Source organism: Talpa europaea (genome assembly GCF_964194135.1).
Source record: "Talpa europaea genome assembly, chromosome: 1".
NCBI classification, from domain to species: Eukaryota; Metazoa; Chordata; class Mammalia; order Eulipotyphla; family Talpidae; genus Talpa; species Talpa europaea.
In genome coordinates, this window is record NC_140073.1 from 118,333,595 (window position 1) to 118,449,252 (window position 115,658).

The window sequence follows — 115,658 nt, forward strand, 5'->3', positions numbered from 1 at the left end:
GGCCAATTGAAGCACTTAAAATATATTCTAAAGTTCAAAATGGTCTTTACAAAAGAAGGCTGTCAGAAGAAAATCCAGTGTTGTTAGTAATAAAATCAAAATGCTTTAACTAGAAGTCTTGTAGCTACTACCCCACCAAACGCTTTCTACCTTACTGCTCAGTCAAAACCGTCACTTTTTTTTTTTAATTTTTTTTAAAAAGATTTATTTATTTATTTATTTATTTATTTATTTATTTATTTATTTATACATGCACTGGGTACAGTCAGAAGCGCGGGAGGGTGAGAGAATTCACCAGAGCCAGAGCGGGGAGCAGAGCAGGCAGAAGGACCGAAGTACACTGCTGAGGGGAGCAGCGGGCGACAGGAGAGGTCTGCGCGCCATGCGGGACCCTCCTCCGGTGGCCGGGGAGCAGCCGGGGATCAAACAAGCGGTGCAGAGGCTGCGGGCAGCTTCTCAACCCAGCGCTCAACCGCTGCGCCACCGGGGAGGCCCAAAACCATCACTTTTATTGGAATAAAATTATAATCAAATAACTTCAGGGCCTCCCCGGTGGCACAAGGGGTTAAATCTCAGCATTATGAAGCTATCCTCAGCCACTGCAGGGACAGTTTGATCCCCGGCCAGGGAGCTGACCCAGATGGCTCAGCAGACCGCTCCTGTCTCCCCTGCTGCTCCCCTCAGCAGTGTATTTCAGTAGATCCACCTGCTCTGCTCCCCATCCTGTCTCTGGTGAATCCTCTCATTCCCCTAGCACCTCTTGTCTACACCCCAGCTCTTGTATGCATAGTAAATAACTCTTTAATAAATAAATAAATAAATAACTTCAGCATGAGGTTTTTCTATTGGCTACTAATCTTGAAGGTGAGCACATGGACAATTTTAGCAACAAGAACAGTTGGCCTTAATTAACAAAAATGTTTGGTCATTATCTTCTCCTTTGGGGCACGCAGGTGCAGGGAGTAGTTGAATTAAATGGAAACCACGGTTTGAGATGGTAAGAGTGGATGTGATGGGGCATAAACGCAAATGATTTTTTCCTACCAGGCTGCAGTCCAGCTATGACATGTGATGTGAGCACCAGCCCAGGACTCCAGGAAAGGCAGAGAATTGAGCTCTGCCCACCTTGTGTCTTCAACACGGTCTCTTACTTAGCAGATGTTCCATAATATAGCACGTGAGAATGAGTGAGTGAGTGAAAAAGTAATGAATACATTCCATTTGGTCTAGTATAGCAACCTGCTATTTGGTAAGAATATTTTGATATAAAAATCATGTTTTTATATATTTTTGTTATTTTTTTTTAATATATGTCTTTATTTTTACAAATATGTGGGTACGCTCCCTGGCCCGGGTTGGAACCCAGGCTCTAGAGGTGATGACACTGAGACTTAACTCCTAGGCCACCAGAGAGGCCTCATGTCTTTCTTCCCTTGACCCCCACTAGTGTTAGATTTAACCTCATTAGGAAATATGTTGTGAAAATACAAAAACATGTATGTATAATATACTGAAAATATAACAATAATTGTCTTAAAGTGAGATTCTGAAAGGCAGAAATTTTATGATATATATTTTTATATTTCTTTTTTATAGTAGGTTCTCATTAATAGTTGATAGCTAAACTTTTTTAAAGATTTATTTATTTATGCATACAAGAGCTGGGGTACAAGCCAGAGCTATGGGAGTGGGGGTGAAAGGATTCACCAGAGACAGAGTGGGGAACGGAACAGGCAGACTGACTGAAATGCACTGCTGAGGGGAGCAGCGGGCGAGAGAGGAGAGGTCTGGTGTGCCATGTGGGTAGCTCCCTGGCTGATCTCGTGCTACAGTGGCTGGCAATAGCTTTAGCTTCTTAGTGCTGAGATGAGACTTAACCCTTTGTGCCACTAGGGAGGCCCGATAGCTAAAATTTTTATTAAAAGAACTTATTAAATAGATTTCTAGAAAGGTGAGCTGTGGCCATGATAACTCAGAAACATTAGATTACAGAAATCAGGTCCGAATGACTTAGACTTGAGGGACATAGCAACATATAATTAATATAATAACACATTACATAATTATATGCCCCATCACATCCACTCTTACCATCTCAAACAGTGGTTTCTATTTAATGCAACTACTCCCTGCACCTGCGTGCCCCAAAGGAGAAGATAATCACCAAACATTTTTGTTAATTAAGGCCAACTGTTCTTGTTGCTAAAATTGTCCATGTGCTCACCTTCAAGATTAGTCGCCAATAGAAAAACCTCATGCTGAAAAAACCTCATGTCATCATTATATAATAAATTATAATATAAATAGAACATCAACCTGACTCTATTCTTAAATATTATTTCATTTTTCACCTGCCTTGAAGCAAGACTGTAGTAATACATGCAAACTCTTAAAATAGCACCTAGCACATAGGAAGGTTATCTGCTCTGTTCAGACATAACCTGGATATTTTCCTCACTTTCTCCATCCTAAATTCATTATTTTCTCATCAAAGGAAAGAGTAATTCATAATTACTCATATTCTTCTGTGTGAGAGCTCGTGCTCTCTATGAGAAATCCAGGGAACTAACGTCAGATATCCCCCCACATAATAATAGTTCCATTGTTGTTCAATAAGGTGATTTCTGGCTTTGGAGAAGTCAGCTTATCTACTGCTACCTTCATGACCAAGGGGACCACCTTCATGGTTTCTACAAAAAAGTGGAGTTGGTGCACCCCTATGTTTATAGCAGCACTATTTACAATAGCTAAGCTTTGGAAACAACCCAAATGCCCAAAAATAGATGACTGGATCAAGAAGATGTGGTACATATATACCATGGAATATTACTCAGCATTCAAAAAAGATAAACACATGCAATTTGCAGCAACATGGATGGCGCTGGAAGGGATCATGCTCAGCGAAATAAGCCAGAAAGAAAAAGAAAAATACCGGATGGTCTCACTCATAGCAGGAATCTAGAAAATTTAAATAAGGGACCAGGAAAATGAATAACTAAGAAAGTGAAAATCAAAATCAACAAAAAACTATGAACCAGAGACACTCTATGGGGGGTGTGGGGCGGGAGGGGAGGGATTGGGGTCAAAATAAGGGGGTTGCAATTGTAGGGGGAATATAAAAATAAAATTTATAAAAAAAATAAATAAAAATTAAAAAAAAGAAAGAAAAAAAAAGTGGAGGTGGATTCACACAGCACATTAGAAATTCTCACTTGAAGACTTTCCTGTTCACTTCCACGGAACTGAAAGTGTAGGCGGACCTTGAGCTGGAGCTCAAGCTGTATCCAACTGCTCTTCTCACTTTGGGATTGCCAAAAAGCCAGGATCTCTTAGCCCTTGCTCTGGACCTTTCAATCACAGTTAGGTGCTGTTGAAGAGAATTTTTAATTTATTTAAAAACAAAAAACAGGGATAAAGTGATTTGTCTTTATGAAAACAAGCTTTTCATTCAACAAATATTTATGATCTCTGCACTGTTCTAGGCCTTGAGTTTGCAGAGATGTCAGATCAGACACGACGCCTGCTTTTGTGACCCTTGAATCCTGTGAATTAATGCCACAATTAGAAAGTGACGGGACACCTATCCTCTCCATTCTGACCCTTCCCTCTCTGTGCTGAATAGTGAATAAACCCTGAGCAGGGTCTAGACTCCCCACACAGTATACTTTTCCTCCTTCCTCCCTTCCATATTCTCTCCTTGACGTCCTTGCTCATTGGCACTGTTTTTTACTTGTGTCTTACCAAACACCGCACTAATAACTTGCTCCTCATTCTACTTTTTTCCCTAGCCATTTCTAAACAGAACATTCTTTCTTCACTCTAGTATAAATAGCTGAGCTGATAAGCTTTGCCAAGGTAGGATCTAGGTGGCAGGGAATGAGCTGTGCTTGCTGCATTTTGCAGATAGTCATCTCTAACACTATTAATAGGTTACAGTGTCTGAAGTTCATAAATATGATTCACTCTCCTCCATCCTTTAAGAAAGGTAAAATACAGGAATCTCTCAGTTATCAGGCAACATCAGAAGAAGCAGAACAGGTGTGCAATCTCTGGGTTTTACAGATGGTGAAGATTGATCTTTGAGTGCTCAGAATTATATAAACTTCTTTCATGTAAAATGTCTTAAACTTTATTGTGCTTCAGGGTGCTAGGATACCTACAAGATTATTTAAAATGCCAAAAACATCCAAAAGTGTAAAAAAAAAGGCTCATCTAGACACAAGACTGAAAACAGTAGCACCCCCACACCACCTCCTAAACACACATACGGGCCCCCTGCTGCTGGCTGCTACTCACCCCATACGGATGCACACGCTTTCACACACCCCACGGGAGCAGGCACAGGCACACGGGCACACACGGGCAAACCTTCAGACCACCTGCTCCCACAGCAGGTCTCTGCAGTACGTGAGCTGCTGAGATCTGGGCTGTAGGGAAGCAGTTCCAGAATGCCCCTCTACATGGGGGCTCAGCTGGGGAGGACAGGTGGCCTTTCCCTGTAAACATTATCACCTCTTCTACCTCTCTCGTGAGAGAGTGGATGAATTAAAACTTTTCATACAACCTTAAAAAGATTACTGCCTCTTTCTTTAAAATAAGTTTCTTCCTTGGAATGAATATTGTATTTAATCTATTCACTCAATCAGCTATTTTTTCCAAACAAAAACTCTCACATATAAATCACTGAGCCAACCTATTAGTGTAGAAGCATAAAGGAAACATTATTTTCCCAATAAAATAGGTTCAACTGTGCTAATAGTGGCAATTTTTCAGCTTAAGAGGGTAGAATGTTAGTGAAGTTGTTACCGAATAAATGTGAGTCATCAAATATGCAATTTCTGGGCCTCCCCGGTGGCGCAGCGGTTGAGCGTTGGGTTGCGAAACTGCGCGCGGCCTCTGCGGCGCCGGTTCGATCCCCGGCTGCTCCCCGGCCACCAGAGGAGGGTCCCACATGGCGTGCAGACCTCTCCTGCCGCCCGCTGCTCCCCTCAGCAGTGTACTTCGGTCCTTCTGCCTGCTCTGCTCCCCGCTCTGGCTCTGGTGAATTCTCTCACCCTCCCGCGCTTCTGACTGTACCCAGTGCATGTATAAACAAAACAAACAAACAAACCAGCAAACAAATAAATAAAGCATGCCTCTATAAAAAAAAAAAAAAAAAAATTAAAAAAAAAATATGCAATTTCTGCTAAGAATGAGCTTGATTCTTCTCGAGTGTCTCCTCTTGAAGATGTCCTGATTTTATTACAATTTTTCATTTTCATTCATTAGGGAAATAAAATGACTCTCCTCTTGTTCCTTGGCTAGAAATTGCTTGATCCTGAAAGTCTTGCAGAAGACACAAGGAAGAAAGGAGTCAATTGCACACACCACAGTGGTGGAGGAAAAAGTCACTCAAGCATTGTTCACTACCTCCATCAGTGTGCACCTACCTGTCCAGGTACAGGGGAAAATTGGCCCAATCCTCTGGGTTTCTTCTGAAGCAGAATGAGCAATCAAATCAATAACTCTTACATCTGACTTTCCTTAGATTATTGCAGAGGGAGAGATTCTGCGATCTGATGTAATAAAATACCTTGCTTGCCAATCTCAGAACAGGTCCTAACCTCATTTTCTGCAGCCATCCTGGGAAACAAACAATATCTAGTCTTTTGATAAGCCTCCTGGCTGACTCACCAAATTGTATGGTACAGAGATAAATTCACTCACCCTTTACGTTCTTCTGCGGCTAGATGGACAATTAACATCAGGTAGATTCTAGGGGAAAAAAACCCAAATTTATTATTCATATGGAGAATTTACATGGCGATAAATTCTATAGTAAATGGGGGTAAACAAGGGGTTTGTGTCCTGTATTAAAGGACTTGGAGCACCAAGGAGAGAAGAGATGGTCCCACACAAAGAGGAGGAAATGACTTCATATGACAAAACCTTACTTCTGGACGTTTGCCTTGCCTTAAGGTAGGTTTCCCCAGGAAAAGTTTGTTTCTGGAAATAACCCTAAATCTAGGTAATCTGCATTCTTTAAGTAATCGCAATAGTTTCTTCCAAGGTCCACAGGGCCTCAACTGACCTTAGTTCCACATACCAAAGTAACATGCATTAGAAAATACCTACTGTGGACAACTCCAGAAAAGCCTGTCTGATCCTTTTTGCAAGGACCGATTCCACACAAGTCTCTGTGTCAAACCAAAATACATTAGATACAGCCTTGCCATCAAGTTCACACTCTTGCAACAAAGATAAGAAACAGTCTTTGGTTAATAAATAAACTGGAGGGCCTCCCTGGTGGCACAAAGGGTTAAGACGCAACCTATGAAGCTGTCAGCAGCTACTACAGCAGAGTTCGATCCCTGGCCAGGGACCTACCGACATGGCACAGCAGACCTCTCCTGTCTCCCCCACTGCTCCCCTCAGCAGTGTATTTCAGTCAATCTGCCTGTTCTGTTCCCTGCTCTGTCTCTGGTGAATCCTCTCACCCCCATGCTTCTGGCCTGTACCCCAGTTCTTGTATGCATAAATAAATAAGTCTTAAAAAAAATAAGTAAACTGGATAGTTAGTAGTTGTAGATTGTATAGGACATGGGAGTAAATTTGATCTGAATCCAAGATATATCTGGAACTTGCCTTCTTAAATAAATTCATTTCATAAGTTTTAAATATGTAAATAGTAAAATGAAAATAAAAAATTTTATCTTAACAACTGGCAGTAGAATTCTTAGAAAGGAAACTGTCTTTGCTTAGGAGATGTTTTCATAAATACCTTGGATGAATGCCAGAGCTGACATTCAGAAGCTACCAAGACAACAAACAGGAATATGGGTGGCAGAAAAAAACAGAAGAGATAAAAATGAGAGGAGAGCCAACCACATGGTGACAGATCAGGTGATAAATAAGAACAAGAGTGAAAGTAATGCTAGCCACTTCACACCAGACTTTGTTCTAAGCGTTTTTCATGGTTTATCTCATTTAACCCTCACAACAACCCTATGATTAAAGTATTGTTCATGATATTACAGAAACTAGAATTCACTTTTGAGAAATGGCCATGACATTCTCAAATTCAAGAATTTCTAAGTTAATTTTCTGTGATGTAACTCCATGTACCTAAAAGTTCAGTCAAGCTTTCTAAATACAAACTTGTATTTCCTGTGAATTCTTGAACAATTTGCATGTTTGGAAATTAAAGAAAATTACTGGGTGATGTGTCAGGTGATGTGTTTCAAATGACACAAAACATGGGCAACTTTGTTAAGGGATGATGAGACAATCCCTTAACACAGAACTTGGCAGAATGCAAGACACTGGAGTCATAGATGATCATGAATCCTAGGGATTCATGGGAATTTGTTTGGAAGATATTGGATTTTCCAGTTAGTGGAATGGTATTTGATTCTTTAGGGGGTAAAGTCATTACCAGTAACACCCAGCAGAGTTGATAAAGCTCTTGGAGTCCCAAACAATTATCTATCCCACATCATAAAAATTATTTTCTGGGAGCCAAGCTCTGTGCTAAGTGCTGAGACACATTGCTATTAAACTCCCACGAAGACACTATAAGTTCATGTTAGTCCAATAGCAAAGAGCTGATAAATAGTAGACCTGGATTATAATCCAGGGGTCCCAGATCTCTGACCCAGTCCATTTAATATCACCAACTCTAAAGGAAAGATTCTCTTTTTACCACCTACATCTGAAGGACGATGCTGCAGGCTAAATGGTGTTAAGGTTCTCTCTCTTTTTTTTAAAGATTTATTTATTTATGCATACAAAAACTGGGGTGAAATGGGGTGTGGCCAGAGGTGGGGGGGTTAAGAGGATTCACCAGAGATAGAGTGGGGAGCAGAGAAGGTGGATCTACTGAAATACACTGCTGAGGGGAGCAGCAGGCGAGAAAGAAGAGGTCTGCTGAGCCATGTGGATCAGCTCCCTGGCCAGGGATCCAACTCATGCCACAGCGGCTGGCAATAGCTTGATAGCGCTGAGATTTTAACCCCTGCACCACAAGGGAGGCCCTATATCTGACTTTTCACACAAACTTTAAAGCATTGAGCCACCTATCATCTGACACATATCAAGGCACTTAATGGTTGCTTTAATGTACTCAACATTCAAGTGAGAAACACCTCTGGATTTTTGTAATGAAGATAAACCTAATTCCACACTCTACATTTATTTGGCAAGCAAAACAGACCCAATCTGTCAACCCAAATACTGACAACTGGGTAGCACAGGGAATAGAAAAGTTTGTTTTGGCATCCAATTCCTTCTTATTTTATCCATCTGGGACTGCATCCCCAGTTTAATAACGAAGGAGGAAATGTGGTCACCTCCACTAGGGAATATCACCTTAGAGCCAAATGTTTCTGGTATAATATCCTCTCTGCAAAATGCTGGCTTTAAAGAATGGTTTAAAGAAACAAATTTAGAAATGTTCTTTCTCAGCTAGAGACGACTGGGATTCAACTTGATATATGACAGAAGACCTAAATGTTATACAGTACAAACACACACGTGCATGTTTGTATATAAATATACATGTGCATATATACACTTATATATGAAGGAATAATTACTGCATTAGATGTAATTTAGATATGATTTAAGCTACAATATATTCTAGAGCAGCATATGATACAGAAATGTATATATGATAAAAAGTTCAATGGAAAGGTCTCATGGAAAGAGATTCTTTTTTATTCTTTAATTTTCTTGAATTCAGTTTGTGGCCCAGAAAAATAAATGTTTCTTCTTCCTTTTTTCAAAGCTCACTTTCTAGACATAGTAATTAATGAATAACTATATTGAATTTCTAAAAGAAAGTGAATGCATTATTCAAATCATTGGCTATACTTCTCTCTAGCCTCAAAAATTAAAGCAAAAAAATATATTGAGCTAGTAAACCATATTTCAGAACTTATACATTCTGAGATTTCTTAATTTTTCAGTCATCTGAAAATTTTTTAATTCAAACAAGTAGAATAGATCATTGTTCGTTTAATTGACTCACAGGAAATCCTATTACATATAACCTTTCACATGCTAAGTGTCAAATGCTCCTTCTCTTCTTTCAATATTACTGTTGATTATGTGCTACCGACATGCAGACACAAGCTATGATTACAAAAGAGGTGGCAAATACACACAGCAGGTTATTATTCAGCAGAGTTAGCATTACATAACTTACAATGTAATTTCCTTATTTTCCCTAGAAAGTTATGTGACTGGCAAACACCATAAAAAATGTTCACTCACAGTCATAAAAGGGGAATTTATTGTGTACTTCCTGTTTTAGCTAAGATCTTGCTATAGTTCCACAGGTAAACAAAACACAAGAGAATTATAATTCCTTTAGTAATTGCTCAAACTTGAATGCAGCTAATATAGTGGATAAAGGAACAGGTTGTAAAGTATATCTCACCCTCTGGCTGTTTGGGACTCTCTTGTTTGTATTTCTAAGGTGATATTTAATCGTTCTGTCTTTTTAAAAAAATATACTGTGAGGTTTCTTTTGTGAGAAAAAAAATCTATTAGTTTGTTAACATTTACATAATATATTGGACTACATCAGAAAGCTAGATTTCCTAAGCTACATTTTAAGTCCTTAGCATCATACACTTGCTTCTAAAAAATAATAATAATAATCATTTCCCCAAGCACCTCAATCTAAAGTTACAGCTGTATTTGGTTACCCTTTGGATGGGAACTAGGCCTATTGCTTTTCTTCCTGGCTTCCAAGCCTTGCTCCTGAATCCTTTCCACACACACAACTCTTATTTCAAAGAGAAACCCCACTGGGAGGCTGGAAGACCTGACTGTGAGAGAAGGAAGTTATGCTAATTTCCCACTCCCAAAGGCACCAGATAGCAACGCAAATACTTGCAGCAGAGGTGGGGAAACTCTTCATACAAGTCGATTCAGCGTTTGGTTATCACACTTGTAAGTGTTCAGTTTCCATCATCTCATCCCTCCTTTCCTTCACCAGTGACTTGCTAAGCCAAAGAAATAGTGCTGGAGCTTGAGGAGCGAAGCCAGGCTGAAGTGACATGGTGCGTCTGTGTGCAGCTGGCTCCATGTAAGGATAGGCATGGAGTGTGTGTGTCTGGCCACAGCAACCAGGACTTAATGTTTGGGGAAACCAATGTTCCCCAAAGTGTTTGGGTCACAACTCACCTATGTAGCTTCTTCAGCTTTACCTCTCAAACTGAAGATTTCAGAAAAAGGGAAAGAAAACAATTTTTTAAATGTTTACACATTTGCTGATGGTAAAGATTCTTACCTTTGTTAATTGAATAGAGTTCCTAAAGGAGAAACTGTTCAAAAATGGTACGTTAAAGAAAATTTTCATGAAAGAAATACAGTCCAATACAAGCATGCAGGGTAATGCTTTTTAACCTTTTCCCCAACTTCTTTGAAAATCTAACAATATGGGCCTCCCCATGGTGCAGCAGTTGAGCGCTGGGTTGCGAAGCTGCCCGCAGCCTCTGCGGCGCTGGTTCGATCCCCGGCTGCTCCCCGGCCACTGGAGGAGGGTCCCACATGGCGCGCAGACCTCTCCTGCCACCCGCTGCTCCCCTCAGCAGTGTACTTAGGTCCTTCTGCCTGCTCTGCTCCCTGCTCTGACTCTGGTGAATTCTCTCACCCTCCCGCGCTTCTGACTGTACCAAGTGCATGTATAAACAAAACAAACAAACAAATAAATAAATAAAACATGCCTCTATAAAAATAATAATAATAATAATTTCATAAAAAAAGAGAAAATCTAACAATATGATATTTTCCCAGGAAAAAGCATACACATTCATAAATACAGAGGCTATGTCACAAATCTCTTAGAATGGAACCCCTGTATCTCCCAGTCCCACCTGGGGACAAAGGCAATTTTTCCCCATCACAGAAATAAAATTAACATCAGACAGATCAGTAGGAGAAAGAAACCGTGTGGATAGAAGTTCTAAATTAAATGGGAAGACCTGACAATGTATATCCTCATCTAAGGAGTGAGGTAACTACCTGGGGCTTCAAAAGAGAGAAAAGGGCCTCCTGAGAGGATGGGACTCAGATGGTGAAGAACAAATGCTCTGTAATTAAATATTTGCCTGCCATATGAATAGGCTTCTCCCACAGAAAGGTTCTTTCTGGTTAAAAAAAAAAAGTCCCAATTTTGGGTAATACTCCATATTTTGATTGTTCTAGGTAAAGGAAGTCTCTGTTTTTCCTTAACTTGCAGGGCCTCAGTTGACCTTAACTTGAAATAATCCACATACTACCAAACTGACATGTTTTAGGAAGGCTGCTTTGGACACCTAGAGGAGGACAGTTCTTCAAGAGCTCTGGGTTCCATCCCATATTGAATACCTGGCTCTATGCTCTGCACCACTGCGCCTACGTGTGGACTTTCCAGCATAAAAGGAGACCCAGTAAGGCTCGTGGTTCCTGTAGTGCAATTACCAAGCAGCATTATGGAGAGACGTCTTGCACATCCTTTTGGGCTGACCCAGGAAAATATGAGAATGAAGGGCTTTTTTTTTTTTTTCCAGAAGGAAAACCTTATACAGGACAGAGTCAGTTCTTGTATAAAATGAAGTAAGGGAGCCTCCCTGGTGGCGCAAGGGGTTAAGACACAGCATATGGAGCTATCCACAGTCACTGCAGCATGCGTTCAATCCCCAGCCAGGGAGCTACCCACATAGTGCAGCAGACCTCTCCTGTCTTGCCTGCTGTTCCCCTCAGCAGTGTATTTCAGTCAGTCTGCCTGTTCTGTTCCCCGCTCTGTCTCTGGTGAATCCTCTCATCCCTCACACCTCTGGCCTGTACCCCAGCTCTTGTATGCATAAATAAATAAATATTAAAAAAAGTAATATCCTTTTGTGATTGACCTTTTTCTTTTCTTTTCTTTTTTTTTTTAAGATTTATTTTTATTTATTTATACAAGCACTGGGTACAGTCAGAAGCGCGGGAGGGTGAGAGAATTCACCAGAGTCAGAGCGGGGAGCAGAGCAGGCAGAAGGACCCAAGTACACTGCTGAGGGGAGCAGCGGGCGGCAGGAGAGGTCTGCGCGCCATGTGGGACCCTCGCCCGGTGGCCGGGGATCGTACCAGCGCTGCAGAGGCTGCGGGCAGCCTCGCAACCCAGAGCTCAACCGCTGCGCCACAGGGGAGGCCCTGTGATTGACCTTTTTCACTAGCACAATGTCTTCAAGATTCATGTTATATAGCTTCTGTCAATATTTTCTTCCTTATTGAGATTGAATACTCTTCCATTGTATATAATACCACATTTTGTTTATCCATTCATCTATTACTCACTTAGGTTTCTATCTTCTTGTCTGTTGCTATTTAAGTGAAAAATAACTTTTAAAGCCAAGTTCTTCCTGAGAACATATTTTGGGCACAGAGCATCAAAATACAAACAATTTGACTAGAAAGAGAAAACTTTCTATCCTCCATTTTGAGTTGATTGGTGGTTCTCAGAATGGAGTTAGGAGCCAATCCGAGGTTCAAAATCAGCTTCCTGGGTACTCCTAAGAAAAACATTTCCCTCGACGCCACTTCCAGCAACTAGTGGTAAAATTAGATACTGAGACCTCAATTGATTTTCTCTGCTTTGAGAAAATTAATAGAGGGATATAGAGATAGGAAAAACTAAAAAATTTCAACACAGCTGCCATTATTGTATCAGAGAGAATTTCCTAAGACCAGCACAGAGACTAATTATGACAGAGTATTGATTAAGTTATAAACCTTACTCTTGCACTGTTCTTTCTTGAAAGTAATTTTAGGACCAGTGTGCAGCTGCTTGGGCAAGATACTCTATGCCATGGCAGACATATGCCATTGTTTTTGTAACCTGCGATCTAAGTTTGTTTTTTCTTGCATCTCTTCTCTAACTTGATTGCAGTAACTTATAAGGAACCTCCGTAGCTGGCATTTGAGTGACTTCAACATACTTTACTTTCACTTTTTTATTTGACTCAAAGAAGCACTAACATATCTTGCCCGGGTATTTTAGAAGTCTGAAGTCAGTAAGATGAAACCCAATACGTGAATCAGCAGCAATTATAATGTGCATGGATGAATAAAAAAAAAAAAAATCCCAAAAAACAAAGGTGGTTTGGCTAGAGTTAATTAGGGCAAGGTGCTATAATTATGTTTTCAAAAATTTAAACTGCAGTAAAAATTTTGATGTGCCATTTTAATTTTCAGTAGCAAATGTGTGTATGAAGGACTTATTAAATTGAGATATATTTGAACACCTTTAAAAAAAATGTTCAGGGCCACCATGGTGGCACAGGGGTTAAGCGCTAGCACTATGAAGCTATCAGTAACTACTGCAGCACGAGCACGAGTTCGATCCCTGGCCAAGGAGGTGACCCACATGGTGCAGCAGACCACTCCTGTCCTGCCCAATGCTCCCCTCAGCTGTGTATTTCAGTCAGTTGGCCTGTTCTGCTCCCCACTGTCTCTGGTGAATCCTCTCATTCTCTGCACCTCTGGCCTGAACCCCAGCTCTTGCATGCATAAATAAATCTTAAAAACATGTTCAGGTGAATTTTGCCCTCATGTTTTCTTTTAGTTACTCAACAATTTTTTTTTTTAAGATTTATTTATTTATGCATCAAGAACTCGGGTACAGACCAGAGATGTGGGGGGTGAGAAGATTCACCAGAGACAGAGTGGGGAGCAGAACAGGCAGAGTGACTGAAGTACACTGCTGAGGGGAGCAGTGGGTGAGTCAGGAGAGGTCTGCTATGCCATGTGGGTTGCTCCCTGGCTGGCCGGGGATTGAATTCTTTGCAGATTGCTTCATAGTGTGTGCTTAACCCCTTGCGCCAAGAGGGAGGCCCCAATTACTCAACAATTTTGAGATGGTTATACACTTTTTCAATTTATATTTTTTACGATTTTATTAGAAAGCAGTAACTGCACTGGTATCCTTTCTAATGCCCACGTGATGATCTTTGCATTATTCGTATATTTTCCACAATACTCTTCATGGCTTGTAATTCTTTTAGTTAGTATAGAAAATGCAAACAAATCAGTAAGTGGACTCAGCCCTTGAAAGATTGTATTCAGTTAGTTATCAATTATATTATGAAAAGTTACCTAAAAAACTACTAAAGCTCATGTTTGCAGTACTAAGTTGCCTAATGAACTGTTGAACTGTTTTCAACAAATCTTCCTCACCCGGTGTTAAAAATTTACCATCAGCAAAGATCTACCCCAGCTGATTTGCCAGTGCCAAAAAAAAAATTTCTAAATCCTATCAGCGAAAAAATCAGTAAAGATCAAAGAAGTTTCATTGGAACTATCTACATGCCAGTAAGACACAGTGCCATCTTTTCACACATTATAGTAATCATGTTGCACAGTACTCTTTTCCAGCGGCTTGCAGAAAATGTGAGAAAAGAATTTTTTTCCAACAAGTTTGAATTAAGAATCTTTAACAAGTTTAATGACTTATTGTGAAGTAATAGAACCTCCCCCCCTCCTTTCTGTAGCATTCAGAATTGCAAATGTTTGGCAAATTAGTCATATTAGACACAAAACTTGAATGTTACAGTGCAACTTGACAAGATGATTTTTTACTCTTTAATCACTGGAGTAAATAATATATATGCTCTAACATGCATCGGTTTTCATTTACTTTTGTTATGCATGTCCTGCGCCAAATTAAAATATGGGCACTAGCGCATATTGTAGATTTCAAAAAAAGAGGGAGAAAGGAAGCCACCATTTAAAGCCTATTATGAGTGCCTTTAGGAAGGAAGGCAAGGAGGGAAGAAAGGGAAAAAAATTCAGTCAAAGTTGAATTTCAATTAAGTGCAGTTTATTTGCTAATGATACCAATTTTCTAATGCATTCACATATCCATTGGCCATGATCAATAATATTGAAGCTTTCACTTAAGCCCTGTTCAGCTCTTAAAACTACCATGTTGAATATTCTGTTTTACCACTTGCCTCCTGCATCACATGAGCATCATGACCAAATATGTAATCTTTCTCCTTCATCATAACTGTGAACTCTGTGATAGGTGGCAGTGACCTCACCTACTTTGTACACACACCAAACATTTAGGGCACAGTACCTGTACATTTGTTTATTCAGTATTTATTGAAGGTCGTCTTTGTACAGGATCCTTTAGGTTGCAAAAAAATATTAATTTTGCCAAATTAATTCAAGTAAAAAAAATGTCAGAATGTTTACTCATTCTTATCCTCATGCTTCTTTGCTTTGTCCTGTACATTCAACTCATTCTTCACCTGATCAGTTTTCTCTCTTACTCTCCTTCCTCATATTCTGAGAATACAGGAAACTATTAAATGGCTGCCCCAAGGCCAACTGCATGAGATTTCCAGTTTTAGTAGCCATGATAACTTGAGCCTTGGTTCTAAATTACCTGAGAAAATTTGATAAAGACAGCCCATCACTTCCAAGACACCAGACTCACTACCCTGAAATTAAGTTCCTCTGTCACTTAATCAGCTATAGCTAAGGAACAGTTATATATTAGGACTAGAGTATCCAACTGTAAAAGGAGCCCGTTAGGAATTTTTCCAGCTGAAGCTATCCGTAGAGCAGGTAACAAGAGACGTCTAGTTAAAATGTTTTAAGATTTGTTTGTTATCATTCTGCACCAGTATTTGATACACATAGGTATTAAAAAATTTTTTTTGACCAAATCCTAGAATGTGACATATTATTTAAGCTTTATAATTAATGTGCGATGTGCAAAGAAAATGGAGGGAGATGAAGTAATAGTTGTTGGAGGTTTTAGACTCTGGAGAGATGTTTAAAACTTCCAGGATAAAAATAAAATAAAGCTTCCAGTATAAGTAGAATTGAAGCTGGACATTTATATTTAACTTCCCTATTCAAGCATTGTCTTTATACTGAAAATTCATATTAATTAAAATTAATTAAAATTCATATTAATTAAAATCAATTAAAACAGAAAACAGAGACTCTAGTCTGATTTTTCAGAAACCCATTGCTCACTATAAATGTCCTAGATACATCATGTTTTAAAAGTGCCACAACACCTTATTCTTTATCTTGAGTATTGAGTATTTTTTATAATACCATGAAGGCTTTCATTATTAAAGATTAAAAATACACTCCCCTGTAATAAATAGCCTCCTCAGAAAATAAGCTGTGAGGTGGAAAAGGCTGATGGCGAGACTCATGTCACAGAGTTCACTGGTAGATGTGCCCTTTGTTTCATGTTGGGAGCTACTATTTTTCTCTTTGTTCGTGTGGAGGGATCTATCTGGTGCTCAGAGGAGTATTAGCCTTTTCCCTCCCTTCCCTTTCAATAATTCACATCTGATAATGAGCATTAACACCAAGACCAAATGTGTTAAGTCAGAGCATGTTATCTCTCTCCCTGGGTGTTACTTCCAGGAATACAGGAACTCTCAAGATCTCCCTCCCTGCCACACAAAGCAATCACCTATCTGTACACTTTTAGGAAAAGATACAATGATGTTAATATACAAGGTCAAGAAGAATTCCTCCAACAGATTTTTACATAGGGTAGCTTGGCGGATTCAAAAATTGTTCTCTAAACATCACATCTATCTTCCAATTGTAACATTTTGTATAGAATGCAAATGTTCAGACTGATTTTCTAGAAATATGGCTTATGGCTGAAGTGAGCGTAATAGACTTGACTGATTTATCCTTCAGGCTGGAGTCACAGTATTAGTTCACTTGCCAGCAATCCATGGACTTGGGCTTGGTTGTGACAGGAATAGCAGAACTTACTACATAGGTCATCAGTTGCTTCCTCTAATCACTTTCTGGATGCTATGACCTCCAGCAGAGGAGGCATTTATTCTCCAAGGATGTTCTGATATCTCGAAAGCCTAGTCGGTCCTTACTGTGTGATCAGCTGCCAAAGGAACTGCCAGTGTAATACTGAGAATAGATGAGAAGTTATAGTGATAGGATAACATTTCAAGGTCTACTAATCCTTGTGGCTGGTGACACAAGAAGATCATCAGACCAGTTTGAATATGGGAGGTATTTCTGCAAAAGGGTTATTAAGATTAAGGTTACATGTCCCAAAGCTCCTGTCTTTTTAATGAAGTACTGACTCTAGAGATGAGTCACCAAATTGAAAAGATCATCTATTTCAGGATGACCTGTACTGTAACTTTGTAATTTCTCTGTTGCCTTTCTCCACCCCCAGCATCCCCCCCGCCCCGCCCCACTTCTTGGCTTAAGAAAAAAATCATTTTCCTGTAATATGGAACCCTTTTTGATTTCTCACCAATGGTCCCAACACTAAAGCCTATTAATCTAAGAAGCTCGGCTTCCACATTTTCTCCCCCAAATACTCTAGATACGTGAATCATCTCATTGGGAAAAATCACAGAAATTTCTTTGTGTTAGCACTGAGCTCCCTCCATTCCAGGTACTAGAAAGCCCCACCTTTCTATTCCTCATAATATGTTGCCGCTACACAGAACAAAGAGAAAAGTTAACTATATGCTCCCAACATAAAACATTGGTAAAGGGCATCTTTACCAATGAGCTCTGTGGCAGCTTTCTAGTCATCTCACCTTTTCCACTTCACAGGATATTTAGGTGTATGTGTGTGTGTGGGGGGTTAATGAAATAAAGCTGGACCTCAAAGCAGTCCCATAATCAAAGGTGATACTAAAAAAAAGGTATTCTACCTCAATAATAAGTAAAGATATGCAATTTTATATATGTCACATCATTTGAATAGGCAAAGATACCTTAGCAATGTGGAGGAAACCATGCTCACACAATAGCAGGAGTAAAACTGATATAATCTTACTGGAGGGAAATCTAAGAATATGCAACAAAGTTTAAAATGTGTACAACCTTCCATTAAGCAATCTTGTAAGAAATTACCCTAAGGAGATAATAAGACAAGTTAACCAAGATATAGATATATTTATAATAATGAAATTGCCTAAAAGTTCATCTAAATGAAATTGTTAGTTTTGGTATATACGAAGGCATTTAAGAGTATCAAATACCTTTTCTACTATTGAGTAAAATTAGCACATTACAGACAAGCATATATAGTAGGGTCACAATTAGTGAAAACAGGACACTGTAGTATAAGGTTAGAAGAAAGTAAGAAATGTTAAAACAAATGTTAAGAATAGTAGTTGTAAATTTACTGTTAACTTTAATGCTTTCCTCCTAGTAACCTACACCTCTTTTTTTTCTCTTTGTAGAAAAATGTTTTGTAAAGAATAATCAAGTAGTATACCAGTCAGTCGGTCTGTTCGTGACAAAGCAAACTTCACATAACTTTGAAAGAGGGATCTTCTCTTGGCCTGAATAGGAGCACTGAATGGCTTGTGTACAGCCTTAAGTTCTTCTACATATTACAGTAAAGTGCACATACTCAAATACCTACTTTACCTCGCAAGGTTATCATTACTAACAAATTGTTAACACTCTAGAATTCAAGTAATTTTAAACAAACAGCATTTTATCTTAGTTTCAACTGTTCACTATGTGGTTAGGCTATTTCAAATTTGAAATTATTTCATTTAAAAATTTCTTCCCTTTTAAAAAATCCTCATGGAAACACTGAAATTTTTCAACAGATAGTGACAACTATTTCCTCCTTTAAAAGCAGGCTGGGGAAAACATACACAAAATAGTAGTATGCTATATGATAATCTTGTGGTACCTCATTTTCATTCCACTCTCTGTATTTGAACAAAGAAAAACATTATAATTGAGTTTTTTACAGCAGTTTTCTTTTCTCCTAACACAAATTACCAACTCATACGTAAGAAGCCCATGACTGGAATACAGACACTTCATATAATATCCAGATACAAAGTTGTTGAGAAACAGTCTTTAAATGCCAAAGAGCAAAACATCTGGTTAGTTTTCAAACTAAATGAGCTGCTCTCCCCTCCATGCCAATCACTAAGCAATAGGCCCTTTGTGACTTCCTCATTCATTATTGATAGAAGTAGTAATTCTCAACAACTTTTTTACTAGTTCCAAGATCATTCTCTCTGTCTACTTGGCCAAAGATACAATTAACAAACCAATAGCACACGTTTCCTTTTAGTTTTAATTTTTTAAAAATATCATGTAATTTTATTTTCTAATTTTAATATTTTTTTCAGTGGAATGTTTTTCCAAACATTTAAACAAATCTTGTAATAGCTGTCCTGGTATCAAATGCTACACTTACTTACACACTCCTAAAGTTTATTTTAAACTAAAACTTTCCTTATTATTGACTAAATCTCTGAGGATCCCAAATTAAAGAAATCATTCAAAATGTGATACAGTCTAGTGTTTATTTTATGTTATGGCAGGTACACTTGAATTTCAAAAATTTAAAACATATAAAAAGTGGTTAGGGACTAACATTTGTATCAACAGTTGATAAATGTCTAGATTGTTTATTATACAGCAGGATACAATGGTAGTGCTAATGCCAACAGGGCATCATGGACGTTATTTCTAAAAATTATCACTAGGCTTTATACAAGCAACAACATATGCTGCTGTTTTAGAATTTCGGGACATAGCCTGCTTCTAATGCTGAGCAGTTCTTTAACATTTTTAATGTTATACAGTGTTACAGTATTTAGTTTGGCAAATGTTTCAAAATAAGTAGAAATGTATTCATAACAGCACAGAAATGCACATCCAATTTTGTTTTCATTAAGAACCATAGGTACAGATCAGAACTCTTCCCTATATGAAATAATTTACACACAGATGAATACTATAATATCACTATCTAAAATAATCACTACATACAATTATTTTTCAGAAATAAACAAGCAAAGGTTTTTTTTCATTATCAAATATCAAAAACATAGAGATAATCTATGTTTCCCAAACAAATGATACTCTAAAATTATAGGAATAATTTCTGTGAATTCAGTGAATGTGCAACCTAATTCAACCAAGTATACTGTAGTACAATCATATTAAGAAACCAATAATCAGAAAATACAACTGTATGAAAAGAAATTTATAATCCACAAAACTTTTTTTCAGGCCATAGGTAAAATAGTTCCACAGTTTACAGGTAAAACTGAGGCAACAATAATGCGTGCTTGTCTTCAGTAAGTAAGTAATTTTATGCAGAAGATGTAACACTTTGCTTGTAGACAGCATGGTATGCATTTCTCAGCAAGACATAAGGAAAACAAGATTCCAAAAGATCCATTGTCAGGAATGGGGATTCCTGAACAATCTGAAAAATTCCAAAAATGCATCAGAATTCAAGTTATTTATAATGGGAACAATTACTGACAACCAGCAAACCATAATTTCTAAACTGTTCTGGTTAGAAACAGATACAAATTATTTGCTCTTTACTTCAAAATCTGCAATATAACTGTGCCAAAGTACATGCCATCAAAAAGTTTAAAATTTGTTACTTTTTAATTAAATCAATCAACAGGAGCATAATGAGTGCTTTTACCATCCTAAATAATTTACGAAACATAAAAGAGAATATAAGCATTTTTAAAATGTGGTCCATAACCATCAAGTCTAACTGGAGACCCAAGAGTAAGCTAGATAATAAAAGCAAACAAAAGGGCCCTTCTGAAGTTCAAAAGGGAAGAAAGATGAACGTGACCACAGTAATCAGGAAAGCATATCTGAAAAAAGATACGCTTTTGGGGTGTGCAGTGTCATTAAGATAGACACAGATCTCTCAGGTAAAGGAAATTACTTTAAGTGAGGGAAGAACTACAAGGTAGAAACCAGCATAGCTGGTAATGAGAAGGAATTGATTATCAGACACACACAATTTAGGAAGTTAGATTAGATAATGGGATAGAGTTAGAATACAGAAAACTCACAAAACTGGATGAGCTGAAACAGATACACTAGGAAAATAAAAGGTTCAAATGTTTCCCAATGGATTGAAAACCAGTTATAAAAGAATACCCTACAGGAAATGCTAATCTTTTATTTTGATGTTTCTGATATCATTAGCATAATGGTAAAATAAAAGTGATGTCAGTCTTTACAGAAATTTCTAGAAAATATGTGATATGGGTAGAGTGAACCAAAAAATACTTGACAGCTCTTACTGTTATTTGATTGGTAAAATGGTAAGAAAAAACTTAGGAATGACAAACACTTCTTTGTTATTAGTTAAAATTAAAATGAGACTTACCATATCTAGCAATAAATAAACAGATTCTCTATTTCTTGTTGTTGTTTTATCTGTTTCCTGGCCAATTTTCAGTAGACTGGAGGATGCAAGCTTAAAAGAATACATAAATTTTAAATGAGTTTTTTTAAACAAAATGTTCAATAGCTACCTACTTTCAATATGCTTTAACCTCACATTTCAATCATTCAGCAGTTTTATATAAATAACAAACATGATGAGCGTAGATTCTTTACATTCAAGCAACAATTTGGAAATTATTAATGTACCAGACAAGAAGTTAATAAATAATCAAATATTAGCCGTTAAGACTGACTTTTTTTTTTATATATATATTTTTGCATCATTTTTCATTTTGCACAATGTATGCATTTTCATCTTGGTTATAAAGACTGACATTTTGCATAATTCTTTTGTTTCAATGATTTAAACTATTCTTCCTCTTTCCAATATATGTATTAATTACATCTTAATTCTCAAGAAGAAAACTTCACAATGAGTTTGAATTAACGGGTACAATGTAAGATTGGGATGTTAAGCCTTGAATTAAGGAAATGAAAGAAATGAAAATAAAGTTTTTAATCTTAATGTTGTTTTGCCTGAAATAGAAGTCATTTTCCCCATTATTATATTTTCTTCAAAAATTAAAAAAATAAAAACTTATAAGGCTAACAGGATTTATAACTTAAAAAAGAAGCAAATATTCTACTGTTTATTGCGCCATGGAATAATTATTTCCTTTATATAAAATAAGGAAAAGGTACATTCATAAAGGAAAAAAAGAGCTATACTTACATAGAAACTAAGAGCCACACTTCATGAGGCTAGAGTTAGCACTACTACCCTCTTTTGGTATAAGTAGTATTCTTACTTTTGAGTTTTTTCACAATTAATAGTCCTCCAAATAAATATAAATAAAATTTATCCTTTTCAAGAGAACATTCTCTTCTAATTTTCCTTCACTTTGCTTTTACCTCTAGTAAACCTTAGGCAAAATTCTAGGACAGTCTTGACATCATCTACTTAGAAAAAAGAAGTCCTGTTGCAGAGCCTCTAGAAATGAGAGATTTCTAAGTTAAAGGAAGAAAATTCTAAACTAATATCCTTGGTTTTAACGTCCTGCCTTGACCTGTTTCTAAAAAAGAAAAGGAGGGAGGGATTATTCTGCCATATCCCACAGTTTTAATTTTAATTTTCTTTATAAAAAGTCACAAGTTTTGCTATTTGATTATACGTACGGCCAGAAATTCTTTAAGGCGGTCTTCAATGCTTCCTTTGTGAATTGTGAACAAAGCTGCAGCTATCTGGTTAATGGCTTTGGCCAAGCAATGTATGTTGTTGCAGTGCCCTGAGAAAGTACAAATAAGGTTTGTGGTTTCTGTGTGACCCCAAAATATCAAATAATACTGAAGGCAAATCTTTAATGTCTGTACAATCTACATAAATAGTAGCATGATTAAAAGCAGAGTTGGGGCATAAGCTGTCTTACTCTCCTTTTATTTTCATGAGGACGGGTGCTTTGAAAAACAGTGCAGCAAGAGAGCAACAAAGGATTATGTTTGTATTAAACAGGTACACTTTCAAAAACTCCTAAAAGAGATCATATATTCTTATATCATTATAGAAATTTAAAGAAGTGCTTAGCTGCTTTACATTTTCTCATTCAATCCTTAAAATAATCCTAAGAGGTAGATATTCTCTTACTATCCCCTGACAAACACACATTCAGACAAAGCACAGGCTCACATATATAATAATACATTTCGTATATCAGGAAATTGGGACTTAGACTAATCAAAGTTACAGAGCTATTTAAGTGACAGAACATAAATCATGTTTTTTATAAATGAACAAGAGCAAATGAAAATATCAGCAGTATCAAAACTTCATGACTTTCGCCCAAATAATTTTAAACTACTATTACCTTCTATAGCAGGGCTATATTGAGACATCACATTACTGGCGAGTGTTGGCAAAGAAACTGCCACAAAGACCATGAGGAGGCAGGCAATTTTATATTCTTCTTCTGGACTTATGTTTTCTAGGTAGAAAATTTTAAAATAGAACCAAGATTTTCTTCAAGATTCATTAGGAGTTAATTTAAGTCATACAAAGCAAATTTTTGTATGAAGTCTTTTAATGTATCTATATAAAACTGATTATAATTTTGGCACAGGAAATATAAAATAAGCAAATAATACACATTATAAATGACTACTCTCAACTACTCAGGCATATTTAAAGGACCTCTGAAAAAACAATAATGCACTCTTTTTTATTCAGAAGACCACAGGCAAATAAATATTAGTAGATTAACTAGAATCTTAAAATTTCCTAATTGAGAAGTGATGATAAATTAATATCTTACAAGAAAATTCAATTATTAGAGTTTACAAAATTTATTACCTCATAAATTACTCTGTAAAATCATCCAAAAAATCCTTATTTTTTTCTAAAATAATATGAATGTGAATGACATTTACTATTGAAAAGATACAAATGTGGTAAGTAAACTGAATTTACAACCTCTCCATTTTAGAAGACAGAAGGAACCAGTCATAAATAAAAATAATATCACTCTAAAGTTTTTAGGACATGATCCTTTATGAAATATTTAATTGTAATGTATAATCAAATTGTGGGTTATCTTTGCAATTACCTGGTATCTGGGTACTTCTAGTTATCCTATTTGTCACCACATATAACTAAGAATTGAACATAAAAAAAGCCAGAAGATGTTTAAAATTTTGGTTGATTATAAAAAATATAGCTAGCTATAGCATGGGACTATAATTAATACACCATATGAGGAAACAAAACGCAGTAAGTAAAAAAACTGATAAACTCAAACATGATAGTACATGCACGATGGCAAGGGAGGGCATATTAATGCCAGAAATAGATGAAATATTTACTTTGCAGACAAACCTGTAACTATTCAGAGCATTTTGGGTACTATATTTCAAAGAGTTGACAAAAAGTTTTCAACTGTTTAATATTATATAGTAATGCACAGATTCTTTGTGGTAAGTAGCTCTAGTCCAATTAAAACAGGACATCCTCTTTCAGATATTAACTTTGCTATCTACTGGATCATCTCCCTAAGCATTCAAATGCAGTTCTCTTGATTTTACTGTTGCTTCCAGCTACTATCATTTTATTTTTTGATCCCCTTTATAGTAAAACTCTTTGAGTTGTTTTATACTTATCTCCAATTCCTTATAGGATACTCTCTTAAGCCCTTTCAAATTAACCTTTTGCCCCTAAAAATCCACTGACACTGTTCTTGCCAGCATCAACCATTTATTCCACATAATTGATCATTCCCTTTCCATTTCCCTGTAACCTATTCCTCCTTGGTTTTTCTTTTCAGTTTAATTTTTTGGTACTATCTCATCTTCTCCTTGAGTTCCTAAAATTAGGAATATCCCAGAGCTCAGATTCTGATCCCCTTCACTTCTGTATCACATTTGATGTCTTAGGATTCTCATCTAGTCTTATGGCTAAATATCATCTCTCTAATGTCTCTGTCTAATGGGACAGAGATCTGTGTCTCTTCTGCACTGATAATATAAACTATCAGGGGAAAAAAGATTGACCTAAAGCAGGCATTTGAATAAGTAGATAACATCACACCTAGTATATGTGTTGCCCTTGGAATTTTCACTAAGTTTACCACATATTTATGAATGCATTTTACCTGATTTTTGTGAGGACAGAGCTACCACCAAGGCAGGATCAATCTCACAGGGTAATCCAGCAGCTGATGATAACTCATACACATTCATTGCAACCTAATTAAAAAAAAAAAAAGTTAAAGATTAGAAATACTCTAAAAAATATATGAAAAATCTCATTTTAGTAAGAAAAGAGATACTGCTTGAATTAAGTGTTTGTCAGGCCTCCCTGGTGGCACAGAGGTTAAAGACAGCGCTATTAAGCTATCACCAGCCACTATAGCATGAATTCAATCTGTGGCTGGCCAGGGAGCAATCCACATGGTGCGCAGACTTCTCCTGTCTCGCCCACTGCTTCCCTCAGCAGTGTATTTCAGTCAATCTGCCTCTTCTGCTCACCACTCTCTCTGGTGAACACTCTCACCTCCCACACCTCTGGCTTACACCCCAGTTCTTGTATGCTTAAATAAATAAATCTTTAAATTAGCATTTGTCTATAAGCACACTAGAGAATTTCAGAAACAGCTGAAGCAGGAACTACACAGCACAATTAACCTACATTGAAAAGTAATGATCACTCTGTGATGTGCTGCTAGCTATAATTTCCAACTGTTAGGCCAAACAAAACCTGTATGCTTTCTCTGGCAAATTCCAACAGAATCATTCAAAAGTTATTATATTTCTCTTAGAGGCATGATTTAAAATGTCATGTGAAAACAGATGAACAAAAATAAATCAGAATTAATGTTTCCATCCATACTTTTTAAATGAAAATTTATAGTGGTTCAATGTCTAATCATATCCATAAATATGGCAAATTACTAATTACAATAAGATTTTTAAGGAGTACTAATAAAAGAATTTCTAATAATTAATTTCTTGTTATAAGATGGATCTACATATTTAAGATATTCTGACTACTCAATAATTCAGTTCAAAACCATCTATATAACTGTTTACCTTTGATAATACAAAAAAACTCAGTGTAAAATATGAAGTCCAGGTGTATACCTTAAAACAAACGAAAACTGACATGGCTTAGGTTCTAGATAAACATTTGTGATCCACTACTTATTCTACATACAAAAATTAACTCAAAAATGGATCACAGGCTTAAATGTAAAAGTGAAAACTATAAAGTACTATAAAAAATACAAAATAAAGCTTCCATACGACTCAGCAATTCCACTCCTGAATATATAACCAAGGAAATGAAAGGAAATGTCCACACAGAAATTTTACATGGGTATTCACGGTAGTATTATTTATAATAGCTAAAACTGAAGGAAAAACACTTCAAATATCTATGAACTTATAAGTGGATAAATGTGGTACAAGCATACAATGCAATATTATTTGGCAATAAAAAAAGTGAAGTTCTGATATAGTCATGTGCCACTTAATGATAGGACTACTTCTGAAAAATGCATCGTTAAACAACTTCTTCCTTGTGCAAATATTAAAGAGGTAATTACTCAAACCTGGATAGTATAGCTACTACATACTTCCACTACATGATATAACCTATGAGACTGACTTTGTTGTATGTAGTCAACTGTTAACAGAAAAACCATTAAGCAACATATGACTGTACATGCAGCAACATAATTAAATATTGAAAGCATGTTAAAGTGAAAGAAACTAGTGAGAAAGATTACATATCGTATGATTTATATGAAGTGTCATGAATAGGCAAGCCTACAGAGCCAGAAAGTATATTAGTGGCTGCCTAAGGCTGGGAACTGGGAAACATAGGGAGTGACTATTAGGGGGTGCAGGGTTCTTTTGGGGTGATAAAAATGTTGTAAAATTGACTGTGGTGATGGTTGCACAACTCTGTGACAATATTAAAATCGATGCAATTGATACTGTGAATGAGTAAATTTAATGATAGGTGAAGTATAGTTTAATATAGTTATTAAGAACATATGCTTGTTTTTAAAAGATAGATTAAGTTCTGTTGAAAGTCAGCTGACCACTCAATGTAACTATATTAGATGATAAGAGAACTGGATGGTTGCTCTGATAATAATAATGTGCATATCAGTGTCTTCTCAAGGATTGATGTGTTTTTAATGTTTTCTTAACTTTTTTCTAGTGTTCTCATTTAATAAATAATTTTCAGCTATTCATACATAGTTTTCAATCATGATTATGGGATAACCTTTGATCTTAAATGTTTATTCTAGGCGAAGCATTGTGGGAAAAACAAAAATAAAGAAAACAAAGACCTTGGTCTTCAACATGTTTATAATATAGTATCAATTTAACTGGAAAACACAACTATAATACAAAATAGAATATGTTTAGCAATGAATTTTTAAAAAGTTCTTTGGTAACACTAAGAAAATAGAAATTCTTAATCACTTGGAGACGAGGGGATGTTTCTCAGTAGATGGCAATTGAGTCAAGCCTGAAAAGATAAGCAGGATTTCAAAAGGCACAAATAGAAAAGGGGAGGACTTTTGGGTAGAATAAATTTGAGAATACGTATGAGAATGCAGAGAAAGATCTGGTTACCTAATAGGATACATATGAAGAGAGGGGAAGAAAGTAGGAGAAATACAACAAACAATAGAAGATAAGTCTCAGAAAGTTTGAGGGCATCAATCTGAGATGTCAGAATGTCATAACGAGTTTATATATCACTGTTTTTAGTCAATGCTTTTCAAAATATAAGAAATAGGATATAATCTAAGATAGAAAGCAGAGATAAGCCCTAATATGTGACTTATTAGATGTGTAACCACTGGCAAAGCATTATTGTGACTAAATCATAGCTCTATTGTCAAAACAAAAATTATGGACTCACATAAGGCTACCAACCTACTTTATATTACTTGAGAAACAGTATAGTTAAAAAATATAGCCTACAAGTAACATTATTTTGTAAGGTGTTTTAACATCAATTTTTTTTAAAACCTATTAAATTTAGTTTTTAAAACTTAGATTTGAAGCAAAATTATGCTCATTTCAGTGGCTTCTCTTTTTTTCTGACCACATACAAACCATTTATTGGTTTAAGGGAAAAAAATCAATTTTCAACCCATTTATCATTGCTATGGGTGATCAAAACACTGTCATAACACTGACTTTCAAAACACTGACATAACATATTGATGGTGAGCTGTCAAAGATGCATTTTCAAAGGCAAACCTGCTAACTGAGCATAGAAAATAGAAACGTAAGAGCAGTTAAGGATTTATTAAATTTTACTTCTTATTTAATTTTTTTAAGTTCATTTTTTATTTTATTTATTTTTGTGTAGAAGAACTGGGGTGTAGGCCGGAGGTGCTGGGGTTGAGGATTCACCACCAGAGACAGAGTAGGGTGCAGAATAGGCAGAGTTACTGAAATACACTGGTAAGAGGAGCAGTGGGTGAAACAAGAGAGGTCTGTTGCACCATATGTGGGTTAGCTCCCTGGCCAGGGATGCAACTCAGGCTGTAGAAGTGACAGCGCTGAGACTTAACCCCTAGGCCACCAAGGAGGCCCCATTCCTTATGTAATTTAAGATTTCATTTGGGGGAGGGCCTCCCTGGTGGCACAAGGGTTACGATGCAACCTATGAAGCTAATCCACAGCCACTGTAGCACGAGTTCGATCCCCAGCTGGCCAGGGAGCGACCCACATGGCCCAGCAGACCTCTCCTGACTCGCCCACTGCTCCCCACAGCAGTGCACTTTGGTCAATCTGTTCTACTCTGTCTCTGGGTGAATCCTCTCACCCCCTCCACATCTCTGGATTGTACTATAGTTCTTGCATGCATAAATAAATAAATCTTAAAAAAAAAAAAAAGATTTCATTTTGGAAACTGTAAAATTCAAATAGAAGTTAAATTACCTTCATATCAGTTTCTCTCGGAATGTGATCCTTGAAATCTTCAATTGAACTCACGAGAAAAGGAATGTGGTAGGACAACACCTAGACAGGACAACAAATAAGAAATATAGCATTATTTTAAATGATGAGCTCAAATATAGGAAATATTACCATTCAATTGCTACTAGTCTTCATAAGTTATTTTACTTTATCTACTTTCATGTGATTCTCTAAGGTACCAAGATACATAAAAATGAAGTCTCTTCAATGCCAAATGAGTATAGTCAAAAGGGAAAATTCTGTAATGAAAAGTAACATTAAAAGAATAGCACAATTTCCAAGCAAATACCAAACAAAAATGAGTTTAAATAAGTTTGTTTTCTACATATATAGTTTATTTCATATAGCTATGAAAACTGGAAATTTAATTTTATCAATGACAACTATAAATTTAAAGAATAACTTTTAAATTCTGGTAAATTGAAAGGCATTGTATAGATACAGGATATGTACTTATAATGATGCCTTACATCTCTAAGTGCTTCTTGTGCCAATGATCGGAAGGATAAAATTACACCAATTATGGTCATCCTCTTCAAGACACTGTCAACAGCTAAATTTGAAAGAAGAGAAGAAAAAAGTATGAACTGGATTCTTTTTCAATCTTAAAGAAAACTCTTAGTTATAAAATTCCCATGATGAAAAACATAATTAATGGCAATATGACAATAACAAATAATTAAGGAAAAGATATTGGTAGCTGATATTAAATTTAAGTAAGTTATAGTGTACTTCAAATGGAATAAACTCTTTTTGAAATGGTTTGCATGGTCCACCAGAATCCTATAACAGTCGTAGTCACCTGTATAATCCTCTCTAAGGGAGAAAGAGGAAACCAATCAACGTGGGTATGAGTTAATTCTCAGATGGCCCTAGAACTTGAAGATACTAAATTCTTAAGCTATTAGATAGTCAAGAAATTAAAAATGACTATTAGGATGACAAGCAGCTTTGTCAAGACCAAGTTATTAAAAACTATTAATAGATTTAATTACTTACGTATGGGTAGAGAGCACTACACTGAACATTATTGTTATTATATTCATTATTACAAATAGGTAACAAATTCAAGGAAGATTAGAAGTGGAGGGTTAATACCTTCGTATTTTATAAAGTCAATAAACACGTACTGAATTACTCCCCATATATAAGGCATTCCACTATGTAACAAAAATCCAAAATCTTAAGTAGCAGTCTAAATGGGCTATTTACTAAGAAAATGATCCCATTTATGTGAGAAAAATATGTATTTATATGTAAACATGTATGTGCATACAAATTTCTAGAGAGATATACAGAAACTGAGCAGTAGGACTGTAAAGATTCTGTTGACCTTTTTCCTTCTGTGACGCTTATTTAAACCTTTACCATGTTGTCTTTCGTTACATATACAAACAGGCACTATATAAGCCAATGTTAGGAGACTTAAGATAGCAGTATTAACAAAGTTATGTGCAGCACTAATATGTTATAAAATTCTACATGAGGAAGAACCAGTCATATTACCTTTTTTATCTATCTCTAACACTCAGGAAACTGCCTGAGACCCCGAATCACCACTATTATGCATAAAATTCATGTAAACAGAACCTATAAAAAGGATTACAGATTTTATTCTACAAACCTGTAAATTCTATTTGAAATTTTAACAAATTCTGTCTTGTTACAATTGCATGAAGAGGAGAGTTAAAGCAATAGTAAATCGGCACTGAACACTGCAGTGGAGTAACTGCTTCTAACAGATGATATAATCAAAAGGTTAATTAGTAGGAAGGTAAGTCGAGTTAAGACTAATTGGGTGGTCAAATGAATATTAAAAATAGTAAGATCATAAAAGAAAAATTATAAAAAGAGAAAAGACTGGAAGGGGTAAGTATATAATAAAACAATGAATAAGTGATCAGGTAGAAATCTAAAAAATAATTTCCTATTATTTATTTACACTCCCCCCTTATAGTGCCATGAAGTCAATCTTTTTTCCATCATTTTTTAAATTTTATCTTTTTATAAACCAAACAGTAAACTTTAGCACCCCGCCCTTCCTGATGTATAACTCTACAAAAAAATCTTTGACAATTATACCACCATCATCATATAGTCAGCACCCCGAAAACTTGCTTGTTGCTCTCTCTTTATAGTTCTGGCAACCACTAATCTGTTCCACATGACAATCTTTACTGTTATTTTACACTAATGTTCATTAAATAAGTTTGTATTTTTTTCAGTTGCATGAAAGTGAATAAGTCATTTTATTATTACAGAATTTGATATAGCTACAAGATACTTTAAAGAAATATATCAAAGGGAAAGTGACTTTAATTTTCTTCAGAATTTCCTCTGGCTAAGAATACTTTAATAAATATTTAAGAGCTACTGGTATTTCACTATTTACCTCTCACAAAAAAATCAATGTCAAGAACACATGAAAAAAATTTAAGTTGCAAGCTTAGATTTTCATGTATGATATGTTAGCAATAAAAAGAACAACTTACTAATTCACTTAACACAGATGAATCTCAAAAACATACTCATAAAATGAGACACCAAAGAATATATAATGTGTGATTACATGAAGCTACAGAACAGACAAGTTTAATCTATAGTAACAGAAACCAGATCAGGGGTGGTCTGGGTGATAGAAATCAGATCATAGGGGCTGTGAGGAGGAAAATTACCACATAGGGGGAACTTTCTGGGGGTGCTGAAACTGTGTATCTTGATTGTAGTAATGGTTACATTAATATATAAGTTGCCAAATCCATCATACTTTATACCTAAATATGTACATTTTACTGTATGCAAATTATAGCTCAATAAAGTTGATTTTTATAAAGAATACAGGTTCAAAAGTTAATTCTTCAGTCTAAGTTAATTAAGATTTAGAGGTTTCATGAAATAACTGGTAATATTCATTAAGTATTTGACGCCTGGTACTAAGAATGTGGTTAAAAAAAAAAAGATTGTGGAAAAAGAAGATACGCCATATACCTGAAAGATCATTGCAAAAATTTTCTAGTTCTCTTTATAATCGAAAGAGTGCTTTTAATGATTTACTTATATTTGTGCCTACAAATTTTGAGTAAAACCTAAATACTGAGTGTTAAAGTCTTCTTAGTGTTTATAAAAAGTATTATAAGTTACCCACATGATAATCTTTTAAAGAGCGCAGCCATCTGGTCTGGTTTGTCAAAGCTGGTCCTCATTTGTGTGAGCACATCAACATTCTCCACCACAAGTTTCTAAAAAATAAATAAATAAATAAAATAAAGAACGAGCCTAGGTCAGGCATAGACCTCCTTGTGTTAATGAGATAAGCGCATAATTGGAAGGTACACTCTGGCAAGTAGGAAACACCATTCATGAAATCCAGATGCTCCATGGCACAGTTTTGTTGTTGATTTGATAAAAGCATCTTAAAATCATTTATACAGGATTAGTCATTTTCTTCAGTTGCAAATTCAAGAAGGGAGGAACTCAGAAAAATGCGATAAAGATTAGTAGAATAAAGGATCATCTATTGCTCACAGACCAACATTAATAAAAATAGACACTAAAGTGAACAGAGAAGTAACAATTTCCAACCAAAACAAAACGGACTTGTTAAAATTAAGTTTGCCAAAGGCAATCAAGGCCTTATCACTGGATGTATGCAATTAGGAGAATAACGTTGGGATATGGTGCCACTTCACGAGAATACTAAAGCAATATTTCCCAGCACAAATTATAAAATGGAAGTGTTAATTATCTAACTTCTATTTCAGGTATCATTGAGAAAAGAAAAGGGAGATATACATATAAGGAAAAGGAGGGAGGGACAGTTATTCAAGAAAAGTGCAAGTTATTAAATAATGCTTTCCTTAGAAAAGCAACATTTAAAAACATTTTAGAAAGTGTTTAAAATTTTAACAAAACTGAATACAATTAATTTGATTCTGGCAAAGATAAGCCTGGACAGCAATAAAATGGAATTCTCAGCTAAAATAAGAGGAAGAAAAGTGAGACATTCTACTTTTTGTTGTATTATTACTGAATACTTATGCCATCTCCCTTTCCCATTAAGCTCTGCTTCTACCTTCCATAATTCAACTTTATAATTTATTTTCTTATCTCTTTATCTTTACAAAATTCTTTCAAATCAGCATTTCTATTTTTTGCTCTCTGTGGTGGTTATCAGCCTTTACTACACAATCATAATCACTTATAGAGCTCTTTCCAAATAGATATAATGAGGTTTTCTTCTGGTAATATCAACTCTAGGCCTGGATGGAAAGATGCAGCAAACATATTGTTAAAGTATCATAGTATTTTTTTTTCTTAAACAATCCAACGCCTGATGACAAGTGCTTTAAGGAGAGAATGAAAATCTATACATAGCCTATAAAAATCATTTTTCCTGTATCACTGTAAATTATTTAGTTTACATGGTATTACTTCAGATAATTTCTTTACACTCCCCCAATCAGATGTTCAGTTCTGACCACATTAGCCAAATTAAAGTTCTAAAGTTACTTATTAGAATGTCTAAGGTCAATTCAGCACCTGCTCTATCCTAAAACTTGATTCAGTCAACACAAATTCAAACTACAGTGCTATACCCCTTAAACATAACATCACATACACCACTAAAGTTTAAACACATCATGACTTTACCAATCATAAAAAAAACCTACCAATTAAACTAACAGTATTTTCTAATCATCTGACTGTAAGTCACATGAAATTCTCAGAACTACTAATATAGGATAATTGTGTCTTCAAATCAATAAATTATAGTACATATTTAACGGTAAGGTAACTAATCATTTTTAAGTTTCTGTACTGGTAATTTATAAATAACTGCATTTACTCTGGTTGAAATGAGGGAGGTGATATTTTAATATTACAACTGAGGAAAACAATGTTCAAAGAAGTTAGAAAACTTGTCCAAGTTTCAAAGGTATTAAATGGCAGAATTTGGAATTTGAATTCAGGTTATGTCTGATTTTAAAATCCATGCTCTTAATCCCTACAAAAATGGTTTCCAAGGGCCTCTCTGGTGGTACAAGTTTAGTTGTTAAGTTTAGGGTTAAGTTTCTGCACTATGAAGCTATCCAGCTACTGCAGCATGAGATTGATCCCGGGACAGGGAGCTAACCCACATGGCTCAGCAGACCTCTCCTGACTTGCCCGCTGCTCCCTTCAGCAGTGTATTTCAGTCAATCTGCCTGTTCTGCTCCCCACTCTCTCTGGTGAATCTTCTCACCCTTCTCCCACCCGGCATCCCTGGCCTGCACACCAGCTCTTGTATGAATAAAATAAATCTTAAAAAAAAAAAGAAAAAAGAAATGGTTTCCAATCTTTAGAGTACATCAGAATGACCGAAAAAAGCTAGTAAAATACACATTGCTAGACCAGGCACAAAGGCTCTGATTTATTTACAAGGTCTGAGGTAGACCAAAAAGTGTACATTTTAAACAAGTTCCAAAGCAAAGTTGATCTGAGAACCATTATTTTAAAAATTGTTATCCTAAATTATTTGTACATTACTTTTTAAAAAAAAAAGTTAATGATGTCTCCTCTTAGAAGCATAATTTTTTACATATATATATTTTTTTCAATTGCAATCTGAAGCAGAGCTCTCTGATTATTTAAAGTCATTGGTTAATATTGGTAACAGGGCCACCCCGATGGCGCAGCAGTTGAGCGCTGGATTGTGAGGCTGCCGGCAGCCTCTGCAGCACCGGTTCAATCCCCAGCCACAGGGCGAGGGTCCCACATGGCACGCAGACCTCTTCTGCCACCCGCTGCTCCCCTCAGCAGTGTACTTCGTCAGTCTGCCTGCTCTGCTCGCCACTCTGACTCTGGTGAATTCTCTCGCCCACCCACACTTATGACTGTACCCAGTGCTGGTACAAATAAATAAATAAATCTTTAAAAAAAAAATTGGTAACAAATGAACTGAAGGCTAAAAGTATTAAAACAAATGGCTTAGAAGAAACTGAGACAAATGGAGAAACAATCGAGTACTAAAGAAAGTTTTTTTTTTTAAATGTGAAACTCGATGCAATTCATAAATTTCCTATCATATTTGAAAATATCTTCTAAGACTCTGAAAACCTAGAAGAATAGATTCTTAAAATAGGATACAATTCTTTTGCCAGAACTGGAAGTGGAACTGACTCAACTGGCACTACTCCAAATGAAATACCCAATGAATTTTAATAGGAAAGAATACTGGCTGCTTTTCCTCCAGAAAGAAAGAAAGAAGCTTTACCATGAGTTCACATGCATAGTACTGACTATGTCTGAAACACAGTTTATTTACAACCATTTAATTGTATACGAATATATTCTTTGAACCAACAAGGTACTAAGATTAAAAAAAAAGCTAAAAAATGAAGGTTATCTTTAAGATAAAAAAAAAAGGTGCAGCCATATCATATTTACGTCAGTTTAAATATAAAAAATAAAGAGAAAAATAAGAGGTAACAGAATAATATTAAAAATAATCAAAACACTCTAATGCGCTAATTTCAAAAATATTAAAATGCTATTGGAAGCATCATCATATTCTAATGCAGACAGAGCTACAATTTCTTCACAGGGATAGTTGGCAATATTATTAAAAAAGTTAAATGTTCAAAGTTCTGGAGAAACATCCAAAAGTCTTATAGAAATGTACAAACACATATGTAAACCATGCAGAAATGCTGATAAAAGATAGCGAATACTATACACATGTGTGTCAAACTCAGAAAACCACTCAAGAAAGAAGTATTAAAAATAAGTCATAAACCTACAATAACAAAGGAAACAGCAGAAGAAACAAGACCAAATGAGAGCTGTCAATAAATATTCAGAGGACGGAAACTGGTGCAAAGAATAAGTACAAGTGAGAAATTTGATAGGCAAGGCACTGTAGGGGAAATGCAATGTAGAAGCCAAGCTTAAAGTATGCCTCAGGATCTAGGAAAGGTACAGAAATTATAGACAGTGTTAGAGAAAGGCTGGCTTCAGGTGAAAAAATAAGATTATTACATATCTGTTTGGGGATTTTATATACCCAGCTTCTCCTCACTTAAAAAGTTGGTGAGGGGCTGCTCCCCTCAGCAGTGTTTTTCAGTCATTCTTCCTGTTCTGTTCTCCACTCTGTCTCTGGTGAATCCTCTCACCCCCCACATCTCTGGATTGTACTACAGTTCTTGCATGCATAAATAAAAAAATCTTAAAAAAAAAAAAAAGTCAGTGAGGACTCTAAATTCAGAACACCTAGAACAGAGGGTGGCAGGTGAGAGTGACTTAAGTATCAGTACAGCCTGCTACAAGTTTTAAACCTCCTACCTCACTTTTTACTGACAGCTAATGGCCTTCCACTGTCCAGCTAGATGCCAATATTTTTGAAAAATTATTTGTGGGAAACATTTGAAAGCTAGATGATGACACCTTTCTCAAGGAGTATTTTTGTCCATATTTGCCAAACACCTCCAGGCACTACTCATCTAGGACTGCCTTACTCCAAGCTCTAGACTTGAGGTTACTTAGAAAAACAGCAACACGGGCCTCCTCTGGTGGTGCAGGCGGTTCAGCGTCATGCTGTGAAGCTGTCTGCAGCGCCAGTTCGATCCCGGCCGGCCAGCGAGGGTCCAACGTGGCACAGCAGACCTCTCCTGTCTCGCCCGCTGCTCCCCTCAGAAATGCATTTCGTCATTCTGCCTGTTCTGTTCCCCACTCTGTCTCTGGTGAATCCTCTCACCCTCCCGCGCATCTGGCCTGTACCCCTGTTCTTGTATAAAATAAATAAATAAATCTTAAGAAAAAAAAAAAAGGAAAAACAGCAACACAATGAGGACTACTAATCCCAGGAGGGCAGGAGGGGTAAATCATGTCCAGTTCACTGTTACCCTTAAGGCATTACCTTTGATGTTCTATATAAAGAGAATGGAGAAGAAACAAAGCAGACACAGTACTCACACTCCCCACTTTGGACAAGCTTTGGGTTTTGATTACTGACTTCCTTGTCCCAGGTCAACAAAACTACAGCTTAATCTTACAAATGTTACTACTGGATCAGGAAATGTCTTCAGGCCAAAAATCACTCCAGTGCTACACTGATATCTCCCCAAGTTCCCATGTTTTCCTTGACTTTAACCTAGAAATACCTATCTTTTTAGTTCTTCCTCAAAAAAAGAAAGATTCTTTTTCTTTCTCCATTTTTTCAAATTATCCTTAGGATTAAAGGTGATCTAAATAACCTAGCTTACCAATATCAGAAGCAAAAATCTATATGCTATTTGTTTTTGAAATTTCATAAATTAGGTTCTCTAGGGAAAGTAATTTTATAGGACAGGTTGTTTTCATAACTTTGGTATTATAATAGCGCTGCAATGAATTAAGTATTTTGGACATTCTTTTGGTAGCTATCTAGGAGTGAAGTTGCTGGTTTGGTATGTGTAAGTTTTTAATATTTTAAGAAACCTCCATACTGTTTTCCTTAAGGGCTACATTTCCAGTCTCACGTCAACAGTGTAAGAGGATTCCTTTTTCTCTATATCCTGCCCATTAGTAGTTATTTCTGGTGTTTTTTGATCTGGACTACTCTCACAGGTATGAGATCTACTGCTAAAATTTGTGCATTTAAAACCCACATTATGAAGTATCTAAAAATTAATTTTTATTAAGAAATGCAGATCATTTTTTCAAAAAGAACATCCATGTTACTCTCTGCTTATTGTGTGTCAGGAACTATGCTGAGTTCCTAACTGTTTAACATGTATTATCTCATATAATTTTCTCAAAGTAAAAGCTGAGTTTAAATTTTGACCAAAATCATAAATCATAAAATGATAAAACCTATATTTGATTTGAAAGCTTAAGTTCTTAACCACTGGATAATACTGTCTCTCCTTTACACTATTACTGTTTTATTCACTCAGCAACCTTATTGGAATTGACTTATCCTACATATCTGCTTAATTTTCAGCTAATCAGATGGCCACATTTAGCCCACTCAGTGCTATATTTGATATGCAAGCTACTTATCAGTGATATATAGACAGATAGATAGACAGACAGATAGATAGACAGACAGATACTGATATCTGTATCTATATCTATATATCATATTATTATGGCACAGGGGTTAAAGATACATCTATCAAGCTATCACCAGCCACTGCAGCACAAATTTGATCCCCAGCAAGGGGGCTAACCCACATGGCACAGCAGTCCTCTCCTACCTCACCCACTGCTCCCCTCAGCAGTGTATTTCAATAGATCTGTCTGTTCTGCTCCCTACTCCATCTCTGGTGAATTCTCTCACCCCCTGCACCTCTGGCCTGTACACCAGTTCTTATATGCATAAATAAATCAATCTTTAAAAAAATAATAAGAACAAGAAACCTAAAAATTTTTCTAATATAATCTGTGGGAATATATTAATGCTACAAATTTAAATAACCAACGTCAGTTGGAATTTTTAACATGCCCATTAAAGAAAAGCATCAACAGAGTCACCAAAAGTCAAGAAATCTGAGTTTCAATCCCTTTAAACAAGTCAATTCACCTCTCTAGGTTTATAGTTTTTTTCGTCTATAAAATAGAACTAAACAAAAATGCCATTTAAGTAACACGCTAGCTCTACAGTTTTCACTGACAGAATTTTCATGTAAGGTTAAAGTAAATGAACATTCCAGGCTTTCAGCTGTATACCTGAAACTATTATGTTTCAATCATACATCAATTAAATAAAAAAGCTAAAGTTGATAGGTCATATTACCTTAAGTTCAGCCACTTGTGATGAAATATGCCACATAAGACTTTCACTTAAGAACTTCATCCCATATGGGCCTAGCAGTTCTGATAATGATCTCATTTCTGGAAGGAAATTTAATTAACTTTATATTTTGATAGAGCAAATAAATCAAGGAAATGCATATCAAAATATAGGAACATTCAGGTCTAAAAGTAAATTATTAATGCAAAATCCTGAGAAGTAAAAAAAGTAACACAAATGCAACGTCTAAGATACAATGTATGATTATGCATATAACTGAATGAAAACAGAATCAAAAGCCAAAAGCATCAAGGTTTCCTCATTCTCTAAAATATGTAACAGTATTATTCACCTGATATGTCAGAATATTCCTCTGCATTGAATGTTAATTCATTTTCTGTTGGTAAGTTAACAAATGCTTTCATTGCAGGGAAATAAGCTATATGGCCATTGCTGACTTGTCTTAACAAAGTTTCCAAATACCTAAAGAGAAAAGTAAATTTATAATTATGAGGAACTGTTTAATTCAAAATTTATTAATGATATGCATTCCTGAATAATTTTGAGTTTACTGATAAGAAGGAGGAGCACTTATCCACTAAAAAAATAATAATTTCCTTTGGGAGTTCATACCAAGAAACTTTACATTATTCCAAATTTCTAAATGTGTTCCTTACCAATTTGTGTACAGACTTGTTATTGTTGGTTCTCCATGACTGTCCAAATGTTGTGTTTGTTGTAGAAGAACATTATTAAATACTCTGGTAATATCAATTTGCACATAGTTTTCTATTGACTGGAGTACAGTCATGTATGCTCTTACACTTGTTAGAAGCTCTGATGGTTTTGCAATTTCTTGTGTAGCTTGATTATACATAGTCATTCCAACAATTGACCTGGAGGGAAAAAGTAAGAAAAGAGCTCTGACTTTTTCATTTATGTAAATAAATCATTCAACTTACTGATCTCTAATATTAAATAAACAATAAAACTAATCAAAATATAACTTGTTACAAAATTATGAAACTATTATTATCTTCCAAAGAAACAATCTTTAAAAAAAAAAAAAAAAGAATCCCTAAAAGTTACAATGACATAAAATGCAAGTGACTAAAAAAACTCTAAGGACATCAGTAATAAAAATAATTTAAGGATAAAGAGGATTTTTTAAAAATCCTTAATATGACATTGCCTGTAGCAAGTAAAATGGGCTATTCAGACCATAGCTTGAATTCATTTAGCACTGTTACATCCAGTTGTTTTTTTAGCTTTATATAAATAACCTTTATTTCTCATATTGATTAGACCTACTATATAGTTATTATCACCACCATTTCACAGATTAAAAAACTAAGGCTCAGAACACAAACTGTCCAAGGTCAATTTGTTTGAAAGTGGTAGTCTAGGGACTGACCCCACATCTGCCCTACTTAGTGATGCCTCTCAACAAAACATGACAGTCAAAACAAGGCATTACACAAAAACTTCATTGTTCCTAATTACTTGTAGCACATAAAACATGGTTCTGTTTGGTTTATATCCCAAGAAAACAGTATACATCTAAAAGGAAACACAAATTTTAAAATTAATTTCCTAAATTATCTTCCTACAGTGGTCACCTCTATTTCAACTCTTAATAACTCAGAGAATTAGAGCTAAAAAGGTCTTAGGCTTGTATTTGTAAGGATGAATCCTTAGACACAACAAACTCCATCACTAGAAACAGTCAAGAGCAGCCAACTGAAGACAAAACTGCTCTCATATATACAATTCTTAAGTCTTTTTTTTTTTTTTTTTTTTTTTGGTGGGACCCTCGCCAGCGGCCAGGGAACGAACCGGTGCTGCAGAGGCTGTGGGCAGCCTCGCAGCCCAGCGCTCAACCACTGTGCCACCAGGGGAGGCCGGTACAGTCCTTAAGTCTTAAGATTGTGCTCAAGTGATAAGCAAAAATTAACCAACTAATTTTTTTCCTACTTCTTCTTTCTTTTCTTTCCTTCCTCCTCTCCCTCTTCTTTCTTTAAAGGTTGATTCTAACTTTCAAAACAGATTTTATGACCCTACAGGGTTGCCACCTATTAGCTGAAATATACTGATTTGTTCCATCTGTCCATTTACTTATAAGAAGTTAACGCTAACAGAGATTAACTGATTTGTCCTGTGTCACACTAGTTGATAACAAGTATGGGACAAGGGGTAAAATAAACAAATCCTAGTTCATTATTCTTTATATACTTCCCAGTTCATTATTCTTGCATCCTTTGAATTCTTTTCCTTATAAAAAGACACTGTAAAGATACTAAGAATAAGCACAACAAATTCACTAACTGAACCAACAAATAACGAATTTATATTCTTTCTTACTTAGTAAAGCGGATTTCCAGATGAGAAGTCAAATATTCTCGTGGGGTAAAGGTATGCTCCCAAACCACCATGTTTGGTACGTAATTTATAGAGAAACACAACTCAGAAAGTGCAGTGTGCAATTTATCAAGGCTGAAAAAATATAAATGAACAGTAAATAAAATGTTTATTTCACCATACCAATACAAAATTAACTTTATACATATATGGACCTTATTTGGGGATAATAACTGCAGAATTCAACTTTTTTTCTCTCCAAAATGAAAAAGTTCAAATTATTTTAAGACTATAACTAATATGTGAGAGCTATTTTCTAAAGATAGCATCATTCATTTCTACATTAAGATACAAAGAGTATATAAGGGGCTCCCTGGTGGCACAGGGGTTAAAACTCAGCACTATCACCTCAACGGTCCTAGTTTGATCCCTAGTCAGGGAGCTAACCCACATGGCGGACCAGACTCTCCTGTCTCATCCACTGTTGCCATCAGCAGTGTATTTCAGTAGATCTGCCTGTTCTGCTCCCCACTCTCTCTGGTGAATTCTCTCACTGCCCCCCTCACCATACCTCTAGCCTCTACCCCAGTTCTTGTATGCATAAATTAAAAAAAAAAACTTATTAAAAAAAGACACAAAAGGTTTATTATTTTTTCAGATTTATTTATTTATACAAGAACTGGGGTAAAGGTCAGAGGTGCGGGATGGTGAGAGGATTCACCAGAGGCAGAGCAGGGAGCAGAATAGGCAGATGGACTGAAAACACTGCTGAGGAGGTCTGCTGCGCCATGTGGGTATCTCCCTGGCTGGCAGGGAATTGAACCTGCGCTGCAGAGGCTGCGGCCAGCTTCTCAGCACTGCATTTAATCCATAGCGCCAGCAGGGAGGCTTATATTGACTTATTAAGAAAGAGCTCATTCTATCCTCATAAAGACAACCATTTCAAACTCCTGGTGTACTTTCTATTATGAAGGAAAATAGCTAACTACAAAACTTATTCAATGTAGCAAGCAAAGTAGTAGGAAATTTACTTTAAACAAAGTAACATTCATCGATTGTTGCCCAAATATGCCTTCCCTCCAAACAAGCAAAGTGTGCTGAATGACACCAAATATAGTTCCAATGTGACAAGACAAAGTCTTAGATCAATCTTATTTTAAATAAACTGAAAATTAAAGATCTCTTACAGTATTTCAACCCCCGCCCCCACAAACTACCTGTAACAAAAAGATGTAATTGATGGCTTACTTGGTCACTACCAGTCTATTTTTCCTCATGCTTTCAACTCCTGGTTTTTCTCTTTCAGGTTCCCCTTTCTTACCAGTCTGTTTTTTTGACTTCTTATTCACTGCTTGACTGATGGTTTTGGCACAATGCTTAGGCAGCAACTAAAAGAAATTAAAGTTTATATTTACATCAGTTATATGAAATCCATCTTATTATTCAAGCAAACCTTAGCTGAATTCACACTATGTGGCAAATATCATGCTAGCTTTAAGAACAGAGGTATATGTGAGATGTAGAGTTTACTGAGGGCTGGGAAACCCACATAGCTTGGTGGAAAACAGAAATAGGTGAGTCTTCTGTAAAAAACATTTCACAGAGGAAATTATATAAAGAATACAGCTTAAAGAACAGGCAAAAATATATCAGGCAAACAAGCAATTAGAAAGAACATTTTCTTGGAAAGAAAATGGCCAATGAAGATTAAAACTATGTGAGGTCAGGATATGTTCAAAGTCTAAAATAAGGATTAGGTAGAACATGAAGTCCAAGATAAGGAGAAAGGTTTGCACTATCAGAAAGGGACTTGAATGTCAAGCTAGAAACTAGATTTTTGGAATCAATCCTAAAGACAGTAGCAGTATGTTTAAAAACTAACAATGAAACCTGACAAAAAGAGGTAATGAAATTTACTTAAGAGTATGAAAATAAAAAGCTGGAAAATAAAATAACTAGCTAACAGCTAATTTCTTTGCCCTCATACACAGATTCCTTAACTGTAAGGAAATATTTAAATTATACCTGGTCACTAAGAGTACACTGTTCTGTGCAAATATCAGTGATGAGATTTCGAGCTTGTTTTGCCATTTCATCTAGGAACATATTACATAAGGAAAGACTGCGATCTCCAATATGATGCCGCTGTTAAAGCAGAAAAATAATAATTAAAAGGAAGTAGTCTAAATTAAAATACTATTTAAATAAACATGGTAAATTAGGTTAAAGATTTATTCTACAATGATGGGTGGGGGTGAGCTACATTATAAATTTCTTTTTATCTCTTGTAACCTATCAAACTTGGCAACTATACAAGTAAGATTGGAAGGAATATTATAATACCAGTATTTTTCTTAACATGAAAAACTATTAATTCCTAACTCCACAAGGTCCTAGGTTCAGTTCTTAAATACTAAAATAACAAATATCAAACAATACAACAGGAGAGAACAGACTGACTGAAAGCTTTGTAGTCTAACTTTATATAGATCTAGATACAACAAACAACTCTGTAGTGTATTAACAGAAAAGCCCAAATATTTAAATAAAATCATTAGAAATCAAGGCAGTAAAAACAAATTAATAAATTCACAAAGTATTTAACTCTTTCTAAAATCAAGCACTCTATCTAGGAGGAGAGGAAAATAAAACTGACCATACATTACCTAACACAATGGAGGAGAAAGACATTATATTTCAATTTTAGGAGATTACATTTGTATATGTAGACAAACATACCCTAACCCATCCCTCTATTATTTTTTTAAGATTTATTTATTTATTTATTCATACAAGAGCTGGGGTACAGGCCAGAGATGTTGGAGGTAAGAGAATTCACCAGAGACAAAGCAGGGAGCAGAACAGGCAGACTGAGTGAAATACACTGCTGAGGGGAGCAGCACGAGACAGGAGAGGTCTGCTGCACCATACGGGTTGCTCCTAGGCCAGAGGCCGGGTATCGAACTCGTGCTGCAGAGGCTGCGGATTGCAGCTCATAGTGCGATGCTTAACCCCTTGTGCCACCAGGGAGGCTCCCAACCCTCTATTTATAAGATTCTGTATCTTTTTAGTTTAGTGGGTGCTGCAACAGTTTAATAGGCTGTTTCCTTGTCAATAGTAACTACAATGTTGAATATATAATGCTGTAAAATTTTGTTCTATATGCTTGTAGCACATTACAAAGAGAAACTTTTAAGTTTTCTTTCCCAGATCTCCCACATTTACATAATAAACATAAATAGATATTGCATCATTATTTCTATGCTGAAATGAATGTAAAATAACATAAAAGAACACAAAAATATTTAAACATGGAAATTAACTTCCTAATTTATGGAGAGGTCTTATATTTTATTTAAAATACCTTTTAAAGCTTTATTAGGAAGCCAAACCAAAAGGGATTTATAAGTCAGATACAATTAAATACTGGCTCATTTTATTTGAGTAAAGATTTCAAACTAAACATTCTGGGGTTTGTTTAACCAAATTCTGACCTTTAAAGATAAAAACATGCCCCTTGCTACTACTTCCATCTGAAAAAAGACTGAACTAGCCTTGTTCCAAATCTACTGGACTAACTTATTTAAAATATAGATCTGATTTCATGACTACCACTGAAAGGCTCAGAAATGGTGACACTGGAGGAAAAAAACACTAACTTTTCTTAACATTTTGTAAATCTCTCCATGATCTGCCTTCGTCCTCTGGCTGCAATGCAGAGTAAGACTTTGGCAAAATGCTTAATGGCAGAAGCAGAGACCACTTACTAGACAACAGGATCAAGGCAAAAAATGATGTGGCTTGGATAAGCATGAGAAGACATATAAATATAGAGGGTTTGAATATTTATAAAAAGGTAGAGCTAAAGACAGATGAAAGTTTCAGAAATGGACAGTGTTGATGGTTATACAATTGTGAAAGTAATTAAATGCCACTGAACTATATATTGAAGAATATTCTATTTTTTATCACAATGTTCAATGGGCCAATAAAAAAAAAATGGGGATAGAGATCAAATTATTGAAATTTTTAAATAGCAGGATGAAACATTTTTACTTTCTCCATATGCAGTGGAAAACCAGAGGTGGTTCGTTAAGAGCAAAGATGCACTCTGGTGATACTATATTAGATAAAGGCAGAAAAACTGGGAGGCAGGAAAACGTTTTAGCATACATATGAAGAATACTGAAAACCTAAAGATTAGTGAGAACAGTGGAAAGTTGAGGATGGATTCAGGAAATGACACCACACAAGGAAAATTTAGAGGACATAATGAGTAATTTTATGGGAAGAATGACTGCAAAGAAAAATTAATAATATATCTCAGGTGTTGAGCTTGGAGAAAAATATATTAACTCTAAAAAAAAATCTTTAAATCTTGGGGCTCTCTGGTGGCCCAAGGGGTTAAATCTCAGCACTATGAAGCTATCAGTAGCCACTGCAAAACGAGTTTGATCCCTGGTCAGGGAGCTAACTAACCCACACGGCATAGCAGACCTCTCCTGTCTTGCCCACTGCTCCCCTCAGCAGTGTATTTTAGTCAATCCTCCTGTTCTGCCCCCCACTCTGCATCTGGTGAATCCTCCTCCCCATAACACCTCTGGCCTACACCCAGCTCTTGTATGCATAATAAAATAAATCTTTAAAAAAATCTCTAAATCTATTAAAATTGGTAGTGATATCTTCATAGGTATTAATCATAAAAACACTCCCTAATAAACTTCCTGCAGGCTTATCTCGGTCTCAGAGACAGCTTCCAATGAAATACTGGAATACAACCTGCAATAAATATTACCTAATACTTTAATATATTAACAGTGCTACTGTTATCTATGTCTCTTTTCTACAAATTCTGTGGTTGTAATATCTATTGTAATAGATATTACCACACTTAGAGATATTTCTTACCAGAGTTATTTCTACTTTATAATCAAAAGAAACACAGTACATTTTGATAGATACTTTGTCTCACTTGAACTACTGAGTAATTCAATTAATTATTCAGCTACTGTCTATGCCCAGCTGCTTATATGTATGTCTTACAAATATCAGCAAACTATGATTTTGCTTAACTATATCTATTATATTAACAACTCAATTAAATTCTTCGATATATTTATACCTAATCTGTTAATTCAATTTTCAACTCATTAATGATAAATTAAGAGGAAAGACAGCATACAATATTAATTACTGCATAAAACTTCACCAAAAATATTAATACCTGATCCCCCATTTATGTTAATAAGGGTAATTCCAAGTCAATTTTTTGTATGTTCTTATAAACATGTATACATATTTATCTATCCACATACCTATTATCCATGTCTCTATCTATCTATCTATCTATCTATCTATCTATCTATTACCCAGGCATTCTTCTGATTTTGCAAGTGAGGCATTACACTGGAAGCTAGATTAGGTAGTTATGACATTGTGAACATCTGGAAGGCAACATAGGGATCTAGTTTATTCCAGATACCATGCAAATCACAATACTACTATAAAATTACCTCTTCTGGACACAGTTCATGTGTGCAACTCATAAAATGAGTGCAAAGTAGTGGAAATGCAATTGAGTATCTTGACTGAGAGGGTAACTCTAAACACTGTTGGAACATCTTCTCAAAAGCACGACTATAAAAGCTACACAAGAAAATAAATTAAAAATTAGAATTATAATTTTCATAGTTAAAGTAAGTTTCATGATACAGTATCTCACAGTTAATTTACTTTGGTAAAAGTGATTTTATGTTACCAACTAGTAGCATTTATTCCCTGGAGAATAGTTGTTTTACAAAAAATATCTCTTACATACTAATAGATCATGCCAAAGTAATAAAAATATTATATTTGTATAATTAAACAAACTTTAAAAGAAAGAAACTTAGAAAATAAACCATACCAATAACATGAGTATGTAAGATTCAAATCTTACATGATCAAATTTCATCAAAGCTAAGTGCCTATCAAGTTTAAGAAACACGATTATTTTATTACCTCTAAAAAAGAAAAATATTGTCAAACAAGACACAGCATCAACTTTAAATTACTTCCAGATTTAAGAGATGTTAAGTGTAAATGAATATGAGTCAATAAAATACAGTACAACTCAGAATAATGAGCCAAACAGAAGTAACAAACACATTTTTATTTTGGTTATGACAGACAAAATAAGAAAGTGATTATAAGAAAATATGGATAAAATAATTAAATGACTACATTACAAATTTTAAACATTACTCAAAGTAATTTTATTTCCAAGAAAACAAAAAAATCTTCCTAACTACTGTATTCTTTCTTTTGAAATAAGAACCTATGGTTCAAAAATACCTAAATATAAAATTTCCACTTTACTTTCAACACAGTTTTTGGGTCAGATAATAATCTCTAAAATCCTTTAATAATCATAAAGTTCTTATACATCTGACATGTGATATATTCAAAACCAAAAGCATCTTTATTCATTTACTAATTTATTGAAGTAATATTGGTTTACAACACTATATTATTTAAAGGTATAGAATGATAACCTTTCGGGTGTGTTATCATACCACCACTAAGTCTTTACTGATGTGTCTCAAGATTTCCTTTAAGTGATTCCTATGCCCAGCATGGGAAGGAAAAGGAGAAAGCGCAATGGACTTTGGTGATGATGGGCAAGTTGTCTGCTACTCCTTTATTCTTGAGTTTATCATTGAACTGTCTTTAACAACTATACTTACACAAAAAGAATTAAGAAACAAACCTTTGAATACTAAAAACTTTAAATTCTGATTTAGAGAAAATTGCTACATACCAAAATATGGAGAGATCTGATGTTTCTACCAACATTTCCACCAAAGAATCTACCATTTTTGTATGAAAAATGATTGTATTCATCATCTTTCCAAGTTCTCTGTGATCTGCAAGGCTAAGTGAAGCCTTAGAGACACTAGTATATGCCTGTATAAGTAGAGCAAAAAGCAAAAGTAGTTTAGATATAAACCAATGACTTTAGCCTTGTCATTCTGCCAGAAAATCTCATTATTAAAAATTAAATGTAAAGTTTTCTGTGACACTATAATAGTAAAATCACCTTTAAAAAATTATCTTCAGTGACCCAAATTTGAAATTCTTATCAAGAATTTCTTTAGGGCCTCCCCAGTGACGAAGCAGTTGAGCGCTGGGTTGCGAAGCTGCCCGCAGCCTCTGCAGCGCAGGTTCGATCCCCGGCTCCTCCCTAGCCACCGGAGGAGGGTCCCACATGGTGCGCAGACCTCTCCTGCCGCCCGCTGCTCCCCTCAGCAGTGTACTTCGGTCCTTCTGCCTGCTCTGCTCCCTGCTCTGGCTCTGGTGAATTCTCTCACCCTCCCGCACTTCTGACTGTACCCAGTGCTTGTATAAATAAATAAATATTTTTTAAAAAAAAAGAATTTCTTTAAATAATACACCACTGGTATGAGAAACCATTGCCTGTAAAACAGTATCTAATATATAGGTCATTTATCTCAAGCCTTAAAGGAAATGATGGTACAATATCAAACTTATTAAATAAGTTTGTCCTGTTGTATCCTATTAATCCTAGTAAAACTTTTCAATCTAGTTTAAGAGAAAGCATGCATAGTAAACAATCAGATGACAGTATTACATATGTTGATTTAATATTGTTTTAGATTATATGAAATCATCAAAAACTGGATAATATACTGTACTAACAGATTCTAGAAAAGTACTAAAAATGCTACAAATTAGTGTGGGTTAGCCTTAAAGATGTTAGGATTTAATCAGAACCATCAGGATAGGGCATATGGAAAGAAATTCCACTATAAGATTATAAAATTACAGCGAACAGAATTCTATCCTTGTATAGTGAGCATTTTAGAAGGGCACAAAGAACAAGAATAAATTCTGGGAATGTAGTATATAGCATGCAGACTAGAATTACCAATATTGTATTATATATCTGAAAATTGCTGAGAGTAAATTAAAAAGTTCTCATCACAAAAAAATGTGTACCTATGTATGGTGAAGGATGTTTATACTGCTGTGAACATTTGTAACATATACATACATTAACTAATTATGTTGTACACCTGAAACTAATGTCATAAATCAATTATATTTCAACTAAAAATGTTTCTTCTATGACATACAGAATATGGCTAGCTATACAACAGTCTTCAATAGGTATATAACAATGAATATTTTTTCATGTTAACTGAAGTTTCATGTTAACTAAGGAATTCAATAACAAAAAAGAATGACAAAGAAAATCAGCAAGTTACTCTTACCTGTAATCTAAACCAATCTAATCTCATTCCTCTGAAATCAAAAACTTCCCCATCTTCAACTATAGTAACAGGGAAAAAAAATCACAAGCAAATTAATCTTTTTACAAATCTTTAATCACATTTTAAAAAATTTAAGAAATAAAACAATTCCACTTCAGAGCATACATACAAATGAATTAAAAACAGGAAGTAGTAAAGACCCATGGGTGTATTTGTACACCCAGGTTCACAGTAAAATTATTCACAATAGCCAAACGGTGAAAGCAACCCCAATGTCCATCAATAGATATTGGACAAACAAAATTTTACACACACACACACACACACAGTAGTAATAATGGTATTCAACCTTAAAAAAGAAAATTGTGAGTCATGCTACAACATGGCTGAACCCTGAGGAGATCAACCTAAGTGAAACAAGTCAGTGACAAAAAGACAATCACCTCTTGATTTCACTTATATAAGGTATCTGGAGTAACTGAACTTATAAAAAACAGTATGCTAGAGGAGGGAGGGCTGCTTTTTAATATACAATTTTAGTTTTGCAAGGTGAAAGATTTCTGGAAATTAGTTGTAAAATGATGTGAATATAATTAACACTACTGACCTTGTACACTTAAAATTATCAAGACAGTAAATTTTATATGTATTCTGCCACAATCAAAAAATAATAGCTAAGAGAGTGAAATAATCTCAAAAACTATAAAAATAATGATATAGAGGCAGTTAAGCTGAGAAGTGAAAAATAGACTTTTCCTAAACTCTGTGATTCTCAATGGGCTTATATATTAATTTGAAGAAGCTAAAATGGAGCTTGAGAAATCCTATGAACAGAAACACTGGAAAGCATGCTGAAGTTCAACAAAATAACTCTATATAAAGCAAATGTCACTGAGCAAGTTTGCAGTAGGTTCATTATTTAGGTGCGAGAACTATAAAGATTAGCATTTCTATATTACTAAAATTTTCAAGGTCTCTGACACCTTTTAATTAAAGATTACAAACTAGGGGGTGAAATAGGAAAGGGGGTGAACAGTATGGTGATGGTTAGGAATACAGTGTACCTGGAACTTACATAATGCTGGAAAAGAATGTCACCACAATAAAATTTTACTTTAAAAATTACAAAACTAAAACACCTAATTTACTTATTAGAATGGATCAAATAATGGAGAGGCAGTCTAGAGTATGACATTAATTTGGAGATTGACAGATGAACTCAAATTCCTATTCTAATTCTTAATACCTATTAGAGCTTAGGCAAATCATACTAAATAACTGAGAGATTAACTTTCAAATCCTAAGTTTCCAAATTTGCCAAATAAAAGTAATAACAGCTTTTCAAAACTGATGCTGATTAAACGGGATAATATATATATAAAGTGCCTGACACAGATTAAACATTTTATTAATCATTATCATAGGGAATGCTTGAAACAAATATCTACGTTTTTGTTATGATACATTATTATTATTATTATTATTATTATTATTATTAAGGGCCTTCCACCCCATTGAAAAATAAGAAATTTAAGTTATGATTCTTACAATTTTTATAAACACAATCACACAACCACTTGGGGAACTATTACTTCAGAGTTAAAATAAAAGAGAACAGATTAGATATATTCAAAACTAAAGATTCTATAAAAGTTAACTGTTAAATCCTTTCCTTAATAAACAAATCTGAGACCTAGTTAGAAGAAAATGCTGTTACTTAAAAGACTTGTTACCTTGTTTTACACTTAAGGAAGTCATAGTATTAACAAAAGAGGACATGATGATTGATTCATCTTCAGGGCAAACAGAAAGATTCTGGAAAAAAAAAATACAGGCAAAAAATAAAGTGATGTTAAACATCATGTGGGGAAAACAACTCAGAGGTCCAGCAACCACTTGATGGATAAACTAATATAATCATACACTAGAATATTTTTCAGCAACAAACATGCAATGTTGATATACTAAAGAATATGGATGAATCTCAAAAACATTATGCTAAGTGAAAGAAATAAAAATTGCATATGATTCCATTTATAGGATCCTTTTTTAAAAGGCAAGAAATGACAAAAAAACAGAAAAGTGATTGTCAGAGATATGGAGAGGGAATCAAATACAAAGGTAGTTGATTTTTTAAGAATGTTGTAAATGTTTCATGTCTTGACCACGGTTGTAGTTACATGAATGCATAAAGTTGTCAAGATACAAACTGTACACTAAATATGATTTTTATTATATGTAAATTATAGCCCAATAAAATCAAGATCAGAAAAACCCTTCCAAACTTAAAAAAAGGCAAGTATTTGATATACATAATCTGAGATGAATGCTAAATAATAAATTATTTAAAAAGTGGATGCTTAGCTCACAAACAGCACAAGAAATTTTCAAATCATAATACCTATACAACAATGAGAATATATGTAATGTCACTATACCACACATTTACAATAATGCATGTACTGTACAATAAAAGAGGATAGTAAAAAGTTCAGACACTGCAGTTAAGATGAGTTCAAATACTGGCTCTTATTTTATGAACTCCTATTTCCTTTCAATATATAATTATACCTACCCTCACAGAATTGCTATATATATTAAATTTGTCAATTACTAATAAGTGTTATTGCTGTTCCTTCCATTATAATTATTATATACCTATGATCCCACAAAAATTATGAAATTAATTTTCCTCAGTATTGCTAAAATCTGTTTTATATAAAAGACACCAAGAGATATGGAATGACTTAAAATTTTTAACATGAAAACATGTATTTGTAAAGTAATTATATATACAACTAGACATAGCAAGTATCAAAATGACATAAAATCAACATTCTGGGTTACTTTTTAGATTATGACAACACAACAGTCTCTTTCTTACTCAAATAACTATTCAAATAAAATTATAGCAAAGCACTAACACTTTAGGATAAAATCAAGTTTTCTATTCCCGTTTTAAATGGACATTCTGAAAGAAAGCATCTGAGCTCCATCTAGTGGAAATGGATAAGAGAAGAAACAAACTAGTTTAGGAGAACAACATAAAAGTTGACTATAATTCAAGGCAAACAATCACATGAACAATTTTCTTTTCTTATTTGCACTTGTAGGCAGGTATAAAAGAAATTAAGACTTCAAACTATGGTTATTTCTTTGAAAACCAGTAGTTATAAAATAAAGGGAACTATTGTGTTCTTTCCTTGTACTATATGTTAGCTTACAATAGCTTTTAAACATCTGTGATTTCATAACATCAGGCGAAATAAAGTACCATTTTCCTTACAGTCTATTTGGAATAACAATAAAATAAATTTATATAGGATGAAACAGACTAAATAAATTATGGAAAGAAACTAAAAGCAAAGATTAAAAATAAAGAGATGAAAACCCCAACTGAATATAAAATTTAATCAAATTAGGACATCCAGATGCACTTTTATTTACTGGCCATTTTCTAACACATTATGATAAAGATTTACTTTTACTTTTCTTCTAATATTTAATTATCAATTACAATGTCTCCATCATCTCCTCTTTACCTCCATAGCTATTGTCCAACTTTAGGCTCTTATCAGTTCTCTTCAATACATTACAGTAGTTTTTTTCTCTCTCTGCATCCTCATATAGTCCCTAGCAATCCATCATGAACATTGAGCCATGGTAACCTTTCCAAAGAGTAAATCTGATTTACTAATATCTCTTTCACAAGCCCCTTTATGCATCCCCCTTTATTCTATTCCCTTTGAGATTTTTACACACTTAAGCACAATGCCCAGGGCCCTGGCGTACAACTAAAAGATTTCTCTTCTCTAGACAATGATCCCCTTGACAAGATATGACCAAGACTTACTTTCATTCATATCTTACTAACATTTATATAGTAGGCACAAGATTATACTTTACATAAGCTAGTTGAATAAACAAATCAGTTACTAAAAAGGAGGTAAGGAATAAATAAAAGGGAGAATAACATGAGGTAGATTTTACCTGCACCAGTTCATTGAGGACAACAGCATCAAAGCCAGAAAGGTACTGCACGTAATACCTCTGCATAACAGGTCCATATTTCCTTACATGTGCTCTAAGCTCTTCCATGTAAAATATTAATTCAGCAATGTGCCTTTTGTAAAAATTCAAAAAAATTTTTAAACAATAAATTTTCAAACAATAATTAAACAAGAAATTAACAAATTATTGTTATCAAGGGAAATATTAATAAATGCCTCTGGTGTTAATATAAGAAGTTTTTTTCTTAGAAAGGGCATTGTTAAAACATTTAATGACAATTATTTTCTTTTTAAATTGAATGGAAAATTTAAAATAAAAGTAAAATTAGGACATCTCATATATGTGAAAAAAATCACAAATGAAAGAGAATTCAAAGATTAAAAATATTTTTCTGTATGCTTTTAATTTTGTTTCATTTGTCTAATTCCCAACGGTAGTCAAAGAATTCTTTATTATGCTCAGTGAAATAATTCAAAAGGAAAAAGAAAAATATTGGATGGTTTCACTTACAGGAGGAATACAGGGGAACCATACAAGAATAACAACAAAAAACACAACACAACAAAACAAAAATAAACAGACAACTATAATAAATCAGAGACATTCTGCAGGGAAGGGGGAGGGAAAGGGATCAAAAAGAAGGTGGAAAGAGCACAAGGGATTATGGTGATGGTGCACAGGTGAACTGGTGGTGGGAATTCTATGGGGACTACACCTGAGAAAAGAAAGCAAACATTTAAAAAAAAAGTGAACAAAGATGTAAAATATATAAAGGAAATTCTTCTTTAAATGTTTTATGTAGTAAATCATTTTGAAAAACAAATTCCATAGGAAGTATTACTGACATAACAAGAAAACAAACATAAGTTTTATTACCACCCAGGGTACCAGGGAGAAAACATTAAAAGCCCTAATTTTAAAGCTAAAGTTGATTGTGTATTCTCATTCCTATCATTTAATGATATAATACAAATATTCCTGTATTGTAATAAATCTGAAAAATCCTGAAAGTTTTTCATAATAATTTTACTTCAAAGAAAAAAAAATTACCTCAAAGTCCACAAATTCCACAACACATAAAGCAGAATATAAGATTTTTTTTTTTAATGTTGCTAACTTACTTATCTATAAAGTCATCTGCACTCTTCTTTGGCATGTTATCTGCATGACGAAGTAGCCAGATAATTTCATCGCGGGCAAAGGATAATGCCATAAAAACAAAAAGTGCCTGATTAAAAAAGAAAACACTGCTTACTCTCATGCAAAGATTAAAAACAAAACTTAATGATAATCTTTCTCTAAATGAAAAGTGACTAGCAAGAAAGGACATTATCAAGTTCAAAATAGAGGAAGACATGAGGATGGAAGAGAACTTGGAAGCATTCAATGAGGGAGAACATTCACATAAGCAAGAAGTGAGGAAAATGCAGGAAAGTGTGATGTACAAGTGTCAAGTCAGCATATTCATTCTCAACCAAACATAAAATCCTTTCATGTAATCCCTGACTCAAATTTTAGCAAAATTGCACACGGAAAAAAATTTTAATTTTAAAGTGGCAACACTTACAAGCAAAATAGGAATTAAATTAATTACCTTGGGACCTAATAAGCCAGGTTGATCAGACAAAACAGTAGCCAATTCTTTCAGTGCTGACCTTAAAAACTTGCGTCTTTCTCTGTGCATTGAACCGCTATAGGAAAAGACATCATTATAAATTTACCTGATTGTACTAAAATTATTATTGGCAATTAAAGTAACTTAGCATTTCAAGGTCAAAACTGTTTTATAAAGCAGAAGCTCCTACAAAAAAAATCACCTTCTTAAATGATAATATTTACTATCCTAGCCTTTCTTGTGTTCTTTTAAACCATGTTTGTTATTCTCCACCTATCAAAGTCCTACCCAGTCTTCAAGAAACCCAACCCTTCAAGAAGCATTTCTCATTATTCAGACATCCATTTCTGAATAATTTCTGCAATTCTGTTACATACCTTAGTGCTTTTAAAATGGACTGAGACATCCCTAACAGTAGCACTGTCCTACTGTATGTTTTGCCACCTACCCACATAAAAAAAATCAATAAATATAGCTTAGTAAAAATCTAATTATTCATATTCTCATTTATTAAGACTATTTCTAATAAATATAGGAAACTGACAAAACAAGAGTTATATAAGGATATTGGAATGAGATTTATTTGATGCTCAAAAATAGAAAGATGAGTAAAGGAATGAATAATCATAAATATCAATATACTTGGTATTTTAAAATCAAAGTACATATTAGAAAGAATTTATTCTCACATATTAACATGGAATCACAAAATGTTCTAAGTATTCCAGCTCCTCATACTATGCAAAATATACACTGTTTCAAGAAAAGCTTTAAAACTTAGATAGGCACATAAAATTAATGTTTATATTGCAAAACCAAGTGTAAGGAACATACACGAGAAATTTAGCTGTGACATAGCAGATCAGTTTTAGAACACATAGATTAAAATCATACCTCTGTCTATGTGACCTTAGGTTCCACCTCTCTATGTTTTAGTCTTTTATTTATAAAACAGGGATCATGATACCTGCCTCAAAAGATACATATCTTTTGTAATGCCTGATATATCGTACTTCTATAATGACAAGCTCATTTTTATCTGACAATAAAGTCACCTGGTGTAATATCTAAGAAGAAAATAATCAAATATTATTTTGTCTATTTCACTGGCTTGCTACAGGGAGTATGTGTTGTTAACATCAAGAGAAAATATCTGGGCCTCCCCTGGTGGCTCAGCAGTTGAGCACTGGGCTGCGCCTGCAGCCTCTGCAACGCCGGTTCGATCCCTGGCTGCCAGCAAGCGTCCCACATGGCTTGTAGACCTCTCCTGCCCCCCGCTGCTCCCCTCAGCAGTGTATTTCGTCAAGTCTGCCTGTTCTGGTCCCCACTCTGGCTCTGGTGAATTCTCTCACCCTCCCGCACTTCTGACTGTACCCAGTGTTTGTATAAATAAATCTTTTTAAAAAATCATGTAAAAAAAAAAAGAGACAATATCTATAAAGCAGGATACTTGGTACATGCTAAGGATAGAAATTATTACTATTTAGAATAAGTTTGTAAATAAAGGGAGTAAAATTATCTTACTTTTAAAAGATCTTTGTAAAAGGTAGCTAAAACATGTATATGTCTATAATCTGGTCTATCTTGTGAAGAAGTAATAATCACATGTATTTCCATAAGTCAGAAAAAGAATTCTAATAAACTCCAAAAATGTATGTTATTTGTGCTAGAATACGATTTTTTTCAGTACTCTAAGCACTTCATTCAAGTGGAAAAATATGCATGAGGAAATGCTGCAGCACAGATAGCAATGAATAAAGACAGCTTAAATTCTGAATATTCACCCTGTAGCCTAGTTTTATATTTCCATCTATGGCAAAAGTGTGACTGTCTTCTCTTGGTCTTGCAGAAATACCTAAATATCAAATAATGTTATCTTCATGTAACCAAGGCTCACTGGAGAAAATATTCTACACAAGTATAACACATGCATAATAAATGAGTGAAATATCAAATTACTTATAATTATTTCATAAAGAAAACTGAGAAGTGTTCAAAGATCTTAAATACCCTACTTATTCATTTAAGTTTCCCATGTTTACTAATATAAGATTGGAGATAACAATCTGAAAGGTAAATACTATTTGGGAAAGTGTAAACATATATGAATTTTCATGAAATAGCATAAAAATCATCACACTTTACACAAGGTATTGACACAGAATCATATTGGCACTAAGAGACATGAATGATGTCTAAAATGAAAGTCGTTTGTATGATACTTCTTTAGAGTATTTTTATCAACACTTCAAAAATATTTAAAATCTGTCAGCACTAATTCCAAGGTTATGAGACATTAAAGTTATATAGTTATTTCTCATTGATTAAAAGTCCCCACATCTACTACTGTATCTTGCACAATAGTAATTTGCACACACTTCAATAAAATAATGCATTAAGAAATTCTTGATTAAGGTCCCACAAATAAAACTACTTACGCATGTGACACAGCTGCCTCCTTGCATTCTCTTATATCATTAATACGTTTATTATAGCTATGGAAAGGAAAAATAAAAAACCAAAACCATGTTAACTAAATTTGATTACTAACTTTCAAAACAAATTAGTAAAATATTAAAAGACAATTAAAAATATAACTTATTATCAACAGGAAAATTGGCCCTGAAAGTGGAAATGCATGCAACAAGACTACCTATATTCTTTCCTAGCACTCTATGTACAAAGTCAACTTTTGTAGATTTTATCAGTAAATTATTGGGGGAGAAGATAAGATTTCTTTAATCTCTCCAAGACACAGATATAGAAAGTTAAGGATAATGCCTAGGAAGCTAGACTTTTAATTCACATCCCAGGGTAACTCTCATGAACACTAAAATTTGAGACATGTTGGCTTAAATGGTTAGTGCGAGGCATATCCTTACTTTTTAAGTAACTAATAGATGCTTTATTTTATCTCAGTTTCACTGGGGCATTACTAAGTTGGATGTGAAATAAATGCAGATAAATTTCATTTCTAGCTGAAGCTAAGAAGTACAATATAAGGGCCTCCCTGGTGGCGCAAGGGTTTAAGACGCAGCACTATGAAGCTATCCACAGCCACTGCAGCATGAGTTCGATCCCCGGCAGGGAGCTGACCCACGTGGCGCAGCAGACCTCTCCTGACTCATCTGCTGCTCCCCTCAGCAGTGTATTTCTGTCAATCTGCCTGTTCTGCTCCCCACTCTGTCTCTGGTGAATCCTCTCACCTCCCCCCCACATACACACTTCTGGCCTGTACCCCAGTTCTTGTACGGATAAATAAATAAATCTTTTTAAAAAAGGAAGCACATTAAAAAAAAAAAAAGAAGTACAACATAATTATTCAACACTTTCATTTACAGGGGATCCCAGAATATTTTAGAGGCTCCTAATTTCAAAAGATTTCATAATTGCTACTAAGTCTGAAATGAACTTAGCTCATATACTAGCACAGAACTCAAAGAGAAAGAAATGTAGACATTAAAATTTTCAAGGACACAAATTTCTGAGATTTGTTTTTGAGGGAATGAATTTATAAATGAGTAATTTGGAAAACCTTCTTACTATAAGAAAACATGATTTTCTATTGTAGTGGTCTGTCTTGTATAATTGGTTATTATTTACAGAAGAGAATACAGCTTTCCTCTAAAATACAAGTTTTTAAAGGCAGGAATATTAGATATTTTAAACTATTACATTACCTGTAAAAAAAATGTGATTACCACCATATTGGCATGATTGTTATAATCAACTTGATGAGACTGGTAAGATAGAAGGGTGCATCTTTTGGCATGATATTACCTTTTCTATTCCTGAAACCTTAAGATAATCCACTCATTAATCTCCTAACCCTAAGCCTTTTCCAAAAAAGACGACTGAAAATGCCATACCCTCTTATGTTTACAAATAAGTCTTCTGCAGCTTTGTGAATGTGAAAAACTTCATCCCGAAAGAGAGAGAGGCAAGAGCTACTTTGAAGAGCTAGCTTCCAAAGGTTCAGTGCCGTTGCATCAGTATTTAGGATCCCATGACACAAAATAAAGCCAACTTTAAATAAAAACAAAAACAAATACAGATATTAAAAGTATTGCAAAGTTCTTTCAGTTACAGGCTATTTAAAATACAAAAATGTAAACACAATCACTAAATTGAATCTCACAAGTGACACTATATACATACAAGATGGCAATATTTTTTAAAAGTTTTCTGTATTTTTACAAAATCAGTTCTTTGAACCCACAGTGACAAGAAAGGAAAAATTAAAAAAACATTTCACTCCTGGGATCTGAAATAATTTTAATAAATGAGTAAAAGACATTTTTAGAAATATTTATAAAATATTTTAAGCCAGAGACCAGAAGTTACCATTACAGCACAATCTTTAGTAGATAAAAACTAAAAATACATCTAATCCACATTGCTAACTCACAATAAATGAAAGAGTAATGACAGCCTCTCACATTTTCACAGTAAGGTATTTTTATTAAACAAGTCTTTTCACATAAATCACCTCATGTGATTATCCTGTATAGTGGAGTGAAAAGTGGTATCTTTCTTTTACAGTTAAATAAATGAAGGTTCAGTGACTTGCTAAAGATATATTAGAGTTAGATGTAGGCCCAAGTGTTTACCCTTTAAGTCTAATATTTTTTCAATACATAATGCTGCTGCTCTCTATTACATAAATTCAAATATCTCTTTTACCCTTTGTTAGCTAATTTGGAATGCCTAAAAAAAATGTGTATGATCTTATATGTTTGTTGATGTCCTCCATATAACCCTCTAAACTGGAATCTCACCTAAGAAAATTATTGCATTATATTTAAAAGCCTGAATCAGTAACATATAACATGTCATTTACCTTTTTATTCTTAGTTTAACCCTTCATTTAAAAGTGTCACTACCCAAGCATGTTAATTCTCTAAGTTGGCATATATTGTGGGAATTATATATACAGAAGTATATTTCACTTCCTTGAATTTCCTAAAATACATTTCATACAAGAGAGACTCTAAGTGTAAGCTAATCATTTGATGTGGTGCACAACCAAAGAAATGGAATATATGCATAAAGATTGAAAGATTCTCAAGAGAAACTTTGTTTAAACATTTTGGTCTTATATATTAACTCTACTCTAACCCTCTAAGTAAAGTTGTATTTCACTTACTGTATTACACCTTATAGTAAACTTAGATTCACAAAATTGCTGCTGACAATAAAAAACTTTCCTGGATGTATCAATGGTTATACCATGGGTTGTCGAATATTTTACTTTTTCAAGATATGGATTACATTATGAATCAAAGTATAGTCACATGTTTATGACAGGATCAAAAATGGTAAATAAATTTAAAGGACATTCCAAGATTAGGATGGTTTGTAAATGAAACTACACATTAACCCTCCCTTCTCTACAAAAGTTCCAATGAAGGGACAGGAAAAAAAATGTTTTCTTTTGTTTTTAAATTTTAAGCCATAAAAATGTTACAGAGCAACTGTAGGCCAATACTACACAAGAAAGTTGGGGAAAATCACTGAAGGTAGAAAGTACATAAAGCCCAATAATCAATATAAAGAGAAATCAAGGAACTAGTAATCCAAAACACCCAAAAGAATTCTTTCCCAAGAACTAAAATACGTTTCATACAAGAGAGACTCTAAGTGTAAGCTAATCATTTGATGTGGTGCGCAACCAAAGATATGGAATATATGCATAAAGAGTTCTTTCCCAAGAACTCTTTAGTTCAACCAAAAGAACAAGAATTGACCCTAAAAAGAACATCAAGATAAACTGTCCAATAAATGTATTCCAAATAGTAAAATCCCCAACATTCCAGACCCTCAAAATCTCTTGGCCCCAGGCGTAATCAAGACTAGTAATTTTCAAACTTCAGCTTGATTCAGAATCACCATGAAAGCTTTTTAAATCATAGATTGCAGCTCTGAATCAGTAGATCTCGGGCAGAGATCTAGACTCTGCATATCTAAGATCCAAGGTGATATTTCTGCCTTTCCTCGAATGAAAGAAGACAATCTTCTGTAGAAAAGTCTTAGAGTGGGTACTGGTGTTAAAAAGAGAAGCACAACCTTTGAGGTAACTATTAATCTCTATAGTAGTTCTACTTAAGGTTCAAATACATGAAAGCAGCAAAACATAGAGTAAAACCTGCCTTTGGCAACTGGGATCATCTCAAATTTGTCCATGCCCACCTAACTTCTACTAGGGTAGTCAGTTTAGGACTCATCTCACTGCTCAGCAACTAGCATTCTTATTTACGGAAAATACTGGAGAGTAATAGTCATATATAACTCAGGAGGTCACCAGGCCACCTAACTCTACTAATCACTTTCAGTCATACATACTTAAACATAAACCAACCAAGGATCACCAAACATTTAATTTAAGCAAAATGAATACCCTGAAAGCGATGGGTTTTCAACTAAAAAAAAAAAATGAAAATCTTAATATAGAAGAAAATAAATACATCACAATTCTGATCAATATAAAAACTGTAATTAATAAAAATTGCTAAGGACAGATGTGCTAAATTCCTCCTCATTCATACCAATAACAATGCTAAAGGGCCAGAGCATAAATTAAGTAAAGAAATAGAGTTTTTAGAAACATTCATAAACATTTGATAATGATTTATGAGTAGAAATCTAATAATCTAATTGTTAGATAAAACTGACTATATTAATTAAAAATGTAGATTTTATTTTGTGTCTTTGCTTATTATTTTACTTCTGGTATTTTATAAAAGCATCAATACAAACAATATTGAAAAAAGAATACCCCAGTCCTTTTTTCTCATTTGATATATACTATAATTTGATGTCACCAAATAGTATCTAAAAGTTATTAAACCAAGAAACAAGAACTGTAAGAACTAAAAAACATAAAATGCTCAATATTATTCCCCTCACCCATTAGACCTAGGGGTGGTAGAAGGAATATTAAAGAAATTCTCACCCTGTATTATAGCTATATGTCTGTATCTAGTTCCCCCATAGTTTGTGAACTTCTTAGGAACAAAACCAGTAATATTATCCCCAGTGGATTTGAAAAGCTACCAGCATACTCACTGAAGCAAATTAAAACCAAAACCTACCTTAAATAAATAAATCCAACACTTTAGAAAATCATTTAAAAAACCCTGAGTTTTGAAGTTTATGTTGAAATGCAATATAATACAGACCATCAGCCTTATAATTAATTAGCCTAGCTTTGTCACATATCAGCTGAGTGAACTAGGCATTAGAGTCCTCTTTTATATGACAGATCTAATGGTGTCAATGTGATGACTGAATGAGATTTACAATGCACACAGAAGGTTTAGAACAGTGCATAGCATAGAAGTGATTCATGTTACTTGTTTTATTTTTCTAAAATTAAAAACTTGACCAATTTTACTTACAGATAATCCATTTTTCCATTGCATCCAAAGAGAGATATTCACAAGGCATCTTAAAAACAGAAAATATAAATTTGTGGTTACAAGAAATCTTTTTTTAAAAAAAATCTCATATTGAGTCACCCTCCTCCTCTTCCTCCTGAGAATCCCTACTACTCAAATGTCACCACAACAAATTGGAAAAGTCGGATAAAAATTTTATAACCTATATTTAAACTTGCAGTTCTCAAAAGTTATTTGACAGTTGTGCCTTCTTCACATTTACATACCATGAAACCTCATAAAAAGTATGTTGCTAAATTGTGTTCAATCAGGTAAAAGACAACTGCCCAACCTCCCAAGTCTATTTCAGTTTGCAGTATAAAGGATAAAGGATAAATTTATAGTCAAGTTAAAAAAGATTTACATACATAGATGCTCACTGTCTCACCTAAATAACTATACATGTATATTCTACATATCCTTAACAGCTATGTTCATATACACAAAAATCTATAAAGAAATAGAATATAAAAATAATTTTTGCTACAAAAGGATACCACATCCCTATGTTTATTGCAGCACTATTTACAATAGGAAAGATATGGAAACAACCCAAATACCCAAAAATATATATACATTGTGTATATATACACAATGGAATATTACTCAGCAATCATAAAAGATAATTTCATGCCAGTTGCAGCAACATGGATGGAGCTTGATGGGATTATGACCAGTGAAAAAAGCAAGAAAGAAAAAGTATCAGATGGTTTCACTTATAGGAGGAACGTAGGAGAACCAAATAAGGGATAAGTAAAAAAAAAAATTATAATTAAAAAACAAAATTTACAGGCAACTACAAATGAGAGACATTCTGCAGGGGAGGGGGATCAAAACGGGAGGGAAGAACATGAGGGACTATGGTGATAGTGCATGGGTGAATTGGTGCTCTTCCTTGTGCTCTTCCTTCCTATGTTTTTCTTTTTCTTTAGGATTTATTTATTTAAGTATACAAGAACTAGGGTGTAAGCCAGAGGTGCTGGGGGTGAGAGGATTCACCAGAGAGTGGGGAGCAGAACAGGCAGATCTACTGCAAATATACTATTGAGGGGAGCAGAGAGCAAGGCAGGAGGTCTGCTGTGCCATGTGGGTAGCTCCCTGGCCCACAGGGGATTGAACTTGTGCTGCTGCAGTTACTGGTGATAGCTTGATAGCACTGTCTTTAACCCCTGTGCCACCAGAGAGGCCCTCTTCCCTCCTATGTTTTGACCCATCTCTCCTCCTCCCCTGCTATATACCTCAGATCTATGTCAGCTTGCATGTTTTGTTTTTTTCTTGACCCTTTGTTCTATTTGCCTATATTCCACATACAAGTGAAACCATCCAATATTTATCTTTTTCCTTCTGACTTACTTTGCCTAGCATAATCCCTTCCAACTCCATCCATCAAAGCAAACTTTTAAAGACACATACTACTAACTGTATTAACTTGGCACCAGTATCTAGAACTAAAAAATACTGAAAAAAATGAATTAACTACACAGCATTTTACAATCAACTTCACTGATAGTCTAATACTAATTAAGAAGAAAAATAGCAACAGACTAGTTAACGATATTCTTCAAGATATCAATTTTATTTCCATTCAAAAAAGGAAAAATAAAATAAAGTCATACAGTATCAGACTGTGCAGGATTAAGCATTGTACTGGGTGCACTGATGAGACTCAATAGCTGGGCATTTCTCCACTGGTCAGCTGAAAGATTCCTTCGTGGATATACCATCTGAAGGGAAATTAGTGCATCTGAAAGAGACTAAATAAAGTAGGAAAAAAGAAAGCTGAAGAATAAATTTTTTTTTCTTTCCTTCTTTTCCATTTAAATTCCAGCTACCACTGCTATATATTTCTAATTGTATCATCATAAAACAAGAGAGCCTAATTACGATTATGCTCCATATATCTAAAATGGATCCCTGCTTCCCTCCTCTGATTTAATTTTCTTTATTTCATGAAAGCACACAGATCCTGCATTCCTCAGCAATAGCATAGCTAAGGAAGTCATGTTACTTTCTTAAGATTAAATTCTTGGAGTTAACATACGTCAAAAAAAAAAAAAAAAAACCCAAAAATACATTTTAAAAAAAAGGCACAGATTCATACAAAACAGCACGTATTAACATGTAACTTTCATTATGCGAAGAGAACAATGGACCAAGACACTAATATCCTGGGCATTAGCTCTCATTTTCCACTATTACTGACAAGTGGTTTATATCTTGTCATGTGACTTCTCTAGCCTTCAACTCCTAATTTATAAATAGTGAGGATATATAAGATGCCTATAAATTTCCTTGATGTGTTTAGAAACTATCACTCTTTGAGTCAGTGCTACAGCAAAGAAGCCATAATGGCAAGACTCCTTGAAACTTAAATAATTTCATTAAGAACTATTTATTAATCTATCTTAAAAGAGAGACATTCCAATTGTTTCCACAAAAGTTCTATAATTTTTTTTCTTCATAAAGAGGCTGTACTATGACAGCTAAATTATTAAGCACTACATCTAAAAACCCTTTATAAAATAACTCATTTAATTTCCACAACCATAAGAAATAGTACAATTATTAACCCATTTTACAAATAAGAAAACTGAGGTTTAATGAGGATGATTAAGTTAACTTGCTTAAGATTCAAATTTAGAAACTGGCAAAGTTGGGAGTACAACTTTGCATATGAGTAAAAGGTAGACATTCTTGAATACTACACTTCATTATCTCTACATGCTATACGTAATCAAACACCTATAATAAATCAATATATTCTGAGTTTCTATATACTATTTGCAATCTAATTCATTGACTCTCAGGTTCACCATCAGATGAAACTAAGTATACTTATTATTCATATGCCATTATTTTTCCTAAAATAAGTATATCAATAACTATCACTGCTAAGCGATCTCATATGCATATTAAAGAATACCTAAAAACAGCTCTCACCTTGCTATGGGGTACAAATTCTTCCATCATCTTCTTTAAAGGGTTTTCATAATCCACAATCATCTGACCAAGGCGTGGGTATTCTCGGTCACTTAAAATAGATATTAAACATCACTGAATTATAAGCCATCAAATGAGAATTTCAGAAATTTATTTATTAAAGATCTATTTATTTATGCATACAAGAGCTGGGATGTAGGCCAGAGGTGCGGCGGGAGGGGGAAGTATGGAGTGGGAGGATTCACCAGCGATAGAGTGGAGAGCAGAACAGGTAGATTGACTGAAATACACTGCTGAGGGGAGAAGTAGGAGAGACAGAAGAGCTCTGCTGCTGCGCCATGTGGGTTAGCACCCTGGCCGGGGGACCAAATTCGTGCTGCAGTGGCTACTGAAAGCTCCATAGTGCTGAGACTTAACCCCTTGCATCACCAGGGAGGCCCCCTTCACAAAGATTTTTATAATGCAGGTTTACCTTGCTCCATGGGTCATTTCATGAGCATAATTGTATAATCCAATGATTGCTTTCCTTTCTTCAATTCGAGATAGCAGTATCATTAGTGTTGTATATGTTATGATCAAATCTAAGTAGTTCTTTGTTAAATCAAAGTTTACAGTCTAGAAAAAAAAGTTTAAATCCTTTCTTATTTCACAACCTTTTGAACATACAAACATATACATGGAAGTTAATGAAAGCTAATAATTTTCTATTGATTTTATCCCTATAGCTAAAATTCTACCTAATACCTTTCATCAAAACATGTCTAAAATTTGGAAGTTACAGATAACTGTTTGTGACACAATTTGATGGATGAAAACATTTGTGATCACTCTATTCAAACTAACAAGTTTAAAAATGTGAACAAAACCAGAAAAATAAGAAACGCTGAAGTCAATCTCACTAAGTAAGAAAAAAAAGTATTAAATAAATTACAAAGTAAAAAGGTTTGCTATTAAATCAATGGAGACAATCTTCACTTTGATTTCCTATATCAATTATGATCTAAGAAAAATTCTATCAAGCATACCTTTTACAGAGAAAAATATTACCTCAATTTTAAAATACTAAAATCAACTACTTCACAATTTGTATAAAACTTATACTTACTTATAAAACTTATACTTACTTATAAAACTTATACTTACTTATAAAACTTATACTTACCTATAAAACTTATACTCAGCAACAATCAAATAAATAAGTAGAAACAGACAACACAATCTAACTCCTTACTTTTAAAAATAGCTACAAAAGAAGCTAAATGAACAATGCTAAATCATTAGATGCCAGTCATATAAACTTACTCTAAAGAAAAGTACTTGGTACCCTTAATTCTACTGGAATCAGACAGGAAATTTTTCTGAAAATGACACTTACAATATCAAAGAAGACTTGGCAAACATCAATAGTGTTCAGTAATTCACAAACATGGTCCTGAAAATAAAGGTTTAATTAGCTTAATATTTTATCTACATAAAATTAAATTCAGAAAACACAGAAACAAAATATATTGTAAATTTTAGCTCTGGAGTTATTCTTTGCAAATGATAAAGCAATTTATACTATTGACAAATATCCAAATCTACCTTGAAATGTTAATTTTTATAATTTAAGTACATACCTTAAATTCCATAACATCTACAAATGTGAAGTAATACAATGCAAGATTTTTCAGAATCTCTGATTTTTCTTTCTGTAATTGTGCTAGCTGTTGCTGTAAAAACAAAATTAGAATGTGTTGTTGACAGAAAACAGAAATATTTAATTTTACTACAAACTATCTTCTTTTATGATTGCTATATGGAAGCACTAGTTTTTAGAACACTTCTAAATGATTAAGGCGTTCTTAAAAAAGCCAAATATTTGATACAGCAACTGCTACAGTGATCAGCAACTGATAGTGTGGGCTATAAAATGAATCAAAGCAGATTAGTACCAAACTACACTACTATTAAGGAAAACTGGAAAATGTTAGGACGAAATTATCAAATGAAATCTTTAAAAAAAATAAAACCAATTCATGGGCATGATCACATTACTAGAAGTGGGAGGGAGGGGGGAAAAGGAAAACATTATAACTTACACTACAAAAAACAATATTCTTTATAAATTTGAAACTTACCAAAAAGCACATCCAGGTAAAGCCACGTTAAGCATGCAAAATAAAATGTAGATACAAACATAAAATACAGTAACGGTTCCCTGACCAGATTCACAAACACAATAATACATTAAATGAAAGCAAAAATCACAACAACAAAAAAGAAATGAGAAATAAGCAAAACTAGAATTAAAACACTGGTAAACATATAAAAGAGGAAAATGTGAATACAAAAGACATTATTTCGATCAACTACATTATTAAATTTACAAGAGTTCCCTAAGTCTTCTTTTTAAAACAACTAATATAATTATTTAAAACATTCAGCCATATTTAATGCCCTAGATCATAAAACTGCCAGAATTCCAATAAACCACCTAGAACCTTGATGGTCTGAGCACAATCTACAGAATAGCAACTTCTACATCATTTAGGAGCTTATTAAAAAAGCAAATCTCAGGCTCACCCCAGACCCACAGAATCAAAATGTGCCCAGGTATTCTGAATGCAAATTAAATACCTGAGAAGTACTTTGTAGGCCAGAAAGACATTTAAATAAACAATTAAGTCTCGAAAACCAATGAAAACAGAGAGTCTCATTACTTCTCAATGCAGGCAAATTAAGACACTACTTATAATAATGTGTAACTGTTTTTGGCTTTATCCATGAAAGTAGTTTACTTTATTTTGAACAATATATTTATTTCAAAAACAATTCTGTGTTACAGAGAGCAGGATGGTGGTTTCCAGAGGGGAGATGAGAAGCAGGGTGGGCACAATGGGTGAACTGGATCAATAGGTACAAACTTCCAGTTATAAAATAAATAAATCATGGGGATGTAATTACAGCATAATGACTATAGTCAATATTGCATTACATAGTTGAAGTTGTTAAAAGAGTAGATCTTGAAGTTTCACAAGGGAAAAAAATGTGACTTTCTATGGTGACAGATGGTAACTTAGTGTGATCATTTAGCAATGGATACAAATATTAAATCATTATTTTGTACACCAGAATGAATATAAATGTTATATATCAATTATACTTCAACAAAAAACTTCTATATTTATGACACACTTTTAATCATAACCATTCACAGCATCAAGCAGTTATTTAAAAAATCATTCTATTTCCTCAGATTATACTACCTTTATTAGAACCAACCTTTAACATTTTATGATTAAGTATCAGTCTTTTCTCATACTTTTGAGTACTTTAAATTCAAGTTTTGCAATACAAACAGGGAAAGTAGACTCATGACAATACGTTAAGAAGTGTAACACAGAGAGAAACTGAAAATTTTCCTCTAAGGTCAAGTGCTAGACAGGATGTCCATTTTCACCACTCCTATTCAACACAGTACTGGAAGTCCTAGCTAGAGAGAGCAATCAGGCAAGAGTTAAGACATAAAAGGAATTCAAACTGGGACAGAAGAAGTACCACTATTACTATTTGCAGGATGTCATGGTAATATACAAAGAAAACTGTAAGGACTCCACTAAAAAACTATTAGCAACCATAAATCAATACAGTAAAGCTCAGGTTACAAAAGCAACATACAAAACTCAACTGTGTTCCTATATGTAAACAATGAACTAAAAGAAATCAAGAAAACAATCCCCTTTACTATCACATCAAAAAAGCATTAAATATTTAAGAGTAACTTTTTTTTAAGAGTAAGCTTCTTTCAATTTCAGTGTTCTATTTTGGGCAAAAAATGACCATGTAACCAGCTTATTATGGACCTTAATGATCTTTATACAAACCCTCATTTTAAACAGTAAGAACTCAGTGCCCACACAACTTAAAAAACCTTTCCAAAGTTGCATAATTACTTAATGACAGGCTCCTGAATGAAAAATCTCACCTCTTATTCCTAATAAAGTACTGTTTCTTTTTTTTTTTTTCATGAAAGCAATCTAGCAATTTACTGGGAAAACTAAATGCACTTATTTGTTTTCTATGAACATGGAAATTTTTTGTTGCCTTTTATTGCCTATTCTTTCTACCATCTTACATATCCATCATCTCTCTTTTTATTAATAAATATGGTCTAATTTCTCATTAACTTTATATTTACCTCCTATGCACACACACACACATATAAAACTAGTGGCTACAAGTACTATAAAAACATCAAACAGCTAACGAATGTCTGAATTCAAAATAATAGTCAACTTTTCAAATCCCCATACAATCCAGCCCTAATTTACCTTTCTAGTCTGAATTCCCCCAGTACTATTCACACATTATACACAGTAGTCAAAACAACAATTCACTATTTTCTACATACAGTTCATGTTTTCCTTACTATTTCCTCTACTGACGTGCCCAAATTCCATCACTTATACAGAACAATAATTTAATATTACAGAACAGAAAAATACTATTTATTTTTAAAGATTTATTTATTTGTGCATACAAGATCTGGGGTACAGGCCAGAGATACAGGGGGTGAGAGGATTCACCAGAGACAGAGTGGGGAACAGAACAGGCAGACTGACTGAAATAGATTGCTGAGGGGAGCAGTGGGCAAGTCAAGAGGTGTGGCTTCACCATGTGGGGTGCTCCCTGGCTGGCCAGGGTGCTGCAGAGGCCGTGGATTGCTTCATAGTGAGTGCTTAACCCTTTGTGCCACCAGGGAGGCCCAGAAAAATACTATTTTAAGAATTGTTTCTCTGTTAACACTTTAAAGCATATCATGTAATTAATTCAAAGATCAATTGCATTAGCAAAATATACAATATTTTTTGGTATTTAATAGTGTATAATGCTTTCATTATAATGTCTATCAATCATTATTCTTAATATTCAATTAAAACATGTATAAGCTTAATAATAAACAGGATAAACATTAGTCATACAGACTGCAAAATAAAAATCATATCTTTGCACTAGAAAATTTTGGTAATTATGGGCCTCCCTGCTGGCCTAGGGGTTAAGTCTCAGCACTATTACCTCTATAGCCTGAGTTCAATCCATGGCCCACGAGCTAACCCACATATAGCTCAGCAGACCTCACTTCCCTTGCCTCCCACTGCTCCCCTTAAGAGTGTATTTCAGTATATCCACCTGTTCTGCTTCCCACTCTGTATCTGGTGTATCCTCTCATCCCCCTGCACCTCTGGCTTACACCCCAGTTCTTCTATGCAAAAATAAATTGAAACATTTTTGGTAATTAATTTTTGTGTAATTAAGAAATATTTCCCACACAAAGCATCTAAAAAATTAATTGAATGTAGTATTTACTAATTATCTTTCCAAGAAAAAGGAATGGCAAATTGCAAGAGACCAAAACTTAAGACACAGATAATCAACCCAAAATAATTACATAGTTCTTTATATACCTATTTCAATCATTACCTTCTTTCATTACTGAAATATCAAAAAATTTCTCTTGAGCTAATTTATGCTAATCACATAGCTCACTTGCTCACTTCACTTCCCTTCAAAGGAGCCACTGTTGAACACTATGTAAAATGGCCTCATCCTGTGTACACTCTAACTCCTTGTTTTCTATTTCTTCCTACCTTATCTCCAAATAAGAGTACATATTTATTCACTTTAGTTTTCTAACATCTCAACTTAAATTTAAATCCCGAGGACAAGGAGGTTTATATCATTTTCTGATATATCTAAAGCATCTAGAACACTGACAAATAGTATGTATACATTATATATAAATAAACGGTTCTCAAGTTTCTCAACATGAGAGTAATGAAAGGTGCCCTTAATTTTTAAATTGCACTGTTGATTAAAAATGAATGCAATAAAATTTGTGTCTGAAATGAGTTTATATACCCTATCTTAAAGTGGCAATTTAATACCTTGAGCAAATCTGAAGTTGGGTAAATTATTTTATTACATCCTTCTAAGACAGGAACGTATAAAACAAAGAAATAAGAGATACCTAAGAGAATGACATATTCATATCACATATAAGCAAATTTACTAAAATAGTCTGAAATCTAAGTTAACACAAATATTAGTATTTTTATAAAAGGTCCAACTTTGTAGGACTTCCCTCTTACTGTATACAAAAATGATTCAAATGTCAGTCCAAATTTCAGAAATGTGTTTTTTCAAGTGTAACATAGTAAATCAATTTTAGGAAAAGTTATCTGAGCACTTGCATAGTAAATAAGCTGTACTGAACATTTAAGATTTGCTGCTAAATCTAATACTTTTCATTGCTATGGAAAAAGTAATTTTTATCATGGTAAATATGCATAACAAAAAAATTGGTAAAATTTTTAATCATTTTTAAATGGACAGGTTACAGCTCAATGGTACACTTAAAAATACAATTGTATTATTGTGGAACTATCATCCCCATCTATCTCCAAAATTTTTTCATCTTCCCATTCAAAGTACTTTTTTATAAACATTTTACAGATAAAGAAACAAACTAGAAGAGGGCAAGATGCCAATCCAAATCTATTGATATCAGATTTCAAACTTCAAACTCTTAAAGATTCAACATTCAAGTTGCCATACGATATTAAAGTAGTGTAGTTACAAAACATGCTTAAAACTTTTCTTTTCAGAAAAATTATATTTACCTGTAGCTTCATCTATTTCATATACCAAAGCCTCTTAACTCCTCTAATTCATTTTATATATTAAAGTGATCTTTCTCAAGTTTACATTGATAATCATCTTTTAAAATTATTTCTGAAAAGTTAAGAAGTTTTATACTTTAATGAACATGAAAGACAAAACAATTAAAGGTTGTGTCCATGCTTCTTTGCAGTAGGTCTTTATTGTTCCTCTAATCAACAGTTATAATCTATTTTCCCATTTATAATCTTGGCTGGCTTTTATGACTCAGCTTTGACCAACAGAAAACGTAAGTGACACTACTGAATCCTCACAGTTTCAGATTTTGTTCTTTTTGAAACAATGCCCTAAGTGCCATGTATGAATAATTCTGAAATATCATATGATATTCAAGAAAGATTTAGCATCCTGCTATCATAGTTGGGCCTGCCCTCTAGATAACCCACCAACTGAATGTAACTATGACTGTAGGCTGGTGAGAACAGCAGAGAATTGCTTAGCCAACCCACAGGATGATAAGAAATACACAGCTGCTTTAAGCACAGTAAGTTTTGAGTTAATTGGCTATATAGCACTAGGTAACTGAAACAAGGATTAATAATAAAGTTCAGCAAAACAAATTAAAATAATCTCTATTTCACCACCAAAGCACATTAACTTACATTGGGAAAAATCTTAAAAATTTAAAATTTCTGGTAAGCTGAATGAAACTAATTTTAGTACTAAAAAATCACTAATTACATATGACAGTATAGTGCAGATTATAGGGTGTTAACACCTTTACATAAAAGCACACAGCAAGTAGACGGAGGGTGAGCAAAATGGGTTAAGGATGTTTAAAAAAAGCTACCTCACTGTATTAACAATATTTAATGATTAACAATATAATGGTCCCATTTTCCATAATAAATGGAAATAAAATGAAGCATGCCCCTTTTATTCAATTTTAATAATTTTTAAAAACATTTCATTATCCTAAAATAGTCCCTTGTGCTTATTTACATTTAATACTGCTCTCATTCCCAGCCTCAAGCAACTACTGATCTTCGTTCTGTTTCAACAGATGCTTTTTCTAGATATTTCCTATAAAATGGATCATACAATATCTACCTTTCTGTATCTAGTTCTTTCACTTAGTCTAATGATTTTGGAATTTATCCATGCTGTTATGTGTATCAGTAGCTCATTTCTTTTAATTGCTGAATAGTATTCCAACAAACGAATATGCTCCATTTTGTTTCTTTATTCATTAGTTGATAAGCATGTGAATTGCTTCTGGTTTTAGGCTATTATGAATAATGAATGCTGGGCCTCCCCGGTGGCACAGCGGTTGAGCTCTGGGTTGCGAAACTGCCTGCAGCTTCTGCAGCACGGGTTCGATCCCCGGCCGCTGGGCGAGGGTCCCACAAGGCGCGCGGACCTCTCCTGCTGCTCACTGCTCCCCTCAGCAGTGTACTTCGTCCATCTGCCTTCCCATCTGCCTGTTCTGTTTCCCGCTCTGGCTCTGGTGATTTCTCTCACCCTCCCGCGTTTCTGACTGTACCCAGTGCTTGTATAAATAAAATAAATAAATCTTAAAAAAAAAAATAATGAATGCTGCTATAAACATCTTTATGTGGCCATGTATTTTCTTTTTTTCTTGGAAAGGTTCCTAGAAGTAGATCTGCTTCCTTCTAAGTACTCAGATATGATTCAAAGAGGCAAATCATATGAAAAGTGTCCTCTAGATAAATGAAGAGTTACTATAACAATATGTTATATATTAGTCAACATTTAGTCAACAAATATCCCAACCTATTATACTGTCAGGCATTGTGGAGGAATCTAAGTACAAAACTATAAATAAAATTGATGAGTCTACCCTTAAATAAGCATATAGTCTAACGAGGAATGTATATGAAAAATACACAGGAAACTCACTTTTGTATGAAAAAGACCACAAGAAGAAAAGTCAATGCTGGGCCTCTCTGGTGGCACAGGGGTTAAAGTCTCAGTTGTTATGAAGCTATCACCAGCCACTTTAGCATGAGTTAAATCCCCAGCCAGGGAGCTAACCCACATGGCGCAGCAGATCTCTCCTATCTCACCCACTGCTCCCCTCATTAGAGTATTTCAGTCAATCCACCTGTTCTGTTCACCATTTTGTCTCTGGTGAATCTTCTCAACCCCACCCCGCCCCATCTCTGGCCTAAACCCAGTTCTTATATGCATAAATAAATCTTTAAAAATAAAAGAGTATTTTTTAAAAAAGGTTAGTGCTTCTAAGGGTGGTGAGCAAGATACAGGACATTAAAGAAGGACCTAGCACCCTCTCATGGAACCCAGGGATTATGTTATATATTGATAGTTATTATTTTTGTTACTTATTATTATTACATACTGACAGACCGGTAGCTCATATTAAGGTTTCTCAATTGGGATGATTACAGACACAAATGAAGTTTATGCTCAAGCTGTTCTGGCTTCTTCTGAACTTTTTGGACATCTGTTATTCTTGGGAAATTTAGAGACATGGTGTACTTGTATCAGTCAATGGGGGAATAATTCCCACTTAATCCTTCTAATACCCTCTAATACCCTACCCTGATCAATTCTTTGAACGCTTATCCATTCACTTTACCACCTTTTTATTGTCACTCACTCTTTCATGCGCTATTTTCTTTTTAATCCATCTTATGACACAATGGCCTATCATTGTATTATTCCCATGTCCCTCTCTCTTCTACCACAGCTGCCTGATAAAACTCACAACTAGTTGATCTCAACCTCAATTCATGACCATTAACCATAACTGTGTAGCAATATGACTCTATTTTCACTGTCAATTCACTCTCGCACGCTTTTCAATAATAAGTATACTCCTTCTCTCTCTTAAAACACTTAATTCCTTTGCAGTTTGATCCTCAGCTTAATGCTAGTTTGAGCTCTAGACTTATATAAAAAACTGGCTATTCAATATCTCCACTCAGTTTTCTAGGTCTCTCAAACTTAACACATCTAATACTGATGTTAAATACTATTACCTTTGTACCTCCACCCCAGTAAATATTGATAAATGTTCAAGCCAAAAACCCTGGACTCCCCCATATCCAACGCATCAGCAAATACTGTACACTCTGTCTTCAAAATGTATTAAGAATCTGAACATTTCATGGCTCAGTTTTCAAAATAATTCAGAATCTGAGTATTTCTCACCTCTATCATCTAGTACTCTCACCTCAATGACTGCAAATTCCCAACTAGTCTCTGTGTTCACCTTAGCTCCCCTATATATAGGGGAGCTATATCTCAACTGAGTACCCACAGTGCTCATATCACTTCATTCTTCTGGTACTCTCATTCAGTGCATCCTAATTCACTAATTACTTTAGTCCTTACCAATGCTTAGAAAGATATATGTGTGTGCGTGTACATCAATCCCTTACAATCATCCAATCTCATCTTCTATCACTATTCTCCCCACCCTTCTTTACCTCATATTATTCCAGTCCACTCATAATGGCCTACCTCCAATTCTCTGAACATGCCAGGTACACTTCTACCTGAGCCTTTACAGCTTCTGCTCTATTAGCCAGAATGTTCCTCCCCAGTTCACCTTACTTCCTCATATCTTCAAATCTCTGCCCTAAACCCTCCTGCTTAGTTTGCCCTTCCCTGGTCACCTTTATGGAAATTAGCATCTCCCCACTATTACTCTTATTCATTTACCCAGCTTTGTTCTTTTTAGAACTCATCTTTACCTGGTATTATGTTTCTATTCTTTTTTGTCATCTCTTTCCAGCAGACTGCAGGCTCTACAAGATTAGTGATGTCATCTTTTTATTCACTGCTAAATCTCCTCTGCTAGAAAGGACTTGGCTTTCAATAAATAAATGAGTAATCAGACGGTACTGAGGGAACACTCACAGAAAGCATTTAACCTATCTTGAACGGATTACAGAAAGTTTCTCTGAAATGTTGGCATCTAAGGACAGAACTGAAAGGGGAACTAGAATTACCCTAGTGAAAGAGTACAGGAAGGAAAAATTGTTCCAGGTAGTAAAAACAGCATAAACAAAGGCCCAGGAGCAAAGAGAAAGGCTATTTGAGTGATGAAGGTGGACTTAAACTCTCCCAAAATAAAATATCCCTTTTTTTTAAAAAGGCAATTAAATACATCTCCCCATGTTCTACACTCTATTCTACATTAAACAGTGAGGAATAACACAATATATTATCCTACCTATCCTTGGCCCAAAACCACTGTTTTTTTTTGTTTTTTTTGTGGGACCCTCGCCAGTGGCTGGGGATCGAACTGGCACTGCAGAAGCTGCGGGCAGCCTAGCAACCCAGAGGTCAACGACTGCGCCATCAGGGGAGGCCCACCACTGGGGTCTTTTATTTTGGATTTGGGTAAGTAATTTTTGTGTTGACAAAAAACAAGACTAAACCTGTGTGAAAAGGAATGTTCAGTCTGACTGAACTGATGCCATCTTCTGCCTGAGATACCATTATACTGAACTTTCATCTTGGACACACACACACACATTAACCACCTGGCAAGAAATGATTTATAGCTACACACGACCCTCTCCAACAGATAACTTTTTATCTGTTGGATAACTCTAAGCAGATAACTTTTTTTTCTTTTTCTTCCCTCCATAGTAACCAAGGACAGTTTGACTAAATGTTAATAAACTCTAAGGAATGTCATCTATGTTCTATCCTAGTTTCTGGTAAACAGCTTTATACTTTAAAACCCCCTTAAATCTTTAAACAGACCCCAGTAGGACACAATGTAGACTAATAGCTGAGTTTGTACTCCCTAATTTGCAAATCTAAAATGCCCCCCCAATAAGTGCCTTTTTACTTTTTAGCCTCATGGATTTCCTTCTCAGTGAATACTTGACATAAAAAAAAAAAAAAACAGTAAGATGCCATGGCTAAATATAGTCAAAGGATGCCTCGTTAAAAGTGGCTAATGATCCTTTAGGGAAATAAGAAAACAAAAATTAAAGCTCACCAGGTGATTAGGTACTAGTAACATCCTTTGCTATTTTAATGGACATCATAATCACCATTAATCCAAAGGGACTGGCTAACAACTGTTTGAAAGATAGCTGAAAAACTATCACTAGAGGCAAGATGTAACTTCAGAAAACTTGAAAAAAATGGAAAAAAGAATTCAGGTACTAGGATTGCATCTTCTTGAGCGTTACACCATGAAACCCCAGTAAAATGCTCATTTGTAGGAAAACAGAAAGCATCATTGAGATGAAGAGATTATGACTATAGGTTAGTATGACTAGAATATAGTGAACAAGGTTCATAAATTTATGTGATTTTTAAAACGGATGTGTTCTGGGATCATAAGACCCACCCTTATGAAAATTTGACAAAAGTTGAAAAGTACATTCACACAAAAATCTGTACACAATTTCAGGGGATTCCCAAATTCCATGAAAATTCAGTGTAAAACTTCAGGTGAAAACCATTACATTGGAAATGATAAAGAGAAACATATTCCAGAATGAAAACCATGCAGCAGGCTTTTGCAAAAAGTCCAGTGGAGGCTTAGAAGACAGAAGGGTTACGGGAGAGTGGGCTCCAGAAAAAAAGGCAATATGATTCTAGGTTGGATAAATTTAAGAATATTCTAAAGGGACATAGCTGTAATTCCATAGTTATGCTATACCTATAAAATAAGTTTAACTGTAAAATAATTCTAGAAGAATCTATTTCACTTTGATGCTAAATCCACCATCCTTCTTGTAAGTCCAAAGTGTGACAACGGAGAGAAGCAATGCAAATCAAATACTCAGGTCTTTACTAATAGTTTTTGAGTCAGTATATAACTCAATCTCAGAATATCATAATTACAAAACCAAAAGGAAGTGATAACTGACAACATGAAAGTATTAAGTGACCAAAGGTAAGGATATAAAAACAGAGAATTACACTATTTACAACTTAAAAAGGAAGTAACCAATGATCAGAAATATTAACAAAAAAGTATCAAACCTCAGGAAGAGAGGGAAGGTAATTAAGGGGCAGGGAATTTAATGAACTCAACCCTTATCTTTGTAGCACAGAATTAAGATATTGTCTTAAGTTAGTAAATGAACAGTTTGAAAGAATAAGCTTATTCCTTATACTTCTGGTGGTAATCTCTAGAAGTATTAAAAACAGGTATTCTGGAACTTTGAGGAATAAAAAGAGGGTGGGAAAGAATGGAGCAGGAGATTCACTAGCATTTCTTGCTAAATTTTTCTGGATTCTGAAATTCATTGCCATTAATGCTATTTTGCTAAAAATTAAATTCAAATTTAAAAATTAAATTCAAAACAGTTTAGATAGGTCATTAGTGCTGATGTAATCCCCTGCTAGTGTCTGACCTATTTCAAATACTTTTCAAACATATAAAAAGCAAGGATTACTTGTATCCACTAACGGAAGCTTTGAGGAAAGAGAAAGCAGAGGGGTGACAATAAGAGGAGAAACTAGGAAGTATGAAAATAAATGTTTGATTTATCATAGCATCTGCCCAAAGGCAACAAAGACCTGAAGGGGATAATCCAAAAGATAGAGTATGAAAACTGCAAGCCCTAAAATAACCAACTTGACATTATATAGAAGTCAAAGGAAATTCCAATGGTTCTAGTATAGAAAACTAAGTGGATGATGATGACACAAGGCAGAGAATACAGAAGAAAAACAATGACCATAACCATTTGTATAACAATGGATACAAATTTGCTATATAGCTTGAGGAGTTACCCAAAAGGTGGCTGGAATTCAGAAAAGAACAGAGAAGACAGAAGATGGTATATTACTTAAAGTCAGGGAAGTAAACGTTTTTATATGTATATACCACATCGGGGCAGGAGACGGTAATTTAAAAATACCCACATTTAAAGGGTCTATCGATAGAAGAAAAGCCAGTGATGTACACCAAAAAGCAATACAGAGAGGTAGTACAAAAGAGTTTCCATTTTTTTCAAGAACTATTTGTCAGACTGGACCAAGTGCTACAGGAGATACATAAACTCCTTCCTGAGATTGGTATCATTAACATTTTAGACACATGAACAAAGATGTTAAATGATTTGCCCAAAATCATTAAGCTAAAAAGTACAAAAACTTGAACTCAAATTCTGGTTTACTGACTCCAAAATCTATTCTCTCTACCAGTATACTACCATCATAATGGAACATGACGCTATAAGGAATGTTCTCTCTAAGAAGAGACTGACTAGACAAAGGAGCAAAGAATATGCATTGGAGCAAAGAAAGTTTGTTCAATAAATGGTGCTGGGAAAACTGGGTCGCTACATGCAAAAGAATGAAGCTTGACCACCACCTCACACCATACACAAAAATCAACTCAAAATGGATTAAAGAACTAGACATAAGACCTGAAACCATAAAATATATAGAAGGAAATATAGGCGAAACACTACGTGATTTGCACATCAAAGACATCTTTACAGACACATCACCCAAAGCAGTGATAGTGAAGGCAAAGATAAACAGCTGGGACTACATCAAATTAAAGAGCTTTTGCACAGCAAAAGAGACAATAACAAAAACAAAGAGAAACCCCACCAACTGGGAGAACATTTTTGCACCCAACACTAATGATAAAGGACTGATCACAAAAATCTGCAAAGAGCTGATGAGACTCAACAACAACAAAGAAAATAATCCAGTCAAAAAATGGGCAGAAGAGCTTAAAAGAAACTTCTCTGAAGAGGAAATGCAAATGGCCAACAGGCATATGAAAAAATGTTCAACATCACTTGTCATCAGGGAAATGCAAATCAAAACTACCATGAGATACCATCTTACACCAGTGAGAATGGCACATATTAAAAAAACTAGCAACAACAAATGTTGGCGAGGGTGTGGAGAAAAAGGAACTCTTCTGCACTGTTGGTGGGAGTGCAAACTGGTCCAACCACTGTGGAAAGCTGTGTGGAGATTTCTGGACCTACTAAACATAGAGCTTCCATATGATCCAGCAATTCCACTCCTAGGTATTTACCCAAAGGACACAGAAACATCAATTCCAAAGAACACCTGCACCCCTATGTTTATAGCAGCACTGTTTACAATAGCTAAGCTTTGGAAACAACCCAAATGCCCAAAAATAGATGACTGGATCAAGAAGATGTGGTACATATATACCATGGAATATTACTCAGCATTCAAAAAAGATAAACACATGCAATTTGCAGCAACATGGATGGCGCTGGAAGGGATCATGCTCAGCGAAATAAGCCAAAAAGAAAAAGAAAAATACCGGATGGTCTCACTCATAGCAGGAATCTAGAAAACTTAAATAAGGGACCAGGAAAATGAATAACTATAAGATAGTGAAAATCAAAATCAACAAAAAACTATGAACCAGAGACACTTTTAGGGGGGCGGGAGGGGAGGGATTGGGGTCAGAATGGGGGGGCTGCAATTGTATGGGGAATATAACAATAAAATTTATTTAAAAATAAATAAATAAATAAATAAATAAATAAATAAATAAATAAATAAAAAAAAAAAAAAAAAAAAGAAGAGACTGACTAGAAATGAGGCAGTAAGTATCCTTACACTTTCTTCTAACTGCAACATAAACTATAGTGTAGGTGTCAAGGGCCTCCCTAAGTCTATACTCACTGATCTAATACCAAGCACATTTTATGTTTTTAAGAAACTAGGACTCTTAAAATTTTTTCAAGTTACTTTCCGTAATATTAATGAGATGTAGTTGTCTCTACTAAACAGCTATTTTTTTAATCTAATAATAAAAATTTTTAAATGTTGATAAATTTGAGTCCTAACAAAAATCTAAGATAATATTTGAATGAAAGCTTACTAAGTTAGAGTATTATCAATTACATTTATTTATTCATCAACCATTTGTTTATTCTCTCTCCTGTCAGGCAGTAGGCAGGTAAATGTTCAAAATGCTAATGTCTACTGCCATGACAATTATGACACTTTCAGAGTTGCTTTATTTTATCTTTCCTTGAATGACCTTATAAGGTACTTGAATAAAAAATACAATTTATTACAAAGTATCTTGTGGAACTGTTTTAAAAGAAATACTAGTATCCATAATATAAAATACTCTTCTTAGTTTAAAAACTGAATTTTCAAATTATTTCAATGGCCACGTCTCAGTCCAGAATACCTTGTCACTCTGTGGCACTCTATCCACTAACAATGTCCTCATCCTTAAGCAGTTTAAGATCAAATTCAACATATTTGATAGTAACATATTTCCCAACTAATTTGGGACTCAAATCCAAATTTTATGCTAACGAACACAAAAATTAGACAAATTCCACAATGACATTTGTGCCAAACATATTTACTGTTTTTAAAATAACATAAAAGTAATTTTTAGATGTATATACAACATAGGAAAGTGGGAAATAATTAAGTTTATTATTAAATTGAAAATAAAATTTTTACCATGCACTTGAGCATTTGTTAAAATACCTTTTAGATTTTCTTGGACAAAACACTTTTTACCTACTACTAAAATAAGACTTTTCTACTCTTTTCTTCACCCAGGTAAATAACAGACTTTCCTCTACATTCTCATATGAAACCTATGGGGGAAAAGTCAATAAATTCACTTGATAGCTACATTTTCAAAATGATGAAAGATACCATGTTGTAGATAAATTAGACAATCTCTCAGCTCAGAAATGTTTTCCTTAATCTGAAATTAAATAATAAATCCATTAAATCTATTAAAATATACAGCCTGGTGCATATTAGACACTAAATAAGTGGCTGCTATAATTTTAAAACTGGTATGGCTTTTATTTGAATTTTACTTCACGAGCCATCTTTGAAGCATATGGGACATTTAACTGAACATCATTACCCAGGGTGAAAAAACCCATTCCTTGGCCCAGACTTTCTGTAAATCCCAAATTGAAGGGTACACAAGTTCATAATTGGCTATAAAGAGGCCTGGGCAAGACAGTAGAAATGACTCAACAGAGTACAATACCATCACAGCTGAAGTCATGTTAGGCAACAATCCTGCTGCTAGCAGTTTCCGCCTTTGTTGTATATGTGCACACGGCTTCTAACAGTATTTTAAACTAAGGGAGTTGAAGCAGTTACTAAATAAACAATCAAGAATCAACAAATTTTGGGTTACAAAATAAGACTAGCCTTTTAAAATAAGGATCTACTTTAGAAAGTTAAAAAAAAACTTTGCTGAATTTTTCACAGAAACTGTTTCTTTAACAGTCTTTTCTGAAATTGGGGACAAGAGGTACTTGCAAAACATGAATCAAAACAAAAAATAGTGCTAAGCAGTAATTCTGGCTAGTATTAACCAGCAATTCTGTGTGATCCCTGAGATAAAGTAAGCATGTTATGGGGCACCAACTTATACAAGCACCCAAAGATCAGGAATAACTGTAAAATAAAACATTATAACACCAATACTATTTCTACAGGATGATGCTAGTCAGAAATATGCAAACTCCTATCAATTCCAGATGTGTTATCATTCCCAATCCTTAAATCTCCATTAATATTTCTATGGAATTTTTAAAAAATAATTAAACTGAACTCATCTCTTATTTAGCCTGTTACCACAGATGACTAGAAACTTCTCAAAGGATTTTAGCAGGACCAGATCAAAACTGTTATCACAAAACTTCAGAAACACTAAGAGTACTTCACAACAGGTAAAACGTAGCAGAATAGCATTACACAGAATAGTTGTAAAGGCCATCAGACTTTGCAAACAAAATAATCTCAGTAAATTCTACAAGTAGGCACAATATCCATCAACATTGTTCAACTGATTTTAAAGATTAAACAGAGTTACCACATGATCCAGCAATTCCACTCCAGGTATATACATTCAAGGGAAATGAAAACATATGTTCACACAAAAACTTAACAAGCAAATTTTCAAAGCATTCTTTAAAATAGCCAAAAATGCTGAAATAACACAAACATTTATCAAGTGATGAATGGCTAAACATTACAGGGCATATCCATATAACAGAATATTATTTGGCAATGAAAAGAAATACTGATAAACTTGGATAAACCTTGAAAACATACATATATATGTGTATGTAAGTATGTATTTTTTTATATTTAAAGAGCAGGTTTATTGGAGAAAGGGAAAGGGACAGATTTTGCTAAGAGAGGCCTGCATGGTTGCAGGTGGGTGTCCTTGATAGGTCACAGGCAGGCAGGAAGGCTGCTGCCCTGCAGAGGGATAGAGTTGGTGAAAAGAGGCACCTGCAGAGTCACAGGTGGGTAGTGGGAGTGCTGCCAAAAACTAATATTAAAAGAAAGAAGTCAATCACAAAAGACCACATTATATTAATTCAATTAATATGAAATTTCCAACACAGGCAAACAGATACAAAGTAGATTAGTGTTTGCCTAGGGCTAGCAGGTTGGCAGCAGTGACTAATTTTACTGTTATGAAAACAGTGACTGTATTTAATTAGATCTTGCTATTTTCTAAAAAGATACCTCATATTCAAGAACTCTGCATAATCTCATAAGGAAATTTATACACAGACACATAAATTAAACTTAAAAGATCCTCTGAGAAGTTCACAACACAGATTTTATAAGCCCAGAGAAAGATATCTGTATATGAAATTAAATATGCAACAAATTTTCGTTATGAAGTCTCTCTCATTCAGAATGCATACATAATCTCTCTGATGAGTTAGCTAATCACTGAAAAATAAAAAAATAAAAAACAAGAATTCTCCATACAAGTAGTGATATTCTTAAGAAGTGTGCTTTGAATCACCCATTTGTAAGCAGGTACTAATTGTGATATCTTAATATACCAATTATAAAACACATTCTTTGATGAAACAAAGAAAGTCTACTATTAACAACCTATATTCACAAAAATATATACAGTTTTTAAAAAAACACACTATCAGATATATATTTATTAAATCTGATTTGTATCTTCCTTTACATTAAAAGATTTCTAAGTAAAAGTAGTCTCAACGGGCTAAATACAAATCTTCAATGAACATACATGATTTAGAAACCAAAAGATGACAAAATATTCTTAAACAGATTCTTAAAGTAGGGTAATCATATCAAAGAGGAAATTTCTAGACTAAACTTATAAAGGAAAAAAAGACAGTAAGGATTATAGTATGAGACTTTCAAAGAAAAAAAGTAAAAATAAAAGGAGAAAACATGCAGAAAGATTCCAAAGTAACAAAAATGCATATGGTGAAAAATAACTAATTTTTAAAATTATTCATAGAAGCTATAAACAACTACCAAAAGATACATCAAAACATATCAAAATGATCCTGAATATGACTTATAGCTCAACATACTAAGAAAAACTATCCCATCTGAGAAAATGTGGAATAATAAAGATTCTCACACTACCAGTTATATTATTTAACTTTCAGACCAATTTTCTGAATTAGGAAAACCCTAGAAAAACGTATTTTAAAACTAAACATATACAACTTCCCAGCTAGTCAAGCAATATTTGGCATATACACCTACCATATACACTATATATACAGTACAGCAGTACCTTACTCTCTGTTGTAACTTGAAAGGAAAAAAGTGCATTAAAATAAAGATCTTGTATTCTTTATAATAAAACAGCAATATTGATAAGAGTCATTTTTTCCAGTTTTGGACATAAGAATATTATCTCTAAAAGCCCTTAATAATTATGTGTAAGTTGTATATCAAAATGTGAAGAATTAAATAAATAAAAGTTACTTTAATTTTTATACTAACCATTACTTTCCCTAAAATCAATGTAATGGCTAAAATCAAGTTAAAAAAATTAGATGACTTACATTGTTGTTGCGGGTTTCTACAGCAGGGAACTTTCTGACTATGAATTTTACAGCAGATTCCAGATTTTTGTCAATAAGGTAGGATGGTTTTGCCTTGGGATCGCCACATGCCTATAAAAACAACAGTAATAAAAAAAGTGAAATGCATCCTTCTTCTAAAACCAAAGAATAGTAGCAAATCTGCAATCAGAAATTAGAGAGATTTATTGGTTTTGGTGAGCAGGTGATAAAATGAATAGGCAAAGTGCAGGGATTGTCACAGCTGAAATATGCAATGGGAGACAGTACAGAGATGTTCTTCTACTGAAAAAAAAAATGCATGGAAAGTTTCAAAGCAGTTAGCGCAGAACAGCAGTGAAGGAAAAAGCTCAAACCTAAAAAAAAAAGAAAAAGAAAAAGAAAAAAAATTTTTGGTTTGAGGTAGGGCTGTATTCACCTGAAGCTAATAAAATATAACAAAATTAAATATCCAGTAGGGTCCTGGAAATGTTTTTTTCTAAGTGTTAAAAAATAAAAGCTTATGTTTATGTTTTTTCCAAAATGTCCTTTTACTTTAAACGTTTTAATACAAGAGCCCTAGTTCAAAAGAACTGGAAGCTGTTTTTAGGCTACTAGTGTGTTTGTTGCCTGTTCCTCTGAGCATCTGAGTTACAACAATGTTTTCCATCATACCAGCAGCACTTCAACAATGAATCTACATCTGTTCCATATCTCATAAGCACAGAACAAATGGAAGTGTTTACATTTTGACCACTTCAGCAGTACAGCATTCTCTGTAGTAAATTGTAAAGCATTATACAAATGTAAGAAATTATTAGAAAGAACTTTTATCTGAACTATTGGCAATACAGAATATAATCTTGAAAACTGTTTCATTAACAGATTGTTAAATGAGATGCTATTTCTTAGGAAATTACTAAAAAATCCAACACTCCTATTTAACTTAGTTTTATTAGATTTTTAAGAGGATGTGTTCTTTAAGGTTACCTCTACTATGTGTCAGGAAATACAGAACTGCATTTCAATGTTTTTTTTTTCATTGTTTACTATGGCTATGTTGTGGATTGCAAAGAAAGAAGTTATGAAACATGAAACTGATCTGAAAGCGGGCAAGCGGGCAGAGGGAAGGTGAAAAGCTTTGCAAACCTTCCAAACTTGTCCTTGCTGGGGAAGCATTGTAATAAAAAGAGAGAAAATTACGTGTAAACAATGATTGTCAAACTATGACATACTTTTCAGTAGAGAACTTATGCACTGCAAACTATGAATAACAAAACAAGATTAGAACTATATGGTGCTACAATTTTAAAGGTATTCTAAGTAGTGACTTTTAGAATACGATAGGTTATATTATAGAGTTTATACTATTCATATATATTTAAATACTACTGTGTAAGTGGACAACCATGTCAGTTTCTTGGTGTTCTTTCTAAATCAACTTACAGTAATAGTAGAAGGAATAAAGACTACATGCAACTATAAAAACAGGAGCAAAACCATCAATGAAATTTTACATACCTTAAAAAGAAACGGTAGCCAAGAATAAAAATAAGTAGTTATTGGATGACTTTCACACTTCAACTCAAATGGAAACTATTTTTTTAACTATCACCTAACTTCTTTCCAAGTCAAAGTATAAAAATCAAACATTCCTACAGTTTCCAAATGGAAATAGGAATGCAGTTAAGAAATTTTTTAATCCCCAAGCATAATTTTATAAAACCAAATTCGGTTTAAGAAATTTAGAACTGCATAATTTTTAACTAGATTGATACAGGCTACTATGCAAATTTCAACACTAAAATTAAAATTAGTTAAAATTAATATTAAAATACATCTTTTCCTCAAAGTAAACTATCATTTGTTTAGATTACCTCAAATTAATGTTCCAATTAATCTGCTTTACCAAAATGTTATAAAAATAGCTAAGATTCACAAAACCAAGAATTTGTCCAAATAGAAAGCTACAGATTAGCATTTCCTTGATATAATACAAATCAAGTTTCATATAAATATACTCAAAGTAGTAGAGTCCTAAAGGGATCCCAAATTATGTTCCATTTTTAAGTACGCATTAGCTTTTAAATACTAATTATTTAAGTTAGTTATCCATTCTAACAATATTCATAACTAAAGATATCTCTATACATACACTTTTCCTTCCTACGTCTAAAACAAAAATTAAAAAAAAGGAATTTCATTTCAATAGAAAAATCAATGGTTGTAGAAAGAATCTCCTCTCCTTGGAACTGATTTACTTTTTCCCAGACTGCTCAGTGAACCACATCTAACATATCACATAGGGAAACAGCTTATCAAAAACGTTAGGAACGTAGTAGACTCTCGAGTAAGACTAAATAGGTCTCAGTCTTCACCACTTACTAGGCTCTTGAATATATTATGTAACATCTCTTAGTCTCAGCTTCTTCATATGTATGTACTTACCTCATAGGGTCATTATGAGGATTAAAAGAGAAATAAATAAACCATATACAATATATTGCAAAAGGCAGGGAACATCAGTACTCTAAAAATGTTAGCTGTTGTTACTAATAGCTATAGTAATTATAATTACCCAAGTCAATGTCTCATTTCAATAGCAATCACAGAAGCAAGTCTTTACCATAGTAGATAGAACTAGCAATAACAAGTCTCACTCCAATCACACATTTTCTTCATTCACCCTGTCTAAATATACCAAATTGGTTGTACTAGTAGTTAAAACATGAGTTTTTAAAAAGGCTGTACATGTTCAAATACCAATAGAGACACTGTTGCAGGGGATGCTCTGGCAAAAAAGAAAAAGTACCAGAGAAAAATAAACTACAACTTGAGTGAAAATCATATCTAGGTAAATACATCCTGGCAAAGAGCCATACTCAATAATTAAGAAGGATTTCCTACTAAAGAGGAATAGCAAAATTCTAATTAATCAGATGTCTCAGTTTAAACAAGATTAATTTTCTTTCCCATCATAACTCAAAGTATTTCATTTTGAGGACATCACAGAAAATGAAATCATAAGATATTTTAAGAACACAGCTGGTATACCTAAAACCCTAGCTTATCCCACTACAGTTTCAATATTACACAAATTAATCTTTCACTCAAAAAATACTCTTCTTTGAAGTACCACATTTAAGAAAATAATACATACTACTATACTTATCAATACATTTTAGACCAATACATTTCAGACACTTACCAAAAACTGAATTAAAAGTTCAACAAATTACCAATATCAATTAGGAAATACTTAAGTACTTCCATACTACCATCCCTCCTTTGACAAAATAAAAGATGAGTTAAGGAGAAAACTATAAAATCCCTGAATCTTATAAATCTACCAAAAATAATTTCTATCATATAATTGACCAAAAGCACTATTTTACCACACACAAAAAAAGCTGAAGTTGAATCACATTATTTTTTAAAAAGCAGTTACCCCAAAAGCCTTGTTTTATCTCGACTCAGCATGCTTTCATAATGCACAAAACACTATAATTTTAAATACCAAAAGATCTTATATTTTCCATAAATTTCTAATCATCTTTAAATTCAACAAAGTTCAGACTATTTGATGTGGCAACTAAAGTTACAGTAGTGTTAAAATAATTAAATTTAACAATTCAGAAATCTGTCTTTGAGTCAAGATCACAGCCCATATGACTGTTTTGGGTAAGTTGCTTAACCTCTAGACCTCAATTCTCTACTAAGTAACTGAGAAAGCTACTATTACCACTCCCTAGGGTAGCTGTTCAATTTTATCAATTAATAGCTTATTCACAGAGCCTAGCCCAATGTATTTAATAAATAATTTCTGAATAATTAACTAATTTTTAAAAAAGATTTTTATTTATCTATTTATACAAGAACGAGGGTACAGGACAGATGCGCGGGAGGGTGAGAGGATTCACCAGAGACAGAGCCGGGAACAGAACAGGCAGACTGAGGAAATACACTGCTGAGGGGAGCAGCAGGCGAGACAGGAGAGGTCCACCACACCATGTGGGACCCTTGCTGGCCAGCTGGGATCCAACCAGCACTGCAGGGGCTGTGGACAGCCTTCACCTGCGCCACCAGGGGAGGCCCCAATTAGCTAATTTTTTTTAAATAAAACTTTTCAAAACACATGGATATCTACTGAGTTTTCCCAATTATCAAAATAATATTTTCCATTTAACCAATTTGGGGCCAGTATTAACTGCCAATTCAGTATCTCTAACTTCATTTTTTCGCAAGATACAAATATAATTTTATGAAAAATGTTTTCAAAATTCACAGAATATTCGATTTAGGTCACAAAATAAAGGTTTCTGACTAGATACCTTAAAACAAGACTTTATGATTTTATTTTTTTTTAAGATTTTTTTTATTTATACAAGCACTGGGTACAATCAGAAGCACGGGAGGGTGAGAGAATTCACCAGAGCCAGAGCGGGGAGCAGAGCAGGCAGAAGGACAGAAGTACACTGCTTAGGGGAGCAGCGGGCAGCAGGAGAGGTCTGCGTGCCATGTGGGACCCTCCTCCAGAGGCCGGGGAGCAGCCGGGGATTGAACTGGCGCTGCAGAGGCTGCGGGCAGCTTCGCAAGCCAGCGCTCAACCGCTGCGCCACCGGGGAGGCCCAACACTTTATGATTTTAAAGTATAACTTTAAAACAAATATTTCTGTCAAACTGCCACCAAGACCCTTTCACAAGTTCCTTCCTCAAACTATCACAACATAGATTACACAAAACAGCCTAAATTTACATGGTTAATGTTACAAATTTTTTCAAAAACTTACCAGGATAACAAAAATAAAATATATAGTCATCTATTCATAAAAGATTAAGCAACTATCAAGAAAAAAGAGACTAAGATACATGAGTGGGAAGCAAAAAGAACATTTACTGGACATTTACCTGTTGTGTGCACAATATCTGTGCTTTAGAAATAATCGAAACCATCACTCAACAGAAGAGAAATTAAATGTCTTGCTCAAGATTTTACAACTATTAACTGTAAGTAGTACCCAAAGATTCTGAAGCATTAAAAATGCTTATCAAAAAGAATATGCGCTAAAACAAAAATGTATTATTAAAAACATGCTCCATTCTTTCAAAACCTCAGCTGCTTAAAACTGGGGTAATTAATATCAAGGGAAAATATGATTTGTTTGATAAGTTTTATTTCTTAAATCCTAATCTAACTCGGCAATAAAACACATTACTTCCTCAAAATACAATATAAGGAATTTTTTGTTATGTAATCAGCTGGAAAAAATGAACAAAATCCAGATATCAGAGCAAGACTGTGAATTGTGAGAGCACAAGAAAAAAACCAGCCCCATCTGAAACATGCCAGGGAAGAGAAAAATACAAAAAGTACAAAAATAATACAATATGAATGACCCATATTTTCTAGAAAGAGGAAATTAAGTTTTACTCAATAAACAAGAAGTACCACAGTTTATAAAGCAGATTTTGCAAAACTGAGGGAATAAAGGGGCCAACATCCTCCCTAAAGTCTTCAAAAACTGAAATTAATGCCTATAGGAAAAATGAACATCACCTAAGATCATGGACTATAAAAGTAACCTACCTAGCATTCTTATATTTTCTAACTTTTAAAATAATGAAAGCTTTTCATTATTTTCAGTAAAATAATAGTGCGAAAGTATTAATACTGAATAGTCTATTAAGAGCAAAAAAGTTTTAAAATTTAGTACTAGTGGTTAATTTTCCATTTTTTCCCTCATGTATATTACCTATATTTTGATAATCAACCTGCTTTGAAATAGCAGATTAAAGCACTCTTGCACTTGGGTGGGTGAAAATAAAAATGAAGGGACTTCTGGTGGCCTGGGAGTTAAATCTCAGCACTATCATGTTATTGCCTAAGTTTGATTCACAGCCAGAGAGCTGACCCATATATGGTGCAGCAGACCTCTTCCTGGCTAGCCTGCTGTCCCCTTAGCAGTGTACTTCTGTAAATCTGCCTGTTCTACTCCCCACTTTGTCTCTGGTAAGTCTTCTCACCGTCTATACCCCAGCTCTTCTATGCAAAAAAAAAAGAGAAAGAAAGAAAGAAATTAACCTACTGCTACACTTTGGATTAAGAGGTATGATAGGAAAATACATCCAAATTACTGAAGATGCTTTAAAATTAATGTAGTTTTATCGATAATTAGAACCAACAGCAGATTTAAAGATACATAAACTATGGATGCTGTTTTCCAAGCACAAGTTCTGGGAAAATCATGAACTCACTATCTATCAAAATTAACTATTAAAAAATTTAGCAATTCAAAATTTAGTGATGTGAGTTACTAATTATTATTTAATTCTCAAGAATCTGTCACTGTTGTCCTTAAACATTTTTCAGCTTCCAATATATAGACATCTCAGTTTATAAAAGTGGTGTTCTGTTAGTTTTTAAAAAGTGTTATAAATGATCACATTTTTACTGTTCTAAAGTTCTTTTCACTTAAGAACATACTTTGAAATACAAATAGCTATTTTGCACTAGCACTGAGTAGATATCAAACTATAACATCAGGTAGTAAAATAGTTAAATGTTTTTTCAAGCTAGTCTTGAGCAGCATTTAATAGGAAAAAAAATGAACATTTTTTTATTGTGTTCAAGGTTTCAAAACCAGAAATAAAACTAATAAGAGCTAACATTTATTCACTTCTTACTCTTGTACCAGGCATTGTAATAGCACTTTACATGATTTAACTCAGTTTATTTTTTTTTTTTTAAAGATTTATTTATTTATTTATACAAGCACTGGGTAGAGTCAGAAGTGCGGGAGGGTGAGAGAATTCACCAGAGCCAGAGCGGGGAGCAGAGCAGGCAGAAGGACCGAAGTACACTGCTGAGGGGAGCAGCGGGCGGCAGGAGAGGTCTGCGCGCCATGTGGGACCCTCCTCTGGTGGCCGGGGAGCAGCTGGGGATCGAACCGGCGCTGCAGAGGCCGTGGTCAGCTTCGCAACCCAGCGCTCAACCGCTGCGCCACCAGGGAGGCCCGATTTAACTCAGTTTATTCTCAACCTCGTAAGGTTAACTTAAGAGAATTCCACAAAGTGCAGGAGAATTAGTTTCTATTTAAGCTTGCAATTAGAATCAACATGGCTTAGGCAAAACCCCACCCCCACCCCCGCCAAAAAAAAAGGATAATTAGAGCACAACAGAGACTAACAACATTTAAATACTCCATCCATGGTTTTGATAGCAAAACTTGTGCACACACAGCCTAGTATTCCAGAAACTCGGTTATACCCCGGAAAACAAAATTAAATCACTATAGTGAACAATTACCAGTGAAAGAAAATCACAGGTATTGAGAATTCATTTCAGTGGTTCTTAAAATCAGAAGTATTTGAAATCAGAAGCACTTTATTTAGTAGATTTAGATCAGGATTCAGCTTGTATTAAAAACCTTCTAAAACTCTTGCATTGTGTATCCCTGAGTAAGAACCTTAAGAATCACTGGATTTTCCAATTTATAAATAAACTACAATTCAGAAAGGTTAAATAACTGGCCTAAAGTGAAAAATAAATTTCGTCAGAGCTTCATCTAAAATCTAGCTTTCTCATCCTGTACAAAAACAGAAGCTTAGAGGCTATATGCCAGCAAATCATTGCTTCAACATTATTGGAGTATTTTACAACCTATGTATTTTGCATTTTTACATAGTCTACTGAACAAAAAAAACTTTGGAATTTTGACAGACTACTCCTTGTCACTGCCTAGTCTAAACCTTCTATTCATACTTCAAAATCAAGCACAAATATCACTAGCCTGTTTTTCCCATCTCTCCCAGGCTGCATTTTTAACTCCTTTCTCTCTTCTGAAGACTCCCTCAACCACACTTAACACTACATTTCTTTTATATATCTACACATATATCTCACCCACTAAAACTGGAATTCTTTGGCACTGGGAAACTCCATCTTTATTCATCTGAATAAATGTAGAGTAAATGAATGAGTGAAAAGGAAACCCTCAATATTAGGGACTAACTGAAAGAACAGCTCTTAGGATTTAAAAGATGCATTTTTACTACTGGCAGTATTTAAAACAGTCAAGTACGCAAGAAGAAATTATTATTATTTTTTTTTATAGATTTATTTATTTGTTTATACAAGCACTGGGTACAGTCAGAAGCGTGGGAGGGTGAGAGAATTCACCAGAGCCAGAGCAGAAAGCAGAACAGGCAGAAGGACCGAAGTACACTGCTGAGAGGAGCAGCGGGCAGCAGGAAAGGTCTGCGCGCCGTGTGGGACCCTCGCCCGGTGGCCGGTGATCCAACCGGCCCTGCAGAGACTGTGGGCAGCTTCGCAGCCCAGCGCTCAACCGCTGTGCCACCAGGGAGGCCCCGCAATAAGAAATTATTGTTGTTATTTTACTTCACCTAACATTGCTAGCAAATTATCAAACAAGAATATGAACTGGATTTTCAAACAATCTAACTATTAAGGATAACTTTCAACACTGACACACACCAGCATTTTTAACATATTAGACATAGCTAGCTAAATATGTCCAATTCTTTAATGTTCTTAAACTGTCAGTATACAATCAATAGATTAAGGACTCTAATTTCATTTACATGTCAACTGCACCATGCTGTTTCTTCAGATTTTATTTTTGTAAAGGATCTAATTTAATCATAATATAATAAAATATGCATGCACATATGTTAGCATTTGTACAAAAAAGGGTGTAAGTAGAAATGGTTTATTTTTATAAGTGGGAAATGGGCGGGCAGGGGATTTTTGAAGTCACACTTTTCTATAATTTTTGACTTATTGACAATAAGCATATCTTTTTATAATCGTTAATATTTTTAGTATTTAAGTTATTTAACAATTCCATAATAGAAATAGACCATAATCTCACTGCCACTTAAAATAAAAATGATTTTTCCTAAGTATTTTTAGTGATGCTTATCCCCTTTGTCTACCATCCAGCACAACGACCATCAAATCTTTGTTTTTACAAGCAACTTCCTTGAAAAACAAAATTACAGATATACAGGATTTATATAAACAATAGAAATATTACTTAAATTTATATTTATCAAGAAATGACGTTTTCTTAACATATGTAAGGCTCTCTATGAGACCTCAGAGAGGGAAAAAAACTTATACTACTGCCAATAATTTTTATAGAATGTGCCACAACTCAATTTTTGGAACATCTTTCTGCTTTTGGTTGACCAACATAGACACTAACACTTTAAATGGACAGAAACAGATCACTGAAAGGGAAAACTGAAAGTTGGTTTTCCTTACTTTATACCTTGCACTGCACACTTGCCACACATCTCTTTTTCCTCTCACTAGATATCAGATACCAGCTAAGGACTTTCAATGTTGTACTGCTATTCCTCTTACTCTTTTTTTCTCATGAAATAAATTAATCCAAAATACGGGAAAGAGATGGTAGGGGAAAAAAAACAGAGAAAGAATCCCCTAATAAAGCAAAGAATGAAAAGTGTGTTGAAATCTGCAAAAGTACTTCATTAAAAAAAGTTGGCACTAGTTGAGTGGGTCTTTTCTCAATTTCTGTCCTTTAAAATTGAGATAACAATTTAGAAGAAAAATGTTCAAGTATTAACTGAATCCTTTATGGTACAGTTATTAAGCTCGCGTTGGTAATGGTGTAGGATGGCGCAAGATGAAGGAGACCCCCCCCCAAAAAAAAAATCACAGAGAAACAAAAAACTATTGTTAAACTCAGCAAAAATATTTTTTTTTTTTTGGAATTTGGGAGTGTGTTTGCTAACAATTAAATTTCAGAAAAACAAATGTCAAAAAATTACTGAAACTCCTAAACAATACTATCTTAACTTCACAGTTTTTAATTATTTTCTTTCATCTTCACAAACAACTGCGAAGTAGACAGACATTACCATCCCTGCCTTAAGAAAAATTAATTGAGGGGCCTCCCCGGTGGCACAAGGGATTAAGACAAAGCATGAAGAAGCTAACTGCAGCCACTGCAGCATGAGTTCAATCCCAGGCCAGAGAGGTGACCCACATGGGCAACAGACCTTTCCAATCTCACCCTCTGTTCCCCTCAGCAGTGTACTTCAGTCAATCTGCCTGTTCTGCTCCCCACTGTCTCTGGTGAATCTTCTCACCCCCCTCCACATCTGGCCTGTACCCCAGTTCTTGTATGCATAAACAAATCTTTAAAAAAATTACTTAAAAAAAAGGTAAACTGACCCCAGTTATTGTTTAAAATGGGCCACAATGTCTACCCTGTTACTTCACAATGAACTTATAAAGAGAACATAATCAGAGCTGGAATAGACTTCAGTACTACTTTTATAATTAACTTCCCATCATTTACAGAGGAAGAAAAACAAAGCTCAGTGAAGTCCAATGTTTCAGAACTCTCACCAACAGAAGCCTGGAATGCAGGTCCCCTAACTTCTGGCCCAATGATCTTTATTTCCACTAGCCTGCCCTACTGCAAGTAACAGATACAAAAGTATCCTGAAAAATGTTAGAAAGCACTATTTAGATGAAAATCATCATTAGGTCCAGAAAAGGGAGGACATATTTTAATAAGAAAAAATACCTTAAAGGAATTAAGAAACAAATTTTATGTCTTTAACTTATTTGCTTTTAAATGTAAAAAACTACATACTACCTTCACAACTTTTCCCTAAACTACTACTTTGTGTTCTTACATCCCTGATTATAGACTCAAAATTCCTTAAAATTTTCATAACCTACTACACATCAAGATCTCAAAATTTTCTCAGCTGAAGAAATTTTCTTTAAAAAAGTAAAACATTTTTCAGTAACCATGTCCCATTCTCTTAATAAGTGTTTAAACATTATTCTTGATTATAGTAACTTAAGATGTTAAGTTACTATATGGGTCACTGAATTTTTCACATGAGCACATGCTCTATAAAGTATTTCCATTACAGACTTCCAACTGAAATAGAGCAGAATAATCAAATCTGATAAATAAGCTAATGCTTTGGGCCTCCCTGGTGGCGCAAGTGGTTAAGACACAGCCTCGGCCAGGGAGAAACCCACACAGAGCAGCAGACCTCTGCTACTCGCCTGCTGCTCCCCTCAGCAGTGTACTTCTGTCCACACCTCTGGCCTACACCCCTGCTCTTGTATGCATAAATAAATCTTTAAAATAAAAATAAAGCTAATGCACATATGCATGAATAAAAATGTGATAATTGGGCCTTCCCGGTGGCGCAGTGGTTGAGCGCTGGGCTGCAAAGCTGCCCGTAGCCTCTGCAGCGCAGGTTCGATCCCCAACCACCCGGCGAGGGTCCCACATGGCAAGCAGACCTCTCCTGCTGCCCGCTGCTCCCCTCAGCAGTGTACTTCAGTCCTTCTGCCCGTTCTGTTCCCCGCTCCGGCTCTGGTGAATTCTGTCACCCTCGTGCACTTCTGACTGTACCCAGTGCTTGTATTAATAAATAAATAAATGTTTTAAAAAATAAATAAATAAAAGCAAGCTACTAATATTTAAAATAAATAAATAAATAAATAATGTGATAATTGATTGGCAGACATATATTATGAGGTAGGGGTTTTTTTGAAGATTATAAGAGATAGAGATTGAAATGATTATGTGATTTATACTGTCATAAAAATGCAGAGAGCATGAACTTTATAATAAACACATGGTGAGCAGATCTTACCCACTTTTTTGGCAAGATTTTTGAACAAATGTTTCAATCCTGAGCCAGGCAGGAAGATATGCCAATCTTATAGGCAACTTCATATAAACTGAAAGACTGAAAATCTGATATATTTGTATGCAAAGGGACTCAAAGAGAGCAAAGCATAAGCTATTATTAAAACCAGAGCAAGATCTCTATCTCTTTCTCTCTCTCCCCCATATGGATGTTTTCTAAAACACATTTACCAGTTCAACATGGCCTGAAGATCTCATGAACCAGGTAAGACCCAAAGTACCAGTAAGGTATCCCACAGTGAATACTGCCCATGCCCAGAGGGAACTCACAGTCAGACAAGGTTATGTTAACACATAACAAATAAATACATGTTAAGTGATGAAATGTAACACTTTAATAATTCAAAATCTATGACAATGGGTATAATGATCAGACATTAATTTTTACTTCAATGCAAAGCCTGAAGTTACTCAAAACAGGAAGTGAAAAAAACCACATTTTTTAGAAAATGTGCAGTTAACTGGAATTGTAAGAGTTCAAATGCTTCTAATTTAACTTAATACTGCTTATGAGGGATAAATATGTAAATTTTAAGTATATTTCTACCATAAAATGTATAACAAATGCTTAAAAAAAGGCATTTTGTTCAAATACCCAAATCACTTTTGATGTTACTCTCACTTCCTCTTCTGGAAACCCGCATAACCATTTCCTTTAACCACAATACCACAGGTTTAGTAACTTAGTATACTAAGTTTGACTTGCTAGTGTTTTGGACAAAGTTCACATAGGAGTCAATATTCAAGTTTGTTAAAGAGCATAATCTCACAAAATAGTTCAAGTCAATGCAACCTATAAGTAACGCTACCTAAAATTATTTCCAGCCTACATAACTTTATAAACAAGGCTCTTTGATAAATGCAGAGAGCTTCTCTGTAATGACACTGACCTGGGACACATAAAATGTAACAAATGAACAGGAAAGTTGAAGTTACTCTCCACATCATAATAGGCTTAGAATCAATGAAAACCGGCATCCAGGTGAGTAACCTGAATTTAGCTATACTTATGCAAAATTTATCACTGTGAAACCAGGACAGTCTCCCTTTAGTTAGTGTCTTCATCAAATTACAGAAATATGTCAGTTTTAAAGTTTAATCCAGTGATACGAATTTTTTTTAATTAATCTTTCAGCTCCCTTTTTTACAAGCATTATAATCTGGTTGCTATGATTAAACTGAAAGATTCATGATATATTAAAGACCCAATAAAAACATTATAAAGATATGACATCAAATACATACTGGAAACTTGATGATCTAGATGTACCAAAAAAATCTCTCTTTAATTTTCTATGTCAAATTTAAACTTGTCTTTAAAAGAAAAAAAAATCTGGCTGTTTTCTCCTGAGATAAATTAACATCTGCTCCATCTTTGCCTGTGTTTTTTTAACTCCAACTCTCAGTCTTTCGCTGCTTAATCTGCTGAAACCTTGTAGACTTTCGATGAGCCTATTTGCCACAGCTACTCAAATCATCAGAATATGCGATACAAATCAGCAGTAATAGCAATGTACTTGCAATATTTTACTTTGTAGATACATCGAACTTTAAGAAAGGGTGGTTTGGTACTATCAGGCAGAGCTGGGAAAACTCAGATGAGGAGGAGTAAAGAGGGAAGGTTGTTATTCCTGTTCTAATGACTCATAGCCCAGAAGTGTTTAAGAAAACTGGTTCCACCCTCACTTCCCCCTCCCCTCCACCTTCAAAATGCAACATTCCAAATTGTCAATACACTCTCAAATGGCTTTTATTTCGCGACCTAAAATAAAGTGGCAAAGTGCAGGGGATGTGCGATTCATCCCGATTAGCCATTCCCTTTCCACATTCCCACACTTACAAGCTCAAAAAATGAGAGAAATTTGCTGCCATCGCCTCCGAATGCCTACTAGCCAACCTCAGTTCTGGAATATCCAAGTTTTGTCGCCCCCGTCCCCCCGCGAATGCCTCCCACCGCCACCCTCCCCTTCCAGGTGCTGCATTCTGGGGGGTCGGGGTGCAGAGGACAGGATGGCGTCCGCGGCGCCCCCTCATCCCTTGAGGGCCGGGCCCGATCCCGTCGCCGGGAGCCGGGAAATGGCTTCTCTGTGTCTCCGGCCGGCCCACGAGCCACCGGGGGAGGCGCCCGGGACTCCGCATTAGGCCGCGGCGCATCCCCGCGACCCGGCGCCGGGCCTGGAGCGGCGAGGCCGTGATTTCTGCCCCGGGCGCCGCCCGCCGCCCCAGCCCCGAGCCTCCCGGCCCCTCCACGCCACCTCCGCCCGCCGCGGCCTCGCCGGCCCGTGCGCACCTTCTTGATGTTGTAGAGCCGGGTGAGCATGCCGACGCCCCGGTCGTTGAGGATGGTGAGCTTCTCCGCCAGCTTCTGCTGACTGGGCTGCAGCACGGAGCGCGACATGGTGGTGGTGGTGGTGCCGCCGGCCGCCTCGCGCTCAGTCACCGGCCCGCGGCCTCCGCAGCAGGCTCGCTCGGGCCTCCTCCCCGCCCGCCCGCGACCTCCGCGTCAGGGGAGCGCGCCCATGGCCCTCGCGCCCCAACCCCGCGCCGGCGACAGAGCAAGCCGCGGCGGACCTCTCGGGGTCCCTTCCCCCGCAGCAGCAGCCCGCGCCTCGGCAGCCGCCTGCCTTCCGCCCGCCGCCCTTCCGTCCCCACCCCCGGCGCTCTCCGCCCCAGCCCCCACCGAGCCGCCTTCCCGGGCTCCTCCACTAGGTGTGGCGGCGGCGGCGTCTCTGGCGGCTGAGAACGAGGCCGCTTCCCGCAGCCCGGGACCAGCGCTCGGTCACCTGATCGGCCGCGCCGGCGCCCCCGCGAGGCCGGACGGGGAACTGCGCCTCGGGGCCCTCGCCCGCCGGGGCCGGCCCCAGCGCTGGCCCCAGGCCGGGCCCGCCCACTGCGCCGGATCGCGGCGAGGGCGGCCGAGGCGACTCCGAGTGGGGTCGCGTTTCCAGACGCGTCCCGCCTCGCCCCGCGCGCCTCTCGTTCAAGTTCCCAAAAGTTGCCTGTCAGCCCCACCTCCCTAAGGAAACCAACAGAAGCCCGGGGGGCGGGGAGAGGGTGGTTCGGGCGAGTTTCAAATAAGAGTGGGCTGGTGGCGCCGAGCGATTTTTCCTCCCACAGTTTGACAGACGCTCCCCACTGAACACAGCAGATGTTGTGCTCTGAGAGGCCGGCAGCGCCTCTCCCCGTCTCCCCACTCTCTGTCGACTCCCCCGCCTGAAGGCAGTTTGTGATAGTAGAGGTCGGAAGTGAGGGCAGCTCAAATTCCTGAGATAATCGGAATCTGGAATGTATCAAGAAGAAGCACCCTTCCGGAGAAGCCGCAGTACGGGAGCCCTGACAAGAGACAGGCAAAAAATGTGCAATGATGAAGGAACGTTCCCATTTTTTTCCTGATCTCCACTCTAAATCCCATGTCCTTTCTGGGAAACATTCTAGTTTTCCATCTCATTTTTTTCCTGATCAATTTCTTCTCACCCACACTCCAGGAGTTCTCCCTCTGGTCGAATATATTAAACCTGATTTCGAAAGTGAACAAAGCAAAGATTTCTGTAATTGACTGGGTTGAGGAAATCCAACCAAGAGGATTCAAGCCCCTTTGATATTTGGGCTTTCGTGCCCTTCGATGTGTTCATGCTTCACATTATATTCATTAATTTTAAGTGAAGACGAAATGTTCTGCCACTATCAAGACTTTCTAAGAGTAAATAAGTTATTGTGGATCGATCAAACACTTTATGATGAGGAAATTGTGACAAATACTTTCTAAACATTTTTTTTAAATTGGTATATGTTCTTTTCCTATGGAAAACTTAATTTTAATATTCCAACAAGAGAAAAAAGAGTGGACTGCATGGATTTGACCTGAGCGACATTAAAGAGTCCTACAGAAAGTCAGTTGTACCTGACATTGTACTTGCAATTCTATATATAGAACTTCAGTATCTTGAGTGAAGTCTTTGTGCCTAAAAAGTCCCTTTTCTAAAAATACGGAACACCTCAATGATAGCACCCATTTAACTCTAATTAGTCATTAACACATTGGGGGATTTAATTTACTTGGTTAATTTTCAATCTGATAGTTAAAACTTTAATTTAGAGGAGGCAAACTCCTGAAGCATTAAATAGCCAGAGCAGTTCTAGAAAAAACAAGTCTGCAGGGAGAGCTTTGGGGGAAGCCAGATAAGAAAATGGAAGGTGTTGAATGTTGGGGGAAATATCTACTGTTAGGGGATTTACAGAGATTTAGAGTACCACCAATGAAAAACCATATCATTTTCTAGTTCTTCAAAAGTACTTTAGAAAAGAACTAGAAAATGGCACCATATTATAAATTGAACACAATTAATACTCAAGAAAAACCACTGTGGTGTTTCCATATGAACTTGAAATCTTGGAGATGCTTATAACTCAGAGAGTACCAAATAGAGGGAGAGTTCTGTAGATGCTAGTCTTACTATTGAAGTGCCATTTGAAACAGTTTTTAAACATACAGAGTGAATGGAATATGTTTATTTGAGTAAAAGAGATTAGATCTAGATGAAGCATTGACAAATTTTGCATGTCTACATTTTGCATCAAAAAAAAATTTTGTTACTAAAAGTCAACCCTTTAAAGTTTGTCTATATGAATAGTATAGAGTGTCCTGTAAGGGCTAAAGGTAATAATCATGTATTTTGCCGTACACATGATTTTATGGCACTTATAATTAGCATATGTCATTTATATTTCATTTCAGTTTTTCATCTTTGAAAATATGTCCTCCCATGTGAGTTAGCATATAAAGTGATTATGGAAAATTGCTCCTATTGTGGATTTTTTTTCCTGCTACAGTTTTGTGAAAAAGCATAAAACTGTTTAAGTGCTGTTTATTCCCAGAACACATTCAGAGATCATTAAAATTATTGCAAACCTGAAGAGAGATGTAGAAAGTAGAACTAGAAACTTTGTATTTCTAAGATTTTTTAAAATTAACCAGTAAAATTAACTAACATAGACCACTAGACCTAAAATGGTTTGAATTTTCCTATATGTAAATGTAAATGACTTTTAAAAAGTTGTATATCAGTGTTTGAAAAATTATTTTTTATTGAGACAAATGCAGTTGTACATTCTAAGGAAAGTGAGCATTTTTAAAGATCCAAATTGGAAAATATTTAAATTGGAAGAGTGAAGTTGGCATTATAGTAGAATTTACAGTGAAATTAAATTTTGTAGCCCCTAAATATATTTGTAATGATTCAGTTATAAAATTCTTCTTGTAAAATCTCAGAAACAAATCTATGGCACATAAGTTTACATTCAATCATATATTGTTTGACTTTAATATACTTATATTAAAAAATATTTTTCAATTCTAAATAATATATTAAACCATAAAATACTAAAATATCAAAGTATTTTTGTTCTTGAAAATTTGGAGATTTAAAGATAAAAAAGATAATTTGTCACAGTTGCTGGCTGTAAAAATGATTATTGATTATTCTTCATTTTCTATTCTCTTTCCTTATTTGAAAGAAAATAAAGACTACATTTCCCAGAATCCTTTGCTGCCTAGACTGGCCATGTAACTAATGTTCCTAAATAATATTGGTTTTGGTGGCCAACATTGTGTGTCTCCACTAGGAATCAAATAAGGAATAATCATTACATTTAACATTCAGTGTGTGTTTTAACATTCACTCTGTTTCAGGTGCTGCTATTTGATATTACCAACCTTCGTTTTACAGTTGAGGAAATTGAAATGCAGGTAGCTTTTGTAAAGTCATAAAGCTGATATTGAATCCTTTATCAGTCTGACTCCAAATCGTGCATACTCTTAACCACTATGATATCAGTGAAGACCAGTTAGATAACATAAATTTGTATCACATCCAGTGAACATGATTCTGTAGTTTCTTTTAGAGTCCCTTAACTCTGCCCAAATCTTCGTAAATAGTCCCTTCATTAAACTTTCTCTAATTAACACACTGCCCTATATTCTCCTGACTGATATTGCAACTCTTTTAAGTGGCTTTCTTAGTTTTGCTTTCTTCAGAAACTGGAATGAAAATGATTTTGTAATGCTTTTTTGCCAATCATAGAGAATATTTCACTTATTTTAATCATTTAGCTAACACAACCTTCTGTTGCTTCCCTATTTAAGTCAAGAAGAGAAAAAATTGGTGAAGGGCACATTTCTGACGGTTCTCAGGATAAAGCCCTCTGATCAGGAAGTCTCCTTTCAAAGGTAATTCTCCATTCCTTTTTTATTTTTTTTAATTTTTTTAAAGATTTATTTACTTATACAAGCACTGGGTACAGTCAGAAGCATGGGAGGATGAGAGAATTTACCAGAGCCAGAGCGGAGAGCAGAACAGGCAGACCGACGAAGTACACTGCTGAGGGGAGCAGCGGGCCGCAGGAAAGGTCTGTGCGCCATGTGGGACCCTCACCCAGCAGCCAGGGATTGAACCGGCACTGCAGAGGCTGAGGGCAGCTTCGCAACCCAGCACTCAACCGCTGCAACACCGTGGAAGCCCAATTCTCCGTTTCTTAAGACAAATGCAACATTTTCCTCTCATCAGACTTCAAACCAGGTACTACTAGGTATGTATGACCAAAGTTTTGAAAGAAATGTATTATCAAAGTTTTCTTAGAAATATCCTGGTAAGGGCCTCCCCTGGTGACGCAGTGGTTGAGTGCTGGGCTGCATAGCGGCCCGCAGCCTCTGCAGCGCCGGTTCGATCCCCAGCCACCGGCGAGGGTCCCACATGGTGCACAGACCTCTCCTGCCGTGCCCGCTGCTCCCCTCAGCAGTGTATTTCTTCAGTCTGCCTGTTCTGCTCTCCGCTCTGTCTCTAGTGGATTCTCTCACCCTCACGCACTTCTGACTGTACCCAGTGCTTGTATGAATAAATAAATAAATCTTAAAAAAAAAAAGAAAGAAATATCCTGGGAATAGTGTAGTAGACATTATTTTTGTGTCAATCCATTCCTTTGAGAAAATGCTACATTCTGAGAAAAATGCAGAAAGAGAAAAGTAGCTCAAACTGTGAAAAAGTATCAGGCATGTGTAAATAAATTAATGGCGCTTTGCAAGGAATTGTTTAAAAGACTGCATTATAGTTAGAACATAATATAAACAGAGCAACCACCTTTGGGTAAAGAACTGTGGAAAAGGAAAATAGAAGATTTCACTTTAGTTTAATATCAGTCATAGAAAGACAAGATGATGGTGCATTAAATCAATTCTGTTTTCCTACATGCAAAGATCACAAAGTATGAAAATTTACTCCATTAAGAAATTATATTTTTAAAGATTTATTGATTTATGCATACATGAACTAGGATACAGGCCAGAGGTGTGGGGGGTGAGAAGATTCACCAGAGACAGAGTGGGGACCAGAATAGGCAGACTGACTGAAATACACTGCTGAGGGGAGCAACAGGCAAGTCAGGAGAGATCTGCTGTGCCATGTTGGTTGGAGATTGAACTCCTGCTGCAGTGGCTGCAGATAGTGTCATAGGTTGGGTCTTAACCCCTTGAGCCACCAGGGAAGCCCTCCACTAAGAAATTATTAAGAAGGATAATACTAAAAAGATGGAACAGAGATTGCAACTTAGTATTGCAAAGGCTTAACCAATATAGGTCTAAAGGAAACAGAGGCTACCTCCAGTAGTCTCCAGAAGACTTGCCAGAAATAGAACTGATCTGAAAAGTTCAGAAAGAAAAAAATGAAAAATCAATTATAGACTGGAACTTGATCATTCACAACCAATTTGATTCATTGGCTTACCTACCAGATCTTTGATAATGCACTTCACACATACTTGTTTTGAGCTGTGCAAAGCTAAAGATAGATTTATTTTTCCTTTAAAGTCACTCAAAGAACTTCAGTTTTCTCTATGGAAAAATTCTAATGTAATGAATAATTGCAGCAATGATTGGTTTTAATTCTTGATTCTTTTTATAGTACAAAGGACATGTCAGTTTTTGCTTTTATTGTAGAAATATATTCTGCTTAGACTTAAATAGTAGATGAGGAAGTAGTTATCAGTATATGCAAGTATTGGTTAATCTTTTGGTTTGATCTTAAGTCTTTTTTTTAATGTTAAAATGCTATATGGAAAATTGGCAAAATCAAAGGTAGAACAAGACTTCAGGGTACGGGGTAAGCCTATGGTGATACTCAACTTCTAGCTGAACACAGAAAATCCATTTACATATTTACACTTAGTCTACCCCAAAGCTTAGCAATCTTTCCAAAGATGGGAAGGATATTGAGAGTACTCAACAACTGTCTCAAGGGTAGGCTTACATTCCCGAAACAAATTTGGACTCATCAGAATATGGCTGTTATTTGCAACCAGGGGAACAGATAAGATCATTTCTGGAGCGAGTATTTATGAAAGGAAAACCAGGGCCTCCTTGGTGGCACAAGGGGTTAAGATGCGACCTATGAAGCTATCCACAACCACTGCAGCATGAGTTTGACCCCCAGCCAGGGAGCTACCCACGTGGTGCAGCAGCCTTCTCCTGACTGGCCCGCTCTCCCCTCAGCAGTGTATTTCAGTCAGTTTGCCTGTTCTGTTCCCCACCATGTCTCTGGTAAACCCTCTCACCCACCACACCTCTGGCCTGAACCCCAGCTCTAGTATGCATAAATAAATAAATCTTTTTTTAAAAAAAAGAAAAAAGAAAGGAAAACTGGGCTTACTCCAAAATCCTGAGGAACTCCAACCTTTAGGAATCAAATAAAGAAATGGAAACAGGATTCCTATATTCTGAACTGCATTATGAAGGGGACCAAGAAATGGCGCAGTTGCTGGAGGAGTTAAGGGACAGTGTTCTTGGATTGATTAATTAATAAATTTTCTTATTTTTTTAATGGGAGTTGCCAGATTATTTTGTAGAGAGTGAAGATTTATAATTCTGTATGAAAAGGTGGGATAATCAAAAGAGCAACGTCCTTAACAGAGCAACAAGGAAAGAGACAGAGGGGAAGCAGACTATGTATTGATTTTTGTTTGTGGGTTGTGGAGACAGACAAGGTTATAATATCAGCTAACATTTTTTGAGTACTTTCAATGTGTCTTGTTCTGTTTCACATGCCTGATATGTATTAACATGTTTCATCTTCATGACAAGCTCTTGAGGTAGGTACACTTGACCATTCCTATTAAACAGATGAGGAAGTTGTGCCAAGGTCACAACCAGTAAGAGACTGAGCTCGCACTACTAACCTGTGATGTGTGTCAGTAGAATGGGGTTTGGAAAAGATGAAAAAAAATGTTTTCTTATCATCTGTTTTCTCATTGAAATAAAAATTGTTCATTAACCTAAAAAAGGAGGTCATATGTCAACAACTGTTAAATATTTACTTGTGTTTGGTGCCATGTATTTAAATGCTTAGCCAAAAAAAAAAAAAAAAAAAAAAGCCTAAGCAATGGGGTTAAACTGATAGAGTTAGAATCCTGGCTTTGCCACTTACAGCAGTGATCTTTGACATGTAACCAAAGCCTACCAAATCTTCCTTTTTCAACTTAAATGGGGATAGTTGTACCTACCTCACTAATTGTTGTGAGAAATGCATGAGGCCATTTTTTTGCACTTATAGTTTACAATTTATTGAGTATAAATATTACTTTTATGACTTCTATACCAGTGTTATGATTATTGTCCTGGTCTACCCAAGTTATGTGATTTTCTACATTGGTATGTGACACAAAAAAGATGGGGAGTTGTATATTTTGCTTTATTTTGGATGAGTGAAATAAGGGGCTTGACAAAGTTGTTGAAAGTACGGCTAGAGACTAAAATAGCTAACTGATGTTTTAGCATTCAGCCAAAAGAATTAAAAACCTATCTAATTGTATTGACACTGTTTTGCTTGACAAAGTCCTGTTTCAAAGTAATGATTTTCTGAAAATGAAATTTTACATATTTCATCTTAGACACACACCATAACATTAAATGTTGATTGTGTTCTAAGTGTTGATTAAGTACAAATGCTAAGGGCATTAAATTTTCTCTTATTATAAAGTATACATTATGCTAAAATATTACAAACTTATTATAAAGTGATTTTTCCCACATTAAAAAAAGATGAAGTCTAATTATTTACAATAAGTCAGCGTTCTCTGATCCATAAATTTAGCTTCGTATTCCCACAAATTCAAATCCAGTGTTACTTAAGCACTATACAAACCAAGCCACTACAGCAAAATGCTGTTTTTCTGCTTTAATGGACACACATTACCCCCTAGATTGTTTGCATATCAAAGTTTTACCATTTATTTTATTATGTCTGATTACTTCAACTGATTATTCTTTTCACAAAAAAAGCTGTAGGGCCTCCCCTGGTGGCGCAGGCGGTTGAGTGCAGCGCTGTGAAGCTGTCCACAGCCTCTGCAGTGCCGCTTCCATCCTGGCCCGCTGGCGAGGGTCCCACATAGCGTGGCAGATGGCTCCTGTCTTGCCCGCTGCTCCCCTCAGCAGTGTATTTCGTCAGTCTGCCTGTTCTGCTCCCCACACTGTGTCTGGTGAATCCTCTCACCCTCCCACGCATCTACCCTGTACCCCGGTTCTTGTATAAATAAATAAATATTTAAAAAAAAGGCTGTAGAGTCAGAATTTATTCAAATTGTCCACGATTCGTTTGTATTTCTCACATATCAGATGGCCTTTATTTGTTCTGTATTTGAAACTATAGGATAAGCAATTAACTTTCAGTTTGTGAAGAGAGGAAAGTCACATTTTCTAACTAGTATCAAATTATTCATTTACTTCATAGAAAAGATTCTATACTTACAAAAGTAAGAAGATATTAAAGCAAACTTTGTCCTACACATATGTGTGTATACTTTTTTCTTGTGTCATATTTTAATTATTGAATACTTTGAGTGAACAATAAACATTTAAAAGTCAATCTATATAGAAAATAATAATATTTAATATAGTAGATTAAAAATGCAAGCATAATGTTATCTAATACATTAGCTAAAGACATAATTGCTAGAATACAAACTATAGAATTTCTAAACATAAGAAGAGAACTTTAGCTGTGTAAATGTCTTTAGCTCTTAAGAAAGGATGAGATAGACTTAAAGCTCATGAATTGAATCAGAAGAAAAGAATGAAGTAACAACTCATCATTATTCATTTCTCCCCAAGGAGTGAAAGCAGAAACAAAAAGTACACTGCAGTCATTTTTTTTCTTTACATGTTGGTCTTCATAGGCCAAATTAAATCTTAGTTTTAACTAAGTTTCCAAATTAACTTTGGATCATGGACCATTATAAATTTTTTTTAAATATTTATTTATTTATTTATACAAGCACTGGGTACTGTCAGAAGTGCGGGAGGGTGAGAGAATTCACCAGAGCCAGAGCGGAAAGCAGAACAGATAGACCGACGAAATACACTGCTGAGGAGAGCAGCGGGCAGCAGGAAAGGTATGCGCGCCATGTGGGACCCTCGCCCAGCGGCGGGAGATTGAACTGGCGCTGCAGAGGCTGCGGGCAGCTTCGCAGCCCAGCACTCCACCACTGCGCCCCCGGGGAGGCCCTGGAACATTATAAATTTAATGAAACTGAATAATCCCTGTCATGAAAACATACAAATTTTCACTATAAGGTCAGCGTTTGTTGTCTCACTATATATAGCCTAGAGAAAACTCCACAGACTCTAAGTTTAGAACCATTCTCAATTGTATTGTGTCCACCAGAAAACACACAATAGGAGCAATTGTATCCCCAAATAATCATGTGCTAAGTGTTCAGGTTTAACTTGACAGAAATGTTTAATAACAAACTTTTTAGACTATCTATTCAGAGGTGTAAAAAGTGTTTCTTCACTGATCAGTTCAAAGCATCACAACCAACGCTATTCTATGCTATTATTTTCACAAAAGTGATAGGGCAGACTTTGTAATCTACATTTTATTAGGACTAGATATCCCACTGGAAATTGATGACTCAAGTTTTCAGTTTATCTGCCATCCTCTGGCTGCCAGACCTTTGGCACCTCCAACAGAAAGTGGGAAGGAGAACTGAAGCAGGAAACACAGCTATTTTATTTTACTTTCAATTGAATACCTTGACTGAACAGTTTAGTGCAAAGGAACAAAAGGAAACTGTTGTTTAGCACTGAGACTCTGAATTGTGTGCAAGTTTTCATTTGCCTACATAACCCTTTCTCTTGTTGCTGTATCATACAGGTTTGGCTGCCTTCTTAATGAAATGTACAGAGCTTTAGAGAGATCCTGTGGTTTCTGCACATTACATAAGCCATAGAATGTCTCAGAATGATTGCAGAAAAATTGCAAATTTAGTTTCAGAAGCCTGCTGCTAATGCAGACTCAGCCAGCTTTTCAGCTTTCAAAGCTGCTCTGTAGAAAGCAGCACATTTGGAAATCTGTCGCTGGTACACCCTAGTCATACTCTATTCATAAGAAGTAAAACTTAACATAAGGAAGAAAGAAACATGGGATATATGAAAGAATCACAAAAGTAGAAGAAGCAATGAATTCTAAGAAAATCCAATATTGATTAGATTTTCAAACCTAGATGTTAATATGTTTTTAAATGTTGGCAATATATGCTTGTTAGTAAACTAACCCATCTCTTGACTTCTATGCCAGGTGCAAATTTCCACTATGCCAGCATAAAATTTTTCCTGTTTTACATTGCTATTTTTTTTTCAGGTAGAACAAAAGTAAATATAAATGCTACTACCGCTATCATCATTTAATATTAAATAACTGTCTGACACAGAACAATGAACTTGATTATAATTGTCAGAGTTAGATAAGGTGACTCGAATTCTTTGTGGCATAAGGTTATATTAAATGATTGTATTTTAATATAATGAGGTTATGGTTAATGACCATATTTAATAAAGTCTAATACTAGCATTAAGGTTTATTTTTTATCTGCTTTCCATGGGAGACATATTAGTTTAATTTATATGGAAAAATATCTCTTTTATTTCAAGAGGTATTCCTTTAGGGGGAAGATTTTTTTAATTAATTGTAGTTTTTATTACAAATTGTTTCTAATATGAAAAAAAGAGTATAATAACCTCCCATCTATGTATTATACAGTGTTTTTAAAAATTACTGACTGTGGACACATTTTTCTGAACTTCAAAGTAAAGAATTTAAAGTTATCTATAATCTAAACTAGAATTCTTTTTTTATGTTATAAATAATAATGAGACTGTAATAATATAAATAACAAATAATTAGAATCCTGAAGGAAATCACTTTGAATTATTAAGAAACAACTGTGGGGCCTCCCTGGTGGCACAGGGGTTAAGATGTAACCTATGAAGCTATCTGCAGCCTCTGCAGCCCAGATTTGATCCCCAGGCCAGCCAGGGAGCTACCCACATGGCACAACAGAACACTCCAGTCTTGCCCCCTGCTCCCTCAGCAGTGTATTTCAATCAATCTGCCTGTTCTGCTCCCTACTCTGTCTCTGGTGAATCCCCTGCACCTCTGGCCTGTACCCCAGTTCTTGTGTGCATAAATAAATAAATCTTTAAAAAAAAAAAAAAAAGAAACAACTGTGTTTTTCTTCAGAAAGGAATTGAGGGAATGACATAATAGTATAAATAGTATTCTTACAGGTCTAATTTTATTTTCACATTTATTAATGGTTTTTTCAGCAACATTTTAAAAAGAGGAGACTATACTAATAAATATCAAAGCCAAACTTATTAAAATCAGTTAAATACATATCTTTCTATCAAACTGGAGCCAAGCTAGCAGCATGTGATATCACAGATGTCTGAGCAGTGCTTCCTAAATCTTGATTTCCTGAAGAAGCAACATAGATTGTACCCAGTACATTCACTGGGCTGAGTCACTGGGTTGAAAGAGAAAAAGATAAGCCACCCACTGAATAATCACATTTGTTTTCCTTCTAGCTGATTTACAATTCTTAGAGAAATGGCAGCCATAAAGCCACAAGGGCTTGAGCTATGGGTTCAGTCTGCAGTAATACTTATGCAGTGCTTTTTCCATAGATTTTGAGCTCAAATATCTTTGATTATGAGAATTTGATCATGTGAAAAACTCTCTGTCTTGTACATAGGTATTAGCAAAAGCAATGTGTAAAAATCTGATAATATTTGGAATTTTCAATTAAGCAAATACTTTAGAATGAAACATTTTATCAACTAAAATCTTGTTCAGATATATTAAATATCTGCTAGGTATTTATATTAAGTGACAGAAAATTTGCAAAGTCCTTCTCATTGCTTAGTCTAAAATAGTTTCTCCATTTTTTTTGTTTGCCAAGAATTATACAAGAGCATTTTTGCTAGCAATATTAGCTATAGTTTTGGGAAATTTAAGTTTTTCTATTGACAAACTTGACTAATATACGCTTCATTTAATTTTTGTTTAGTAAACTTAAAGTAAAACCTAAGATTCATTGTTTAAAAAAAGAGAGCTGCAGTCAAATAAAGAAATATTAACCATTGTAAGCCTGTATTGCTCATGATATCAAATGCCTTTTTCTGTCCATAACACACAAAAATTCCAAACCATTTTCTACACTAATTTATAACAGGGGGAAAAAAGAGGTCTTCAAAATGTAAAGTGGCAAGAGTCTATACTTCAGAAAATAAGAAAATTTGTTTAAAAACAAACTTTAATAATTTAAAAAAGAGGGTACTTTCATACAGTGATGTAACCCTTGGCTGATTAACTTAGACATACATATCAAGAACATTCACAAAATCTATGCCTTTTAAATGTGAACACACACTCATATTTGAATATTCAACTCCAAGAAATTTTTCCTAAGAAAAAAATAAATTAAAAAAATGTACAAGGATACAATTCAAAACAGGTTGAGTAAAACCTAAATTCTCACAGTAGAGAACAGTTGCAGGAGTTACAGAACACCAAGAAGTTTCTAAGTCATTCCATGTCAATGAAAGAAATATGTATTTCCAAGTCTTACTAAACCCTGCTGTATATTTGCTGTTAGCTGGTTTATTTTGTTTATGGTTGAAGTTCTTGGTCCTCTATTAGCTTTTGAGAACTAAAAGCTATGTCATTATTGGTAGAGTAGGCCCTATAATGAAACCAAGTAGATCACCAACTATGTGGTATGATTAACACTATAAGCCCTGGATACAGCAAGTATTATATTATTACTTATCCTTGGTTTACGTTACAGGATCAAAGAAAGAGAGCGAAACATTAAAGTATCTCTTAGGTTCCTTTTAAGGTACTAAGGTCATAACCTAAGATTAAGCAATTCAGGCGAATGGGTCTTCAGAAAGAGGTACCTGTAAACTTGATGTGACAAAGGGTCATGACAAGGCAGATGCAACAGTTTCAAGATCCACTTGGTTGTGGACAATGATAGAACTGAACTTTTGGGAAACAAAATTTGCTAACTTAAAGGGACTAAGTTTGCACTTGGGGTTCTTGGTATCCTCTGTGACACTCACATAACTCAATGTTGAAACCACACCTTTCATGTATAGAAGAGACCATTGTCCAAGCCATTCCTGTCAGAGACATTCTATGCTGTTGTTCTACCCTTTTAAAGTCTTCAACATCAAAAAAAAAAAAAAAAGTCTTCAACATCCTTTAATTTAACCAAAATATATGGTTGCAAAGGGCTGCTTTTAAAAAGTATATCCAGAAAGTAGATGTAAATTTTCAACTTGCTCCTTTTCCTTTTTTCAGCAAGAATTAGGTCAGTAGGAGAAGACATAAGAGGAACTAATTTATGTATTTGGAATTGGGCTAAGAACAGTAGTGATATTCCTTGTGGTCTGGCAGGGTGTCCTATAAGCAGTACTTACGCGCAGACAAGAGAAAAAGGAAGTCTCCCTTTTCTAAAGAAGGCAGAAAAGAAAGACTTATCTGCATGCAGTTGTGTTGTGAGAGAAGATGTGGCACTCCAACAGCAGGAATCAATTTTAAAGGAATTTAAGGGAAATACATGGTGTCATAATTCTGCCTAAGAATACTCTAAATCAAAGTCTAAGTCACCTGCTATCTCCATATTTTTATAAATCTTGGAGCACAGAGAATTTAATGGCCCTGGAGGTTGTTGTGGAAAGGGAAGTAGTAAAGATACCAAAACCCAAGGAAAGAGATTTCCATTCCCCAGGCACTGAAAAGGATTGGGTAGAATCAGCCCTGCTTTTTACCACTCTTTCCATAGACATATATCCTGGCCTGGCCTATCTGAGGATCACAAAGACTTTCCCAACCCCTTGGAAGACTCTGACATCATGGAACCCGCAGCAGAGATATGGAGAATTATGTGCAAAATGAGCATTCTTAAAACCACAGAAAGAATTTTCCTCCTTGTAAGAATTCCTTTTAGTTTGCCCTCTTTTTAGAAAAATTATTATTAAAGATTAAGAAAATATAAACAACTTTAATAGGAAAAAAAGATTAAAATATATCAATTTGGAGGAATAACTATCGTGTAACTATGGTAGTTTTAAAATATTTATTTACTGTGTAGAAAACCTGGGGTATAGGTCAGAGATGCGGGGATGTGAGAGGATTCACCAGAAACAGAGTGGGGAACAGAACAGACAGATTTACTGAAATACACTGCTAAAGGGAGCAGTGAGCAAGACAAGAGAGGTCTGCTACACCATATGTGGGTTAGCTCCTGGGCCGGGGATCAAACTCAAGCCATGGTTGTGGTGATAACAGTGACAGTGCTGAGACTTAACCCCTAGGCCAGTACTGTAGTTTTTAAACTCACCTTTATCTAACCTTGTTAGATAAAAAGATTGCCTGACTTGTGTTTCAATTGTTTTATTTCTTGAGCTCATAGTCTCATAATGACTCAAGGTGAACAGAGAGATCAAAATTTTAGAGCTGAAAGGAAACTGGGAGCTAATTTCTTCTTCTTAATTTTATAGTTGGAAATCGCAGAAAGAATGAATAGTCAGGGGCTTCCCTGGTGGTACAGACATTAAAGACAGTGCTATCTAGCTATACCAGCCATTGCAGCTTGAGTTAAATACGCTGCCAGCCCGGGCAGCAGCAGACCTCTCCTGCATTGCCTGCTGCTTCCCTCAGCAGTGTATTTCAGTAGCTATGCCTGTTCTGCTCCCCAATCTCTCTGGTGAATCCTCACACACCCACTGCCCCCCCCCCACCTCTGGCTTACACCCCGTTCTTGCATGCATAAATAAATAAATCTTTAAAAAAAAAAAAAGAATGAATGGTTAAAATGTAGAGAGGCAAAAAGTTGCAAAGTAGGGCCTCCCCAGTGGTGCAACGGTTGAGCGCTGGGTTGCGAAGCTGCCTGCAGCCTCTAAAGCGCCCGTTCGATACCTGGCTGCTCCCCAGCCACTGGAGGAGGGTCCCACATGGCGCGCAGACCTCTCCTGCCGCCCGCTGCTCCCCTCAGCAGTGTACTTCGGTCCTTCTGCCTGCTCTGATCCCCTCTCTGGCTCTGGTGAATTCTCTCACCCTCCCGCGCTTCTGACTGTACCCAGTGCTTGCATAAATAAATAAATAAATAAAAATGTTTAAAAAAAAAAAAAAGTTGCAGAAGTAGTAAGTATAGGTAATCCATAAAATGAAAATTAGACTGAATGAAATCTTGAGTTCATTACAGAAATTGTCATTGCACTTAATCACAGTTTCTCTGCAAGTCAGAATATATGTTTGTTTTCTCTATTTTTGTTGCTTAGGGAGTGAATCTGGGTTTTTAAAAATTATTTTTTGCTGTTACAATGGAAATCTACAAAAACTGGCTAATAGACTATTTTGGGACCATTGTTCAGAAGTACATTTATCTTAGAAATGGTTACCATGGAGATGAGTGCACCGGGTGTGACTACAGCTTGCAAGTTAGAGTCATCTATGCAACTGGGACACAAATAGCCACAAATACAGAAAGATGTACCTGAGTCCATGTACACACACACTGAAGTTATAATGCTCCTGTCTTTTTGTGAAATAAGCATAATAAAATTTTATGCAGTGCTGATCTCTGATGGTGGAGGGACCCTCAACTGTAGACTTTTTAAAATATAATACTACACACATGTTATAAAAACCACTTTTTAAAAACACTGTAGTCTAAATCAAGCTTAAGTTAGTAACATACTTAATATGTAAAATATACCATGAGAATCTCCTTCTTAGATATCACTTTAAAGTAGAAATATAAAAATAAAAGAGTAAACAAACTAGAGTACATAACAATTACAAAGCAGTTGTTCTTGAATTATTGTTTTACAAAGTTCTCAATAATTTTGGCAATAGTCTTTATTTCTCTGCCTCTTTCTAGCTAGGTAATTAAGTAGCTTTTGTTTGTTTCCTTTGCCTTTTCTTTTCCTTCAATAAATAAAAATTTTATGATGCTTTAGTTCCAAAGAGACTGATCACTTTCTAGAACTCACAAAGGTATACATTCTGATAAAAGTTAAATTGCTTTAACTCATTTTACTTTTGTTTACTTTTCAATCGTAGACATCAAATTTTCAAATAAGAGAATAAAGAATAGGTAAATTAACCCTCCTCGTCCTCCTGTATCTATCATCAAGTTGTAATACTTAACATATGTATTATTCTGTTTGATTTATAACCTTCCCTCCTCCATAATTTAAAGTCAAATCCAAAACACCATGATGAAGATTCTTTTGAATTATTACACTAGCCAATAAGAACATTTTTCCCTCCATAATTTGATTTTTTTCTACTTTTCTTGGAAATTTTAAGTTTCATTGTGATAGGACACAGTATGAGGCACTAAATTCAGTAGTATAAATGATAATGACTAGAACTAGAGTAATACTAGAGCTAAATAACATGAATATGTCCTCAAACATTCAAGCAATTTAATACAATTATTTAACCACGATTAACTCTGAAGCTACACGCCATCATTTGTCTATTTCTTTCCTAAGCAAGAAGAATCTTTTTTGATGCATCTGAATTAAAAATTTGAAGATTATTTAGTGCATGTGTATTTAAAATATAATTGAAGGAAACATAAGAAATAAACAAAGCCAATGTTTCTATTTTTCCTCAACATGGTTATTTTAACATATTTGATTAGTAAACATATGTTCTATAACTGCTAAAGAGTACACCAAAAAACACAACTACAAAACAGCATATCATCTTTTGTAGTATTTTCATTAAAAAATGTGAAATTTGGGCCTCCCTCGTGGCAAAATGGGTTAAGCACTGCACTATGAAGCAATCCGCAACCTCTGCAGCATGAGTTCGAACCCCAGCCAGGGAGCAACCCACATGGCACAGCAGACCTCCCCTGACTAGACCGCAGCTCCCCTCAGCAATGCATTTCAGTCTGCCTGTTCTGTTCCCCACTCTGTCTCTGGTGAATCCTGTCACCCCTC

At 35.1% G+C, this 115,658-nt stretch overlaps 1 protein-coding gene across 4 annotated transcripts; it reads right to left on the reverse strand.

The window, feature by feature from the left end:
- Positions 1–20,104: 20,104 nt before the first annotated feature.
- Positions 20,105–98,708, reverse strand: NCKAP1 (NCK associated protein 1; the record flags this gene model as incomplete). 4 transcript variants are annotated; one of them, XM_084252857.1, is made up of 32 exons in its annotated part: positions 20,105–20,221; positions 21,158–21,247; positions 22,393–22,502; positions 23,079–23,195; positions 24,855–24,948; positions 28,675–28,755; positions 29,184–29,266; positions 31,859–31,952; positions 38,468–38,565; positions 38,817–38,947; positions 39,142–39,360; positions 40,826–40,957; positions 42,071–42,210; positions 42,848–42,967; positions 46,336–46,468; positions 47,622–47,767; positions 49,096–49,154; positions 50,829–50,910; positions 53,086–53,218; positions 54,228–54,334; positions 54,701–54,797; positions 57,160–57,216; positions 58,591–58,747; positions 62,119–62,167; positions 63,774–63,911; positions 65,098–65,188; positions 65,570–65,712; positions 66,473–66,529; positions 66,717–66,803; positions 84,582–84,692; positions 85,728–85,745; positions 98,601–98,708. In XM_084252857.1, the coding sequence occupies 32 exons, from the start codon at positions 98,706–98,708 to the stop codon at positions 20,105–20,107; spliced, it is 3,399 nt and encodes a 1,132-aa protein (XP_084108983.1). The 4 variants fall into 4 exon arrangements, with proteins under 4 accessions (XP_084108983.1, XP_084108982.1, XP_084108985.1 ...); XM_084252856.1 differs by having other exon boundaries at positions 66,717–66,809; XM_084252859.1 differs by lacking the exon at positions 85,728–85,745.
- Between the last annotated feature and the right edge of the window lie 16,950 nt (positions 98,709–115,658).